Consider the following 140,787-nt stretch of genomic DNA (forward strand, 5'->3'; position numbering starts at 1 on the left):
GTTCAGTGAAGAGGCGTAACGGCTCCGATCGATATCCACATGACAGGTGTTGTTTGGGACTGAAAGGGGTATAGACTTGGTCTAGAAGGTGGATGCGTCTATATCGTATTCCCGAGTGGCCGACTAGGGGGCCCGATAGGTCGTTTCCAGGCATGGATACAGGTTACACTGCTGCAAGTGCGAGCACTTAAACCGTTAAACTGGGGGAAAGGTTAAAATTTTAGCAGGGCTTCCCGGCTTCGAGCCCTTGAGTATATGCTGCCTCTATAAAAGCGAATACGACAACTCTAGAGCTCCATTACCGCGCCGCATCGATCCATCGATCGTGGAGTAGGGATTTATATCCCATTGGCTCGCAGTGTGAAGGTGGAACTGAAGTTTGTTTGTTCGAGCATATCGTAATGATTTATGTGGCACAGAGGCCATGTGCCCGTATTGTCATACGATTGCAATATTAATACTGCGAGGATCTATATAGATGCTAGCGTTTTCGAGCTCATCGATTTCATTCGGCCTGAACCTATATTTATATACGCAAAAAAATATGTCCTTAGTCCGATATTTACCGGCAACACCGACGGACCGGACCCACAAGGGTAGGAATCCACCTGCCAGAAATCTAATGGCTCAACTCCATCGCCCGAAAACATCGCACTCAAGACCAGCGCATTTGACTACCGATGCACCTCTGCGGCACATATTCGAGACAATGCAGGGTCCGCAAATTGAACGCATTTTCTGACAAGCATCTTCGATACCAGGGCTTATGCCTTCCGATTTTGCTCCATTTCACGGCGAGAATCCATTCTCCTCCTTCACTTCGGCTTACCATCCATGAGGCTACCGCGGTATGCGATTGGATCCATAAATGCACTCGCATGACTTCTCCGCCAGTGTCATTTGCGAACGCAACATCCTCGGCTGTATGAAGGCCTATCGGAACATTTTCCGTAGAGAACAATCCTTGTCGCCAGTTCTAGACCGATTGTCCACATTGATGGGCAAAAGTACTATCAAGCTTCTCATGAAGTAGAAGTGACAATTTTAGCAATCGACTGATGTTGATACGAGTGGATGTTTAGATGAATATTAGGCCGATTCCCAAGTGACCTTCCTAAAGACGGCCATTTATAGAATACCTAGGGGGTTAGAATACCACGCCGTTTTTGTGAGGCAACGGCAGGTGATTTGTAACGGATACCTAAGAAGACTCGTCGACTTGGGTAATACGGCCCACCCTCAGCTTTCACTCGCTTCCTTTTCCCTTCTGCCTGGTCTGGGCACGCATGAAGCGCTGCAAGTGACCTGGAACACATCTTGGCCTTGCAAATATCCGCTGTGCCGCGAAAACAACAATCGAGCCGAGAGCATTATGGTCCTAACTGCACCCAACCGCAGTGTCAAGTGTCAATTCTCAAGAAATTGGTCCGTCTATGGCTATAGAATTCTATATAAGGAACCTAGTCCTTCCCCTTTAGTGATCGATCGACGCCTCCTCTTGCCATTCACCTGTTAGCTCTGCAATTTCTAGGGCCATCCCAGCTTTGCAACCGCGCGGCGGAATCTCTTACCGCCTGCAATTCCTTAGCTTTCTTATTAGCTTTCAGAATCTCGAAAGGATCGACAACGCAAGCGTTCCACAAGCACTTTCGTGAAAACACTCGCTCGCAAAGATGAAGGTTCACACCATCGTTCTTTCGAGCTTGGCTCTTTTTATGAACCCTGTTCCTGTATTCGCTCTTCCAGCCCCTGATGCAACTGAAACTAGTGAGCCAACTAGTAAACCGGCTGGCGATATATTCAGCAGTGGTTTATCTGGTCCCATGCGTTGGACCGGTTCTATCGAAGGTGGTCCTGAGCTTAACTTGACAGGGACGCTCCAGGTAAACTCTTGGGATTCGAGATTGTTAAGATCTTGACAACTTAGGTTAGAATCTGATTGTTGTATTCGCATTCAGGAAGTTTTACCACAGATCCTTGCACTCAATCCTGGCTGGGTACCACCGGTCGAAGTTGCCGGTCTTGATCTTCGTTCGCCCAGCAAAGAGCTTGCAAAGCGCAACTTGGCCGCAACACGAACGATAGCGGAGAACCCTTCACTCGTCAGGCGTTATTTCAAGGACAGGCCGACCTGTAACTCTGTACCTGGAAATTTGGCAGAGGGGTGGGTGATCGAAGGCTACGGAATTCCCTGGCTCAGAGCCATTGGGATAGCAGGAGTTATGTAAGTCAACCGCGTCATGATAAAATGTTAAGGCCCTAAGTCGAGTCTAGACATCTAATTGCCTCGCTTTTTTGACTTTAGGTGCGGTGCTGACCCACACGTCTGCGCCAAGTGCTATTGTGATTATGGCTCCAAGATCGAACTATGCAACGATGTAAGTACCGAATTCCAACATAATTTCTGTGCATGCCTAGTCTGCCTCCAGAGTTTGTTTGGCAGGGGAGAATTAATCAGCTAAATCGTACTTTTCCTGCTAGCGGAATACTAAAGTTGATATTCCATGCGACCGACTTGCTGGTGCCGCTGGAGAAATTGTCAAGGATTGTGGCGAGTTTATCGCTGGGGATAACCGATTTAAAGGCCACTGGTGGGATACAACAACTTATGCTGCTTGCGTTCGGCAAGCGTATAGTGGCAATTGTTTATAATGCTAACGCTTTCCATTTTGATGTTGTATACAGACTTTTTATACCTTTTTGTATTTAGTTCCAATGCAAGGATAGTCGGGCCGAAGCTCGTATCATGTGGATAGTATTGTTGGATAGCCTCTTCGTTTGCTGACAGGAATAATACTATTAATACCTCTTAGCTGTGCCTAAAATTTCCGACTGTAAGCAATAGTTAGCCTTGAGTCCAAGTAGTGGTAGCTCTGGCATTGGTATTGTATATGTGCCATGCCGGGTGGTTCGGCAAGCAAGGCTCGAAATCAGCTTTGCCCAAGAATCCGTGCACAATGCGAGAACATGAGGTTAGACGCGAGACCATCCAAAACCTTGCATCAAAACGTTTGGTGTGAGACGTTTTGATTCGCAACTTACTCCTTACCCCGGCCTAGCCGACGGGTACGTATCATATCAGTGGTGTTTCGTGCCGCCGCTGAGACGCAGAATGCACGCAATAGTCCCGTATGAAACCTAACTTTAGGAATCTCTAAACTCTTCGTTTGTTAGTCTACAGATTTCGGAGATATTGATTTGGTCAGCGGGTGGCATGAAGTGCCTCTATCAGCCATCAGCGCCAAAGCCTACTTCAGGGCTGATTTGCCATGACAAGCCACAGCGAGCGAGCTAAACTGCATTGGCGCGTCCCGGTAGGGTTATTCAGCGAATTAGATTTGGCATTTCCGGTGCCGGATTGCCTTTCCAAGAAAGTGCCCCTATGGCCAAGGATAGAACTGCCATGAGACAGAAATACTCCGACCCACATCGAACCCTTCCCCCCGAATTGAAAGTTACCGAGCGTAACCCTACTACATAAGAAGCTTCGATGCCATTCTTCACAATGGATCAAAACGTTTATCTACTCTCCTCCGTCTCTGATCCTTCCTATCCCTTTTATTCCCTTGTTTATTTGCTTTTCCTTTTGTCTTTTCGTTGCTGTTACCCTGGAGGTTGGAGTAGTAATGAGGTCGATAAGCATTATCTTCGCCGTTTTGGCGGCGAACATGTTGGTGGTGTCAGCAACGGTCCAGTGGAAGGATTCGATATCGAGATTTAGCACGGATTTGCTACGAAAAAAGCATCGAAACCAGCAGACCGAAAAGTTTTCGACGATTATGAACCGGCTAAAACCCGCTTTGGCAAAGGATCCGACGGAGAACCCACTCTATGTTGAGCTACCGATGGACCATTTCAGTGCCGATAATACGGATACTATCAGTTGTCGGTATTTTGTTCAGGAAGCTTATTATAAGCCTGGTGGGCCCGTTATTTGTTAGTAGAGGTATTTTTCTGGGAGTGGTGGACCTTGGGCTTACGAATTTTATTAGTTCACGATATTGGCGAAGCATCAATTGGGCCATATGCCAAGGGATTGGTCGATGAAGATGAATTTTCGGTTGCAATAGCGAAGCGATTTAATGGGTATGTGTTCCCCACAATCAATAATTTGGAATTCTTTCTAACTTGACTACAGGCTATTAATCCTTTTCGAACATCGATTCTACGGTAAATCCGCCCCGGTAACCAGCACCTCGAGAAGCCTGGGGACAGCATCTAGACGCCAACTTTCTGAATTCTTCAAATACCATACTATCGAACAGGCGTTGGAGGATGTGGTTTATTTTGCGAAGAACTTTACATACGACCTTGAGGAGTACCCGACACAAGTTCTAACGCCAGATAAGACGCCGTGGATATGGATTGGCGTTAGTTATAGCGGAGCAAGAGGTGCTTGGATAGCAAAGCGAAATCCAGGGTTGTTTAAGGCGACTTTGGCGTCATCTGCTCCTGTGCAGTTGAAGGTGAACTTTTGGGAGTACTTTACTGCTATTGAAGAGTAAGTTTTCCTGCCGAGAGATCTGAGGCAGCGATAAAAGCTAATCCGGTGGATTCAACAATAGCGCACTTGCTATCAAAAATAAAAATTGTTCCGCAGATCTAAGCGCTGCTGCAAGATGGCTCTCCGATGCCTGGGAGAACAGAGACAGCAGTCTTGTGGACCAATTAATTGACGCCGTTTACGAGAGAGATTGGGAGGAATCACTGGAACAGTATGAAGCGGACTCCGACGAAATTTGGGATATTAGAAAGGATTATTTGCAGGATGCAGCCTGGACGCCTTTTTCTGACTTTCAGTATTATGGCGTTAACGGCGGCACTCTGGGGGCTTTCTGCGATATAATGGAAACCATGTATTCGAGCAGAGGAGACCCTGATGGTGTTTTCGAAACTCAGACCCTTTCACGCGCCGTTACAGCGTACGCGAAAGCTGTCGCTGCTATCAGTCCATATAGCTACACCAGTCGTCGGCAACAATCCCAGCGCAAAGAAAAGCGACAGTTAAATACTGGATCTGGATCCCTAGACGATAGACTCGACGACTACTCGTGGTTATGGCAAGTCTGTACTGAATTTGGAGCCTTCCAAGTTGCCAACACTTCGCGGCCTGAGAATCTTCTCCCTTCGTTTATCAACGTTCAGAGTTCAATAGATTCGTGTATCAGCACATTCGGAGAGTCAGAACAGGTTAGCAAGGCAGGACCTAACGTCGACCCGATTAATGAAAAGTACCAGGGGTGGTATGTTCAACTTTCAAATACAATGTGGACAAACGGTGAATTCGATCCATGGAAAGCTCTCTCTATCGATTCTGAGGAGGAGGATGCTCCAACCAACGATACCGCCACGACTGACATCCCCCAATGTGGAAAAACTTTCCCAGAAGGTACACAACTTCGATATGTCATCAAAGACGGTTACCATGGATCAGAGTTTAGCGAAGACGTTGTCACCAACAGCCCCGGAGATCTCGACGGCCTTGACCCTACCAATACGATCCGATCTCTCACCGCAACTAGGACTCGTACTAAGACAGCTCTAACTGGTACTCCAGTTGTGGATGCAACCAATGCTCAAAACCTTTGGTTCGATGCCATGAGCAGTTGGTTACCATGCACCACACTTCAATTCAACCTCGACGGGAGCTTACCCGAAACAACGACTTCGGCGCCATTTTCGTCGAGAACACCATTTCAAACAGGTGGCTCCGACGAGGCAGCACAGACTAGTGGGTCTAGTGACAATATTAACGATAAAGAGAATGCGGCTCCATCATTGGCTATCCCTTCTTTGATGATTCCGTTCTTTGGTTCGATCTTTGCATTTTTGGCGGGGATTAGAGTGCTTGTTTAGAATATATGTTTATCAAACTACATACTGCATAAGAGGAGTTTCGTTTTGAGTTACGAAAGGTAGAAGATTCTATCATTATATTAGAATCCCTAGCGATGAGATATAGGGGGGGGGTTGTGTAACTTACATTTCCGTTTTGGATTATCATTTAGCGGAGTTTTGGAGTTCAGAAATTTCATATTTGCCAGCGGACGAAATTTATAGTCTCGGGGCATCGTTTGCGATATTTTTTTCTTAAAGTTATTTATTCTAAATCTAGACGTGGGCGAATAGGATTCTGGAGATATCAAAAATATATACTTAAGTCTATAGCACGAGGTATTTGCACGGTGATTCGATATGCTAAGCTTCAAGTGCGAATAAAACTGAAGGTCAGCAAATTAAAACTGACACATTGTCCCCTGACGCCAATTATAGGGATCCCTCGAATCGATATTTGACAAGATAATTATCAAGTCTGGAGAGCGTCGAGAATCCCCGCTGAAGTTGCTCTCCAAGAATAGCTATAGTACCCAGGTGATAACTATAGAAAGCCACTTATTGCGCCCCAGTCCCGATTCTCTGCAGGTTACAACCTCAACACAATTGTCGAATCTGGCAACAAGAACAGGGACAAGGTTACAAATAGACATCTACGGTGCCAACATTACAACACAGAAAACCCACGGTATGCAAGCGCAAGGATCCACCTGTAAGCCAACTTTGGAACCTTGGAACTGGATGGCACCATGCCGGGAATCAGTTGAAGATTTCCAACGTATGCGGGTTTAAGGGGTGAAGTCGTTAGAGAGCTACAGTCTGGATCCTGCCATGGGCTAACCCCTCCCAGTAATCCGGTTCATCATGTCGACAGACTCGAGATCCCAGCAGACACACAAAGATAACTTTGGAAAATAGTTTTCCAAACATATTTTATCCATTGGCTTCATGAATCCATTCTACACCCAGTATAGACATTTACAGAGGCTTTTTTTAGGAGTATATGTAGCCAAGAATCAAGACTAGTTTTGAGGCTAATGTCCTGTAGTCGCACGAAGTCTGTGCCGCACAGTTAGACGGTTTCAATTAGCCCGTCAATTTAGTGCCCGATGCAGGCAAACAATAGATACTCCTACTCATTTATTTCGTAATATAGTCCCCACTAAAGGTCACCGTAGAGGTCTCGATTGCGGTTTTTAAGTGGAAGAGCCCGCCCGAGGATTCTTTCTTCCGAGAAATGTTTTCCTTCGATAGCATTACAACTCTAGTACTTTGCCTCAGTCTTTTGGGCAGTCTTGCGCCGTGCAATGGACAACAAACTCCTGGGCCGATTCCCGCGCACGGGTGTGTAAAAGATGGGCGCATTCAAGTATGTTCATGTTTAAGAGGCACAGACGGTAGAGCATAAAAACGCGACCCAGAACGATTTATTAATGCGATTTCCTTCCGCTTCCCATTACGTATAACTTTAGGTGTGATCTTTGATAAAACGCTCTATATATACGGTGGAAATGCACGACGGGTACAATCGGAAATTGGTACAAGAAATTTGACGATAAGTACAGAATCTCGGGCTATTCTCGAGCAGAGGGTACTCATTTACTAACTCATCGTCCAATGGAGGTATATAGATAGAGATCTTGTCGCCTTGGAGCTACCATCCGCCGAAATTAACGTGGACACAGGAGGAAGCTCGTGGAGACCCGATCCTCCGGGCTTCCCGTGGTGCATCTACATACTACAAGGGCATTGGGTACTATCGGGGTGGTCAGCTTGATAACTCCACCACTCCCAACTGGCCAGGCGGGAACGAGTGAACAGTAATCCTTTCTGGAATGCTTAAAGTTGACCTTGCGGCGATAACAACTACCAATGAGACACGAGCACCTAGGTATGATGCTTTCAATTTTGAAAATCCTGGATTACAGTATCGAGATGGGAATTTGATTCCGATAACATTTAATGGAAGAGATTAACTCATCAACCTAGCAGGTGGAGGTCCAAGAGGGAATGGTGTATGAATATTACCTTGCGTTGCGCTTCTAACCGATGATTTGCAACCGGCGCTGGCTAACACCTATTCCTTGAGCTGTAGCTCCCATTAGGAAATGTGTACGTTTACGACATCGAGCGAGCATCCTGGTATTGACAACCTGTTTCTGGGGAGACCCTGAAAAACACCCGTGGTGGATGTGTAGTAGCCAACTATGCCTCAGATAACTCCTCAATCCAAATAATATTTTACGGTGGTCTGAACTATAACTCGGCCTTGGGAGATTTTGAGGCAATTGACAGTATGTGGATATTAACAATACCCCGATTCAAGTGCGTGACCCCCTATTACGGACAATTGATAGCATGCCAAAACTCGCACCTCCAGACACAAATTCGCCATTCTACGACATACCCGGCAACAAGGCCGCCGCAAAGAATACGCCTTCGGCCGGTGTAATTGCTAGTAGTGTAATTAGCGGATTGGTGTTCATTGGGTCTGTTGGTCTCGTCATCTGGCATCTTTATAGACGCCACGTAGAGAAAAATCTGGAGGAAGCCCCGCTCCCACCGCAGATAGATGGCCAAGGCTCCGACTCAGCCAAGAGTGTATACGGTAGGCTCACTAACGAGATCCCTGAACTTGCAAGCCCGGTACGCTCATCACAGGCGCCGAGGTACAGCACTTTGACTGAGCCTGCACAGTTACACGGGGACTCTGCATTTCCAGTTGGATTGTACAGCCCGCCCTTAGGCCATGAGCTGCCGCTAGAGCCAAGAGGAGTTTATGAAGCACAGAGTAATAACAGGTTAGGGATGAATGCAACTATGACGGATATTGAAAGAGATCCAACGGCATACGAATCGCTTCCAGAAGTGCCGGTGCCACCCCCGGTGGGGGAGTTGGAGGTTTCGAGTTCGGTCTGTGGCTGCATCGATAGGCCCAAAAACCTATTAGTTAAAATTGCACGGTGATATATATGAGAATTTGTGTAATCTTAATACCTTGTTGATAGAATTGTCACCATACGAAGAGTACATATAGCAACCATACTTAAACATATCTCTGTATACTAGACTCTCATTGCTTGACATTTGATGCACCCATATCTAATTCTTAACACTACTATCAAAATTCTGTTCCGCCTAAACCCAATGCATTCATGCAGGATACCAGTCTCGTAACAACAGTATACCATCATTCGACAACACAATTCTTCTTTAAAATGCAACAAGCAAGTTGTGGGTGAAGGCCCCCAGCGTAATGACATGGCTAGACAAGTAATCTTTATTTTATTGAAAACGACTAATTCGGAGTATTAATACCAAAGTTGAACTGGTGGTTTATAGAGAAATTTCAAGAAAACCCTCAAAGAATATAGAATGTCCCAGCGTTTAAACTAAAGCTAGTACAGTTTAAACCAAACCCGTCTCTCTTATATTAATTATATTTAAGCAACGACAACTTGATCCCCCCGCGCCGCTATACCCCCATTTCTGCTGGTAATTAAAGGATGTATCAATATATTTAAGCAGTTTCGTACTCAAGCTGAATATTTTGGCAATCCTCCGTTGTTTGTGGACCTGAACCCCACTGGAAGTTGGGGCCTGGACCAAGTCCGAGGGAAGGGTTCGTGGTATAGCCGTGCCAAAGAGCAGTACCACCGAGAGTCAGGCGGCGTGCACTATTGAATGAAAATGCGGTCTCATAAGCCACTCCGCCAGTCACTTCACAGTTCGGGCGTCCGAGAGGCCTGAATGCGAGGGGTGCGAGATTGCTGGTTAGGTTTGGCCGAAGGCCAGCAACTATGGGGTTCAGGAAGTTGTTGCCTAACCAGAGACGTCCAGTAGAGTTCTCGAAATTGAAAACGCTACCAGTCGCTCGTGGGGTAGGGCGAACAATATTCACAGCGGGACAAAGTATTAATTGCATGAACTAAGTCTGAATGTAAAAGTTTGAGATATTACGTACGCGTCAAGGTCCTAGACATATGCGTATTTGTCCCTATAGGTTGACCATTTTGTAATGAACTTAACTATATCGAGTGTCTCATATATCCACTTCAGAGATCTTCGAGGCCCACTGAACTGAGCGTTTGAAACAGGATCTTAGGGCTTACGTCGGAAAGGGCCGTAAAGCCTCAAGAAAAGGCGTGGCAAAGGCCACCGTCGCGGCCGCCAGTATAGTCGTGACGTATGAAAACAACATTGCTAGTAGTATTCGAACTAGAATTCGAATGTTTGGCCGCCGGGATAAAGATTATATGTGAGTTTAAAGCAACTAGGCAGATTGTCGATGTCCGTTTCTCAAACGATGCCAATTATATATAAATTTGTGAACATTACAGTATATTAAAACCTCCCACCGGTCCCCCTTCACTGATACACATGCCCAACTGACCTAGAACGTTCTATGTTTGGTCGCATCGTAATCTCCAACTTCGCTTTCGGACGTAGCCTAGGGAGCCAATGCAATGAGGAGACCTGAATATCATCAGGTTTCGACTTTCTGCAGATCCGTCCTGCAATACAATTGGTATTTCCGTTCAGTTTATCGCAGGGAAGCTTCCTGATGGAAAATGAAGATGTGTGCCCACGGATATTCGAAGACGCACATAGCCTTGTGCAATACGGCCTAGAGCCTATTGCGTTTTCAAGTGTGTCGCAATCCCGAAATCGCTTATTGATGTTGCACCAGGAAAGGACGAAATTAGAGAATTGCTCCACGATTGGTTTCTCAACTGCACCAAGTTACGACAGTATAATATATATAGCGTATGGTGTACTAGTTAGAGGTGTCAATGAAGTGCCCATATATTCCAAGTTTGTGTTAGTGGTAACCTCCGCTCCAGAGTAACTTTCTACGTTCCTAGGGCGCTAACATTTATAAACAATCTCCGTTGAACTCAGAATTAGATCGGGATAACTTTATGATCCCAATAATTCAATTCTGTCCGCCCCAGATTCACTTCGTTACCTCGACCATTATGGTCGCCTTGAATTACACCCCGAACGAACCGCTTGATCATGGAACATGCATGAAGTGGCTCTTTCCGTGATACGTGGAACGCGAGTAGACTCGTTCCCGCTTTTTCGTGGCATTCAAAGCTTCGGATACTCTATTTTATTTCTCGTATTAGGTCCGTATTGCATAAACCGATTCGGCAGAAATTCGTCGCTGAAATTTCAACGGTCGCAAGGAACGAGTTGCTCAACGACTTCGAAAACGGTTGAAGTGTGTCAATTGCAGGGCTCGTTTGACAAGGCAAGCCCCTGAGGTGAAACAAGTCTGGGGACGGGGGTGTTCCCAAGTGCCACTTTTGTGTGGTATCAAGACCCAATGCGAATTGAGACTGTGGATCTTCTTCCCAGCAGGGTTATCTGATGGTTGCTCACCCTCACCCCATGTCTAGAAATAGACTAGCTTCGGGCCCGGATATGGATACCTAGCGCACCTGCGATGAGTTCAGGGAGTGTATTGGGCCCGCCAGCACAGAGCTAATCCACTCAAGTTAACCCATGAGTATAAAACATTCGAAGCTCCTTGGGCTAACGAAGCTTTGAAGTTGCTTCGGCCGAGCAGTTATTCACCCATACAGAGTAAATTACTCCGTGCTCTGGAGACAGAGGAAGCTCAGACTCATTTCAGCAGTTGATTATGTCAGCAGCAACAGGCTTAAGCGAGTGACATGCACGATTTCGCCGCGGAGACGTCTACATACTATGCAAATGCATACGGGGAACCTTGAGCCAAAACCAATGGCAGGGATCGATCTGCACCCGAGAGCCAAAAACTGTCATAGGCCTCCATAAAACCCGAATATTTTTAGCAACCACCTTTAAACTTGAATTTCCACCCCAACAGACCGATGCAACGAACTGTGACAAAGTCTCAAGATATCTTCATCTCTGCATTCATCCGTCATCAGGCCATTTTCAAATAGCTCTCCTGGCAAGCGGCCTAAAATGTAGATTCCGCCTGCTTGGGACCCAACAGGATATTCTTCATAGTTTTCTAAACAGTGCATAGCGCGCGTCCCACCCAAGTTTTGTGAGAGTTTGATGCTGCGCACAAAATCGGAGCTTGAGTTTGCCCGTTGCCATCGCACACACCCCTGTCCAAAGGCTTGGCTCGGCCACGGGAGGCCAGTCGCTAGTAGACATCCATAAGACAAGTATCGACGATGATCACCTTTGGTAGGGTAGCGAGGAGTCGAATATCCAAAATAGAAATTCGATGACTAAGTCAAAAGCCAGGCCGATTATCAGTTTCTCTGCGGCTGCATGGAAATGTTCCGAAGAGAGCTAGAACCCGCCTATCAGACATTCTTTCAACGTTCGACCTGTACATCGGCGTTCAGATGACGTAGAAAATTTTGCCGTGGCCGAATTCCGACCTTCAAGGCTGGTGATTACACAAAGGAAACGTTAGTGGCACGATACTTACAACTAAGAGCTCTAACATGTTGCGTTGTGAGACCTTGTATCTTTTCGGTGAACACCGCCTACCGTCGATCAAAGGCCCCCGACTTCTTTGTGATATGTTGCATTCGTTAAACTATTCCTCCTGCGGAGACAGGCAGGCAACCGCTGTGAGATGATTCAGTAGGTTTGCCGGATCGCGGGGAACATGCATAGCCCCTCGTTAATCGAGACGAAGTCGCTAAGCTAAGCCTGACACTATATGGCCAGTATCTGCAGCACAGGTGGGTTTCGGAGGCGAATGCGAATGTCCGAATCATAAAAAATTAATTTCGAAATCTTGAATTAGATTAGAATAATGTAGGCAAAGCTTTATATCACTCCACACAGAGCTCCACAGATTCAGCACCGTACAATGGCTGTATACAATGAGCGAGGCTATGAGAAATTGATTCGAAAGAAGGGATAATGATTTGATACAAAGAACTGGGAGTCGGCTTCGAAGCTTCAGGTGACCATGAAAACATCTCTGAAAACGATAATATGACCAAATACAAAATAGAATAGAATAAAGAATAAAAAGTGAATAACCGAAACGCCTATTCCCTAACCAGGAAAACTACTGAGCCCAAGATGGATAAGACCTAAGAATATGAACAACGGGAACAAAGGAAAGTAACAAGTATATACGAAGAAGAAGAGAGGAGGAGTGCCTGCGTAATTAAGACGATAAACCCAATGAACCGGCTTATTGGAAAAATTAAAAACGCTAGCTTCAGTAAAACACCCTGTAAAACAATCCCGCTTTTGTAACCACCCAGGTATCACTTGCAAAGAAAATGATCAACAAACAGAGGAACTCAAATACTCTAAGTTGTTGTCGGAAATCCTCTATCCTTCAAGGACTTCTCGTCCCCGAGGAGTGCGAGTTTTGAATCTCCCCGTTGGATCCGCCAGTAATTGCTGCGTCCGATAACGTCTCGATCCAAAGCCCACCACCAAACTGAGAAAAACCCTTGGCCAACTTCCCAACCACTACCATCGAAGGCATCATATCCATTTATTCGAACACCTTCAAGGCCGTCTTCTTCAGCGTTGTCCATATCGCTAACAAGTCGCCACAGGGTAAGTTTTTCGGATTGGTGAACCGGCCACATGCTTTCTTCCATACTAAACGTAGTAATAAGTCTATCCCTGACCTTCGGCCAGGGCAGGAGATCTAGGACTGGATGATGCGGTGTCCTAAGCTGCACACCAGTTGGTTGGAGATCGGAAGGTAGGTCACGATGCTGCGAACTCGTCGAACCGTAAAACGGACTTGTTGCCGTAAAGTCCCAAAGTAGATGGTAGACTTTGAGCCTTTGGGCGATCATAATGCATGCGCGGAGTAGACTGAATGCTGGGATGCTGAGATTTGACTCGTCAGGAAAATTGAACGACGTGAAGGTAAATGATTGGAGGAAATCATCAATATCGGGGAGGGGTTCAGTGGAGGAAGGGAGAGGATTAGCTACCTCTTGAGGGCCGCTCGTCTGAGCAAGCCGCATCCAGTTCTCGAGGGCCATCCCTTCCGTCCCAAAGGCCCCTGCGTCGGATTCACTGGATGCTGATAGTGCGTGGTCAACCACGGGGTTCCCGAAGGCATCGAACGGGTCCGATGGACTAAGAGAAACTGCGGACTGTGGATTTAAGGATTTGGTATAAACCGAAAGGGCAGTTTCGAGCTCAAAGACTCGCTGCCTCAGGTAGGCAAGTTCGCGAGCGTTGTCGGACCTATCCGACGAGATCGGGTCCCAATCTGTTGGGCTCAAATCTTTTCCAAGAGGCAATGATTGATCTCTTTGCTTCTGCCTCTCGACTTGCATTTGCAATTCTAGCTGATGCTCACGCTTACGTTTGCCTACATAAATTAGAGATTTAAGTCAGTAAACTCTTTGCTGGGAAATCTTTCACGGCGAGCGCGAGCGTCATAATATGTTGAAATCTTGACAACATGGCAACACAAAATCCGGGATCATCAAGATGGGAAAACTTTCAGGAGGGTTACGCACGATATCTTCTTTGAGCCAAAACATTGAGCACTCGTTTTCTTTCCGCGGGGTCTTCGATATGATCTAATCTCTCGTCGCTTGCGCCAGCGACATCTGGGACGGGCACAGGTGATTTGCGCTTCATGATTCTGCCGGAGTTTGACATTATGAACTCCTCCATGCGCATGAATATGCGGAAAACTTTGAATATACGGTGGCTTCCGGAACCGGTATGATAACTTTATATCAATTCCACGATATCAAATCAGCTCCACAACGTCAAAATGGTAGAATTGACTGCAAAAAGGCTGGTTTGTGTTGTTGTAGGTGTGAATAACGTTGGGTGACTAAGTAATTACCAATACGAGAGGCAAGGTAAAAACAAGAATAGGGCTCAAAGGCGTGCCTGGGTGCGCGGAACGTGGACTGGTGTGTAAGAGAGTAGTAAGCTCGAAAGAGGAGGCTCTTCTTTAGGTATTATAAGAACTTTCTGCTTCAAGGCTTGTCCTTTGGCCATGAGACAGCAACCCTTTTTTAAGTTGCCCCGAACAGCGCTGGCGGTTTAGTTAGCTTTCGATGACCCCGCCAAGGCCTACGAGGGCATAACGTTATGTTGGTACCTCCTCCGAGAGCGATACCCTGGAGGACCAGCCATGCTCTTGGGCCAATCCCACTAGCCCACTAGGACTCATCGAACCAGGTAAACCAACACGCCTTCGCGTGAAAAAGAAAATCAATTTCCAAGTGCATTCTATAGTGTGTGTAGAACTTCCGCCCCGCCATCATGGCTGATTTGGATTTACTAAGCCCTGTCGACGGTAGGTAGACTCTTTCGCAGTTAGGCACCAGAGGAAACCGGAGCCGGGAATACAGCACTAGACCTTTTGACTAAGCAGCGCATCGACCCAGTATCTCCGCCAGTTATTTCAAAAACATCCTGGCTTATTAGAAACACAGGAGGACCTAACCAGGCTGCTTTTTGACACCTTTGTTTCGATCGCGTCTAGCCGACTTCTCGCTAAATCGGAAGCTTTGGATTTATTCTTCCCCTTCGAATGCACTTGTATGCACCCCAATGACAGGCCCATCCGCTCATCTAATTAACCTCGCCCGTGGAGCCGCTTGACGTTCGACGGATGCTCTAGTTTGCATGCATATCGATGGTTGCAGTCAATCTCTTTCAAGACTTATTCACCCGTCAGGCCAACGTGACTCAAAGTAGAAGCCTAAGCGATGATTTGAATTCGCAGAATCGATCTTGATATTTTTAGATATTTTATTTTCGACGCGCGATCACCATATCTTTGTACCCCTCGTCGCAAGTGACTACGTATATTTACATGCGCGTATGTGGTATTGCGTACTCACATCCGGGTCCAAGCCAAGCTCTCTTGCGAAGACGTCAACTGCCACGACATAATTCTACGATACAACGAGCACAGTTCTTTTTCTATAAAACTAATTAGTAATTTAATAACCCCAAAACTATTCCCCGCATCTTCGAGGCATGTGAAGTCGTGAAGTGCCTAGGCTGAATCCTTAGAATACTCATCTTCAATATGGTATCCCCGTACCTGCACCAGTCCGGGCTTGGGTTGGAATGAGTTGACTAAGCTCCTCAATGTTGTGAAACCGCGAATAACCCGCCAATGCAGGAATTCGCTGACAGCACTAAGATCAGCCATTACCAGACCCAAGCTCAAGGATCTGGCTATTCATTATGAGTGGGCATGGGGTACCCCGGAAGCCCAGCCGGTTTTGTAAGCACCGCAAACTCTGGGCCTTGGGGCCACGCGGGAAAAAAAATCGGCACCTTCCCATACCTGGCCGTCAAACTATAGCAGATGCTAGCCGTTGCATAAAGCTATAGGTCGCAATTCGAATGTTGGGCCCACACTCGATAAGGCATTCTAGCCTGTATACCCTGGTCGGAAGCAACCTTCGTCCGTGCTCCATGGGTCATTATAGTGCACATTGTTCCGTCTACTATGTACCTGTGAGTTAAAACTAACTTGACATCGATCAATATCTAAATTTGATGATATCTGATCTTTATTCGTCTACCGCTATGATTTGAAAAATCCAATTCTACGGGTTTAGGCTTCCTAAATTTAATTCAATTTTAGGAATCACCATCACGTTACAACACCGACGATCGAGATATCACGATTATCAGCCCAAAAGCTTGGACCATCTTAGCACTGCGACAGTCTGATAATAGCCATTAGCGCCCCTGTTATTGCTATAACTGGGGACGACTCATGTATCATACGAAAAGGGGTTTGCAAACTGCAAATTCGAAGCGCGATGTATCGACCTCCGTCACCAGACTGGCCCTGAGCGACCAATGGGGGAACGGCAACCACGGACCGACTAGTATTACCTCCTCGAGAACCCTTATCGATTCATCTAAAAAGCAAAGGAATATAATTCGCTTCCTTGATACATTTTTTTCCATCTTCGTTCCTTGACAAATTTTATTTTTTTTAAACCACTTGTGACTAGATGAATCAGGGAAGTGAATACGGGGGGTACCATCACGTATATCGTCACATATTCAAAGATGATCCATATAGCTTTTGTCTCAGAGATATCTGACGGCTTAACCGTGAAAATTCCATTGCGCCGAGATATCATGTATCCGGATGCACAAATTAGCATAACGACGGACCCAAAAGTCCTTCACTCAGGCTCAATTAACTCGACTTCCTTATTGCTTTCCTGTGACGAGCCGCGCAAAGTTTAACCTGAGCATTCCATTCCAACCACGAACTATGTGCGACTACCTTCAACGATAGTGTCCTGAGCAACCACAAGGCAGCCCACAAGTTATCAAATCGCCCTTTATGGTATCTGCCTACTTCATACTTTGAGTTTTGACTACCTGGAGACCCTATCACCGCCTCATAGCGGGAGAATCTAAGACTAAGCGGGATATAGAAACTCGACATTGCTATGCTCGTGGTGGTATCATCTTGCTGCGCTTCATCTCGTGTGTCGTAAGGTTTACTGTTACATTCCATTATCTCTTCCTTCATTGGCCCGAGGAATTGAATGCCGACATTAGACAACCGGTCAGCCGGCCGTCATTCGCGTTCTTGATACGCATGCCACTCTCCGACGTTCAACCTTAAACTCTTGAGAGCTCAGCATAGCCAGGAAATCCATTGTCGATGAAACCTCAAGTCCCGACTCTATGAATCAATGCCGACGCAAGACGGATGTGCAAGCGACCGCCGTAATTGGAGAAACTATATCGGCATAACCGATATTAAATGTCGGTAATCGGTGCTTAGCATTTTAATATCGTAGCTATGGACACGTATCGCATATAGAATGTTTACGAATTCACTGAAGAGTATCTGAGGACTTTAGACATGGCGGATGGAGACTGTAGCACGATAAAGTCTAGATTATATCCAATATCGAAAGTATTGGCAAAGCATACGTAGCCCCGTTGCGTATCTTATGTAAGGCGCACTTCACATGGGCGGTGACATTTTCGACCATCAATTTTTCAAAACGGAGGGTTGCGGGCGCCGCGGAATCTCCGTATACCCCGCTAAAACTTTCCTGGAGTTGGAACTATTTTATGAAACAGTAAATAATGCATGAAGATTACCTTGGAACATTGTTTGAATCTACCTTGCGATTCGTCAATGTTGGCGGTGACGAGGCCTGAGTCGGGCATCTGGTGTTGCCCTTGTTGGTGGCCGTATTGTCTTCTGCATGGATGCACAAAGAGTGGGCTTCGGAATGGGGAAAGGCAGACCGTCGGTCGTACTTTTCGTTTATTTTTATGCCACACTCTTCCGAAGGGTTCTTTTCGCCTATTCCGAGCGGACTGCAAATGTATGCGGCATGCGCAAGTAGATGCCGCTGTATTCCAGATCAATATACACCGATGCTCCAAAATGAAACAAAACTTCTAGTTCTGCTCAAAACACCGTCTTCTCTTTCACCATTCCCCTTTTGTCTTTGACTCCATGCTTAGCAATCCACTGACGAAATGAGTGCTTGCGATCTTAATGATTTCACAAGGCATAATGCGAATACTTCACTTCCTTGTAACTTTATAACGTTATACTGACCAAACCATGAACTGCGCTCACAGGGGAAAAAACCGTTCGAATCTGTGTTGGCGCACGTTAAAAGAACACGCGAAAGTCACGGATAGGTCTTGGCCTTAATATTATGACCTTTTTCTTGTAAGCATTGATGACAAAAAAGAGCCTCTCTGACTGCACAGGCAAGGCACCAACCTAAAAGTGGAAACATGTGGCTCTTTAAGGATCCAAGTTTGACTAGCTCTAAAATCTTGGAAAGCTTCAAAGGTTTTTTCGGTTGCTTCGGTTGATATATATCCGCCAACTTGGCTAGGCGGAAAGATTCAAAGATCTCACGGAGCAATATTTGAAAGTAGAACTACAGCTGCAGTTTTGGGTATCCGCTGGAGTGTTTTGTGAATTAATGACTTGCTAGAGTCACAACCAGCGTATTAGACCGGGGCATAGCTATAGCTTTTCGTCCCCTTCAGCGGCAAAGATTTACAAGTTGAGAGAACAAAAGAATTACCAAACAAGAAAAAAAGGAAGACTTAGCTATGCGGGATATGAACGAAAAAAGCGCAATATTAGAAATGTTTAACGTTGTCGCATCATACGCGACATCTCCACCGTGTGCTTCAACCCAAAATCGCGAATATATTTCCTAATTATCAGCCGCATCTGAAAAGGAACATATAACGGGAATCCCACTTGGCTAATGAGTAGGAATATATCCACCCGTACGACTCTATCCTTTTGAGGAGTCTATAATCCGCCTTATCCTTGGATGAAGTCAGGACAATTATGCAAAATAACTGCTTCATCTCCGGTTCCATCGAATCCTATTGCCCAGTTCTTCTACCGGAAGACCCTGTTTTGCCTCCCCCTTCTTCTTTAATGGCGCACATTTACTTTTTCTCTTTGTCCTTAGGGGATTCCTCCGTGGCCTTGGGAGTTGGCTTCTTTTTCTGGTTGCGGGTGCCGCCCTCGACCTTGAAGGTATAGTGGTCCCGGTTGGCAAGGAGCTTTGGAACCTCGGATTCTTTCAGAACACCCCCTTCATGCAATGCTACAAGGGACGGGTGGATATCTGCATCGGCAGGAATGTCTCTAGGTGTTCCGAAGTTCGGTGGCCAATAACGAGGCACCCACTTGCCCTTTTCGTACTCGAGTCTGGAGATGAACGGCATAGCCTCTGCAGAGCCATCCATGTAAAGTTATATGACCACGTCAGCAGTTGCTACAAGGCGCGTTTCCCTTTCATATGCAAGTAGACGGAGGGGAGGCGGGTTCTTCCTCTTTTCGTTTCTAAGGAGGGAAGAGAGGGAGGCTCACCGAGGATCCACCAACCAAGTGTACCTAAAAAGCTGCCCCCTCCGCTGAAACTAAGGGGGTCATGAGGTCGCATTCCTCGTGTATCATCGATCATGCCTTGGCCAAGTTGTTGAAGATGTTCCTCGAACTGACGCTCCGCCTCTTGTGCACTTTGTTCCAATATGTATTCTTCGGGCTGGGTAAATTCGAGCTTGTTCTCTGTGTCTGGCAGGTTTCGGACTTCTTCCAACATCCACGCTAGTGGGATATCGCTCAAAGCACGCTTTTGGTCAGGTCCTTTACCCCACCCTCCTCCAACGTCGCCATGGTTTCCACAGAAGTAGACTTCTTTGAGATCTGGGTGGTCGATGAATCCCTTGTATAGAGCAGGCTTGAACTTGAGTCTGCGTTCATGCACACTGACAGCATGTCGGATGTGAGTTGCTGAGGAACCCATTGGCATATAACTGTAGGATTTTCGCCAGAAAGGTGGCTCGAGCTGACCCACGGAGTTGACGCAGTCGAATAGACCGAGGAAATGGACCTAATATAGAACGAGTTAACTCGGTGCAACATAGAATAGGCGTTACACGTACGGTCTACGACGGTTCGGACATCTACTGCCGAGGTACAGGAACAACACCGGGGCATACTTACGTTTACACCACTACGAGAAAACGTTTTTTTGAATTTCCGCATGAAAGCACGTCGCTTCAAATCCTTCGCACCACCATCATGTCTCGATGTCTGGAAAGTGCTGAAAGTTTTCCAACCGAACTCGATCATTTCCTCGTTGCCCCTAGATAGGAGACCGACACCCGCCAACATCTCTGAAAGGAAACGAGCAGTGTACGCTCCACGGGAGAAACCGAAGATGTAGATACAATCTCCAGGGTTATAGTATTTCATGATGAAGGAGTATCCACCGATTACGTGGGCTTTGAAACTTGTGCCGACGGCCTGGTCGAGCACGGTTTTGACCTTGTCGCCGAAGCGGCCGATGAAGGTCGTTCCTTCATTTTGAACGTATGTTCCAATTCCAGCTAATGACAATCGACTGTTAGCCGATACAACTCGCAAAGATACAACAAAGAGAAGTGTTGGTGGTCATGTGTTGTTGGCGGGGTTGGGTTGCACTCGGTGAGTGAATTCGAAAGAGCGACGGCTTCAACCTTCAAAGGAGGACATACGCTGATAATAATGAAATTGAAAATCCGACCGTCTGTCTAGAAGCTGGTATATTTTGACGATGTTGGAGTCCTGTTGCCGAAGAATATACCCGTCAGCATCGGTACTTCAACCTCGTATTCGGGTTGCGGATCCACGGTATTCTCGTCCGATATATGGACCCGGGATGGTCAACACGTTGCAACGTACAGTATCGTCTCCATGAAATTTGTTCCCTAAAAGTCCCCAGACGGTGTCAGATATATATATACGCTGCTAGTCAAGGAGTGGAGTCGCACGTACCCGTCCCATCAAAACATAACACTAGTCTTCGCTGCTTTGTGAAATCAACTTCGCCGTGGAGACTAGAGTCGCACGTGGAAATGGAAGACGGCCTTTGCGGCTTTTCTGAAGGCGCTGGTTCGACGGGAGGCTCTTGCTCGACTGCTTCGACTTGTGCGCCCTTATCGACGGGCGTCTCGACCATTGCGACACGCTCGATGGACTCCATGTTTGCTTTCGGCTCTTCCTCTTTCGTCCTACGTTACGGTATAACGATTTCCCAGAAATGTTTTGAATGTCGACGTCTTCTGGTGGAACAAAAAAAATCTAAAACTCCTTAATTGAATGGGGAACTGAATCTCGGGATAGGTTCCGAGGAGGACTTATAATAATCAGGTTAAAACCCTTTTAAAGGACCTTTTTCATATCATCAGTCTTAGGTCCCCACACTAAAGACACCGCATTGACTTTCTTTTTGCTCCGTCTGCGATTTCCAAGATCTCAAACAATACCAGCCGCTCTAATTTTTTTTTCGGGGGACGGAAGGGAGGGGACAAGGGATGTTCCCGCATTCTCCTGCCCTTGGTTGGCTAGTTTTTATGCACTAGTGACGCCCTGATCCCCGCCTTCTCGCCAATCGAAAAGACACGTTCAGAGGGCCTACCAAGAGATCGAAGATTTGCTTGTGACGGGCCGGGAGCTGAGCAAGCCGTAATTCTCCGGTAGATGAATGCTCTTTTATTGCGGGCAATGCAATTGCGATTGCGATTTAATCTTTGGAGAGGAGTAGAGATTCGAGGCTACGGTAGAAGGAGTGGTTGTAGTTACCTTGGGACCCGAGGCTGTGAATACTAGAGAGCTTGCCCTGCAGGTTCTCGAGATATCGATCTTTAACCTAGTTTGGCAGCGAGCGCTCAAGCTAGATTAATTTGAAGTTGGGGAGTTCTGGTTGTTTTGAGAGGTTTAATGATTGCTGCAGGGTAGCGGTGCGGATCGCATATATCAAGGAATGGAGAACAATATTGAGACCTCGCATCCGGTGCTGAGCGCTCGAGCTGAAAGTTGGGACATGCTGAGGCCTTCAACATCAGCTTACTGTGACGTAGCTATATATCATCTTATCGCAAAGACTATATTGCAAAGACATGTATCCAGACTAAGTTACTTAATTTAATTTTCTGGGTAGGGTGAAGATTGGGACCCGATGCGACGATAGTTTGATTTCAGGTGGTAAGAGGTTGCAAATTAATTCTCCACACCAATTATATTAGGTCTTTTGCATGGGATAAATTCCAACGAAGTCGGACATGGATATATAAGATCTACTTAAGGAATCAACCAGACCAGCGTATAGAATAATGAACATGACTCCGAGGAGTCTGAAGTCTTTTCTAGTCTGTAATTTAAGCAGAGACTATCACACATCTCCTTAGCTGGTGTGCATGCGATATTAGATAACATTTGTATCGGGACTGGATAGTATATTGAGATTCACGTTGAAACCCTAGATAATTGTTCCGGACCGATGTTCTTAAACGAATGCCGATGTTCAAATAGCTTAGTTAAAGATGGCAGCTTGTTGGTGTTATCAACATTCTGGTTGCTGTCTTATACGGTTTGGGTAAGGCGTCTCCAAGCTTGAGACGTCAAAGACAGCATTGAAGTTCACGGCCGGAAAGCTTATATAGTCTAGTAAGAGTAAACGATATCTTCGGAAATAGTGGATCCTGAGATCTTATATTAAAAAGCGATATAAATGTATATTAGCAAAGGTAAATGCGGCGGTCTAGCAAGGAAACCGTATCAAACGGGGACCCCTTTCTCGCGAGCGCACAGGGAATTTGGTAAATATCGAAAAAATGACGACGCCTTGGGGTATCTTAAAACGCGGAGAGAACCACTCGAGCCCAGCGAAAAAAAGCTGGAATGCGCAGTTGCCTCATTCTGACTGGTACCGACCGACCGAAATCCCCCCCTTCTTTCCCCTCTCTCCCCCTCCTTCTTTCGCTAATACCAGATCTCTCTGGTATTAGCAACTCCCTGACTTCATTCATTCAATCATTCGTTCTCCATCTCTTTAATTTCCGACCACCCTCATGGGTTTTGTTGGTCGCTGTTATAAAACCGACATGCCTTTCCCCGGCCAGCTCTGTACAACCGTAGCCAGAATCTTCCGTTCCTGCCGTAGGCTCGCTAGTTCGGCTCGTAGCTTTGAAGCCTCGGCTTCGATGCCTTCGATTTCTCTCCGTAGGCTATCCTTGCTTGATTTTGTTGGACTGCTGCTGCTATTGTTGCTATTTAGATCCGTTGGACTTGATGTCCGTCGTGAAGGGTGTGATGATGTACTCGACCGGCCGGCCATATGGAATTTTTTATCCGTGTCCTTTTGGTTACCCTTTTAGTGGGGGTTTCGTAGTAGTGTGAAGTTTATCGATAAATATGCCGGCCTTTTAGATAGAGCTGCGGGAGAGTTGGTAATGTATATAGGTCCGGTGAAGTTAGGTTTGGCGGGTTCCTGTCCGTCCTTGGGGGATCGCGAAGGAGGATTGCTGGCAGAGCGGAAAGGGGGATCCTTCTTGCATTTACAGCCTTCTCTCGGCGCCAAGCCAACATTATCTGATTTCCTTCTTGGCGTGTTCGGTTCTTGATCAGATTAGATAAAATCATGTGATTCTATCTAATCTCATACCCATCGGACGACGGAAACGGCCGATTGCAACGCAACACGAAATAGCATTTTCTCGGCAAGTCGCATGACCTCAGTTACGTCACTATTTTTGTGGGTTGTGGATTTGGAAATTCTGTAGGTTTGGTGGACATGTAACCCTTCTATAGAGCTGACACGGGAAAGGTACATTCCTCTCCTTGGTTTCTAATTCGCTGATTCCATGGTGTAATGATAATGGGAGAATCCGATCTGATTTTTTGTGAGTAGGGCCGTTTTGGAGTATAAAAGACGTAATTAAGTTCCGATTTCCATTCGTCAGCCACCCTGTTTCTTCTCTTTCTCTCTATCTTTCATCACCGTTAGCTTTTAAGATTCTGTTAGATATAACCTTTAAACCTAATTAACCCTTCCAAATACACTCAACGTTAACGATAACGATAACACACTCCTCTTCAATCATCATAGAAAAGAAAAGACAACATGTTGTTCTTTATCTTAACTGTTCTGCTCTCTTCCCTCGCCCTTGCTGCCCCCGTCAGCGATGAGATAGTTACTATCCAGGAGAACGCTTGGGGGTATGGTGCCGGTGGAGGCATTGTTGGTCTCGTCATCTTCATCTTGGATGTTTTGGTGTTCAGTAAGTTTTTTTTATCCTATCCTCATCCCTCCTAAATAAGCTATCGGATTAAGTAGATGATACTAATGGAAACTGTACAGTTGAATTATTCAAGTCTTCACGCCCGGTATCGCATAAGATCCTTTGGGGACTGTTTGTCTTCTTCTTCCCGATTTTGGGACTTATTATCTATTATTTGTTCTCGAATCGCCAGAATTATACGCATAATTATGAGGCTTTGCAGTAAAGAGCGATGCATTCATGATTCCAAGGATATGAAAATGGGAGTGGGATAATGGATATGGCTGGGAAGATGGGTTGGAAGAAGGTTCCATGGAGTTCGTGTTCTTTTGTTTCTATTGGAGGATGGTTTCTAGGAGGATTTCTTGTATTGCACGTGCTGGCAATTCACTTCTTTGGGATCAACTATGATACATGTATTTTACATTGTTTGTTCCGCGAGACTTGTGCTTCATTTAGAACGATCCAATGTTGGTATCGTTGAATAACACGAAGAGAGAATAAATTGATGGAATTTCCTTGATCCCAAAGCTTTCACGCACGCTGCATTTGTTGCTATTTGCCTTCTGATATTACTATTCTGTTCGTCTGGCTTGTTCTATGGAGAGAGGAATCATGATAGGTGATTTTCGTTGGTGATACGAAGAACGATAACGAGGATTGGATGACGTCAGTATGTAGTATTGTCGTCCGAAACAACAGCTTAATGGTTGATGAATACGAAGGGGAGTAATATAACGAGCTTGCAAGTCATTATAGGTATGAAACTAAAGGATGCAAATAAATTAATGTTATTCAGCATCAGGACGAAGATATCATTCGTCATAGTTAAAGTCTACTGTGGTATCATAGAAGAGAAATATATATGTACATTGTAAAAAATAGGGAAGGAATAGAAGTGAAAGGGGCTTCGGAATGTCCCCTGCCTCTGGCGGGGAGTTTGAGTGAAGCGGGAAACGCGGGTCCAGTCTAGGATGCGTGAGGGGGTATTAGAATGATGCTATTTGGTGTGCTTTCTGGTAATATAAGTATGGATGTTCGTGGAACCGCGTCAAGCGGGTGGATATTTAGGATCGTAATGGAAGGGGGTTATGGTCCCGTTGTGAGGGAGATTATGATGGATAGGAGTAGAGCTGTGAGGATTTGAAGGCTTGAAACGGTCTGGATGGAGATATTAGTATGTGGAGTTCACGATTGGGGTTTTGGATAGATCACCTACAAGCTGAGAACCAGCATTGACACCGAGACCCGTACCAGTAGGGATTGGTAAACTCGTCTCACTGCTCGTCCCACTCGGTTCGGTCGACTGAGTTCGGCTGGGGGCAACGGTGGGAACCGGTTCGGTTGTTGAGTTTATCGCTGTCGCGATTGTGGATGGAGGTAGAGTTGTTGTGCTTTCGGGTTCCTTTACGATAGACATATATTAGCAATTGGAGACAATGGGATAGTAAAAGGTTGGCATACTGCACTCGTTGAACTCGAAGTTGTTGAAGTAGAACTTCTCAAGTTACCGAATCCTTCGCAGAAACCATCTGCATAGGCCGCGAGAGACCTTGCCCTCGCTGGATCTGCGGATGAGAGATAGCCGACGCAGGTTTTGACCGCTCCATCAATGATTCCAGGCACCCAAGTTGCCTTTGCGCCATAACATAAACAGCTCGCTTGAAGGCTTGCCGTTAAAGTACTAAAAGCTCCTCCGGAATACGCCGATTCACATGCGCCATATTGGTCTTCGAATAATTGACATTGTTTTAATGCCTGAGAAGCCGAAAGTCGAACATCACCGACCGTATTGCAAAAGTCGACAAGGGTTGAAAGCTGACCGCCCTGGCCGGCTTGGTTCTGAGCATAAGTATAACAAGCCGAAGCGAGATGATCGAATCCATCGGGTGCGAATTTGGTACGAGAAGCGTAACAGACACAATCTGCGAGGGAACTACTGCCTGAGAAGGTATAATCCGAAGATTTTGGAGTACGTGCTCCACATGAATTTAGCACCGAGGCTAGACTGTTGCATGCCAGTGAGCCAATTGTGGCGGATTTACTGATGTCGCCGGCGAGGTAGCAGACATTGAGATATTGGGCTACACCTGCTGTAGCCTCCGGGCGGATGGAACGGATGTAGTCGTAACATGATGTTGCAAGACCGTCGAAGATTTGAGGCACGTATTCTTTGTTGTAGTAACAGGCACAGGATGCGAGAGCCGAGGTTCCGGCTAGGTTTGTGAAGCCGGATGTTGAACACCAACTGTAGACTGAATAGAGGGCGGAACAAGCATCGCGACCTTGAGGAGAAGCAGTACCAGTAGATGACCCGGTTTGACGGGGGTAGAGTCTTAGGTTGACGAGGTTTGGATCCGGAGCTGCGGTGATGGTGGCGTCGAGGTTGACGGCTGGGTTTGCAAGACGGTGTTGTTGAATGGTAGTCGAAGCGAATGTTGGCGGAGAAAGGAAGGCCGTAGCGGTTACAAGGAAGGACAAGATGTTCCCGAATGCGATCGGGTTTCGAGTTCTACATGAAGCCATCGCAGACGCATAATATATTATACGCTGAACTGGTCCTGGAAAGAATATAATGTCGGATTAGAGATGAATATTATTCTATCGCTCTCTACGCAGAGTCGTGAGATGCAGTAGAGGAGAGAGAGGAACCCGTCGTCAACAATTGCAACCTCAGCAAATTACAATTACTTCCAACCGCCAGCCGGGTGGGACGGACGCAGAAGCATGTCATCGTGAACGCATTTATTCCTGACAACTTCCCAAATTAAGCATTTCTCACGAAACCAAAGGCAGCTAATTGCTGTGCATACTCGAATACGGTCAAATACATGCAAACTACGGCACAGGTCTTCGGCATACACGTGGACTCCTGCTATTGTCTGCCCATTTTAAACGACTTTTCTCTATGCAGATTGAGATTGCTGTGCGGAAGGAAAAAACCGAGGAATTGAAATTGGATGCAGGGTTGTCGCTCAAGTCGCAAGTTTATCACCCTGTTCGCCTGAAATTGGTTAGTGTTCTGCAAAACCCGCAATTCGATTCGTAATTACAATGGCAGCTATCGAGGGCTGGCTTATTCAACCTCTCACGGAAACATCAATAGCCTGAACTCTTTTTGTTTTGACACCATTCATTCCAACCTTTTGTCTGAGGGTGGCTAACTGAGATCGATGCGACGCACGACGGCACAGGGACACCCGCTAACAATGTTTCTGCCTCCACAAACAAACCAGGTTTTAAGCGGAGAGACCCACAAGATCTGGCGGGCAAATGACGTTAACTCGGTTGAGGCATCTCGACGTGACGGGTCCTTAACCTTTCAGCTGGTAAGGAGGACGATTTGTCTCCTGCGCAGCACCCTTTGGGTGACAAAGGTCGATGCTAAGGCGAATAGTTTGCCTCGACGTCTCGTCTCCTACTTAGAACTCCTGGGGTGGGTTTGGTGCGATAAGACTACGTGCGATGACATGATAAAGGTAAAATGGACCTAAGACCACGCCATTGCATTTGGCGTGCGCATGCGGTGGGTATCGCACCTTTCCGAAGACATTTGCAGCTAAAATGTTCGGGCGCCTGCATGACCATCGATGTTTCCGTCGCGATTCGGAAATTTTGAATGGTGCTGTACCAAAGGCATGCATGTCGCGCTGTGAATGGCCGCGAATCTATGCAGACGCGAAATCTAAGATATTGTTTGTTCACCTCTATCACAACTGACCGACGCCCCTTTGTTCTGTGAAGAGCTAGCTCACGTGTGCGGAATAGCCTAAAGATCCGTAGGTTATTGCTTGATTCCTGTACAGGGTACACAACTATACGCGGGCTGGGGCCTGCTGAGAAAGAAAGAAAACCAACAACGCTACATGGATGAGAAAAAAATTCCAGAAGTGGTCGATGACAAAAGGCTATCTTCAGCACACCCGAGTACTTTCGCGGAACAAGATCTCTAAGACATTTTGCGGAGAAGAAATCTTGGTATTCTCTTATCGATCGACCGATGCGAAGCTTAATTTGGGAATTTTCCAACTGCTACGTCTAAATATACGCCCAAGATATCCGTGCGGAGAATCGAATAAGTATTATATTAACTGTGGAATGTGACTGTTGGATGCATGTATTGCACTGAAGCTGAAGCCTGGCCTGCCAAGTGATATCGAGACAAAAAGTATTGAGATCAACGTCCGTGTACTGTTCATGGTCTGTGCTACAGAACCTCCATTCTATAATTACAAGGCTATCGATTTTGTAGCTTGAGATCTACAGACGTAGCATAAGGGAAGCGAGGCTGAAAGCATTCCCGAAGGTGAGGTGGGCCCGAAGGGGGTGCAAGCCATGTTACACAAACTGCAAGCCAAGTCTTTGCTTCCTCGAAACTTTCTAACTTGGGCAGCTCCCTTGGTACAGAGCTTCATGCCCAAGCATGATTAAGTAATGAAGGATCTGGTGGTTCGTTGAATTCTAGATCTTTGCTTCAGGGGACCTAACAAAATGATTCGTTGAAATTCGAAATATACCAACAGCTTGCCATTGCATTGGGTGCCCGGGCCATATGCGCCATGGGGCTTAGGCAGCAAGTTTGCAAGCACTTGGAAGGGCTTGTGTCTAGATCTATTACATCTTGCATGCTAGCAATTGAGAGTACTACTATGTTTTATTACCGTCATTGGGTTTCGGGTCTAAGCTTAGGACAAACATGGATTTTCATGATTTCAGAATCTGGTATGCATGGCCATGTGGTTAAGTATAGAGCTAAATTATCTTAAGCTCGGGGATTATAAAAGCTTATGGTTCTTCCGGTATGTAGAAGCTGAAGTAATCTGTCATCATCTAGCGAATTCCACGACCTAGATTGGAGAATACCTATGCCTTTGATCTTAATCACAAGCACCTGAATTCGAAAGATATCGTCTTCTCTTTGCTTTCCTGAATATTCAACGGTGAAATTCCGAACGAAACCTTTATATTCTGACATCGCTACAATGCCTACTATCCAATTTATTTTCGGCGCAGCATTCTTTGCTTTAGTTCGACAGGGTATCTTTGCCGGGACGCTAGATGTATACCCTCCGCCGCAATATGCACAACTGAAAGCACCAGACGGTATCACTCGCAGGTCTTCTCTCCAAGAAAACTCTCCTAGGCACCTTTTTGCAAGATCACCAGAGCCACAGAGAAACTGTAAATATTCTTGTGAACATCGGAATGGATATGTCGGCTGTGTTTATGAGGATACGGAATGTTGTCGCGAAGGAAGTGAGTAGTCTAGAAGGATAGAATGATTGACAATATGACTGGCTGCTAATATTTTATTTACAATGGTTGTCTAGATGTTTGTTCAGGCGGTAACCAATGTTGCTGGGGGTCTTGCATAGAACCTGGTGGAACATGCTGTGCATCATTTCGAGGTAATATTAAGACTCGAAAACTACTGAAATCTATCCCCAAACAACATAATTAACATATATTTCTAAAACGCCAATATTGTTTCTCAATTGAAGGGGTCTCGTGTCTTAACAGCTACACTTGCTATAAATATACCTACCGCAGTCTATCCTACCTTCGCTGCTGTGCCGATGACGATTGTAACGATGAAGGTTCCATTCAAGTTTTTATGGGCTTTGACGTACCGGAGTTACCGCAACCTACACCTACCCAAGCTGTTTACGAAACTTATACGAGAACTGTGACGTGGACATATTGGTACACATATTACATCTACATCGAGGTCAGGAGGACTACGGAAATTACAAGTGAAAGAAGGACAATATCTCGGGTTGTTTCGGTTTCTGCTACTGCTTCGGCGGAGGCTGAGAGGGAGTTGAGGTCCATTGCTGAGGAGTTTAGTTCGCAGACCCCGGTGCAGGCTACGACGGAGGTTAGGGGGCCGACGCTGCCGCCTTTTACTACTGCTTCGGAAGAACCTGAGCCTACGACTTTTGAAATACCTGAACCTACCACGAGATCACCGGAATCCGATCTACGAGGTTCAAGGGGAGCTAGGCCAAGTGGAAGGTCTAATACTCCTCCTCCTAGGTCGAACCGACAGAGGCCGACTTCTAATACTTTACCGGATGTTGAGTTACCGGAACCTACTGCTAATGGGGCTGATACGGATACTACGCTGCGGTCGGGTGGGGCTTCTGCGGCGGTGAGTCGGTTTGAGGGGTTATCCGGGGTTGGAAGTGGAGCTATGGCCGTGACGAGTTTGTTGGCGCTGGTGGTGGTGATGTTGTAGGATCTACTATGTAGAGGGCTGATGGATGTATTAACTAGCATTTATGGTAGAGCCAAGAAGACTGTATACTAGAATTGTACATGTAGATGATTTCGCAAATTTGCAAAGCTTTCCAAACGATGTTCCTCGTAACTTAAGATACGAAAGCTTCAAAAGTTTTGGTTCTGTGACATGAACATGTATAGAATCATGCCCTCGAAGGATACCCTTATCGGTATCTTACTACACCTGATATCGATACACGCTCGCCAAATGTTTGCATCGCTTTAGAGCCTCTAACTTTTAGGTGATCTTGCGTGTATAGGAGAAAGTACTTTCTTTGAGATACTATACCCGTTGTTGGTCCGAGATTTGGTCTGATGGCAAGGCAACATACGAGTACATATTGTAAAATCAAAGATAAACTGGTTCAAAGTTTTTGGTTCGGCCAAGACGTACACGTCGACACGGGCTGTGGAAAAATATTGCTTAAGGCGATGCTCTTGTCTAGGTGATCGGAATTCTTAACTTCACCACCTTGCGTTCTTACATTCTGGCAGCCATCCAAATTCAAGAACGGCGGCTAGTAGCTGTAGCTTTGAGCGACCAGGTCTGGGTCCGAGACAAAGCTTTGGTTTGGGAAACGATACTTTACCGTTGCATGCGAGGATCTAAGGACTAACTACTTGGCCCATAGCTGGCTGGGAGCTCCAGGCGTTTACGCGTAACGCACAATGTCACAACCATGTTGCTGCAGTACGGCTTTATTCACCGTCTAAATGTTGGTACTCTCGATGTTGGTACGACGAAGCTCGAATCATAATTTTTTTCAGTGGTGTCTGTCTCTTTGTTCCAAGACGCGCAACACAACAACTCAGATAATACCACAAAGCATCAAAGCACTACGGCTTGTGTTGGAATCTGTGTTTTCTTCTCTGTCTTTGTCGAAGGACTGCCTTCGGTCACTCTTTATATACATTTCCATAGAGCAAAGCTTTTACAGAGTTTTCGCTGCAGAGATTTCTTCAGCAGACGAGCTCTGGCCTCTTGTGAAACCTCAGGGTGAGACTTCAAGGTCACGTGTGATACGTTCGGTCAGCCACTGCCTGTGGCGCTGACCTTGGATTCTGACAGCCTGCCTTTGGAATTTCCCACCGAGACAGAAACCATAGATACGTATTTCTTCCTTCGACGCCAAACTATCTTCCGATGTTCAATTTGTGTATAGAATTTTGCTCTTCCAGTCACGGTTTATCTCATTAGAATTTGGTATTCAATTCTCTAATGGTTCTCTATCGATCGATATCTTGAAATTTTCAATATCCTTTCCGCAAAATATAATAAGAGAAAAAATAAAAAAATTAAATCTCCAACGTACAACTAGTCCTCAGGATTTCCAGAGTATCTATGCAAAGGTATCAATGCGTATGAGTTTGCACTTAGATCACTTTATTTGCTAAGCTAGATTGAATCTACTTCTCTACACATATTCTTGTGAGCAAGGAACCGACGAACTCTTCACTAGACCTCTCGTTCGAAACTCACAATTGATATCGGTGCCTCGAGCAGAGAACCCCAAACCCCGGAAGAACTTCGAAAAACCAAAACGAACTCCTAAAAACTTCATAAGCACACATATTCTCAGCTTTGTAGCAACCCAAGACACGAACCCATCTATCTTAAAACAAATCCCAAGGTCGCTCATAAAAGGAGCTTGATCTCACCATGGCTGACGGCATAATCTCTTTGCTGTTCGGCCATGATGGGCTTAGTCCACCAGAATGGCTTAAACTTGCTCTTGCAGGTGGTAGTCGTTCCAGACCATGTTGTCGGATTTGTGGAAGTTATGGTCATAGACGTCGAGATTGTCATGCTGTGAAGGCTATCGGGGGTATAATGAAAAGTGGGCCTAGGGTTGATGGAAAGGGAAAGAGAAGAGACGACGAAGGAAGAGATGGAGTGTGGGGAGGAACAAGAGGAGGGCGGGGAAGGGGAGGAGGGAGAAGGGGAAGAGGTGAATATAGAGGAGGGAGAGGAGAAGGAGGGTATAGAGAAGAAGGAGAAGGAAGAGAAGGAGAAAGAAGAGAAGGAGCTGAATATAGAGGAAGAGGAGGAGGAGGGGGAGGGGGAGGAGGCCGAGGCCGAGGAGGTCAGTCGCAAGGACGTTCTTCAAGAGGCGGATTTAGCGGCGGCGGCAACTCATCTACAAGCGCTCTGATATCAGAAATGGAACGTATGGCCATCTCAGTGAATGTTGGCAAAGAAGACGCTGCATTATCGACGAGTTATTGCATTCAAGTACAAACAATGGGCTTTTCCAATCCGGAAGGAGTATAACACGACGTCCGGAAGGCCCGAACATGTCCTAGCCAACTACTACGAATTTACGATCAGTGAAAAAAACGAAAATCGCAAGGTATACCTTCGAGATGACTGGGTCAAACCGAAGCAGAGACATGATTGATAAGTTTATCCGCATTCAATTCCCGGCGCAAGAAGAATATATTTGCCCCGACTATGGTGGCTATCTATATGCTCCGGAGGACTGGACACCAGGACAGCAACACTTCACGTATCCGGCGAATCATGAATTGAGGGGTTACACATTCACTATAAAATCCCGGCTGCTTCTCAATATTGAGGGCTATCGTAACTATGTCACAGCCTCAGACGCCTTAGCATCCGCACCATTGCCATCAGCACACGAAGAAACCGAGAACAGTGTTATTCTGGTGGGATTTCAGGCCGTGTTAATGGCACTAAATGCGATTATAACTCGCAATCCTAGACTCAAGAACCGGCAATTGATTCACGAAAAAGGAAATACTTTGTATGATTCCGGGGGCGGGGTGAATTTACCGAGATACCCATGTAATCTAAATGGATTAGATGTTGAGTACGGCGGTCACATCCTACTTGGCCTACACGCCTCTGTTCGACCTGGATCACAGCGATGCCTGGTGAACGCCAGCAAGGTTACGAATGTATACTACACGATAAAGCCATTGGCGGTTACTATTAACTTGCGGCCAGGCTCCAGTCCCACAGGCATCAATCTTCAGAACCGACTGTTCACAAGTATGTACATCATAAAAACCCCTTGTTTCCTTCTAAACTTTTGAGGCTCATACTACGACTTGAATACCATATCAGGAAGAGAGCGGTGTCAACCGATTTTTGGCAGGAGTACGCATCCAGGTGAATTTGCCTGATGGGACCTCCCAAAATCGGGTGTTCAGGCGCGTTCACAATAGAAACGCGGAACAGGTGACCTGGGAGACTCGCCAGGGGGGACGTGAGGTAACAGTGGCAAATTATGCACGCGAAAGTAAGTCCTTTACTGAAATTTCCGCCCGGTTTGTCATTGTCGAGTTCTCATAGTTTATTGTCGAGCAGTTGGGTTCCCACTTCGGGTACCAAAGGTTCTGCTTCTCTCGTTCAAACCGCAGCGTGGGTCAACGGCCCGCTGTGAGTTTCCAGTGGAGTGGTGCAGCGTAGCCCAGGGCCAGAAATTTCAATTGCGCCTGAAGACATCAGCGGTCCAAGCTATGATCAAGGCGGCACAAATTCCTCCTATAGAATATTTGTCACAGTTAAAATCAGAGTTCTCGAGCATATTTAGAGGAGTACAGGGCAATGCAACGGTATGTCTAACGAGGACTGACTCAATTTGGGAGAAGATGCCTAACCATATGGAATAGTTGAACCGTTTCGGCCTTGACATCGGGGAAGACCTTCTCAAAGTACAGGCCCGGATACTCACAGTGCCAACGGTGCAGTTGGGCGGTAACAAGAGAGCGGATATCAACCCTTCCGATGGGGTGTTGAACTCGAAACGTCAGAAATTTTATTGCCCGGCGAGTTTTCCACCTATGATAGTCCTTCAAATCATCAACGGTTATAGTGCAAATCAGGTCACTACGAATGTAAGTAATCCATGCAAAGCAAATATTAACGGGTTTTTGGCTCAGTGTGGCGAATATGGCATGAATGGGTCAGCCAAGCCAATTGCGGCTCTGACTCTTTATTTGAACGACGACAATTCGGATGCAGGAATTAAAAGTATATTCGAAAAAGAGATAGCAAACTTGAAAAAGGGCAATCCAGGCAGGGTTCACCTTGTGTTTTGTTATCTTTCTAAGACTGATCCAAAGTACTACAACGCTATTAAACACGCGGGAGACGTTTTGACGGGAGTTTTGACAATCTGTATGAGTGGGAACAAGATAGAAGGAATGAGCAACTCATATGGCTATTTCAATACACTTGCATTGAAGGTTAATCTCAAATGTGGTGGGGTTAACCATTCGACTCAGGCAGACCCGGTACTTCGAAGGATATTTCCAGGACTCGAAGGAAACTCGGTTATGCTTCTTGGAGCGGATGTCTCCCACTCAGGGAGGAGAGATCTACCTTCGATTGCAGCAATAGTTGGCAGCTATGAACCGAGCCATTCGAGATTGAATTCTAAGATAAGTTTTCAAACAAACAATGAAATGATCGAAAGGATGAAGGAAGGGGTAGAAGCACATCTTGAGTCTTTCTGCAAGAAAATCAAGCGTCTGCCTAGGTTTATTGTTATGTTCAGGGATGGTGTGAGCGACTCACAATATCGACAGGTTCTTGATAGCGAGGTTGTTGCGATCGATGTGATCCTTCACAAAACGAAAAACACAGAAAGGCCGAGATTAACCGTTCTTGTGGTTGGAAAGCGACATCACACTCGTTTTTTCCCATCACATCTGCAGAATAAGTGGGACAAGACTCCTCCTGGGCTTGTTGTTGACAGGGCAGTTACTGCAGTGAGTTGTTAGAGATAGGAAAACGGGTGTTCATTGCGACATTACTAACATAGAGTCTTGGAATTAGATATATGAGAATGATTTCTTCCTCCAGGCACACGGTGCAATACAAGGCACGCCGGTATGTATGATTCTTGCTCGAGCGCGCTTTGGAAATCCTATATGCTGAACGGTATGGTTTTTCGTACAATAGCGCCCGGCACATTATTTCGTCATCAGAGACGGTATGGAATTAAGTGATTCCCAAATCCAGGAGCTGGTAAGAGCTAATCTTCCGAAGTGTATATTGAATCGTCTCTAGTGTTATGGTGCTGACTGTTCGACTTCTCGCCTAGGTTTTCAGTTGGAGCTTTAGTCTTGGGCGGTCATTCCGGAGTGTATCGTATGCTCCTCCGGCATATTGTGCGGATCTTGCGTGCGGCCGGGCAAGGGCTTGGATCCAGCATGAAGTTGACGAGATTAGGGGTGGAGCAAGTCCGTATCTGAGCTCTACTGGTACTTCTGGCAGCAGTACCGATGTTAATGCGGCAGCAGAAGCCAATTTGAGAGGTATTGTATCGGCTCGTGGGGTTCTCCACAAGGATTTGGAAGACACAATGTGGCATATATAAGTCAGGAGGCAGGGGATTAGCCGTTGAGAATCACGATATTTTGTAGGCGGGAGGGAAATGTATACATGCAGATTGCAACGAAGCAGCTTGTGTTGGATAAATTTAATTGGGCCTTGAGTCCAGGAACGAGATTATGAGATGCGATATAGTTTGATGTGAACAAAGATAGAATCAGAGAAATAAGTTCAAAATACAAGCAGCGCAAGAGCATCATGGGTGTATATACTAATTAGCTAATACTAACAGCAGGCGGGAAGAAATTACTAAGAATCTATTCATATATCTAACTATTAACGGCTGTGCTAACGTGAGCATGCTAGCAGCGATTATTAATTATTTCAAATGGAAATTGTATCTAACCCGGCACCCGTCTTACGCCGCTGACAAAACGGCCGCATAATTGCACAAACCTGCTTAATATTGAAGGACACATCAACGCATACCGGCAATTTGTGCAGGGGTGAGATTTCCTGTTATTGGTTCTTCTATAAATGGTGGGGCCGATTGAAAATTTAGTTCCGACAGATCTTCAAAATGCCATGGCTCGCGGCATGGAGAATTGCTTACCCTCGTCGGTGCCTTAGGGGTTCCTGACCCTGGCGGGATCTTTCATTCCTGCCTCGGTATTGAACAACTAACTTAACTGCCTAGAGCTGCTAAATCATCGCTTTTCTTTTTCATTCTTTTCACTCTTTATACATACAACGGTCGATATATCTGTGTTGATAATTTAGCTAATTTTTGTACCCTCCAAAGCCCGCGACTATTATCCCACGAATGGCTCAAGATTCGCCGTATAAGGGCGACCCATTTTCTACGTACTGCGCACTTTCAGGTCAACAGAGTAAGCTCAAGCCTGGCCCCAACCAACACAAATGACTTTATCCCGGTCGCTCGCTGATGTTAACGTTTTCCAGCGCTGTTTCTTGGGGATAAACTCTTTATTACAGGTGGATACTATGTTAGAACACCAAATAGGACAATTAGCGCGGGTATGAATTCGATATTCGATTTCTCTGTTTTGTTCATAATATGCTTGAGAGAACTTAAGAAGGAGCTCGATTGACTTGGAGATTAATAATTGGTTACAGGTCCCTGGTTTCGCATTTTGGACCTGCAAACATCCTTCGAGTTAGACCGCTTGAGAAACTATACAGAAATCCTTCCGCCGTCAATATACCCTCCAACTGTTCCTATCGTTCAAAATCCCGTCTTTTGGTTTGATTCTCAGACTAGCTCAATATTTTACTCCCAGGGCGCTGCTACTCTTGAAGGCGGGATTTACAATGACTCTAGCCAACATACCTCAGCCGTGCGTGGAAAATCGTGAACGGCGCCCTATAACCCCGCGAACAATAGTCTGGGCCTCTGGCGAGAAATTGACACCCCTTTCAGTGGCCAGACTGGGGCTGCAGTTAGTCGGAGGTCTTTTTATGATGATAAAGCTAGGAAAGGATATATATACGGAGGATGGGTAACTCGAACGGGGCCCGATGTAGTTACGGATGGTGCCTTAACATATGATGCCGAAACTCTGGTCTGGACGAATGGGTCGATACCTTTTGGTCGGATGGATGGCCAAGGTGCTGGTGTTCCATATCGGACGGCTGACGGCCGTGTGGTTTCTATAATATTTGGTGGTAGTTTAAACGGGACACCGGTCGGTCATCCCGGAAATCGCCTATAATATGGCTCGAGAGGCTTATGGATTATAATTCTAGTTATCGATGACAACAGTCTTTGTCCATGATATTGCAAACGATAAATGGTATCGACAAGATACAAACGGCGGCGACCCTGGTTCTCGTGGTTTTTTCTGTTCGACAATGGTCTCGGCTTCTGACAATTCTAGTCATCAGATACTAGTATATTCTGGACTTCCCCTATCGGGGCCCTCAACTTTCACGGATATTTGGGCATTAAGCCTTCCTTCTTTCACATGGAGCTTAATACAAGCGAACTCGCCGATTCTGGCCCCTGGCCCCGGACCGCGTCGTCATGCTAGTTGCGACATCGTGAATAACCATATATTGGCTATCTTTGGTGGGCGGAACTTTGATGGAGGGGATAGCAGAAATTGCGATACGAATGGAAACGCTTTGTTTCTTTATAACTTAAATACATTTGAGTGGTTGGAAAGTTATGATAGTAGTGATCGGGAGGCATATAGGGTACCAGGGGATGTGTTTAACGATATTGGTGGCAAGTATGTTTCTACGCACTGTATCGACATTCGGAGTTATGATGAAAATACTGATTGACTTGAATATATATAGCTCGTCAGGTTTTGCGACACTGACGGCTCCCCCAGGGGGGTTTTCGGATCCGGAAATGAGAGCACTGTTTGCACTTACGATGCCTACATCGCCTGCAGGATCTGGCAGCCAATCAAGTACAAATGTCGGCGCGATTGCTGGAGGAACAATTGGAGGAGTTGCAGCAGTTATTGGACTGGTGCTACTGTTTTTGTTCTTTCGACGGCGGAAATCTCGACCCGTTCCAACACCACCAGCGGGCAACGATCCGAGGAAATATACCATCAACGGAGCATTTGAAATTGGAAACTCGAATCAACAGTCTCAGAATGCATACTCTGAGGTGGAGGGGGACAGAGTATCGAATCCCTACGGGAGCGTACTTTTGAATGAAGGGCAAGTAATGGAGGCTCGAGGGCGGGAGGTTAAGCCGCCGCCGGTAGAGTTGCCGGCTGAGGATGCTTTAAGAGACCCTTGGCTAAAGGATAACATTAGAGAGCAGAGACCACTTTTGACATAGAGTACCCATGGTTGCGGAGATATCGTTCGATATTGCGATGCACCGATGCACCTGTATAATATTTATTAGTCATACGAGAGCTTACCTTATAGGGAGATAGCATCGGTGTGTGCACAGTGGGAATTACCTTATCCCCCACAGTGAAACTATGTACTGCCTAGGCACGTGTGGAAGCTACCAACGAATTACTGCGTATCTCTTGCGATTAATCGCTGTGGATCTATGGTATGCAAGGTTGAGCTCTTCGTTGAGCCAATGACCGTGACGTTAATGCCTTACAATATCTACTAGAATAGACTCGCTCCATGTATCCGGGTGAAAAGCCAGATGATTGTAGAAGTGTCTGTAGTCGTGTGGGTGGATTAATGGGATATTTCTTTCTGTAGGCATTGTCGGGGACGTGAATCGTGTGACACAAATTAATTACCAGGCGTTTCTGGACGAATATATTGTGTCCTCTTAACATACTTTCTTAATAGTCTCGTGCCCAGTGCGGTTCCTTTCTCCGCGTGAAAGTAATTTCAGAGGCACTATGTGTTCTTCTATAGAGGGTACTGAGCGGGAAGACTGAATACAAGTTTAGGGGCATCGCGAGGAAACACTGTTGGAGTTTCTGTGTTGCACAATGGGAATTGAAGTTTCCGGCTAGAGCAGGGTTCACCATTCAGAGATCTAGCTCGGGCTGCCAGGCCTAGCGGAATCAATTCGGGGACATGGAACACAGTAATATCTGATTATTGCACGGGAGGATGTAAGTACAGACTTTGCTTGAAAGCTGTAAAATAGTGTAGCTGGATTGACACAATTTAGTCCTGGTGCTAAACTGGGAGTACTCGAGTGGCAGGGAAATTAGGCTCGATGATCCCCTGTGAATTGAAAGTGATACATACGCATTCCTTCAAGAATAGAGTTGTCTAGATCTTAAGCTTGTTACATGCCCTCAGCTACTTCGACTTTATACGGCTGTATTCTAGAGTAACAATACTTCGGTTTCTTTAATTAACTACTTTACTGCTTCCGAAACTATTGCAGTTAGCTTGGGCCTCTTGGTGCCCAATACATAACTTCGAGGTATCTCACGGCGTTGTGGCTTGTTCGGACCCTTGACGAGACCAATCGTCATTGGTTGCAAAGTAAAATTATAAGAGGTGTTCTGGCAATATCAATATCAGTATAGTTGACATCTAGCCCACCGAAATTTACCAGGTACGGTCTGTGTAAGACATAACTTTAATCCCCCGAGTTCGGAATTCAGGAAAACTTCTGGGATCGACGTCAGCCCTAGATTCGAAGTCGTGAATGTTTTCCCGGGCCATTTTCTGGTTTGGGGTTGAAGAGACCGGACCTTCCTGATCTTGTGTCAGGCTGCCAATCAAGCCCGGGAAGGGACTAAGCGAAGAGACAAGCATGCCCAGCACGTGGCGCGCGCCATTGGCGCAGACGCATTGATCAGTTCCAGCGGCCAGGCTCCACAGCTCCGCCGATGTCTGCACAGGTTCCGACGATAGTTATAACCCATACGAGATTTTGAGAACTTGGAAACTATCTTTTATTTGGCTGGAAATGGATGCGCTTGGAGAATGTATAAAAGGAGCTGCTCTTTTCGTTGTCGGGAATAGGTTGCAACTGCAGTCCAATTCCTGGAACCCAGCCATCGATATCACCCCGCCGGAGACTCTCGTCAATATGGCCTCTAAAGCGTATCTCTGGTCTGTCGCATTTATTTCGGCCTTCGTCGCCAGTAATGGTACACCCACTACTACTACCTATTCTGAGCCGACTGCCACTGGCGCATCGCCGACCGCGTCCGGGGTCAGCGTAAACAAGGGGAAAGCGTATCTGACCTTTGAAACCATCCCCGGATTCTTTTTACAAGACGATCCGGCTACTATCCCTTCGACATTTGATTATGTAAGTTACTTATACCTAGCCGTTGGGAGATTTAAATTCCAAAAAATTGCATGCGTGCTAAGAGAATGATAGACTGCCACCAACTTTGGACTGATCAACCGAACCTACCCAACGGATGATGAATCTTCAGCTAAGCTGACCCAATGGCAAAGATTCAACCATTATGTCGACAAGCTAAATCATGGAAGTGGCCGAAACGTTGAATACAGACTGCTTTTTATCGGTCGCCACTCCGAAGGTTTCCACAATGCTGAGGAGAGCTTTGTCGGCACGCCGGCCTGGAATTGCTACTGGGCTGAGCTACCAGGAAATGACACTGCAGTCTGGGAAGATCCATCTTTAACATCATTTGGTATCTCACAAGCGGTTAAAGCTCGCAACTTCTGGAAACATCAGATCGAGGTTCAAAAAATTACTGCGCCGGATGCATACTATGTCAGTCCACTTGTCCGCTGCCTCGAGACTGCAAATTTCACCTACTTCGGACTTGAGCATCGAGGTGCTGCACGACATCCTTTCATCCCTACTATTAAAGAGTTGCTTCGGGAAGGTATCTCCATCCATACCTGTGACAGGCGGTCATCGAGGAGTTGGATTGCAGCTAACTACCCAGACTGGAACATCGAGCCCTCTTTCAGCGAAGTCGACGGCCAGTGGAATGGAATTACATCTGAGACCTCTTCGGCTCAAGCGTATCGTATGAAGGTCGTCCTTAGCGATATCTTCGAAAACGACCATTCTACCATCATCAGTATTACCACGCATTCAGGAGCTGCGCGCAGCATTTTGAGCGTCCTCGGGCATATTCCCTTCAGTCTTGTCACTGGCGCAATTATTCCGACTTTGATTAAGGTCACAACTGTGCGAGAGCCTCCACCGCCTACTGTCACCCAACCATGGACCACGGAAGCTTGGTGCACTAATGGGCCGCCAGTCGCGAGTGTGAGCGGGGCATGTACTTGCAGTGGTGGAGTTCTCCCTGTAACTGCTAGTCCTATTATTAGCCCAAGGTAGCCAATGTTAGTTAATTCCTTCATATCTTAGAGGCTATGTAAATTGGACTCGGTATTGCTCCTTAAGTTACTAGTGAATTGCCATTGCGGGTGGCCGGCGCCATCGCAGTTTCGAAACAAAGAAATAATACTTTTCCGTGCTCGTCGCCTGATTTAAATAAGGAACTAGACTAATAACATGTAAGTAAGATAGACTTTTGCGAAGGAAAATTATACGTCCGAGGAATATATAACCCCGCTATAAGAGATACCATGTGGTTGAGGGATACATATCATCCGGCGTTTCCAAGGATCAGAAGCATTTATATTTTTCATTAACACCAGACATTTTGTGTCTAGGTTGTCATAATTCGTAGCACTTATAAGCCCGGTAAGGTGATTTTTATCAGGCCCTCAATGGCATGAGCAAAAAGGCCACAGCCAACGCAATCATCTTTCAGCGCTTAATATTCGTAGTATTATGATGTCTCCGTTTGGTTTTCTGTGATTTCGTTAAACCAGAAAACGGGCGACCCTTCTGTATCGGAGAATGGGCCAAAGGCCTGTGAACAAGTTTAGCGGGGGCGTTGCTATGTGTTGTAATTAGTAATAGGCTTACCGATCCATCTAAATCTAACCAGTCTCCCGTCTGCCACTCGTTCCATATCGGATTTGTGTCATAAATTATTGCGTCGCCCGTATTGCCATAGAGTTGGCCTGTCCCTGGCTGGCCGAATGGGTTTGGCGGCAAAGTCGCGTCGTTGGCATGCGCGTGTGGCGCTTGTATGACGATTCCTTGAGGGGTATTTCGAGCGGACCTGTGTTTCGCCTCAAGTCTTAATTCTTCCAAAATCACACTGTAACGCTTGCTCGGGGAGCAGGCTGTCATTTCTCGAGTGAGGTGGGAATGGCATCTTTCTGCTAACTCGAATAGCTGGATTGCGTCTTCAGATCCGTGTTGTTGTCCGGATGAAGTGCTTTGTTGGATTTCCCATACATAGACCACAGAAAGAGCGCAGAATAAAACGTAGTGAGTCCACCAGAAGGCATGGAATAGGCTTCCATCCGTGGCCATTCCATCTACTGTTTGCAAGGCGACCTTTGCGGCGGATAGGCACCGGAGTACACCATCTGAAAGTGGAAGCTGGGATTGCTGGGTTGTTTGTCTCATGAGAAATGGACGGTACGCGTGAAGGACTGCGTGAGAGTGCGCTAACTTCATGGCCGTAGCCTGCCGTCGAAAGCTAGGAATTAAACTAGAGGGGCGGATGCGCCCGAGGTGTGCGGGTAAGGTGGCTTTCCATTCTTTGAGTTGATTGCCTAGCCTGTCGGCTGCTGCTAATCTGTCACTCTTCGGCATCTTTTTAGCTGAGTACACTTCTTTCGATATGCTTCCGATGATCTGGGCGAGCCTGCGATTAGTTAGTTTTAGGAGCTTTGTGCGCCTGCAAAATCGGCATTAGATATACTTTGCATGGGATATCAGGGCCTCGACGTGACAATCTTCTTCTGCCTCTGTTACGGACGGCCCCTGATGCGTCATATCTTCGTCGTTAACACAGTCGGGGAAATCTTGGTCAATATCGTCGTCATGATAGTGACGAGGCCGGCCGAAGACAACACCCAGGTAGGCGTCTATAGTGTATGCCACCCAGAAAGTTCTTTTCCGATATTGGGAATTTATGTAGTCCGCATTGGACAGTCTCCCCGTCACATTTCGTTTTCTTCCTGACTTTCGGTGGAGCGCCAAGGCGGATATGATCTGGACGGCGCTGCCAAATGCGTACCACCCTTGGTTCATACGCGCTGTTTGGAGAAGGTAAAGGACTTGTATGAGACGCGCCTGGGCTGATTCTAATCTAGGTAACCCAGTTTCTGATTCTGTCAGTAGTTTGGCGCCGGCGCGAAAGTATCGGTCGCTCGTTTTGAGGGATGTTGTCTCTTGATCTGGGGATCCTATACCCTTTATCTTTTCTTGCCTTATGGACGCTATAGCAAGAATGGAGAATACAATAGCTGCTCTAGCTTGTCCCACGCCGTTCCATAAAGGTAGATTTTGTTGAATGTTGTTATGCATAGCGTCTACCCATGTCATGACGCTTGATTTGTGAAGGAACCGATAAGTCACGACGCAAACATCGAAATAAAACGACAGTAAATCTTTCGATACAGCTTTGTCAGGAAGTTTTAGTGGTACATCTCCTTTTTCTGCGAAGGGCTCGTCCCCAGCTGCCATCCACATCTGTCTCTTTTCGTTCCCTTCATTGTTCGCTGAACTCTTTTGTGTTGCTAGGCGTTTCCAGGCACGATGAAGAAAGGTAAGCCCCGATGTCGGATCAAAATATTGCCCTTCAATCTCTGCGACTTCAAGGTCAGGTGAGGCGCGTGATGGGTTATTTCCCTCTGCGGGAGAGTTCATGCTGTCGGTTTGTGGCTCGTTGTGGCCCATGGAGCCACTAATCGAAATTTGTGGAGGGAGCTCCTTATTGCTTCTGGGATGTATGGTTAAGAATATTCGAGACAATCGAAGTGGAACCTAGGCCATGGAATGTATTTCTACTTACGGTCCGTCTTCACTCGACCCGTTAGTTTCTGGTGGTACTGTCAAATCGATAGTTGGCTGCGTAATCGCAGCTGGCGGAGTAGGAGGACGCCCTCGGGAATATTTGGCATCATAAGAGCATTCAAGTCCCTTCTTCGCGCAGTAGTCGCATGGTTTTGTGCCACTGCATTTCGCTTTTTTAGACTTGCAAAGATCGCAAGCTCTGCTGACTTTGTGGATCTTCAACCGGCTTTCTACAGGCGACAAATTTGCGTTGTTCAATAAAGATGCAACAGAACGTTTCCGAGAACCTGCTGGCGTGTTGATGGTCGTGACAGGCATTTTGGGTGGGTTTCCGGTGTTCTGAAGGTTTCCGAGAAATTTAGAGGTGGAGATAGCTGGGCAGGCTTTTCCGACTTTCTGGGGTGTTTCCGATTCTTTCCCTGTATTACTAAGACTGTGGGCGGATTTCTCCGTGTAACTTAACTAGCCTTGAACGGAACATGCAACACTTTTCTGGGGCTAAACTGGCACGTGACTGGGTAACGAGACTGACTAAGCTTGGTTTGTTAGCGGCATACCCAAATTACTAGAATTGGCCTGGATTCGAGAAAGTCCCTCCAATTCTGGCCAAGCATTCTAAACGACGTCTGTATACTATGTCGGCATTCAACAAACGTGGTAGAGAATATCGGTCATGGGACCAAAATATTCGAAACTCCGAGCCCCGAATTCACAAATGAATATTAATGAATGAAACGTAACAAGGTATAGAGTGGCCCGAGACGCCACGTCACAAACTTGGCATTTGGCCGGATATCAGTAAATTCTGGATATCGGATGCTCCTTCACCTTGTCCAGCAAGGCTATGATGCTATTAGTTAAAAGGCAGACAGTATGGCAGCTTTGGTGTTCCGAGCTCAGGAAACATTACAGCATCAAAGGAATAGCATCAATTGAGACTTCAAAGTTTCTCTGTCGCATGGGAGCGAGGGCCGACCACATTCAAGGTCTCCACTCATCCAGCTACGTAAGAAGGGCCAATATAAACGTTTAAGAGGCAGGCTTTGCAGATCGGCATGAGCCAAAATCTGCTGATAAATGATACAAAACCGAACAGCTCCATGGCTCTAGATAAGGAGTTGGAGTCTGACTCTACGACTAAGGACTGTGTCAGCTACGGTTTCTAGCGGACCGTTAGCTGCACGGAGATCTTAAGATGATCACAAAACTTGTCGTGACGCAATACTATATCTTATGCACCTCTAGGAAACACCTGAACTGCGAATTCTTTTCCCCCGACCCACTTAGGGAGAGTAAAGAATCCTAACTCAACAGGTTGGCAGGAGATGTTCCTTAGGATAAGGCAAGATCTGAATATCTTAATCGTACACTAGTTTAGAGAGGGTCGTATCTTCATTTTACATGAGTACATATCTAGCAATTGACTGCGCCGTTGCCACCTGGGGATCGGTGGGCATTAGAGGGCATGTATTATGTGTTGACCGTTGTGGCATTCTATTCACGGCGCGGTTCTTGGCATTAAGGAGACAGAATCACATGCACACTCATCCTAAGGAGTGTTAAGATCCTATAGGATTATTGATCGTGGGACCCAATTTAGGATACAGGATGGCAGGCGACTAGAAAGAAGTACTGTAGCGATTTAGCTATTTCAGTGCGGTGTTGCAGAATTTGTTTTTCGCTTGGTCTTATTCTTCTGTGGGTAACATGCTGGATATGTATCTGGAATCGAAGATATCTGGACCACACCGAAGTATTCGAAAGGGCATGTAACTTGCCGTATATATCCTAAAACGATCTAAACTAGTCCTAAGTTGCATGTCGTAACTAATCGCCTCACGTTAAGAACCATACGGATTATAAAGTCATGAAGTTATGGCATATATTGGTCCTAAATCAATGCTCCGAACTCCTGGGTAATGGGTGACGTGATACAACGCATACATGCAGCAGCTGTAGCTGGACGAAAACAGTCCTGAAAAAATTGTGGTCCTAAGTCCTAAATTCTACATACTGTACAGCTGACAGCCACAAGGGAAGAAATTCGTAGCCTTGTTGAAGGAAGTAGAGGGGAATATCATTTCTTTTCGTTCCATTGCTACCGAGTTCAACTTATTGTTCTGAAATTTAAGGCCTTCACAACTAGCCGTTATAACTCGATATATAGGATTGTGAGCGTTGGTATTTAGGAATTTGAAGAGGAATTTCGGAAGCGAAGCTATCCTAAATATTCCTTGATACTACTTTTACATTTTATCGACTGAGTGCATAGGTAGGCCTGAATTGCTAACGCGCCGACGTGTGAAAGCGGCGAAATGCCGACATTCTATCCCGCAGATACACCGGGCCCTGAAATCTTCCTATTATCTTACGATTTGCTGGCAATTGCGGTCTCCTGTATTGCTATATCATTCTTGTATATATTCACCGATGCTCTTTGATCTATGACTATTCAAACTGCCCGTTAACGGCCAACCGTCATCCTACCAGCCCGCTAGCCATAGGCGGCATAATGTGCCGCTTTTATCCACATTTAATGTTGGTATGGGTCGTCGAAGATATCTGAATCGAAAAATCAAGGAACATTGCCAAACTCGGAAACAGCTAGATATTTTGACGGCTTTTCAAACAAATTATCACCTAGCTTTTCGAGTTAATTGACGGTACCGGTGGACATTGCACTACAATCTTATTGATAAAGATTCCGAAGTTACTTGGCTTATTGCTACCTTTTTAAAGTTGGGCTTTTGTGGTGGGAAACCCCACGTGCACAGAAAGAGGTACGCAGATATTTGTTTTAATTTGGTCGTAGCAAGTCCTTTCGGCAACGAAGATGGAACTATATTACGCATTGTCATGCGATCGATCTTTATCCGTTATCAATCTTTTTCGATGGCCAATTTATTGTTTTATTCACTTCATTCTTCTGAGTATGGGCCCACTTCGGTTGAGTTGCCTCTCCACTCGTCTATCTGAGCCTGGATAGTCGCTAAACTTTGGGGTTGGGTTTATATTTTGTCCGCCAAGTTGAAGGATTCCTTAGGGAAGTACCTCACGGCCCACATAGATGGGTGTGAATGCTGACCCGGCCCCGGACCCAGTTCTACAACGTCAAGGCCCCGCCTTCGTAGAGCGATTGTCCTTCGAGTGCTGGTTAAAATGAATCGATTTTTCTGGAGAAAGAAGCGTATTAATTTTGGCGCTGTTGGAAACGCCCGTGCTTTCATTCCGAAGGTGGTCCTTGGTTTTGGAAGCCGGGTGGTGTTGTGTTTTTCGCACTGAGGCCAAATATGGACCGGACCTGCATGGTCTTCTCATGTCGGTCTATCTGCATGATGGCAAAGAGCATCTTGAGGAAAATATTTTTAATGAAGTCTGCGCCCTGCATCTGGTTTTGCTCTCCCTTCTTTTCCAAAAAAAAAAATCAGCCATCCTTATCTATACCCACGCACAAAGTGCACTGCAGGAGATTTTTCCTGTGGTGTTTCGTATCATCGTCTCCAATTTTGAAGTCCCTAGACGCACCTCTAATCTGTGGTATGGAAATGTCATGGGGATGACTAATCCGTTCTCCGACCAAGACTTCCAGCCTTCTGGATCTGGAGGTCTAGGTGAGGAGCCTTTTATCGGTAATTAGCCCCGCCCATGCGATACTGTTATTTCCGAACCAAAAATATGAGAGTCACTTCACAAGTTTACCTTATATCTTATAATTGAAACTGGTGGCCAAAGCTAACTTGGGTAATCATCACGTATTACCACAGATCCTAGCAGCTTCAACGAGGGTCAAGTAAATGGCCAGGGAGACCAGGATAAGACCCTGACCGGTACCACACCTCTTGACTGGCTTGAAGGCTTCATCCACGGTGTGTTTTTTCTTCGTGTAGTGTGCTTTACCCATTTAGATACCTGGTTCTGACATGGTACGGTTGCCAAGCGTCGGACAATCCTCTTAGCTCTTCCAGCATCAGGCCCGATATCGATACTGACCAACAAATACCAGTACCAAAAAAAAGAAAGGCTTCTCGAGAGATTCACTGCCAGCTTCCAGAGTGCCCACGCGTATTTTATAGCAAAAAGGCATTTGGTGATCACATGTCAATGGTACATACCATAAAAGCCTTCTCCTGTGATCACTGCCCTGCCAAATACTCTAGATCCGATGCTTTGAAGACCCACAAGTGCAAGCCGTCTTCGAATTCACAAGGTTCGAAGCACCCTTCACCGGTTTCATCCGCATCCTCAACTTCTACTTCATCTGCCCCTTCGCCTCAACCTCCAACGAAAAGGCTAAAGGGAGCCACCCCAGCACGAGTTAGCATTAAAGATCTACCGCCATCCAAAGTCCAGCCCCTTCGGGCTGCCAAAAGAGCTAGAGGATACAGCTCCCATCTGCTGCAAGAGAACATGGCACCTGTTCGAAGGTCCTCTCGCCTTGACGGCCCAGCGCCGCTGAGCATAGTAGCAGGGGGTGGTAGTTCTTTCGCAACTGCTATCGATAATTTGGCGGGCCGGTATAAAGGAACGATCGAGCGACTGAGAAAAGATATTGAAGAACGAGATAAAAGGTACGAAGTATTGGAGGACCAAAAGCGGGAGGTGGAAAAGAAAAATCGCGAGGCGGAGAAAAGGTATCAAGAGTTGGAAGATAAACTTCTCGATCTAGAGATGCAAATTGCTAGGGCAAATTCCCAATACCAGTGAAGACTCTCCTCTCCTTCTCCTTTTCCCTCTTCCTCCCCTATTCCCTCTTCCTCTTCTTTTCTCTCTTCTTCCCCTTTCCCTTTTTTCATTTTGTTTTTTCATCTCTCTTTCCCCCTTTCCCTCTTTCTCTGTCTCTCTCATAGTTTCCTTTCTTTCTTCAATAACTCGATCGATCTTTTGGGTAGATGTATGTACATCCATCACCGAGCGAGTTTGAGATTTCACCCTACATATATGTACATATATTTATTTAAGTACTTACCTAAATAGAAACTGAAAAAATTCTATGTTTTCATTATCTACTGATGAAGCATAACCTGATTCTATGTGAATGGCGCCACAATGAGCGTATACAACACTGTTCCATCTGATCTTCAAACTCAATAATCCCTGTTTCTTCTAAACAGAGGTTCTTGTGGCATTTGCCAACAGGGATCGGTAGACTAAACTAGTGGGATTTAGGATTCCTGAAAAAGAAACAGGAGCGGTATCAATCCTAAGTCATAAATGTCTCTTCATCAGCAAATGAACATTTTTAACAATTATCATTGGTTCGGGATAGCACTAGTTAACGACCTTGCCGGAATGCTTTGATCTGGGTAACGGTCGTCAGTATCCATTTTGCAGGCCGTTCCACGAAAATTTTGTTTTGTGCATCCTTCAATGACCGAATATATATAATTACATCGGAACACAGCTTTTCATCTTCGCGCACATTTATATTTGAAGCTCCGCAATTCTGTTCTGGATTCCGTGAGCTTCATGAAATGAGGATAATATTAAGATCCGGAGTATACTGGACATTACTAAGTACATACTAATGGCCATCGACAGCTGGTTGCTATCTGCTGGTGGGAGATTGAACGAAGACTAACAAAAAGAAGTAGAATCCTTCCTCTGTGCCTCGGTGATTAAGATCATAAATTTTCATGATTTCGGAGTTATTTTCAACTAACACTCATCATCGACCCAATCTAAAACTCAGGGTCTTGGTGGATCTGAATAGGATCCGATCCAGCGACTTGATATCCACGACGATTCTCGCGGATCGATATTAAAATTATGAATCCAGCCTTCAAATTGTACATAGAAATATATACTTCACCGCAAATTTGCACGAACGAGGCCCACTGTTTTATCGCCGACCGCATATGATCTCAAGCTAATGTCTTTTTGGCTGGAATTTGGATCAGTTGGGCAACAGGCGAACTCCATGTTGTCTAAGTTGCAATCGAAAGCTATTGGTGTAATGGAGCCGACAATGCAACAACACACTGCGTTGCGGAGGCCGAAACTGGTGCAACACAACAAATTCTCCCCTCTCGGCCCGGCTTCTTTGTGGAGGAGAACGACTCAACCGTTTTTATAGCTGGCGTTCTGAATTCCTTTCTAGCGAACCACAGACAATACAATATTTTGCGTTTGAACCGACAGAGCTACGGTTTTTTGATATTTACAATCATTTCGGCAACCCTGCAACGTCTTCAGCAAAGGTAAAGCATGATATGGATCCATCTGGCCTTCTTGATGGTGACCCTTGGCTTCTGTACTCTATTGGAGGTCATTTTCGGGACGAAACTTTTGAAAACATCACTGGTGGTGTAAGTACGAATCCGTTTGTTAGCATTCTAAGATATACTAACAGTTGACTCATCTTCACAACGGCTATAGAACAGACGAAGCCTTGAATAAATCTAAACATACCCACCAGCTGATTCTCTTTGACAGATTTAGATACCGACTTCCCTACTTGCTCCAATATAAATCAGGATTCTAAAAGTAAGATTTACCAATTTTTCATGATCTTATCCCTGCATCTGTTGTCGGCATGTTAGCTAATACTATAGTAGCGGGAGACCTCGCCCTCCCTTTGGTAGCTTGCAGCGATACCACTAGTCTACCGTTGTCGTCCCCTTCGGAGATTTCGCCCACGGCTACACCAATATCCGGGATCGACCCGCATTTATACTTCTTTGACCATGCAATTGCAAAGAATCTTGGACGTGCTGATCAGGCCCAAGTTACTGCGCACGAAACACGCCCTAAGTCCCGCAAAAACTCTCAAGCGTACCAATGCGAAAAATGTCCAAAGTCATTTTCAAACCGCAAGACATTCGGTGGCCATATGTGGACTGAGCATAATGTCCAAGCTTTCAAATGCCGTTATTGCGACACACAAGTAGCAAGATATGATAATTTAAGGTCTCACGAAAAACGCTGTAAGGGGCTTCATTCAACAGGGGATAAGAGGTTGGTGCTCGATAGCTCGGATGTAACCAAAGGCTTAGGAAGCCCTAAGAAACGCCTTCGCGCTCAGACTTCAGATATCTCAAACAAGACAACCCCCCAAACTACAACTTCCATGCCAGTTATACCGGCAATTGCAAACGAGAGCGACAGCTCACTATCTTCAGGGAGTGGGAGCGATGATGAGATCCAGGAAGCAAATCTACTTGTTCAGACGCTCAAGGAGGAATTAAAGAAAAACAATGCAGATTTAGTGGAGCTTCGGTGCCAGGTTAGCAAGTTGGCATTGGAATGTGACGTCTGGAAGCAGAACTATCTCCAATTGATGCTGGGGGACAAAGTTAGCTAGACAACCTTCCAGTTCTCGATTGGGACCGCCTTGATCATCAGCCAAATTGCTGATGTTTTGGCCTGGGGCTATTGCGCCCGTATCATGAATGCATTCGTATACTGAATGATCCTTCTACTCGACATAGTTTTTGAATCCTATCTAGTTATCCTTCTACCCCCTGATTTCTTGCCTGATTTGTTGACACCTTCAAGCTTGATTTTGGTATTTCTTCAAAGTTGGTAATTTCGTGGGTGGCCAGCAAGGCACACTAGGCCCTAATATATTCCTTATACAATTTTCCTATCCTGAGCCGCTCTTTTCCTACTGGTGATTCTTATCTGTGGTTGATACTACCCAAGCGTCATTGATTGATTTTAACTGATATTACAAAGTATACTTGAATAATGGACTCGTCTCTCCCATCCTTTGCAGTTCTTCTGCAGTATACTTCTCCCTGATCTCCTCCTCTGTGAATCTCGCATTTTTACGGTTAATATCCCATAGGCAATATTCAAGGATAAGACCGGCGACAATGCCAGCTGCAGCAAATCCAAAGGAAGCACCAAATCCTGTTGGATACCGTGGCTTCTCCTTTTCGATGTAGATGTAGCTCCCAATTATTCCTCCGGCGTTTCCCATACATATAAGATACCCAATAGATATTGCGCGTTTTGTGGGACTAACTACGTTAGAGACATTCCAAGCATTTACACCGGGAAGGATCGGGTACATGCTAGTCGCAAATATAAATTAGTAAATGCATCCGGCTGTCATCCGGAAAGTATGGATGCTTACCCGAAGCATGAAAGACAAACTGCGAAGTAGCACGCAGCAATGTTGTTTTTGATGTCAGCTGCCTTGGTGAAAATGATAGAAAAAGCAACGATTACACAGACTTGCGGGACTAAAATGAATGGCATGCGCCAGGATTTTCGATCCGCAAAGACAGAGAATCCGTATGCCGAGATGGCACCGCAGGAGTATGGTGGAATCGTGAGTAATTGAGCGGTTGCCGATGTAAATCCCATGTTCTTAATAATTTGAGGCATGGTGAATTTGAGAGCATAGTTAGGTACCGCTTGTGACCAGTTCACGAAAATTAATAACACCATCTTCCAATCCGTCAGAACGTCTAACAACAATCGGCCAGTTGAGGCGGTCTCTTGATGGCTGGAAAGGCTGACTCTCCTTGCGAGTTGTCGGAGCTCTAAATAACGGATTTCTTCCGGTTCAAGCCAGCTAGTAGAAAGGGCTGGGCTCTCGACGAGGAAGATGTAACAGATTATTCCGAGAAGGACTGTCACGGCACCTTCCATGATGAAAATCTTGGCTATGTTAGCTCAGTACATATTGAATATGCGGGGAAGTACCCCGTACCCATCTCCATCCCCCAAGACCGGCTAGGCCGTCCATTTTGGCAATGCCAAATGCAAGTAGCCCTGAAAACGCACCCCCGGACGCTGCGGATGTATATAAAATTGCTATTCTAGTCTGCGTTTCGTTGGGCATATACCAGTTCGATACCAACAGCACTGCACCGGGCAAGAATCCGGCCCTGAAGAAATCTTAGATCCTAATACCTAAAGATATAGAAGTTGTAGCTGATTAAACTTACTCGAAAAGCCCCAGCCAGAACCGAACCACCGTCAAGCCAGCGAAATTTTTCACGATACCGGTCAGAGTCATAATAACACCCCAGATGACAATTAATGCGCCAAGATATCTTCCAGGGTGCTTCAGTCTGCTCATAATCATGTTGCTCGGGACCTCTACATAGTTGTTTAGCGGATTCCTAGATTTGAAAAGAATCTAGATAGATCTATACCTGCGATAACGTAGGGAATGAAGAAGATTGAAAGTGCAATATTGTATTGGAGTCCATTCATGTGAAGGTCTTCGGTCAGGCCTTCAATCTTTGCATTGCCTATTTCCCGTAAGCATGCTTTCGGAAACCAATGTTCATTTACCTGTAAGCTTACCGATGTTTGTTTTATCTATGTAAGTGATGAGATAAAGAATCGTTAAGAAGGGAATCATTCGCCACTAAACGAAGAGGTTAGCTACGTCAGCGCAGTGGTGAGATGTTAGCGGAATCGGAAAACCCACATCCACTTTTCTAATCAACTTTGCGTGTCTCTCAGCCGAGAAACTTGAAAGAAATTCAGCATCTTCAGCACTGAGTCCGGCTTGATTAGGAGGGACCATCTTCTCATCATGGACGATGTCCTGCTTCTCGCGAAGGCTTTCCACGTCATGGCCCATGGCAAAAGTAAAGGCAGTGGGAAGTTAATCCCGCCGTTGGAGAGTTCAAAAAGATGTGTGCTTAGAAAATGGAAAGTCGGCTTCGAACTTCTAGGTTCTGTTCCGGCCTTGTGGGTTTGGTAACTTACAATCCCTGGGAGACAGCTGCCTCATTCTTTATAGCTCTGTGCCTCGAGGTCCTAGTCGAGTGATCGACCCCTGCGGGGGATTCTGGGGAGCCATGTGGGGAATTGTGGGGAATCGGATTCCTGGGGTGAAGGGAAAGACGGGTTTGGGGAGGATTGGGATGATTAGACTTCGGCTTAGACCTTGTGTTCACACTAAATTGTCTCGGATGCTCTAGAGCAGGTGAAATCCGTTTTCCTTCTTGCCACAACATTTCCGAGAAGCTATTCTAGAAAAGTGTTGAAGTAGCGGAAAATTTTCCGGTAATATAGCCTCCGGATATTGGGACGGGCAAACGGATTCGAGAAAGACGACAGACTTAAATATCACTATTTTGTACAGCAATAGAGGTTCAAATTCGAGCATCAGATCCGTCAAACGTCTAAGCAAAGCAACAAATCAGATTTTACTCTCATCTACTTAAAAAAATCCCTTTACCCCCGCCTTCCTACCCAATTATAAATACCTCCCCTGCTTATATCAAGTCGCAATGGATCTTCGAGGCCTTACTCCAGCCCCTGTCACTCCTTTCACTAGGGATGGGAAAGTAGATTACGACGCTATTCAAAGACTTGGGTCTTGGCTCGGAAGCATTGAAGGCGTCACTGGATTGGTTGTTCTTGGCCATGCTGGCGAAGGGACCTTCCTCACCCCAGAAGAACAAGTGTCTGTTATCAAGGCATTTGTCAAATCAGTCGATGACAAGATTCCCGTCATTGCGGGTATTACTAGTGAGGGTAACGAAGTAGCTGCTCTAGAGGCAAAGAGAGCAAAGGATGCTGGAGCTAAGGCTGGACTATTATATCCTTCTCACGGATGGCTACGATTCGGGTACCAGCCGGGTGCTCCTCAAGATAGATATCGCATTGTCTACGAAGGCAGCGGACTGCCATTGATCTTGTTCCAGTACCCCGACAATACTAAAGCAACATACAATCTTCAGACAACGCTGGATATCGCTGCTCTCCCTGGTGTCTTTGCGATGAAGAATGGTGTCCGCAATATGAGGCGCTGGGATACAGAGATTCCAATTATCAGGAAAGAACGCCCTGAACTTCAGATCCTTACTTGTCACGACGAGTATCTCTTGCACACCACTTTTGATGTGGATGGTATGCTTGTAGGGTACGGCAATGTGGCCCCAGAACTCCTCATCGAGATGATCAAGGCCGGGAAGGCGAAGGACTATGTGAAAGCGAGGTCTATTCACGACAGGTTGCTTCCTATAACGAAGAACATTTACCATCGTGGCTCTCATATGGAGGGAACTGTTGCATTGAAGCACGCCTTGGTTGCTAGGGGTATTCTGGAGCATGCAACTGTTCGGTCGCCCCTGCTCCCTCTACCTGATGGGGCGGAGGTAGAGATTCATGGTGCAATCCAAGCGGCTCAGTTGAGCCGTGTACTGGCGTGAACGGTCTGATAAGTGCAGTATCGCATGTAGTGTTCCCCTGTATGTTAGACAGAAGAATAATTTATGGCAATACCTCCACGTACACTGAAGTTTACCCAGCGTTGTGAAAACATGGGCCGCATGACTGAAATTTCGAAAGTGAGCGTTACAAAATGATAAGCAATTTCTGGAACTCGAAAGATGGCTACTACCTATTCTGTGAAAAATTATGCCGTCACAGATTTTGAGTTGGCACCTGTAGGTGGTTTTTCACCTAAAAATATCCCCCAAACCAATGGCCGTTATCAATAACATCCCACTGCTTGCCATGGAATTCAATGCTTCGGGTTCTCAAAGTTGTGGACTGTTTGAGCTAATTGATAGCCTGTGTTGTATTTCAGATGCGTTTCGAATCCGCCAAGTTCGTCTGACTAACGTTACGAGCCAGGCTATTATCAATAAAATTTGCTTGAATATATAAGGTACATGTACATGCTTGCATGACACAATGCATCAAAACGAAAAGTACCTAGCGAAGGACAGGGCCAAGCCGTCCCAATTATAGCATCGGTGGTGTTCGCCAGTCTGTCGCCAGCAGCCCTTTATCTGTTCCTGGTCTTGGCTTGGTTAGATGTTTGGCGGGGATATGGGGTCGGAACAGGTCGCTCGTGGCTTGGCACAGTGTGCATGTTTTAGACCGTGCCTTCCGAATTCAACATGTGGATAACTATTACCCCTACGGAAATTATAGGCCGGAACCCCACCTGCCATTTATGGGCTTAATCGTCGTAGGTACACCATTCTTACATATTGATTAGCCCTATGCGTTCATGCATAGGATCTAGCTAAGAATGAGACAACTATGGTACTGGCGATTTGAGGTCCTGCGAGGCACGCTTTTGGCGTACGGTTCCTTCCTCGCTACTACTGTAGCTTCTCCAGCTGCACTCTTAAGTTTGGTCGACAATTGGGCGCCAACGGTTCACGACCGGGATCCCATAACGCATTGCCCATTGCAGCTAATCGTGTTTTCAATTTCGACGATCAAAAGATGAAATGTTTTACGAAAAGCATGCGGGGTCGGCGACATAAGCGAAAACTAGCCAATCGCACTCCTCGCCCTGGGTAGGTGGCCTGCGTCCTTTTCATCCCATATCGGTGTCGGTTATAAGTATATGCGTAGGCCCCATGCCTTTCATCTTCCTCTTGTATTGGCTTCAGCGTCAAGCGCAGAGACTTTCTCGTTTTCTTCTGAAACCCGCTGAACGCATATTCAGCACTTTCTCTCATTCATATCCTTTACCACTGACCGTAGACGTTCCTTATTTTCTTCGCAATTCATGCAATCATTTTAATTTCCTAATTTGTTCAGTCATTCATTTGTACAAGGGTTACTCAGCGGGTTTACTTTGATCTGAGGACTCAACTTTGGATCTCAACACTACAAACTTCTGTCGGTATACTTTTTCGATCATGAGGGGTGTGTCCTTTTCTTTGTGGTCGTCACTACTGTTTGGGATTGCATCTGCGAGACCAGCGTCGAAAGGATGCATGCAAGTCCCCGAACCGGCCAGCACTACAACCACCTATCAAGCATCTTCGGTTACCTTTGCTACTTACAGTGGAGCACCAAGTGGCACGCCTATTGGGTATGAAAGTATTGCGACACTACTTCCTGGAGTATTCTGGGATCAAGATTTAAACGATGTTCGCAACTTGGTACCTGATTCGAAATGCAAGCTCTTTTATGCGGAGCATAATGGTAGTAACACCGTCCAGACTACTAGTCGGCTAGCGCTGACATCTTGAACCCGTGTAGATGCTTCCCGGCCAGGCCAAATCGCCGAGGCGATCTATAACATGAAATACCCAACAGTAGCTCTGGAGCACTCTCGCCACGTCAAATCCGTCTGGTGTCCAAGACCAGATCATATAAATATTACCTTTAGAAGCAAACAAGCGTACCAATGGGCGAAGAAGTACTGGATCCCTTTCAACGCGAAAAGCAACGATACCATGGTCTTCGTCGGAAAGTTTAAGGGTTGCAACCCAACAAAGGCGGACGGGATGAGGAGCTGGAGCTTGGTCGATGACCTGAGCTTCAATGACATTACTTTTACTGCCGATGCAGTTATTCAGTATAGTGATATTAAGGATGTAGTCAAAGAAGCAACAATTAAGTTTGGGAAATATCTCCCGAACTCGAAATCGGCGTCAGATAATGGTCCTCCAGCTCCTACCCCTGTTCAACAATATGAGGCACCATACTATGCGTCAGTTACAACGGCGAGTGCTACACCAACTGGCTATCAAGGTCAATACTTGCCCGATTATGGGAAATGGGGACCTAGCTTCGATACCCAGAGGGATGACAACATTGGCTACGTCGATGCATCTAAGCCAATCATAACCCCCGCACCGGAGATCCGAGGACCTAACGTCAGCAAGAGATGGGGCTGGAACCCCTGGGAGAATATTACTTCCGCTTTTAAAGCCGTAACTTCGGAGGTTAAACAGATCGTACCAGTGGTTTCTTCGGTTCTCTCGGGTGGAGCGTCGGCAATTGAAGGAGGTGTTAAGGCTATTGCAACAGACGCTGCAGATGTTTTGAACGACTTCACCACCTACACAAAGAGATTGGATTTACCTTCATTTAAGATTAAGGTCGATGTGGACGACGATATTACTCCGTGGGACAACCTTCGTGGAAAGCGACTGGTTAATGACATTGCTGGTGTCACCCTATATTGTGTTGGTTGTGGCGCAGAGGGTACCGCCCATTTTTCTGCAAGCATTACCTTCTCACTCCTTCGTGGAATCCAAGCCGGCTCCATCGATTTCGAAGGGAATATCAAGGCAAGATTTTCGGTTGGGATCGTCAATACTAATACCAATTTTAATATTCCATTGCCTGGTTCTCTTAAGTACGAAGTATTCGACGTGGGCCTTCCCAGTCTCTCGATTCCCAATGTTTTAACCATTGGCCCATATATTGCGTTGGACGTTGTTGGAACGGTTTCGGTGGGTGCTACAGGACTTATTCGGGCTGGATTTGAGCTTGAAGTTGAAAACCCTCGTTTTCATGCGGACCTCAAAAACATATCTCGAAGCACAGCTACCGGCTGGGTGCCTAAATTCAAGCCTATCTTTTCGTTTGACGGCAATTTGACTGTAAATGCAGAACTTAAAACCCCCCTTTCCCTTAATTTTGGCATCAACATCATGAAAGGACTATTCGAAACTTCGCTTGCTGTTTCCGAGGCCCCAACAGTTAAGCTGAGCCTAACCAATGGTTTCGTCGGGACTGTAAACCCCAAAGCTTTGGATAACCCGAAAGTTGGGTTAATTAATGGAACTTTTACACCGACTACGGGAACGTGCTCCGGATCTGTTCTCGGCATGCGGGTGGGTCTTGACACCGTCATGCAGATCAAAGGTTTACCGTTTACCTATCCGCTCCTCAGGGTAGACCTTTATAAGAATGAATGGTGTATAAAGTAAGTTTTCCGTTTCATATTTGTAAAATTCTTTCTAATATCAACTTCGCTAGGCATTCCTTGTGGACTTTGTTCAATACACCAACCCGGAGATCTACGATCGACCCCCCCAACTCTGGATATTCAATTGGTCATGTTGATTACCCGACAGGTGATCTTTCGCTGGTCAGCGGGACCAATGGGAACATCTACGTTGATTCTTCGACCATTCCGGAGGGCTTTACTGGAAATGATACGTCATATAGATGGTTACATTGGAATAATCTTGTGGTCGGCACTAGCGACGGTCGACTTCTTTATGCATATGCCGATGAACTTCTCGAGCATGGTGTATCTAGATTCCGTCTCGCCCCGTGGGAACGCCTTCCAGTGTCCGCCGAACAGGTCGTGATCATCCCAAACAACAATGCGATGACCGCTTACACTGTCGAGGAGAAGGGAACCATTCTTTATCCCGTAGTATGCACGTACACGACTCAACCGTCAAAGGTATTCTTGGTTCTAGATCCAGTCGAAGGTGTTAAGAAGTTAGAAAGTCGGGAGCTGCAGGATACGATTACGGGCGGGCAAGTTAATGCTTGTGCTTTCATTCCCTGGCAAAGTTCGCAACTCATAGAGTTTGGCCTGCCTACGATGTAGCTGCCTTTCCTTTTCCTTTCATTTTTATCTACATACCCTCGGTGCTTGTGTGTTTATTCCTGCCTTATTTTTATTCCTTCCCTTAATTATTAATACCTATTACCTCTCACTTCGAGACGAGCTCGGAACAGGAATTCCTGATTATTCCGCTGCGTTGCTTGTATGTACCGCCTGCGTGAAAATACCACATTGCCAAGCCAAATCCCGACCAATCTACATATTGCGTAACCATACATGCTTGCATCATGCATGATGCCCAGTCGGGACAGATCGATGGAACCAACGTCCACAACGCGGAATCTTCCTCCGGGGTTTAACCTGAACAAGAAATGTTTACGGCTGAAGGGAAGCGGATCGAGGATCGAAATGGCCTGTATGAAATATTGAATCGTCATGAAAAGCGGGTGTCTTAAATTGCGGGTATATATTTGACGGTTGACCTTCATGTGGTCATCCGATGTGAGATCTGAAGCTCTCTCGCGAATTAGACTGATCCGAAGATGGCAAACTTGGACGATTTTGAAACCGGGTTGAAGGTTCGGCTCTCGGAGAAGGCGCGCATCGTTGGAAGTGACGGCACGGTGCTGCGATGGGACGGATCCTGCGCTCCGAATCCAACGGCGACTGTCTTCCCCCGATGCGAAGAGGATGTCGCTGAAACGGTAAGACTTTAACGCTCTGGCCTGGGCGGATGTTTCCATACAACCTTTTGACACAACAGCTTTAGGTCAAATTTTGTCGGCAGAAGGGTGCAAAGTGTTTTGCGCAGGGAGGTGGGCACGGCTGCAGGGTCCGAAACAACGAGGAAGTCGACGTCGTGATTTGTTTGAGGGAAATGAACGTTGTTGAGGTGGATGAGGAGAGTGGTAGGATAACTCTTGGGGGCGGAACCATCGTCAAAGAACTTATCGAGGCTGCCACTGCGAAGAAACTGGAAGTCAGTAAGTATTTCCGTTCATTTTTGCTTTGTTATTTTGCTTCGTGCTGATTGCAACAGCCACCGGAATTTGCAACTCAGTTGGAGTGATGGGGTCTACGCTCTGCGGTGGAATAGGACGGTATATGGGGAAATATGGCCTCGCGATTGATAACTTGCTCTCTGTGAATTTCGTCGATGCGACCGGGAAGCTCCACCGTGGTGTCAACCAAGAAACCGACAAGGATCTTTGGTGGGCTATCCGAGGAGCTGGGACTTCGCTCGGTATAGTTACGGAAGCGACTATGCAGGCCCATCCACAATCTAATGATGGTTTATCATGGACCGGGAAATTAATATTCGGGGATCCGTCTAAACTAGAGGCTGTGGTGGAGACTATAAATGACCTTGAGATGGATGAGAACATGTGTGTTCACTTCCTACTTGCCTGTATCCCGCCCACACACGCGCCCGCCATCATGGTCGTTCCCTGGTACTATGGGCCAGAAGAAGAAGCAGAGAAAGTTTGGAAAAGCCTTCTGGATATAGGCCCGACGATCAAGGAGACCTTCATGGCTCCGGCTGACAGGCTCAACGATGGTAACGATCCGTTTGGAGAGATGGGCGGTCGGAAACCGGGCGTTGGGCTCGGGCTTGATACCTTAGATCCGAAGGCTTATCGCCATATCTGGGACTTGTATGTGCACTTTTTGAACGAAAACCCTGATGCGGTCCGGACTGGGATGGTGGCCGAGCGTTATCCTAAGACCAAGGCACTTTCTCTCGATCGCGACAGCGCTGCATTTACTCATCGCGATAGCAGATATGAAGCGTAAGATTGATTCCGCCTGTTTGCACTCTTTGATATCGTCAACAGCTAGCTAATGCCTTCCAGGATATGTGTGCCATGGTATACCGACGAGAAACTGGACATCCGAGCCAATACCTTCGCCCAAACGATTCGCAACATTTGGATCCAGAAGTGCTGCCAGCGGAACAAAATCCAATCTTACATAGCTGTTTCTGGATTGAATGAGCCATTGGAGAGCTTGTTTGGAGAACGAGAAAGGATTGATAAATTGATGGCACTAAAGAAGAAATGGGATCCGGAGAACTACTGGGGAGCATTAATGGATGTTGAGTGATTGCATGTTTATTAGCTACCTGCTTGGAATTATTATCATAGGAGTGATAAATCGAGATTTTGAACGGATGTTCTTGACTTCTCGGTGGAATATCTGCCTAATACGACATCGCGATCCTTGAGCTACTTTCAAGGGCATGGGTTTCTGTCGATCTAGGCTTCTCTGTAGAATTTGTGTTGCGTAGGGACAGCTACCCAGCACTTGTAGATCGTCGACACACTCTTATTTTATTGTTTGCAGAAAGCCTTTTGAGTATTTTTAGAAGTAAATTACGCTGAACTGCTCCTTTTCGGTGTCTCCGCAAGCATTCTCTTGAGCCTTTGGTCTAACCATTTGACGTCTTCCATATTTCCGGGTGGACCGCCAGCCCAATGGCCCCAGATGGACGGATAAACGTCGAGCTCCCCAACACCCGGCGCCATATTTTGTACTTCATACTCAGAGTCTGCAGGTCTATAGCTCGGAATGGGGGCAGTTAGTCGAGTTACATTTTGCTCGGGGATTGATCATTCTTCAGCTTACGGAAAGTATAAATCCGTTTTTCCGGGAAGCACCAAAGTTTTCGCTTTGATGCTACCTAGCGCCCTCTCGAAATCCCCATTATAAGGGTCCTGGAGACTGATATCTGCTGCTTGCCAAGTGTGTAGCATAACAAGAAGATTCTCTGGGTCTTTCGCAAGCGCCCACTTCTCCCAAAAGGTTACCATAAAACCTTCTAGATCTTTTGCGCCGTAGGCTGTCTCGTGCAACTTCTGTCGATAGAAAGCTTGACTGAAGCCCCAGCCTGCGTATACCCGAGCAAATGCTTTGAGCCCCACAGTTCTTTCCTCTTCAGTCCATACACGCTTTTCGGAACCTTGCTGCTCCACACGGCCGAATGTACTCCCTGCGGATGATACACCCTTTCCTGCTAGGAGGGCAGACTTCACACCCTCGAGGAAGACCTGGTTATGGATGGACGTCCGGGCTGAGCCGCAAAATGGGACACATATATCCATAAAGTCGGGGTATTGAGTGGCCCACTGAAAGGACTGCCCAGCGCCCATGGACCAGCCAGTCACACAACGAAGATGATGGACGCCTAGCTTCTGAGTTAGAAGTTGATGCTGCGCTCGAACATTATCGTATACGGTAATATTCGGAAATGGAGATACTTTGGAGTTTGAAGGAGAGATTGATTGTCCATTTCCAAACAGTGCCGGGATAATAATGTAGTATTCCTTAGGGTTTAGAGCTTTGTCCTCGCCAATGAGCCATTCGTTGTCAGCGATCAACCCAGAATACCATGAGGGGTACAATATGGCGGGTGAATCCGGCGACCCGAAGGTCTTGTAGGCTATCCATGCGCCAGGAAGGATGGCATTGCTTTGGAGTTTGAAATCTCCTAACTCGTAAGTTTCGTATTCGGGTTGTCCGATAATGAGTGATTGAAGTTTTTCGGTTAACATTTCGATTTTGAGAGTTGCACTTGGTCGTTTGTCTGTCACTTTTCTCGTTCGAATCCAAATAGTCTCCGAGGAGTTCAGTCGTTCTCCCGCTTAAGAGTGCGACCTCAATCTCCTGTGCGACATAGATCTCGATTGCTTGCCGTGACGTTCCTTCACTAACCGTCTTCAGGGGATGCTCTCTACCCCGCACTGCCAAGCCCTATAGGAATGGCTAGTACCTCGTTTTAAGTAATATTCAATATGCTTATTGGCCACTAGGCACCTCTATTAGTAACATATAACCCTGTGAGGCTATGTCCGGGCCAGGATATTGAGCTCGACAGCCCTTGAAAGGGTTAGTTATCTTCATACATTGTATCGTGCTGTTGTATAACAAATACCACGCGTACACGAAACCAAGATAGAACTAAGCTTTAACGATAAGCGGATGCAGTAACGGGGCTTTCTCTGAACCTTAGATACAGTGCTCAGGAATGTGGATGTATAAGTACATGAACAATGATGGATAAGCGACGAACTAACCCGTGAGTTAAACCCATATTACGCTTCCAATGTTATTAATATATTCTTGCGTTTCCTATGAAATCAACAACTGCCATTTGACGACTAGCATTAGGTCTATCGAATCCAGCAAGTTTTTCCCGGGAAGACTCTGAATGAAATACTTAACGGGTTCATTCTGTAATTGGAAGTTGGCCCTCCTTTATCGATCTGCTTAAGTAACTCTTCTCGGATATTCCTATCAAAAACCTTCATTACGTAGGCTCGAAAGTGTGGTCTTCTTGACAAAAGAAAGCGTAGATCGCTGAGGTCCTTGGCTTTTTTGGCTTTTTATTGTAGTCCCTTCTATTGGAAAGAGAGTTGGGCTTTTGGACGATTTGGACATCATCTGGAACAACTTGGAACCCTCCGAAAAATTCGGAGATGGCCTCCATTCTTTCAAATAGACTGATTTTCACATTGACTTTGACCCCGATCGACCGCGTCAAGTCCCCTCTCCAATATCTTTACTATGTTGAAGCCGGATCCTTGGATCTTGGATTTAAGAGCGCGAATGTCCTCGGGTCTCGCTGTTTCGATGTCGAGATCCTATATGACATGTTAGATCTTACGTAATCTAACATTCGGTGATCTTGCGGTAGACTGACAGCTGTAGCTCTCTGGCCTCCTGCGAAGAGTAATGTCTCTTCTCCAAAAAAAAAAATTACTTGAAGTTCGCAGTAAAGGGCGGGGCTACTCGCTTTAGCTGCCGCTGATGTCTAAGCATCAGTCACGTTAGATATAGTTAGTTAGTTGTTAAACGGGAATCTCTCTTACCTCGTCGCTTCTCCCAGGCGTATTGGGGTTATTACAGATTACCAGTTGCTTCGGCTCGCCGCTGGTGAGACAAGATCTGGTAGCCGGTCGGTGTCGAGCTCAGATACTGTTTAACCCGGTGATATCACTGCAATACTGTTGTTGGGGAAGGGTGGCGCTCTCCTGTTTAGCTTTGTTGCGTTTTTCATGCAGTGGCCGGTTCCCTGTTTGCAATGTGATTGAGTACTCAATTGTTTCGTGGTGGCGAGTGGCCTCATATTTCTCTAAATGAGGATTGGAGACTTCCGTGACTCCATGTGCCATTGCGTGGAGTTGAATATAGTCGGATCGGCATCAACGGCGGTCGGCCGTCATGGGAGGGGCTCGCTTGAACGAAGGAGAATTCAATCCTCTGATCAATAAGGAAGTAGATCCGCTGTTTCTTCCTCGGATGGCTGGATGGGATTGTTTTCTGATGTGGAAAATAGCTAACTAAGTAAGTATGTTGCCGCGTCTAGGAGATGCATCTTCGAAAAGTAGGGGTTGTGTTGAACTGCAGACCCACGTTAGCCCTTCATGACGAATCGATGCATTAAGGAGCCTGGATGACGTACGGTATCTCAGAACGGTTAGGTCTGGATCTTGAGAGACTTGAGGCGGTCTAGAGCGGTGTTGTAGGAGTCGATGTCTCTGACGATTCTGACGGCGAGATGTTGTTTGTATGGATGGATTGGATAACATGATATGATTTGGTGTCGGCGGAGCGGTTTAAAAACTTCGTGTGGATTCTTGACACCTCACTCAGATACTCGTACCGGATGATTATTTTGGAATTTAATGTAAACGTTAATATACACATCCCCATGGCTGTCTATCAGAATACACATGCGTAGATCAGATCAGCAGTTAATTGTCTGAAGTCTGAACCTGAATAATGAAAGGACGAAATATGCAACATCTCTAACAACCGATGAAACTTCGGGACCGTATGATTGAGCCCTGATGTATGTACGTGGCAACTAGGGGCTGCGCTCTCGAGCTCATTCACAAACAAGGTGAGCACAATATCCCGATCCGTTTCACAAAGTCCGATAGCTTCGTTCACGGACTAATGTAAGTGGGTAGCTTTGATATGGTGATGGGCAGAAATAGCGAACCAGGTATCGATAGTTATCCTAACATTAGATTGATCGCAGGAACAAGAAGACTGAAATCTAGAATTGTGTATTAATGTGTAGAAACAAACAAAATCCCAACGAGATGCATAGTCAAGCCGGCAAAAGTGACGTCGCAATTAACCCGCAAAAGCTCTTACACTTGCAGAAGGATCAACAGAATTCGGATCCATATGCAGTCGAACATATATCTTTCAATGTACTTACATATCCCGATTTGTAATGCGGACCAAGTCAGTGCTTAACGTAATCCACCCACCTGCGAGATGTACCCCAACGCGAGATGCTATTTTTCACCGAAAATTCAAAATTTAATGCCTCCGGGACCTCGAAAACGTGAAAATGGTAGTGAAAACTATTTTAATTAACTAATTTTACATTATTATTAAAAAAAATTAATAAATTATTTGTGAAATCGACGGTTTTCGTCGAAAAAAGTAAAAATATGCAACAATACAACGTAATTCGTCCTGGCACCTCCATAACCATCAGGAAAAAAACATTTTTCCATCCTGCCCATTCTAGCAGGGGGGTTTCCATCGCGGTTTTTTCTGCTATGTGATTGGTTCAAGAAAAACCACAACAAAAATAAGCGAATTTTAAACCAATTATATAGCTTAAAAATACTGAGATGGCACAGGATGGAGCGCGATGGAAACTCCTCTGCTAGAATAGCAGGATGGAAACATGTTTTTTTCCTGATGAATGTTTTTTTCCTGATGAAAGCGTTGAAGGGGACGAGTTTAGCTTCCTTTCAACCGCTAATAATATAGTATTTCGTGAACGCTTTAGTACGCGTAATGTTAATAAGCTTCTTAAATTTAGATTTCTTAATCGCTACATTCTTAAAACGTGAATATTCGTTCACCTCTCTCTTATAAGCGGTGGTGTAATGGCTGAAAAGTCCGACGTCAAAAGGTTAAAAATAGTGCGTAAAATGCGGTAAAAAATAGAAAAGTATAATTTTATTTTTAAGATAGAAGTCGATAAAGTCTATAGTACATCAGGAAAAAAACATGTTTCCATCCTGCCATTTTAGCAGGGGAGTTTCCATCGCGCTCCATTCTGTGCTATCTTAGTATTTTTAAGCTATATAATTGGTTTAAAATTCGCTTATTTTTGTTGTGGTTTTTTTTGAACCAATTATATAGCAGAAAAAACCGCGATGGAAACCCCCCTGCTAGGATGGGCAGGATGGAAAAATGTTTTTTTCCTGATGTAACGTAAGATTCGTAATCGTCGAGAATTAATAGTCGTTTTGAGTCTCTGGCGATTCGAGCGATAATAGATTGAAAGCAATTTTTCAACCAAACCAAAGAAAGATATTTATTTATTATATTTTTATTATTAGTGTTTTAGAGTTACCCTTTTCTCTTCTCATAATTGCGGTGTTAATCGAAAATGTGAATTTTACCTAAATAAATAACGAGCGGAAGACAATATTCTTCTATCGCTAATATATACTCGATTATAGTCATACTTTTTCGAGTAGCATTATGAGCACAAAATCGCTGCTTTCTGCAGAATATAAGCATTATAATGATTTCAGACTTTTTAAATTTAATTATAAACTTTTTTTCGTTCATATTCCATATGTTTTCGTTCAAAATCTTATGAGTTTTCACGATTTTGTTATAAAAATAGAACTAATGCAGTATCGATTCGATATTATTCGTTTTTTTACGTTTCGACTTTAATAAGCGACTGCGGACTGTCGTTAATTAAAAATAATATATTAGAAATTTATAATATTAATTTATATTTACTAGTCTGTCTGTCATTTTCCTTGCTATAGCTCGAAGGATATTATAGTTGAAAGAAAACTCGGACTTCTATAAGTCCTTTATATATTTCGCTAAAACTATTTCTTCGGCTTAAGTAAGTAGTTGTTTATACTAAAACTGGCGGTTTCTTTAGGCAGTTTAGCCGGTAAATTAGTATCTTAGTGTCAATATTAGTATGCTATAACTCTCTGCTGTATACTTTAAAGATGACACCTTTTTCGCTTTTAATATTTTTAATGTTAGACGAATTCTCTCTTCTTTCTTCGAATCGATGTTACGACGTCGAATTAATAGTATTTTCGATAAATTTAAAGAATCCACTCTTAGGCTTTAAGCAAAAATTAATGAATTTCGATAGTAAATACAGAGAAGAACGAATCTACAAAAAGAAGATAGAAATTTCGGAGAGAATAAAGAATTGACGAAGAGAACCACTCAATTCTAACACGATTAGCATCTCGCGTTGAGGTACATCTCGCAGGTGGGTGGATTACGTTACTAGTACACATAGCTTCGAGCGTTTCGACTGATACCCTCAATTTATTCCTCCAACCGTGCTTTTACGTCCCATCAATTCACATTTCTGGAGGGGTGTCAAATGAGTCTGTGTGCGATTGGCTAGGCTTCTCGATGCTTCCTTCGGCTAGGCACTCGTTTAGACGTACATCACGAAACTTTAACACCTCCATCCAGTTAGCTTGTTAATCATCAAAATGAAAAGAGTATCGGGGTTACCAATTTGCTCGTGATCGTTTGGTAAACATATATGATTTTCAAGCGAAATTCGACTCTGTTCCGTGTTAGGAAAGTTTGACACCCGACGCACGGCTGTTGACCAACTGCCGCCAAGAAAATCCATTTAATAGGACGCTCTTTGAACGATAATGGCTCTCAGTCTCCCTTAGAACCTTATCGGTCAACTTAAAGGTATGCTTGGTTACCTCTCAATTAAGTCTGTGGTTACAACTTTCTACCACATCGCTTCCACTTCTGGGGCTTGAATACTTAAGTTGAGAAATGACAGCCGAAATGGGCTACGCTGTTTTGGGACACCTGGACAGGAATACCACAGGTGCACCAACCCAAGGTTGCCTGATACAATTCTTACAACCACAACAGTGGGCATCAGAAACGGTAGTTACATTCTTACATGGAGTTCCGATTAGGAGGTATAGTAATGGCAATTCAACAATATCAACGTGGAGAAGCCCGAGAAAGTAGTCATATCTTTCTAGAATTGTGCTCAGAACCGAACCCCAATGAGCTAGACATCAGTAGTACTTGCGGGATAGTTGGAAATGAAATGCTTTCCCCAAGTTTTCCCAATAGAGTACCGCATTTGGGGAGTAGGCGTCGGCAGATGGTCGTAGGCATAAATCTAATTTTCAGAATACAAAGTCGTTCGTCTGAGGGATATGATTACGTATCATAGACCAGGCTAAGGCTGCGCCCAATAGCCATGAGGGGTTCCGACCACCTGATATATGATGCCTGGAGTTTTAGGGCTGACGTTTTTGGGCACGCTTACTTATTCCTACAAAACCGATTTCGGTGGCGGAAAATAGTCTGGTTAAAGGTTATATTCATGAACATCTTTTGCCCATCAAATATCTATTCGGGTTCTCCTATAAATCACCATCGCCAACGCCCTGCAAATAATACAAAATCGGTAAAAACTAGCAAGAGACCTACAATGGCTCAATACAACCTAGCGTCTTCTAGAAGAACTAAGGACCTGCTCCGTAATTTGCTGCTTGATGGAGATTCACTAGGCGGAAATGAGGTTTTGAATCTTTACAGAATTATTGCTAACGATGACGAACCTGTCAAAGCTCTTCTTGAGAGATGTCCCGAGAATCGACATTTTCGGGAAGCCCTCCTTACAAATCCAGATGAGATGCTACCAAAACTTTCGCATTTGCTGAGGAGCATTGGGCTAAACATACTCTCTCGTAATCCCCAAAGTGCAAAAGCCTGGGGCATGCCGGGAACTATCACTGCTAACAAAGCGATACACATCCCAGCAGCCTTTACTAATCATGTCATATTAAGCCTTGCCAATGAAGCGGCCGGGGTTTTTGACATCAATTCAAATGGATACCACGACTTCACCCTTTCCGTTCTCAAGTTATATATTCCTCTTGCTCAGATGGCAACATCATCGCCCAAGGATCTGCGAAACCTCTTCTCGAAAATTCTGGAAATGCCAGATGAGGTCTGCATACTTGAGAAGGTCGTGTCAGATGAAGCCGGTGCTCATCTCTTGACAAACTTGCTGGAAAATAAATCCCTTAGCGGGCAGGTTTTTACAGAAAGCAACTTACGTCTCCTCGGTAGCCGGTTAGCGAAGCTTATCACAAGCTGTATTGCTTCCCACGGAGCTGAAATCGAGGACGCAGTCTTCCTTTGGGAGCAAATGGAGGGAGTTAGCAAATGCCTGGAGGAACAAATTCGGGAAATTGGAGCCCGCGGAAACGCCATCAACGCTGGAGGGGCACGGATATCTTTAAGTAAGGATGAAGAAGACCTCTTGAATTCAGCACGAGTTATAATCCCATACAATGCGACAACAGCGAGGTCTGCTATACAAGGTTTATTGGAAAATTACAAAGACCAAATCAATACCATGCTCTCCAGCTTTCCATGTTCCACCTGCAAAGCACGGCTTTCTGGGACGATTAAAGCCTGCGATAACGACACCTACGTTCCGGGGCACAAGGTTGGTTTCGAAAACATTAATGTACCACTGGGGGTATTCCCTGTATATCTATCAGACAATGCGATGAGGGACTTAAAATTCTCTCGAGTGGATGGGACTCTGTCAAATATACTCGCTACTTTGCGGAAGTTGGCAGACGGGCTCTGGGAATCCGAGTCGGATTTATCTATATCAGTTGGAAAGTCGCGGACTAGAAGAGAGCCGATTCTACGCGCTGCCCGATGGTGTCCTCGTGGTTACATTCTTTGGGAAATGGGTGTTGGAAGGGTAAACGAGAATGCTGAAAAGTGGACCCAAATTGTCAAGATTATTCGTATAGGGTTTGGCGATGACATGAAGGCGGCGGCCTTAGCGGCGCGCAAGTGTCAACAGATTTACACCAAGAAATATAGAAATGCCACCGCAATCAGTATCCAGAACCCAGCTCGCCCAGGTACCCTAATACCAAAAATATTCGCCGGAGAGGATGCGGTGGGACTAGAGGGGAGCAATATAACATTGTCCGAATCTTCCTCTGAATCAAAAAGGCTATCTCCATCTGATGCATTAATTCTTCACAAGCTTTTTTGCACAGGTAGGGTTTACTCGCGAAATTGGAAGCAAAGACACTGATGCTTTTCTCCTTAGGCAAACAATATTCTTTGACTAAGCGGGTTGCAGAAATGATATTACAAGGGGGCTATCAAGCAGAAGTTCCTTTTATAGTTTCTGCCGAGGAGGAGCATATTATCAATTATATAGATTCCTCTATATGCATACTTGGCCGAAGCGGAACGGTAGTTGACGGCGTTATATCTGGTTTTCTTAAAATCGCATAGCTAATGTGTTCTGGCGCTAGGGGAAAACAACATGCCTTGTGTACAGGCTTTTGACAAACTATATACAAGATCGATTAACGATTGACAACAAGGAGACTCGACAAGTTTTCCTGACTCGATCTCCGGTATTAGCAGGAAAAATTCGGCAATACGTAACCAGACTTATCAATAGTCACTGCATGCGATTTGCGACAGAATATAATTCGACCGGAGCCGAAATAAGCGATCTGGATCCGGATATTAGTGAAGACAACGATTCACCCGACCTCCTTGATATTGACGACAAGAATTGGCCCGTGATATGCACCTTTGATTCATTTGCCGCGATGCTCGAGCGGAGTCTCCGGTAGGCTCAACGATTTACACAATGAGGAAATGCTTATTGTATATTAAGACTATATCTAGTTTCGCTCAACGGAATGTTTTCTTATCAGATCCGGAAATGTCAAGCATTGAGTATGCAAACAGGCAAGTCGATTTTGGGAAGTTTAGAAGGTCTTACTGGCCAAGTTTTCGTGCATCAACGAAGAAAGGCCTCTCCGTAGATGTGGTGTTCTCGGAAATCTTGGGTTTGTGGCTGCACATCTGCCAGCCAACGGCCATCAAGAGTACTGAACTGACATAAAATACAGGAGTCATCAAAGCAACATCGTCAGCATCGCAGCACCGGCCGCTATCGGAAATGGAATATCAAGAGCTTTCTCGTAGAATTGCCCCGAATTTCCGCCAAGGCTCAGAGCGAGAAGCTGTCTACAGTTTATATAAAGCATACGAGAAGAGGAAATCTTCTCTGAATGAATGGGATGATTTGGATAGGGCAGCGAGACTACAACGGCTGATGTTACAGGATCCAAAGCTATCCTCCAGACTACGGAGCCAAATCACGGAAATCTTCGTCGATGAAATTCAAGATCAAAGACTTCCTGAAATAGAAATGTTGTTGGATTTTGTCAATGACGCCAAGTCATTCGCCTTTGGTACGAATTTCTCATATCGAAGTGGATCGACGAGACTAACATGAATGTAGCTGGAGATACTGCCCAGTGTATATCCAGGGACTCATGCTTCCGGTTTCAAGATCTAAAAAAACTTTTCTTCCAAAAATATGAACGCCAGGGTATCCTCGCAGGTCAACAGGACCTGGCAAAATTGAACCTTTTTACGTTGAGCAAGAACTACCGCACTCATAACGGCAGTAAGTGTTTGATCAGGTTTCAAATCGATACTTTGGATACAATTGCTAACACTTGGAAACAGTCCTGAAGCTCGCGGCCAAAGTTATTGACATACTCTCCGAATCTTTTCCATATCTAATTGATAAATTTTCTCCAGAGCTTGGCAATTTTGATGGACCTCTACCGATCGTCTTTAGCGGGTTTTCGTCAGATATTTTTGTCCCCCGGGAGACGGAAAACTCGACTTCAATCTCTGAATTCGGTGCTGATCAAGTGTTCATAACTAGAGACGAAGAGACAAAGCTGCTATTATCTAAGGAGATGGGTGATAAAGTTATGATTCTAACAATATTAGAATCTAAGGGGATGGAGTTCCAGGATGTCTTCTTGTTTGACTTTTTCAGCGACTCGACCTGCCAGGCTGCGTTCCGGGCATTGGTAAGAGCTGAGATAACTGGCACGCGGCTTGATGATAAGAAATATCCTGAATTATGTGCCGAATTGAAGGTAACACCAGAAGGATGCAAAGTGTCTCCAAAAAGAAGCCGTCTTCGCTGATACACTTTACAGAACCTCTACGTGGCTATCACGCGCTCCAGGGAGATGTTATATATTGTTGAAAGTAGCACAGAAGCGGTAAAACCAGTACAAGATATGTGGGGGCTTTCAAAGAATCCGATTGTCCATATCGTGTCCCCTGATGATCAGACTGTGAGTAGGACGGCTAATAAACTTCCTAAGCCGCACTAATCCATATGCTTCAAGCTTCGAACACGTCTGGATGAAATTAGGCCTGGGCAGTCAAGTCCACAGGCATGGGCACAGAAGGGAGAAGAATTCTTTAGCCAATTGATGTTCGAGCAGGTGAGATCGTTATTCTAAATATTACGATTGCAATGATTCTGATCCTCCGAGAATCCAATAGGCCATGCGTTGCTATCGCAAGGCGGGTGAGTCTAAACTTGAGGAGCTATGTCAGGCTTGCATCGAAGAACGAAACGGCCGAGATATCATCTCCGATCCCAATTGTTGGGAAGAAGCTCGCGCACATTATCTCAAGGGGGCTGAATTGTTTAAGAAATGTGAAAAGTATAATAGAGCGCTGGGGTGCTTTGAAAGTATTAAAGAGTTTTTAATGGCTGGCGGTGAGTAAAGTTTTTGTAAGTGATGTTGTTCTCGCTTAGGCGCTGACTTCGATCAGAACTTTGTGAAAAGTTATCAAAGATCTCTGATACAGGCAGGAAGCTACAAGAAAATTATGCTCGACGTGCCGCTAAGTTCTTCATGGCAGCAAACGAAATACGAAGAGCTATTCAATTATACAAGCGACTGGGTCACCATGAATCGGTGACATCGGCCTATCGGAAAATCAACGACATAGACGAGCTGATTATCTACTTGAAGGAGTAGGAAATTTCCATGCATTTTTGTATTGGATCTGACTAATGCGAACTTTTATAACTTTAGGCACAGAGGGAAAATCGATCAGAAGATCCATACTTTTAATTCGCGAATTATTGCCCTGACAGTATTCACTTCCGAATATCGCAACAACGATCTGAGGAAACAAGCAATTTCTTTACTGGACGAGCAAGAGCAAGAGGAACTCTACCGGCAATTCAATTTTTATATGGAACTACGAAAACTCTTAATATCACAGGGCCGTCTTGAAGAGGCCATTGAACTCAGCTACTCCCAAGGCCATTGGAAGGATATTGGAGAATTGCTAAGAGAGGCAGAATCGAAACCTAATTTTCCAGGTGCTATAATAATAAACAAGGGGGAGGAGTATGCTGCAAGGGCTTCATTCCATGAACTCTCAGTTTGCCTGCCCGCCATCGTTCGAGGGGATAAAAATGCGAGTGTTCAAAACTTTGCGGCATTCCCTAACATATCACGACTTTTTGAAGACCTGACAAATATCTTGGAAAAGTGGCTTCTAAGTGGGACGGAAGAACAACCGATTGGGTCATCCGATGGACCGTCCGACGCCTTGAAGCTCGCAGACTTACTGGTATGACCCATAATGAATCATGGTTGAGTTCATAGTTAACTCAGGCGGCAGGTTTTACAATTATACGCATCAGGCGGGGACTTATCTAGTCCCAAACTTCAGCTCAATAGGGCTATTGTCAATAGCCTCATCTTTCGCTGCTCAGAATTACTGCTGAATCTTCACAGGAGCCGCACTATGAGCAAAATTCAACTTTTATTTCTTCAAGTAATACGAATCGAATATTCCGATAAATACCAAGTATTCCAAAATTCCATCATTTACGACGGCGATGGCTATGGCAACCAAGAAATCACAGGCGACGAGTTAGTAGGTAAAGCTATTGACCTTTTCAGACGATGGATCGTGAGAGCATATCTCCGTCATTCGGAAGAACAGGAGCAAGAATATATGAAGGCCTCACCTTGCCGCCATTACGTGCTCAATGGTTAGTATGTCCTACGTTTAGGATAAAAAGCCATCGCTAATGTCAGCAACCCCAAAGGTCAGTGTTCATATCGTGAATGTCGGTATGGAGAACATAAAAGACCGATACAGAAAGAGGAGATGATACTCCGTCTAGAGGTATTATTCGATTTTAAAGCTTTTGATGGGCTTGTTAACTTAATTACCATTCTTAGTTTGCATGGTCTATGTCATTGTTGACATCATATTGCGCCTATGTCAATCGCAGCTTGGCGCGGGGTAGAGGCTCGTTCCGTGACATCAGGCAAGAAGGTAACGTGTCGATATGCTACCGCCATTTTATGTTGATAGGCCCGTTAACTGGTACATAGGACGTCGATGGTATAAGCGGGTTTTTGAGAACGTCATAGTTGTGTCTGATTTATTAGAATGTCCCTCTGCAAGGTTATTCCTCATAGAGAAGAAAGCCAAGGCTATAGGGATGCTCAAGAATGACGACGTTGAGATTCAGAAGAAAGGACGGGCGGAACTTGGATGCCTTGATGACCTTGAGTGGCGAGTAGGAGCCCTAATACGCAAGTCGGATAATGAGTTCTGGAACCTCCTTGATGCATGGGAGAGAATCGCAGCTTTGAATCCCCGTAAGGCCATTGCCTTTCCCAAATCACCACAGTTCACCCAAACTGAGTAGTCTTCGACAGGCCGTTATGTGAAAGACGAATGGTGGAATCACGTTCGAAATATGGGGCGATTTGGCAAATCAACAATGCACCTTCTCAATAAGGTGGAGGGCTGTCTCAGGGACACGTCAAAGACAGTAGAAGCTGTATGTTTCTGCAAAACTTGGTTTCTCACTAAAACGGCAGGAAGGTAACTGACGGTATTAGTTGCGGGCCTTCGCTCAGAACTTCCGAGCGAACTTACTACAGTTTGTGAAATTCGACGAAATGCATCTGTTATTGAATCGACTGGATCGTGTGATCGCTATTGCCGTAAGTTTGCTGGTCAAAGATAGGTTTCTGCATAGCTAACAAGAGACCCTCGCAAAGTTATACATTTCATCTCGAGGTGAATTTATTTTGAAGAAGTCACAACTGGAGTTTTTGCAAGAGAATGGTGCCTCGCATCAAAACCCAGAGAAGGAGCACGCTACCGCTGCGGAGGAGATACTCAACAATGTTGTCGACGTATACAACTTCTTCTTGGACAAGGTATCCGCCACCTCGATCCCTAAGCCAGTCTGGTATAAAGAAGCCATGCGTCGTAGGATTGAGGAAAGTTCGATAATTGCTCTCCTGAACTCAAGGAATCCATATAGCATAATAGGTCGGTTTCGGTTTATTCAGGTAAGCTAGGACGGACACCTTCGTCAGATGATATTTCAAATAACACACTAGTGTAGGGATTCCTCCAACAAGCTAAGAGGATGGACTTTTGGATGAAACGACAAGGACGGCCGAACCCTCAGGCGGTGGCGTCTATCCCAACAGATCCGGGAATTTTTCTGAACTGGATCCTGGGAAATATCGACGTATTACAAAGTCAAGCGGACCCCATCGTCTTGTGCCGCGTCTCTCAGAGACCGGAAGAGTCGAACAGGTTCCGTGGGTTCCCCATCCCGATAATCCCCTTCCAAATAACAAATATTTCATCAAAACCTACCGGAACAGATGCAGCCGAACCGGATATTTATTCGTCGCTCTCTTCCACCGATGTCGAAGCAGCGAGGAGAATCCAGCGAAATTGGCGTATTTGTAGCAGGATTTTGCGGGATAAGCGATACAAGGAGCAGAACCCAGGACACCGCCGAATTACTCAGATTTTACAAGAGCCTTGTATGTCAACCAAGCTGGATGAAGTTGTGTCGCGGAAACGTTTCCGTATAATTGTTTTTGAGCTGCTTCGATTGGTCGGGGAGATGAGATTTCAACTCAGTAAAATGGCGAACAAGATGGAAATCCTTGGCAAGCGAAAGAACTCGATGGAGGTTATAGAAAAGATTTTAGCTAGACACGATTTTCTTCGCGATTTAAGCGAGCAAGTGACGACTCTTGAGAAATCAATTGAGCCGTCTGCGTTGGCAAAAGTTGAAGGCGGGTCAATTGTCGAAGAGGTCTTGGAGATTACCAAAAGTGGTAGGGGACTATTGGAGAAAATTATTTCAACTATATCTGGTGTTGATAATTGGACTTGAGTGAATTTGAACTTATTTTTGCCTGAGTCTGAGCCTGCCGCGTATCGGTAGCTATTTTAACAAGCTATTTTACTGGAAGGGAGCGCTTATGTTTTATTGTATTTACTTCGATGGGAAAGAAGATTGATTAACGAAATTACTCATTAAAACTATTCACATTCTGTTTTCGCTAATCTTTGTCATTAAATCTGTAGCCACCTAAACAGCATTGCAGCTACGCATTCCATTGACAGGCACTGTAGTGTAACCGCATTTAAATACTAGCTCCATTATATTATTAGGAAAAATTTAACGCAAATCTTCCTATAAGCAAAGATGGGTTAAGAAAGAGAAGCATTTTTGTCTCGCCAATACATATTTCCTCATCTGGTTAGTAGATATAGCAGCTAAGAATTCAATACTGCCATGGCTAAAAAAAACATCTAGTTTGTTTAGCAGGATTATATACTACTACCAATTCAAAGTTATCGGTTACATTTAATCTACGGAACCCAATGATGACAAAGTGTTAAAATCTCGCAAAATTTTTAGAAGAAATATATGTTGATCCGTACTGGAACGCCGTTGGGTGAATTGCAGAACCAGCGATTACTTGCCATCGGCAAAACCGAACCCTCCATCAGTCCGCTCTTGATGTCCTTCCTTCATAGATTTTGAATAAGAGATGAAGTGATACGGACTCATTTTGCAATTCCTCTGGATCGGTACATTGCTATAACAGAGTCAAAACCATCCCCCTACGGGACTCGAAAGCTCCAGTATTATACTTCCCAGTATTCTGTGGAACGAAGTTGTGGCTTAACCGCCACGATTCATCCCAACTTTCAAATTCTATAGATCTACCCACGGTATTGCTCGTCAGAGAACAATCGGGCCATCTCTGATTCTGGCTGTTGCGTTAAAGGTTCGGTTTATTATTATATACATACCATTGTTCCTGCAAGTCAATGCCTCCGTATATGACCTAGTCTACTTGACGAAGTGGGGTTGGACCAAGGCTTTTCATATATTGCGACGAGACCCACGACCAGTATTCATTTTTGAGCCAAGATTTGACTTTCAAGATAGCGTTCATCACCTTGAAAGCCCCCGACCATGATGATGTGCTACCCGCATTTATAGGTCCAAGTACAACCTACAGCAGAATACGTTAGTTTAGTCGCAAATATTCGAGAAATGTAGGCGACGTTTGATCATACTGTTTTCGAACATTGGTCTTGATATACCCAATGCAATGACTATTGATGTCCCACAACAGTAAAAAACGGGGTGGGCAAATCTAGGGTATCGACTTGAGCACTCCCGAGCAACGAGCTCCTCGACTGCGATATAACACCTCTTCTGTGGTTCACAGTGGCAATGGTGGCCAGAGCAGCTTGATACTGGGCCTCCAGGTAGTCACCGCCCGGTGGCTTTACTTCAACCATCAAAACAGGTATTATATATTCAACCGACGCATCTTTGAAAGGCGACAGTGCCTGCAGAGATCTGGTCTTATACTCGGTGTAAAAGGTTTGATATTTCGAGTTTTTGTGGTTAAACTGAAGCGTGTAGTCCACCGTTTTCGATTGATGCCGGGCGGGAATGTCAGGGAAGAGATGGCGATGTATATGCTTGGACTGGCTGCGATCCCGAAAACATTTAGCGATCAGGCAATAAAACATCACTGAGTCCATCGGGTTACCTACGTATTCGTGATTATGAAGTGAGGGTGAGGAGGAGATATAAATGGGTCATCCGGAACTTTGGCATCTATCTCAAAGGCCAAGACCTTTTCCACTATCGAATACCATGCAGCCTCATCATCGCTCCGGTCAAAGGCCGTAGCCGCTTCTGTTATCATCGCCCGAACATGGCGCGACAGTGTCGCCGCCTGCCCCTCATCCAACGCAGTATCAGTCATAAAAATATGGTGTGGAAATTGCTCTAGTGGAGATATACCCTGCAGGTGGTCCTGTACGCAAAAGCATCAAGTAAGAGTTGTTTGTTATCCGGGTTGTCGCCATCTTACAGCTGACCGGTTGAAATACCTTTGCTGACAAAGGGATGAAGTTGGCGTCGAAAGCTAACTCAGAGAACCCCTTAATAATATCGGCAACGTTGGGCGGTAGGAGAATGTCTTCTGGCGGCGATGTGATGTTTGCAAAATACACCGGACATTCAACAGTTCTGCCTAGGTTGACAGGATTGGCCTTCAAGCCTGCCGTCTTATTAGCTTTTGCTTTCTTACTGCCCGTCGAATAGTCACCCGTGCCAGATGTTTGCGAAGCCGAGGATAATGACCCGGGCGTCGGTGAATCAGCGTTATGAGAATTTACGTACTGGTCTAGGGTACGTTTGTCCTTAGCCTTGGGTGGATCGTCCAGGGTTTCTATCCGACTAGCGACAATAGTTCTTTCCATTGATGAATTTCTGGAAAAGCTGGTCGACGGCGGCAGGGTTGGTAAACGAAATGTCGTTGACACCACAGGGTTTCGGTCGTAATGGTCAAATCTTTGTCGTTTCGCTGGTCGTTCGTCTGCCAGAATACTGTTTAGCCAAGCTTCAATGCGACCGATATTATCCATAGGATATAATCGTGTACTAAGGGACTTTGATCTGTGGACAAGGCGGGATTTCGATGAGGAACGACTATGTCGATTTACGGATTGTGCAGAGGATTGTGGTGGGGTTTGTTATGAAACGAATTTCACCATGCTCGTTACCGAGACAATGCCAACGCGAGTGGTAGCAGCGCCAACCGCAAGAATTTATAGCAGCTATAATTACGGTATTTTTTACTCCTTATGGTTCTGGTCGAAATTCATTCCATCAACGCATACGATGTAGCGTCCATGACAATAATTATGTTGTGCCATCTGATACTACCGGGTTGATAGTATTGTGATCATCGGATGAATATCTGAGGTTCGTCATATATAATATTTAGTATAACATCGCCGGTGATTCCTTTCACCGGAAGAGCACATCCAAGCGACTGAGTAATCTGTATTTGAAAGGCTATGAGGCGTCATTTCGACCGCGGTTGCTCTCACTACGGTTGAGGGTTAAAAGGCGCAAGAGGGGGAAGCACGCAGAGAAGTTTGCCTTGCAGCAATAATCAAGTAACGTGCAAAGGGGTTTGGAAATAGCTCTCAAAATTCGAGGTTCATCGATAAACCCAAGGCTCTTTATCCCAAACAATCCCAAACAAAGTTTTCTTCCAATTTGAGAATTACTTCTAGCATTTCGACGGTTGTCATATCTGCTACTAATATTCGACGATAGTACTTTCTTTCCCTAATCTTATCGATATCTCCCTCTACCACTTGAAGTTGAATTTCTTTCTGACTTTTGATTCCAAAATGTCCGAGAAGATTCTTACGCATGGGGATTATGCTGTTGCATGGATTTGTGCTTTGGATGTCGAACTGGCGGCGGCTAAGGCGATGCTGGACAGTATCCATCCCGTATTGCCAAGTGCCTCAAATGATGATAATTCTTATACGCTGGGAAGAATCGGTGACCGCAATGTCGTAATGGCCTGCTTGCCTTCCGGTGTCTACGGTACGATGTCTGCAACCAGGGTAATAACTAACCTGCTCTCAAGCTTTAAGGCGATCTGATTCGGCTCGGTGGAGGGGTACCGAGCAAAGGCCGTGGCATTCGACTGGGAGATATAATTGTCAGCAACCCGACGGGGACCTTTGGGGGAGTAGTGCAATATGATTCTAGCAAATTTTGTGAAGAACTCAAGCGCACGGGGGCATTGAACAAGCCTTCTTTTCTGCTATTAGCCGCAATTCAAAAGCTAAAGGAAGAGCATCTGTCGAGAGGCAGCCGCGTCCCAGACTTGATCGCTAGGATGATTTCCGATAACCCTAGGCTAGAGCACTTTAGGTATCAGGGCCGACAGAATGATCGCCTCTTCGCGGCTGATTACGAACACCGCTCTTCCAATGAGTGTGACGATTGCGAACCAGAAAAACTGATATCTCGTATCCCGCGTTCTACAAACGAACCTGTGGCGCACTATGGTCTTATCGCATCTGGCAATCAAGTAATGAGGCACGGACACACTCGAGACCGCTTGGCTCAGAAAGACGACATCCTTTGCTTTGAGCTGGAAGCTGCGGGTCTCATGGACAACTTTCCATGTCTGATAATCCGTGGAGTGAGCGACTATGCAGACTCGCATAAGAATAAAAAGTGGCAACCATACGCAGCTGCCACAGCTGCCGCATATACGAAGGAATTGCTATCCATAATTCCTCCCAAACAACCCCATGAACTGCGCACCGTCGCATCAGAGGAGGCGGGAAATGATTTCTCTAAAGGTACCTGCTTCAAACATATCCTTCCGACAAATTTGCAGTGCAGGAGACTGATATAGGACCTTCACAGATATAAAATCAACAACCTCGATCCGAGCATTCCCGGTGAACGAGAGATATTATATGAGTACTTCCGGAGGTCGTTGTCCTCAGATTCTGTTCCCGTCGATACCTCCAACGCTTTGCAGGCTACTTACTGTCGCGGGTTCATAATGCCGAAGTCCAATGGAATGGGGCCTTGGGGAATCGTACTACGAGATTATGTCGAGCGGGGCAACTCTCTTGGCGTCCAAGATGATGATGGCAGGACGCCCCTTCATCATGCAATCGAAACAAAGTATGACCGCGAAGGCAAGGTCGGGGTATTAGTTGAAATGGGGGCGGACATTACGAGAAAGGACTCGATGGGTCGAACGCCTATCGACGTTGCGAAAAATGTGGACGGGCGGCTCTTTAACTTTCTCTTGGATGTGTGGAAAAAGTCACGGACCATGAAACAGAAGGAAAAGTCGGATGATGGGATCAAATCATCAGGAACTCGTACTGGCGACGGACAATGCCCTCTGAAACAAAATCTAGTTCTGGCGAAGCAAACAGGTCCTCTGGTAAAATCCGAGGGAGGTATAGCGCCAGAAGACTATCCTCAGGCTGGCATAACGGCCCGATTACTGGGCAATGGATTTGACGTCAATGCGGAGAGTTTTAATGCAGACCAGGCTCTGTTGTGGGCTGTCTCGACACATGGGGATCGCCAGGATGTAATAGGGTTTCTGCTGAATAATGGCGCAAGTGCAACCGCAGAAGACGATAATCAGTGCATAGCACTTCATTGGGCAGCGGTTTCCGGGAAGGACCTCCCACGAAGTCGGATCGATCATGCTAGCACTTGTAGGCGGTAATGCAAATTTCAACATCAGAGATATTGAAGGGAACACACCACTACATGTAGCGGCAAGACATGGCCGCCACGAGAGAATTGAGCTGCTACTCGACAACACGGCAGATGCTGACGTGGTAAATAATAAAAGACAAACTGCATTACAGGTGGCATTGACATATGGGCATGAAGCGGTGATAGCACTATTTAAGGAAAGAAAAGAATCATCGGGGAAAGTCAATAATGCTCGATGGCAACTGTGGAAGGAAGGAGAGGATGCTGAGGGTGAACCCATTCAAATCGTTCCACATAAAGCGTCGAAGGGGTTACAGTTGAGTAAGTGGTTGCGCCTGCGGTGAAAACTTTAGAATACTTCCACTAGGTATTGCTTCCTAATTTCTTGGTTCAAATGTAAGCCATGATATGAATAATAGTAAAAAAAGATTAATATAAGATTGCCATTCATATATATATATCCCCTTTTCCGCTTTATGCTCCTCGCCTCGACTATCACTTTAACAACCGATATTTCCAAACTGCATGGGCAGTCGAAATGGAATGGGATAGCTTTTTTCCATTCTATATATATTCAATACTAACCAATCTATTAACTTATGTAAGAAATCGTATAGATACTAGTCAAGATATCAAGGTAATACACAAATGTCACAGGGCAGGAGTGGAGCACTAGTGTGTATACAGATTGATACTTAAATTGTTGCTTGATTCCTAAATACATGACGGCGAAAGGATGTGATTAAATAGACAATGACAAAGGAAATAATAGGTATGAACTAGACAAAAAATAAATCTGTGAACTAGACACTCAGACACAGATAACTGAACTAAACAGGAGCTAAATCTATAAAATGGACAGGAAAGATATAGACAACCAAACTAAGCAGGAGATAAATCTGTGAACTGGACATTCGGATATAAACAACTGAACTGGACGGTACATACTTCTGCGTAACTAGGCTGTTTGTACAGTCTGACAGCCCATACAGGCCCTTATGCCGCACAAAGGAAAATAACATATAGAAAGGGGGTGTTGAGAGTCAACAGATCTTATACAGGGTGAGTCTGAAAAGGCATGCATTTCATCATGAAGAATACTATGTAGACTCCACTTTGACTATCTCAATAAAACGCAGATCTTATCTAATCTAATTTCAGAGATTACAACCACGTAACACAGTGTGTGAATTTTGTGGTAAATTGTATGACCTACGAGGTGCATATCGTCACTATTTCCAATACGTCATAATGTTGACACTTGACTCAGAACAGTCAGTGGCATAAGGTATTATAAATTGCAAGCACACCCAGACCCCTCTTTAAGAGAGTTGTTAAAAAAAAAATTTAAGAATCAAATGGGAATTGAATGAATGTGACGTTACCACGTAAATGTCCTAGCACAAGAAGATTGCCTCGGAAAGCTGTGCAACTGGGCCGGAAATCAGGAGGTAGCCAAATATGATTTCTGTCATTCTGGATTATCCAAGTTTCTCTTTGGAAAACCCTGCACGGGGATTGTAGCGTGGGGGCCAATTCATTAGCTGAGTTAGATTGAATACATAGTAACCCCCGGTTAGTCTCAAGGTACAGATTATCCATAGAGAAAGCTAGCTCAGAAACGAAGCAGTTCTCAATTGTCTGTAGAGTTGCGCCTGTTGCTATGTCCCAGAGCCGGACCGTCCCGTCGTATTATGCCGACGCCGCCAGCTTGCCGTCCGGTGAGAAGGCTACGGCGTTGACGTAGTCTGTATGGCCCTCGAGCGTCTGCAGTAATGAGCTCCACTCTTTTTGTGCTACCAGCGACCTCTCCACCCAATAGCGCATCTCGTGCTCAAGCTGTTTGCGAACTAAGCTCTGCTGCGGTGCGAATGCGAGGCAGCAATACACTTAAAGAGGTGCTTTCTCAATAATTGATCGATTATAAAGAATGAACCGCTTGGCGTCATGGATAAAAGCGTGGAGACGGGGACTTTCATCAGCCTTGGTGAAATTAGCTTTCGACTTTTTATTGCCGTCAAGACTTCTACTTACGTTGACCAGGCTCTCTAATAACGCTACAGCACGAACCCCTTGAGGGACCTTCCCTATTAATGCAAGTGCTTCAAACCAATGAAGCAGGTGCTGCCGTAAAAAGACATCAACGGGGCCATTATCGTAGTGATGTTCCTCGCTCAACCGGAGGTGCTGAATCCAATACTGACATGCATACTGAATTTCTGGTGATAGACGCTGCGCTACCAAGGATGTGTTTACTTCTGCTGCAAGAATTCCAGGTTGCCGTAAGTTGCAAATATCTCTCTTTAATCCAGTACTGCTGCATGAAAGCCGCTCGAGACAGCATGTTGCTAATTGTCGGTGTGCTATTTTCTTGTCTACCCAGAATAATGGATCATGGCACCTCTCCTTATCAAGGAGAAAGTCACGGAACGAGGGGTGTAACAGACAGATTTGCGAATCTTCGGGCACATTGAGAACCGAATGCAAGTGACGTAACCTTAAGCGGACTATTTCCTGGTCAATGTTCAGAAGCCTCCCTAGCGCAGCAGCAGAAAGTGGCTCGGAAAGAATGACAATCGAACCAACCACTTGTCTAAATTCTTTGGTAAGCTTTTTTATATCTTTGCCTTCTCCAACTCCCTTAATAGAATGATTCAAAATTTGCATGTATATCGCGTCAAGTTCTTTAGTTGGAGAACTTGAGGGAACCGTACGCGGCCCCTGTTCATTCTGAGGAAGAAAGACTTCGAGTAACCCTTGAGGTGGCCACAGATCCAATTGAGTATCAATAAAACAGCATACTGTTGCGGCGTAGATGAACAAGCCATCGGCCTTTTGAACGAGTGTATCTATTTTCGTTTCTCCGGGCCAATCTGCTGGGAGACTCTCGGAATTTTTGCTTATTTCTCCAAAACGTACTCTAAAGAACACCGATATATCATGGTTGACAATGACACGTGAAACCTCATGAAGAGCTAGATCGAAATGAAGGATTTCTACCATGCAACGAAACTCTACCTGGATTGGCGTGTCTGGCCTGCTGGTGATAAAAAACCGGATCGGAATGCCTTTGATAGTTGCCATCTCAGCGGAGAGTTGCAGTAATAATCTGATATCGTTGTCACCCTCACATTCATCCAATGCATCAATGAGAAGAACGAAGGGCTGCGGTGAATATGAATATGCGTTGAGCTTGGAGAGTGGCGACAAGACGAGTTGGTTCCACTGGGCTCGAAGAGTGTGACTTGCGATATTACGATCATTCTGAATCGCCATGCAAATATGGTGCTTTAAAGGCTTCAACATATTTGCAAGCTGAATGGCAATAGTAGTCACAAACTTGCCGGCATGACTAAGATCGCCGCCACCTCTGCTGAAGAAGAAACTCGCAACGAGATGTCCCTTATGCGCAAGTTCATTTGCAACCGTGCGAGCAATGGTCGACTTGCCGGTGCCCGCCATGCCCTTCAGCCAGAAGATAGCCTGACTGCTCGGTTCTTGGCTCCACGCAGTAATCTGCTTCAAAAGGTCGACTCTTGTATCTGGCAAGCATCGATCTGTGTGCTCCCAGCGTCGCGAGTTGTAAGATGCGTCCTTAGCGTAGGGGAGATAATCTAGCAATCGGTCTTGCTCTGCATACGATCAGCTAAGTGCCCTTTCATTGCTCCTAATACGTAAGGACACTATGTTAAGTGTATGCGGTCATATCTAAGAAGGCTTAACGACGCTAGCCCTTTTATTTGATATTCACTGAGATGTCGTTGTAAATGAGACGGGATCAAGTAGCACACACACCTCTTAAACTTTGTGGGGCTTCCAAAGGTTGTTTTTCCGCGGCTATGTCCTGTGCTGGAATGATGGAGAGTAGCTCGTTAGCATATATAGCAGCTGTAGCGGTGGCATAGGTCTGCCAAAACTTGTTGGAAGAGCGACTCCGCGTAAATAACTGCAACTAGTGCAGTTGCCAACCTTTGTGTTTATGGCAGTCCAAGTAGTCATGTATTCCTCGGATTATCAGGCCTACTGGCTATGAAACTACATACATACCTGGTCTTTGAATGGCTGCAGTTTCCACTGCTTGTATGATTTTCTTAAGGCGATTGCGAACGGTCGTGTATGTTGGATCTTGCATGCTTTTCAATTTGACGATTGTCGAGTGGTTCCCATCAGCTCGTAACACTTCTTCAAATACAGGAATTCCTAGCGTTGTAGAATTCTTGCTGACCACTAGTACGTAGTCTCCATATCGCCCGTACTTCCCATTTTTCTACATCTCTTGATCAGCTTCTTCTACAATGGGGCGGGGGGTCTTTGAAAGTCTGTTGGATACCTTAATAACCTTTTGCGTCTTTTCTGTTTCATAGAATGAGAAAATATGTGTTTTTGTCTCCTGAACCTTCTTCACGAAAATTTGGGTAATCTGGGTAATTCTTTCCGTCCCGTATGCGATACCTCGAACAAGTTCAAGGCGCTGGTTCGCAAGTTCCCCATCATCATCTACCATTGAGAGGACATCATCGAGATATATGCCACAAAAAGGGACACCGAAGAAAAATATATTCCTGATCGAATTATAAATATTTGTATAGATTTCCTCCATGGACGCTTTGACAAACGCCTGCAAGCAATATTGGTGCGTGAAACGGCAGTGGTAAAACAAAAGATCGCATACATGTGTGATAATGGTGCCGCCGAAGCTATGGCCCATAAGGACTAGTGGCCTCCTTTGCTCCTATTATTCCCATTGGGTATTGTTTTAATGATTAACTTAGCTAAGGGAAGTCTCTAGGTAATCATACCGCTTCAGTACTTCTGGCTTTATTTAATTCCGTTAAAAGGTTTTCGGCATAGTCCTCGATCCAGGATTTCGCTTTGGCATCATATTTCGTATTGTATCCAAACGTCATTGTTCTGCAGTACTTTAAATCGTCATCCTGGCTGATGAAATCATGAAGCCACATTGGCGCGGCACCCCCTATTTCGGGACCAACCCACGATCCATTAAGCGTGGGAGTTAAGCCCCGACAAGGCAACAATGCTTTAAAAAGACAAGAATTATTATAAATTTTATTGGATAAATCATCTAGCAAAGAGTGTTTACTCAATCTTGATTTCGCTTGGTACAACCGGATATAACTGCGTGAGACCGAAAAAGTCGGTATCAACCACTATATCTCTCCCTTGATGAGTAAACGATGGGCGTTCGTTCTCCAGAAAGGATGGTGGCCCTAACGGCTTGAACTTAAAAATCGCAGTCTGGGCTCCTGGATCGGCACAAGCAGGCGCGAGGCGCGAATAGAGCGTAAATTTTTGCTTCTCTTCGTTTGTGAGCTGGTCTAAGAGTGCTGACTTGAATTCTGCCTCACTAGTGTTGACGCTGATATTCACCGCCCTAAAAGTGCCTCGATTTTTTTTTTGTCGCCATGATAAGTGGAGTGATGGAGGTTTCGTGAAAGGAAAAGGTTCGGACTAACTAAAAGCGCTGGTAATCAACATTGGCGCGTCGATAATTCTACGAGGATGGGGGAATTCTAGAATAGTATAACAATATAGCTGGGTTTCTACGTTTTAATATTCTTCGATAGACCTCCTATGCCGTAAATTCGCCCCTTGAGGCTGATAGTTACCCATCTTGAGATAAAGCCTTGAAATCCACTGCTATAGCTCTTTACCAAGGGCGGCAGCCTTTAACGCATCTGAACTTACGCAATTACCAAAAAGCGGTTCTGCAAGGCCATATCCTTGCCGGGATAAGCAAACTCGAATTTGTAACACATTCCACAAGCGATTTGAGGGAACCCCCCATGGAAACACTTCAATCTGTTAGCGTATGCAAGCACTCCAAAAGTTGACAAGGGTTTTTGTGGCCGAAGAATCTGAATTCGCAATTATGATTACTCGACTACATAGTACCATGTAAATTCCGAGGGACTTAATCATCCAGAATGAGGAATAGACAGCAGAACGGTATGTCATGCCAAGATATACCCAGTATGGCTAGGCCGCGACGAATTTAGTGAACACGCACAGCGAGTGATAGAGGCAATCTTGCCATCGAGGGGACCTGGTTTTGATTTCGCTGGGATAGCTGTCGGCATTGTTGGAGAAAGGTGCCATAGGTTGTTGGAGAGGTACTAGCTGAGTGCTGTTGTTAGTGGTCATGAATACCTGAAGACGGAACGAGCAGAGGCTGATGCTTACTTTTTACATTTGGGATGACAAGTTCGATGAGGCTGCGGATACGAAGAGAAGCGAAAGTGGTATGCACAGCAGCTGGCCAATTTATACTCTGTCCGTCAGATATTCTTTGACGGTGAAATCAACTTCAACACAATCACCAGTTTTAACTGCAGCCCTCGATCGCTCCAAAGCTTCTAGTGACGAGGCCGCGTCGCTCCTTCGACAGCACCTGTCCGTGCTACTGCATGCTTGGACTCCGCGTTCTGAAAACTTGGCTTCTGCTAGTTCAAGGAATATCATCGGGCCGCGGTTTATTGGCGGATCGGGAAATCTTAGCGGACTGGTATTTACAAGTTGTCCAAGAGAAGACCAATGGCGGCACACGATCCCAAAGGACAGTCCCGACGACGTTGACAAATGCTGATGTTTGCCCGGCTTAACGAGGATGTTTGTTGTTGTGCTGTGGGATGGCAACAGTTCATGAGCTGAGCAAACCTCCAAGTCGCTCTCAGGAACATTCAGCATTCCCATCTATAGACCTCCATCACTACATCAGACCGCGAGCCAACATCATTCGATTTTGACACTGTCTTCCCATGAGATCGGTACATTCCCATTACTTCCAAATTTGCAGCAGCTAAAATGGATTTCCAAATTGATGCCGATACAACTCCTCGCCTGAACCGAAGAGTCCAACATAGAATTCTGGAACAAGAGGTTTCCCGCCTGTCCTTCACCAGCCCCTCATTCACTGCCGATGCTTCCATTGCCCCCAGCTCTTCTTTCACCGCCTGCTCTTCCATTATCATAAATTCCTCACTTAACACCAATTCTCCAACCCTTGGCCCTGATATACCGAGCGATCGGACTGATTTTTTTCTGCGATTAGACGTAGAGCTATCGTCAACATCAGCGCCAGTTTCCCGTTCTCCGTCACCTCGAAAAAGGCGCCATCCTTCTTCCAGTCAATTCGACACAGAAACCGCAAGCAGGAAAAGCAGTCGGTCCAATAGTCGGCATTCATCAGTCAGCGGCAAATCCGTCGCGTCGGACGCTAGTACTGGAGTCTGAAGAATTGAATTTCCTAGGGGCGTTAAAGAGAGCGCGAAGAGGTACTACAACAACCGCTGCTGGCTTTGCGAACATCCGCATCGCAAACTGAATGTCGCCCATATCATTCCCAGAGCAGATATAGAGGCAAGAATCCCCGAATCATCCAGTTCGTGCTTGGGTACGGTCTTGGACATTCGCGCAGTCTGATATTCTGGACCCTACCGACAGAGATAATAGTTCGAGACTCAAGTTTCGAGAGGTGTACTACCATTGTCGGAATTCCACGACGCCAACAATGCAATTCCGCTTTGCGTAGCCTGCCACGATCCTTTCGACGCAATGGCCCCAGGGTTTATCATCCTTCCCATCGATCTTGCTTGGTTTCTGGACTTTGAACGAGCGGACTTCAATGATCGACAAAAGCTGTTACGGGAAGGCAAATCCAGACGGCGCATAGTCCCCACAAGCCAGATGTATCGTGCTCATCTGGAACGAGAGGGCAAGTTGGCTGCTTTTCCATTTGCCGGTGAGAAGGGGGTTAACAGGGCCGTCAGCAATGAATGCCAAGATCAGGGAGGTCTTTACGAAGTTTACGTCAGGACCGACCATTTAACGAACCATTGGAATGACGAAGAAATCCTTGGGTTGTTCTTACGTGGAAAAATCTGGCATGGCAGTCCAGCAGCTTTGATCTTGCATGCTGCTCGTGTTCTTAGTTATCCAAATCGTGGAGAGGAATGGGTGGATGAGGAAAAACTTCGTTCGGTCTCCGAACTCATTTTATTATGGGGAAGGGAGCCGACACCATCTCACCAGACAGATGGAAACTCCGGCGATTCGACTAGCAAAAGTACACCACCATCGCCACCACCAAACTCGGAACCCGACGACCAGAACCCGCGAGGCAATTATGAACCTTCAAGGTGGATCCGCTGCGTCTGAGACGGTTGTCGGCACCGAAGGAGATGATTCAGGATATGGTGGTTGCAGAGGTCGTTTAGCCGCTGCCGTGGATACCAAGATGGGTAACTGTTGGCAGTGGGGACCGCTGCTAACCGCTAATGACGTTGTAAGGTTTTTTTAGTGGTGTCGGGATATGAAGAAAAGGAGGGAAGAAGAGGATGGGAGAAGAAGGAATGGGAAAAAAAGAGGAAAAGAAGACAGAGAAGGAGAAAGAAAGAAAGAACGAAGAAAGACAGGAGAGTGGTTCTATAGGTGGAATAGGTGTAGAGTAGAGCTGAAGAGCCATAGAGTCGAAGTCGGGGTGCTCCAGAGCTATAGCAGAGGCAGTCGGGTTTAAGTACTGCGCTGCAGCAAGACACCGGATTGCATAAAAGGTAGAAAATATGTAATAAATTCTACCGTAATTTTCAGGTTGAAGCCTGCCTAGTTATTAGTCAACCATTTGATGAAACACCCAATCAACCCCTCTACCTTCGCAATCTAACAACGTATTTACTAAATACAACACTAATACGCCGTCATCCTCTGCATCTATGAAGACTTGCAACCTTTGAGGCATGCTATCCGCCTACTTGTTAATAGTCTCCTGTTGAACAAAATCCCACCCTTCAGCGATAAGTACAGTAGTAGACTCCGCACCCCAATGCAATGCCTACTGGGTGAAGGATTTAGGGATTTGCCATGCATTCTCAACGGGACTGAGGTCAGAAGACTGACTACAGTTGAAATAGTACCTTGGCTGGTTCTGTGCCTTCCACCTAGCAGCTAGGCTACCTGCCCCGGTGCCATACCCGCTGTTATATCGGCCTATGAGCGTTAACACCTAATCACGTGCCGACATCGACCGAAGGCCTATGATGGGAGGGAATCTATAAGATTGGACCATCCAGCACGGATTTGGAATATGCATGGTTTGAACGCAATTGCCTACTCCATAGAAATTGCCTGGTCCGGAAACTTCTCTCGGCATGGCAATATTGCCTGGCCTGTTGGAAATTGTCTGGTTGGCAATTTCTAAAGCATTTGGCAGTTCATTACGTATGAGACTTCATCATGTATATAAGACCCTTTGACGATGAAGGTTCTTGTTCCGGACGTCAACTTACTCAGCTGCTTACTCATTTACCTGAATAGTTAAAGCTGTTTACTTTATTTATTGTTATACGCGAGTGACAATTGGCGATCCCGGTATTGTGAGTGAACCTAAGGTATGCCTCTATACCCCCCTGCAAAAGTTCACTCTAGTATAAAAACTTTAGGGTTTGCCGGAGACCCCAACTTTGTAATCACGAATCTACTCATGGTTACTAGTTAGGCGAATGAATTTTATTATAACTTCAAATTACCATGGTAAAATGTCTGTTAAACTACTTTCCTGGATATGAGACATTCAAGTACTTAGATCCTGCCAGATACACGTCAAGGCGATTGTTGGCTCGACGTCGCAAAATTTCGAATATTTCAACAACAACCGCAACTGCAGTTTTTTCGCACTCATTGACACCCCACATCTGTGTCTTACTGTACCAGGACAAAAATTATTTGGATTAACAGACATAAAACACAAGAATATCGTTTTGGGACAAATATTGTCCAGTATCAATTTTCGCTCTTTCCATCGCAAGCACCCTAGCCTACGACGGAGACGACTCGTTTGAGCTTGGGCACATCCGCCCTGACATGGAGATAGATATTGGAGATGGACAGTGACAGAGAACAGTTATAGTGCGAGTCGACAAGGACTACGCCTAATGGTGAGAATGTTAATACCTCCTACGCCTATAATTCGCACCAACCTTCTCGATAGAACCATTCCCCGCCGAGAGATCAACGCGATTTCGAGATCGCCACCATATGCGCGCTACCTCTGGAGGCCAGTATTGTCAGCGAATTATTTAATTAGAGATATAACAAAAAGTACATAGCAAGACACGAGGGGACTGGAACGCTTACTCCACGAGTGTAATCGGACACCGTAATATTATTTTAGTACATATGCCGGGTATAGGGAAACTTACTGCGGCAACCGCAACAGCTTCCCTTCGCGCCAGCTTCCCTTCGCGCCAGCTTTCAGGAGATCCAGCTTGCTCTGGTGATTGGTATTTGCGTAGCGCGTCCTGTGAGTATTAGTCGGGAGAAGTTATTCTTCTTAGTAATATTGTTATTAACCAAAATCTCGTTTAATACGATCTTGGGAGGCAATACCCTAATAATAAATTTATGCAAAAAATATATATCTCACAATAACCTGCTAAGCTAAAGTCCTGATGTCCGCGCTAGCCTAGCCAAATTGAAAATCAAACAGAGTCGAAATTGGCTCCAGAAGAAAACTCGGAATATCTAGAAGTCCTACGGCGGAAGTTGAACAATAGGATTATATATCCAAATATTACGGAAGACGGACTCTTCAAGTCGACAGATCGGCATAAACACTACGGACAAGAATGTGAAATATGTACCAAAGACAGAAGTGCAGACATATACAACAAGGCTGTCGAGATAAACTGCGAACAATTAACTCAAAATACCACAAACAGCAGTTAGTACTTTGTAACCGGTTTTCTTAGTCACTTAATCCTAGGAAGTAACATGAGGCTGAGCTCAAGATCTATGCAGGCACCGCAGGACTAGAAATTCAAACCAGTGTGACCCCAATACCGCACGTCCCAAAATTAAAGTGTGGCGGGGCTTCGGGCAAGGGTCTGCAGCAAATTGTTCAACCTAAATTGTGTTGGTAGGCGAGCACGTGGGGGTGTTGCCAAGGTAACTGACTCCCCAAATGTAAACATGCAACTGCTCCTCGTCTTCCTCCTTCTGCAAGTAAAACTATTTTGCTCCGAAACATACCCTATTGCTCTTTGTCCTTCACACAGCTGTCGCTATCGCTTCAGGGCACTTGCTACGACGCTGCGCCTTCTTCGGAGACACCTTGTTTCGCAAGACACCGACCATATCTTGTGCACCTATGCCTACTCCGACGAGTTCCCCACCGCCTAAGAACCATCGAATCGTCGCTTGGCTGCAGAATATTACGACCGCTCCATCGGACAAAGATATTGACATTCCAAAGGCCGCCGATACAGTATCTCGACTGCGCTGGGGTGGGGTCAAACGGGCCAGAGGTGGTCTGATTACTCCTCCTGAGTCGGTTAGATCGAGAGCATCTGTTGGTTTAGGGATGAACCCAGACATGGATGATACGCCTCGGGCGAAGCGACAGCGGTTTGATGGCGAGGCGGATCAGGATGCACACTTGATGGTAATATGAGCCCGGCGCGTTCTGTATCTACCGCTTCTACTTCGACCTCCCAGTCCGTCAACTCGCACCAAGGAAGAAAACCGAAAATAAATGCCAGGAACTTAATGAGACAGCTTGGCATGTCCCAACCGAAGATCCTCTTTCAGGCCGGTGTGCTAGACCAACCCTATGCCGAAGAGCCACCCACCGCGGTCAGAGCGACGATAAGATATTTTGCAAAATCGTTCCGACAACCTTTGTTGTTGCCAGAGGCTTGGAAGGTAATAGTTTCCCAGTCTTAGATTAAGATGCTTCAGTGGGCCTGGTTCTCGCTGACTTTGGCGCTCTCAGGACGATCTTGATAGGTTCGCACCGTTCGAAGATCTAGACGATCATTTTCGGCCCGAGTCCTATTTCATTGAGAATCCGTCTCATGCGCTTGATAGCTCGGACGAAGCGGTGTTGTTGTTCAGGCACTTGAAAAAAGTGATGAGGATCTCCTCGAAATTACACACTAAGGGCGAAGATGAGCATCCATGGTACTCTCTTGTGGAGTTGTTGTTGGCCGGCCCTTCCGACGAAGACGATTTCGAAGTTGTTAAATCGTATGTAGCTCTAGTGCATCTGACAAGCTCCTAGACTAATTTAAACCGTGATCGACAGTGTAAATAAACAGTTGCGCAAAGATCTCGTCCCGATCGCAAGGATGGGTGGTCAAACCACAATCAGCTCGTGCCGACCTAATTTTTTTCTTACTTTCGACCGCGCCGACAGTACATTCCTGCCATTTTATGAAGAAATTGCCAACCGCGCTATTGGAATGCCGATGGGTCCCACGACCGACCCTTTGGAGCAGGACTCCGTCGTTGGATGCATGGTCGAAGTAAAGTCAGAGAACGGTTCTTACTTGGATGCCTTGATGCAGTTAGCCATCAGCTCCTTTGCGAATATCAAACTCGTTGACCTCAACACGGCAGTGAAAACACCAGTGGATAGTAGGTTCCCGAACGGCTCGGCCGACTCGCAGTCCTCACAAAGTCAGGACCAATCGAGTGCCCAACTGCCGTTTCCTAGCATATCGGTTGTCGGTCACGAATGGAGTTTACATTGGATATTCAAGAAAGACGAAGGTACTTTGGTAAGTGCAAGAAGAGATGCAAATGTTTTCTGCTAACTATCACGCTGCAATCCCATTCTTTGCCTCTCGTTAAAACATGGACAGAAAGACCTGCTTATTGTACCCATTCGCGGCCGAATGCATGTTGTCTTTTCTATTCGACCGTCCGCTAACATCGGCTTTCCATTTAGATTGTCGCTGGACCATTTCCTATGGGGACTACAAAGACCTTTCTCGATATTTGTTCGTTAGTGAAGTCGATAAATGGCTTGAAGATGTGGTTGAGGTCATCCTATTGGCCCTGGCTGGAATCTCGGTATCGAGTTCGATTTCCAACTGAAATGTCTTTAGGGGCTATTCCCCTCCAGGCTCTAAATATAAAGTAGATCGATCGATCAATAGGATTGGATCAAGAGTCCTTGAGCCCCCAACCGTTCAAGTTTATTATAATAGGTTGGAGTTGTGGTGGCTATGGGGTTCGATCGTGCGTATTTTCGTCGAACTCGTTCTTCGTCAATGAGCCGTCTCTGAGCTCGCGTATAATTCTGCATGCTGAGGTTATTTAAATGGAGTCTCGATACCCCAGCAAGCTCTTGACGAAAGCTTTCGTCTGCGCCCGACATGTTTGCTGGTTTCGAAATCTCAACGGTCCAGCGGTATTGATCGATTATTGGTCGATCATATTGTATACAATGTAGTCAGTTGTAGTTTTACTGATAGATATGAGGTATTGGTTGTTGGAATCAAGCACTGATTCCAACCATTTAACTATAAGTGTTGAAGGTACGCATATAGACCGTCGTCGGGTCTCACAGAAGGGATGATCACGTGCCTTCTATTACGTGCATTTTAATGTTTAGCCCTGGCATCGCCCCTGCAGTTCTCAATTCACGGCTAAACTTCTCCCGCATCATTTGTCACAGTCCTTCTTCTTCTCCTTCTCCTCCCTCTTCCTCTTGTTCTTATTACAATACGTCAAATCGCTCAGAACAAAATATGTCTGCTCCAGATTCAAATACGTCTCCGCCCCCGCACTCCGCCCTGAAATGCCTAAATCGCTTGCTAAATAGAGATTCCGTCCTATTCAGTAAGCCGAATATGTTAAGGCATACCGTTTAGAGAGCTATCATCCAGTTCACATAAGTAACTCTTTTCATAATCACCGAATTTATTATATTAAATATAAAAATAACTAAAAATTCCATAAAAGACTAAAAACTTGTATTACTAAATTGTTTAAACAACTCAAAAGCATCAAAGCTAGGCTAAAAGCATATAATTCGCTTTAAAGATAGTTTCTATTATTAAAGCCCGAACGGAAACTACCTCTATCTTATATTCGAATTACTTAATTAATTCCCCCTTATTATTCAAAAACAAATTTAGTTAATGATAAACATCGGCAAAACCTGAACAGCCATGGGAAGGCATTGTATGGGTAACTGGGAAGGCAGCAGGGGTTTCAGAAGCCAGCAAGGATTTGTAGAAGGCAAATGACGGACTATCAGAAGCCAGCTACCCTGTGCGCACACTAGCAGAGATATTAAGTGGTACGGGAAATAGTAAGATTAAGGAATATTAAGTTGTTAGAAGATTAGGTGGAGTGATGTGTACTTGATTAAGTGCTCTTCAGACTAAAGTGTTCTGGCGAAGAGTTTATATACAAGGGGTAGCACATACAGGGTGACTAAGCTAGTCATGTACAGGGTAAGTAGTAGGCACATACAGGGTAACCAGTTACCCTGTATCTGGTAAGGTCATATCGAGGGTAAGATATTCTGACATAAGTAATGTAAAAAATAATAAAATTAAAAACAAAAAAATAGAATAAGTATAACTAACTATAAGTTCTCTTTTCATTTTCATTTATTCTTTCTTTCTTCTACAACTTACACCTGCAGGCGAACAACCTGCCTACTAACTGCCTGCCTACTAACTACCTGCCTACTAACTACCTGCCTACTAACTGCCTGCCTACTAACTGCCTACCTACTAACTACCTACAAACAACCTATCTACTAACCTGCCTAAGAACAGCCTACCTACAAACAGCCTACCTACCGCCTATCGTCCTACTTCCTACGCGTACCACCTACGCGCCTACCATCCTGCTTCCTACACATACCACCTACGCGCCTACGTTCTACGTATAAGTGAACTACTTACTAGCCTACTTACTAACAGCCTACCTACTATTAACCTGCCTACGCGCCTACGTTCTTCGTGAAGTAAACCACCTACTAACCTACCTACTAATAACCGTCTGCCTACTAACCTACATTCTGCGTTCTATACGTACCACTTACAGGCCGACTACCAGCCTGTCTACACACCTACATTCTACATATAAATAAACTATCTTCCTACTTACCTATCTTTTTACTGACTTTCTTACCTACCTTCCTACCTACTAGATAGTAGGACAATAGGCGTAGGTAGTAGGACATTCAAAAAGCAGTTCAGTAATAACTCAGGCTACTACTAAACTGCCTCTTTTTTGCATTTAGACTTAGCGAGCCTTCCGAAGGTATAGTGTGCTTTAGAAAGGCTCGCTAAGGCAGTTACCGTCCTGCCTTCCTGCCGTCGGACGCACGGGAATCAACCCAATTTTTTTGCTGATGAATAATAATATCTACTTAGCACCTAAAAATTTCTCATACAACTTGAAAGCTACTGGGTTTAACACTACTAACTATAATGTTAATAAATAGTATATAACTTGAAACTTAAATACTAATAGTTATTATTATATATTTAAAAACTAAATAATGATTTAGGTATTAATCTGTATGCATATTAGTATACCACTCCACTTTATAACATTTGTGTATTACCTTGATATCTTAACTACTATAACTCGCTTACCACCAACAAGTTGGATCTAGTTCCAGCAACTCATACTTTGTAGAGTTGGTTGTATTTGGCGGGCGAGAAAATTTAATATAGGACCGGCTAGTATGATTCATCGATAACTACCGGTGAAGAGGTTTTACGAATGCAAGTCCGTTTACTGCGAAAGCCAAGCTGTTTAATTAAATTTCTAGCACATGGTGCTAGTTATAAGCCCATGTTCTATCGTAGTACTGAGATACAAAAAGGCCAGATATACAGACACCATCAATGCAAAAGTGGTCAGGCGAAGGAAGGCTACAGATACAGAACCAGCTAATACCAAACCCTTACCCTAAAACTCTTTATCATAAAGTTTCTGCTTTTAAATAATATATCCTGCAGGAAGATCAAAGATGTCATCCGATTCCGATAACCGCGGCTCGTCTGCTAGATTTCCGCCTCTTTGTTTCTCTCCCCACATCATTCTTTTAGTTTTATCATACCAGAACATTGCTTTATAATCAGTCGAATGTTAGTAATCTTTGGGGAAAAAGAGTGGTCATAGCTTATAGGAAGCCTACCGTATGCAAAATGAGCAAGGCTATCCGCATTTTGGGGTGGTTTGTCAAGTGGCTCGCCACCATTCGAGTCTTCTTTATATGTAAGCCTAGCCGCCTTTTCCGTAAACTTTGGGCCGTAAATTCTAAAGTATCCTCTTGATGTAACGTCTTTAAATATGTGGTCAACGACTATATAAGATATCATCAGCCAGTTCTAAGTGAAGCTTCAACTTGGTAAGTATGCAGTATATTCCTTACCCTTCGGCCGATCCTGGCTAATAACTTTTGTGTGCATCATCTCGTGTAAAAATAAATCCGCAGTACTTCTCAACAAATTCATATTTAAGTCCGCTTCTGGTTTATCCTTATTCTCCTTCCAACGATCTGCTAGTGATTCGCTTGCGAAAAATGGCGCGCAGCAGTTGATGAATGGCTTATCCCACCAACCGGTACCGTACCAAGAAGATTCATGCACGACATAACATATAGTTTTACTGAATCAAAGAGGTATTATTAGCATTTGATATGGCGATACGTTTATTAGCATCTTTGAACCCCGGGGGGATCCAGATCAAGAAAGAGATTTCATACCCTTCATTTCCATACTCTGGAGCCTTATTGCATCTCCTATAAGGATCGTTACCTTTATATTCTTTAGCCCCCACCCCATAAGTTATTTTTTAGTACCCTAGATATCAGTCACGACTTACATGTCAAAACCTAGTAGAATTATTAAAAATTTACCGGTTAATATTCAAAGAATATAAAATATTAGTAAAGGACTCTAGAGGCCCTATTGGGAATATCGAAACTTACTATATAGTCAGAAAAACCACCTTCTGTCTCTTTAATCTCTGTAACCCTTGTAAAATCCTCTGTTATAGATAGGTTAGGACTTTGATAAATTGTGAGATGTCCAACGTTAAGCGAGTTATTTCAAATCTTAGAACACCAATCAACTATTGCTGAAAACATGTTCATATTATAGTTATCTTTTTAATATTGAGGATTATGTACTTACTCTTCATATCGTCCAAATGGTTGTCAAACTCGGCTGCCCGACCGATCCATCGTTTCCCTACGGCTTCATATTTTTTCTCATCATTGAAAAATTTAAGAGCAAATCTTGCAAGTAATTGTGCGTTATAGAAAGCGTTTGTATAGACATGAGCTCGGTTGCTATATCCAACCGGGACGTCGCGCTTATCATTGTAGCAATCTCCATCAATTGACAAGCGACTGCCGGGTATAAAGTCGCCAGGAACGTCTACTACGCCAGCCGCCGCAGAGTCAGTAGCGGAAGCACCGGGTATTTCGGTCTCAGCCGGTGCTTTAGGAACAACATCTTGACGAATCCGGATGTCATTCTCTAAATTCACTCCTCGCTCTGAAATGGGTTGTGGGAGCGCTAGTATGAGAGCAGGAAACAAAAGGTAAACCAAGTTTATAATAAACATAGCGAAGTGATAAACGGTGAATCGCGAAATAATTTATAAAGAGGATATTCGTAAAAATGATAAAATGTGTAGCTTAGTATCTTATTGAATGACAATTGAGTTTCAGGTCGATACAGTTGAATATATATAGAGGATCACCTTCATAGACCTCATGATGCCTTATCGATAAATCATAGCCTCTATCTTCCCAATAACAGATCTCAAGCTTAGAGGCTCGGCTTAAGCCTTCCATCCTGGCGGGAAATGAAACTACCGCGCCATTCTCAATTCAGGGCCTCTGAAGCTATCAATATCTGTTGAACATATTTACGGTCTGAATTAGATGACTTAGCCTCGTCGAGAGCTATAAAATTTACTTTCCAAGGCGGATTTTCCTAGCTGTGCCGCTATCGAGCTCTCGTGCATTAAATCGCGCCCCGCTCCCAAACCTCGCCACCCGTATAAGACTCTGAGCACGAGACAAACAAGACTCCGTAATATCTGATTGCTAGGTTATGTTAACCAAGTATTATCCTTCGCCCCTTCCCACACATATGCATGAATGCACAGAGACTCGGCGTTCACATAATACACCAGGAGACAAGAGGATAGCACACACAAAAGTAATATACAATGCAGTGTTGGTTATCTTAGGATCTTTTTTTTAAAAAAAAAAAAGTCTGTTTTTGCAGCAATTAAACGTTTGTTTACTTGAGACCTAGTACTGATACCTGGCAGAAAGCCTCGAGGCGCAAAACTGCTTCAATATAAAGGCACGATATATCCCAGACTCTAAAAATAAATACGGAAGGGGATTCAAGGTACTGCTCCTTCGAACATTTTGACATCTTCGTTTGTGTAACGAATTACAGATGGTACCGAGAAAATTTTGGTATTTTTTTTGTCGGAAACGAATGTTGCTGGTGCATGGTGACGATGAAAGTTCAGACGTTGGTGAAGGGTGGTTTCACGAATAGTCGGCGGGTCATAAAATGCGGCCGGCGGGTGTTGCATGCAGGGCGCATGAGAACACCAGGCAGTGCCCGGCAACAGGAGCCAAAAACTGAGCTAATTAGAAGGCAGGAAATTCCATTTCAGCCAATTTAGAGTTTGGTGGTTCGCATTCTTGGTGTAATTCAAAAATGCTCACTTCTGGATATGCCTAAACTACCTCGAATCTAATTATCAACTAGACGCCATTTCCGTCGCTGTTCCTAGAACTAATTACCCTTCGTTTGCTACCCCGCTTTAACCGATGATTTTTTGCGTTTAGACGCAGGAGCAAGCTTAGCCTCGAATCCAGGCTCTCAAGGCAGAGGAGCAAGCTCAAGGCGCTTTCTAAATATATCTTACCCTGTATACCGATGGTTTTGGCAAATTAGATGCTGGGAGTAGAATCGCAATTGTTTGAATGGTGTTGATTACGTAATTATAATACACATCATAATATAAAGAGAGTTGTTTCTTGCTTTCGACATTGCCTATTCCTTTCTTCTTCGTTACGTGCCTACAACTTGGACTTGAGGCTGAGAAATTCTAGCAGACCCCCAACAAAGACATGCATTTTCATATTTATTTTCTACCATTCTTTATTCACTCGTCGACTTCCTGGGAGCTATGTCGCACGTGTCGTCCTGTTGAGCTCTTAAATGCGCCAGGTACGTTTATCTGTATAAATAAATTAAAATCCCTTTGCCAATACTGATAGGCCATATCTGGTTAATAGGCATTGGTATCGATCTTACCACCGGATATGGGTCCGTTATTTCACTTTTCCCCACCAGCTTATATCCATCTAATCTTATGCCCAACACAGCGCCGTAGCCATCCGTTATTCAAATGACACAGTGATTGACGTTGCAAAAGTCGACGGCGACGTTACCTACCTATCGTCCCTAAAATATTTGGTGGACGACGCTATGGAAGTGGCAAAGGGGAATCCTTCAAAATTGTAATTTGCAGACTCATACGGATATGTGTATGCCCTACTAACAAGACTGTGTGCTCATGTGGCAGAGAGATCGTTCCTTCGTTTGCCCAGTTTCCTAAGAGAGATCCACCGCTTGGCTTACTTGGCTTGAGTAAAGATTCAACGGTGTCTAAACTTCTCGAGCGTATTTTTTACGGGCGCTATGGAAAACTTGAATATTCATCCATACCGGCCGAAGTACTCAAACCGGATCTCTCCGCTCTCGCTCCTAAAACACAGAACATCATCATAGCAATCTCAGAAATGATGGCCAAACTTGTGTCCAAGGTGAGAGAAATGGAATCTTTGAATAACGTTGCTGTTGCGGTTTGCGTCCCAGACATCCTTCCCGGATATTCCGAGTACTTTCGAGCAGCAGGGCTAGAGGCCGGCCTAGTTGTTATATTATCAATTCGGAGCGTCTCGACAGATTTTTATCAGAGTGAGGGACAGCGGATGATGGAAGCGTGCAAAAACACTCGGAAGTCCAACTGTTATTCCGATGAGTATGATTTTGAAAGGTCAGACAACTGTAACAAGATTTTGTCGATAGATTACAACAAGGAGGCTTTAGGGATTACCTGGGGAATTATCGATAGAGACCTAGAAAGAGTGGACCTTCATAGAGGAGAAGTATACTATGATTTAGGTCATGCTGCCTTTTTACGATTTAAGCAGAGGAATGAATATTGGGATGCCGTCAAGTTTACTCTAGCCAATATGGTCGAGCCCGCCACATTGAGAGATGTGCTCATTATACAGCTGTTGGGAGATGCGGCATTGGAAACGGAGCTATTATCCTTTTTAAAGGAAACATTTAAAGAGAACCCTTGCCTGAAGAAAGGCCACTATTTGCTCTCTCTCCAGGATCATATTTTTGGGGCAGCAAGGAGTAGAGCTCGTAGCGCGAGATCCTGGATGAGGACCGGCGATGAGGTTTGCTTGCCTCATCCAGCGTGCCCGGGGGCTGGAGAAAGTGGTCTCCGTGAGCAGCCGAAAGCTGAGCTGTAGTCCAATAAGATAGACATGTACTGGCATCTGATCTGAAGAAATCACAATACATAGGTTAAACGAATTTAAAATCTCCCCCTCAAAAAAAAAAGTATGGGAGGCCAGTGCGAGGTCAATGCTCAAAAATGATCACCAGCGGCCACGACTTGTAGGAGAACAAAATTTAACCAGGCCCGTACCTCGAGAGTATAAAGTAATAGGCGAGCTACTTGACAAATCACCATAAATACCTTGTCGTCGGTTGGACCAAGAGCGGGACGGTAGGAGCCCTTCCCTGCCATAGCTCCTTAAGACCCAACAGGCCGCAGCTGCCATTCCCACAGTATTCTATGTTACACCTTACTTCTAATTAAAAAATTAATTAAAATAACTTCAAGAATAAAAATAAAAATAAAAGTTTTATTAATTAGGAAGATAATTATAAAAATATAAATATAAAATATAAAAATAAAAATAAATTTAGAACTAGAGTTTACTCTAATATTAAAATAAGAATAAGAATAACCTATCATAGTTTCATCAGCAAAAAATTTGGGTTGATTCCCGTGCGTCCGACGGCAGGAAGGCAGGAAGGCAGGACGGCAACTGCCTTAGCGAGCCTTTCTAAAGCACACTATACCTTCGGAAGGCTCGCTAAACCTAAACGTAAAAAAGGGGCAGTCCAGCAGTAGCCTGAGCCACTACTAAACTGCCCCTTAAACGTTCTACTACTTACGCCTGCCATCCTATTATTTAGTAGGTAGGAAGGTAGGTAGGAAGATAGGTAAGAAAATAAATAGGTAAAAAAATAGTTTACTTATATGTAGAATATAAGCGCGTAAACAAGTTGGTAATCGATCTATAGGTAGTACGCGTAGAATATAGAACTGTCAGGAGACGCTCTCCTAGACGTTCGCCCTAGGCCTACGGAGGTGGTGTCAGGAGACAGTCGTCCTAGGTCTACGGAGTGTGGTGTCAGGAAACCGTAATGTTCGTTCAAAGTAGTATTATAAAAGCATAATATCCGAAATACCACACGACAACACACGACAAACCACGGCTGCCTTCGGCAGGCCTCAAACCGAGTAGATAAAACTACTATAATATAATCTCAAAAAAACGTCCTTCGAACGTTCTTCTTCATATATATAAAATGTGTATATATAGCCACCCTCCAGTGACGACTCGAATCGGCACTAGATAATTTAAATATCGATTTAAATATTAAATTGACTTTATTATTTAAAATACATCGTATTACGCTTCAAGCATTTTCGACAAATTTCGATAGACATCGTAGCCTTGAACTTATAAGATAAGTACGCTGAAATTTGGCTAAATCTGTGCTATTTCTCTCCCAAGTGCATGAATATAGGCTCTACTGGCTGTGCGGATAGGTAATAATTAAGATAGTATTCGGTAACTGGCCAGGTCTGTCTTTTTTATAGTATAGATATTCGTTATACTAGAATTAATTAACTAACTATTATTTAGGGTTATGACTTTTCCACCTTCTTCGGTAGCTATGTAATTATAGCGGTTTGTAATTTTAAAGTACTGATTGAGTTCCTTCTGCTCTTTTTTAGTAATTTCTTTTTAAGTTTCCGTTATTTATGTTTTTTTAGCCTTTTCTTTTCTTTTGGCTTCTCTATCTTTTCTGCGCTGCTTTGCTTTTTTTTTTATAGAACAGTTAAATTCAAAGTGCTTATATTAGTTATAATGATAATAGCTATCTTCGTTTTCTGCGCTATTTCTTTGATTAGAATAGTTTCGGTAATTCTTTTATTCTTTATTTTTATCTTTTTATTTATCTTCTTTTTCTCGGCCTCTATTTTTACTAAAATTCTTATATCCTTCAGAGGCGTTTTTAAGAGTTTCTCCGACGTAATTAGCTTAAGCGATAAAGTCTTTTATATGATTAAAGTATATTATTTTTCGGATCTTAGTTTTCTAAATAATTTGCTGAACTTAATAAATTGTTATATTTAGATTATTTCTGACTATAGACTAAATAGTATTAACCGTAGATTTATATAAAGTTGTTAGAAGATTAGGTGGAGTGATGTGTACTTGATTAAGTGCTCCCTAGACTAAAGTGTTCTGGCGAAGAGTTTATATACAAGGAGTAGCACATACAGGTAAGCACATACAGGGTAAGTAATAGGCACATACAGGGTAACCAGTTACCCTATATCTAGTAAGGTTATATCGAGGGTAAGATATTTTGACATTCTCACCAAATCTCTGTTCGGTGTGAATAAGGTTTCTTAATATAAGATATATATTTTAATTATATTTGCTTACCGCTAGTATTAAACTGGTGTAACTTTTGATGCTATTTTAATAAACGCTATTACCTTCGTATTTTGAGCAACCTATTAAATGGCAGGATCTATAAGAAGAATACTTCTAAAATATATATTTATTTTTGTTAATGGTTCTACAGCTCGTAAGTACGCTGGAAAGTATGTAGGTCTGTATATGTATGATTGATGATCGATCGTCTAGATCTCAACACATCGTAGATTCGCCTGTATTTATAGAGCGGTACGTATAGACCCGGCACTACGCTTTATACAGTATATCGCAACACCTCAGCTCGTATATGAGGCGTAGACGATAAAAATCACTATATCACGATATGTCTTGTAACTTCGCATAATTACAATTCAGCAGGATCTACGGCACAAATCGTAGTAACCTCAATGTTCTATTATATTTAACCTATTGTAGTTTCATCTAATCGTAGTGCTTGCGCAGCTCGTAATATAAAGTTATTTAGTTGTAAAAAGCGCGTAATCTTTCAATTATAGAGTATAGAATCGTTGCGTTTACAACAGTACGCTTCAACGTCTTATAATAGCATAATTATTATAGTGGTCTATAGAACCAACTGTTCCGTACAAATGTTGAATTAGACTATACGCTTACTAACACTTATTATATTAATACAGATTTATGCTTTGCAGCGAATAGTTGTAAATCACCGTGCATACTATTGCATATGGGAATTTTTATGGCTCTAGAATCATAATCTAGAACGTACGTAGCTCTGAAGCTATAAAGGCGTCTGTTGCAGTTATACAATTTACCAGATTTCATGCTACATCTTCAGCTTAGAGCTATGCTGTACGGCTCTAAAATTAGTGTAGAAATCTGGAGCTATTCTAAAGAAAAAAAAGTATTTAACTAGCTGTCATTCGCCTTGTTTACTTTCTATTCTTTTATATTCTCAGTTTCGTTCATAGCCCCAGTTTCATTATATTATTTTATATCTTTACAGCCTTATAGCATCATTATGTTTGCTGCTATTGTTAGTTATCTTGCTCGTGCGAACGCTATTCTCGCTAATTCGATATTATATATTTGTGCCGTATCTTGTCAGCGGTGCTTCGATGACGATTATTTGTATATTATATCTCCGAATACGCGCAGTAATAAGTGCAGTTCCTATACAAAGGTAAACTCTTTATACACGTAGTATAAATTCTATAATTCTATACGTTTAAGAAGTAGATACTAATTTATATTAAGCACAGAGCATTAAGGCTTCTCGCGCTTCTAAGCCGGAACGTAGTTTTATCGTTTATAATCCACTAACGCTTATAATCGTTCTCAAAGATTTTATCATATATTAGACTACGGCTCTACAGACGCACAGATATAGCACTAATACGCCAAATACCCTTCATAGCGTAGCTCTTAGTAATCTTCCACCGTTATCAAATAACTATATTATCGCTAAAGCGGTATAGAGGCCAACATTAATAGATAACACGCTTATACTCTAGCTTATCTACTTTCCTGCTAACTTAGACGTACGGAATCTGTAGAACCAGCTGGCTACAATCAACGCAGCTTTAACTACAGTTAATGCAGCCTTAACTGCTTCTAATACAGCACTGGCAACTGCCAATACGGCTCTAGCAGCGCACGGAGGAGGTGCAGATGTTGAAGCTAATAAAGCTGGTGGCGCTAGAAGAGCAGTAGATGAGAGTACTACCTATGCTCAGGTTATCGCTGCGGTTAACGCAGCACGAGGTATTCCGGACGATGCAGCTCCCCTGCCTACTTTACAAGATGTGATGGCGGAATTAGCTTATTTACACGGCCGTGCGAATGCGTAGATTATAACTCTAATTTCTAGACGGTACGTCAGCTAATTTAAAATAAATTTAAGATATAAAATTATGTATAAGCGAAAGACGCTGCCGCTGGAGGCGTAGCCTTTCCGCCTTAGTGTTTTGAGGGCCTTATTTTTCGTTTATTTATTTTGCGCGGCTGTTCGTTTTATCTGAGATTTTATGCAATATAAAGCAAAATAATATTCTTATTCTTTTAATCAAGTAAGTCTATGCGCGTAAAATGATAGTTGTGCGAGCTGATCGATAGAAACTTAGTTAACGTATTCGTTAGTAATTTCTTGAAGCTACGATGCTCTAATCTAAAAATACTATTTCTTATCTTTTCTTTAATTTAGAAGTATTGCAGATTATAATGCTTTGTCTTCTGTTGATTGCCACCTGTTGTATTTACGATTATAGCGGTAGTATCATCTATGTATAGAACTGTAAAAGATAGAAAGAACATTATTTGCGATTAAAGCGATTCGAGAATTAAGAATAACAGCTTTCGAAGCCAAATTTCTTTAGTTTCTGCATAATTAGAAGCTATTACTTCTGTTTTAATTGAGGATTTCGCAATAACCGATTACAGTTTACTGCTTTATGAAATAATGCTACCTTTTAGTAGATATACGTAGCTAGACGTTAATTTTCGTATAATATCCTCTAATTTATAGATTTGTGTCTAATCTAAATTATTATACCCCTTTAGTAGTAGAGGTAGATCTTTCTCATCGACTACATCAGGAAAAAAACACATTTCCTTAATTCCATCGGATGGAAGCCCTTTCATCCGATAGAACACTTTTTCATCGCGCTTCATCGCGCTTCATCGCGCTTCATCGCGCTTCATCGCGCTTTATCGCGGTTCATCTCAGTCCATCGCGCTCCATTCTAATAAGGCCACCCGACACCTCAATAAAACTAACACGGGCCTATATAAATCCCTTATTTAAACTTCAAAATAATATTCTTCTTTTTCAATATCAGATTTATTATCAATATCGATATCTGAATCTATATTTTCATCATTATAAAAATAAATCTCATTTCAGATATTAAGATCGATGTGAATATTAAAAAGATATAAACCGATTCTATAGAAGATTAAATAGATCAAACTCAAAATAACTCGAATTAAAATAATATTTCGATAAAATTGATGATTTTTTTTTTCATAATTTATTAAAAAATGCTCGGTGAGACGAACGAAATTATGAAAGCTCTATATAATTTCCCTAGCGTATAACTTAAGCTTAGTAATAAAAGCTAGTTAAAAGGTTTTATTACTAATTACATTATGAATAATCAATAACAATTTTAGCTTAGCTACTGCTTTTTCTTTCAGATCTTCATATTGACTCGTACGAAACTTTTAAAAGATAATAAAGTCTTTTCGAGAATCCTTCTTTTATTAGTTTAAATTAGTTCGAATAATATAATTAATAAAAATATTTCTATATTAAAAGTCCTCAATCGAGATCGCGAGGATCTTATATACTTACGCTCTAAAGTCTACTAAAAATAAAAAATAAAAGTCTAATCGAAGAAATATCTAGAAAGCCGATAAAATTCTTAAATAAACATATAATGCTCAGTTAAGATCCGATACAACGTATTCACGCTTAATCTAATTTATTGTAACCCATTTACTTCTATTTTTTGAAGATTTTAAGACTACTTTAAATTACAATTGAGTTAAATTTATAACTTCAATTGATGGCGTACTATATAATTTCGTACGAGCCTTTATAGAACCGACTGAGACTAAGTCAGCGTAATTAGAAATATTAGAAAATAAATATTAATAAATATACCATCAATTTTTAGTCTATTTTTGCGGTACTGTTCGCGTCGCTTTTTAATTAGTAACGAATCCAAATAAACCTTCTTAAATTTATTGATTTTTTTCTTTTCTTTTACTAATTATTCGAGATTGAGAAATCGCATTTTAAATTAATATTTTCAATATCTATATTCTATTATTTGAGCGTATACATCTTTATAATTGAATTAAGTCTATCTTTTTTTAAGCTGTTCGACATACGAGGCCTCTTTTACTTCTGTTAATCAAGCATTTAATTGACCAAATTTTTGATAGAATCAGTAAAATAGGTCATTAAATACATTTTAATAAAATTAAAATATTTTATAACTATTAACCCCGGTTAGTTCCCAGAGAGCCCTGATCAGAAGAAGAAGAGAACTAAAAACACTTTTAAGTAAGTTTATCATTTTTAAAAACCTCTAAGAAGTCTTCACTACTTTTACTTAAAACTTTATCGCTAGATACCGCTTTTATTATATCTGTAACTATCTGCTGTAGTCTCGTTCAGGTTTTTCGAAATTTTCTAAAGACATTTTTCCCATCATAAAAGCTTTGCAACTGGTTTTGCATATTTATAAGAGTTTATTCAATATATAAAAAATAAATTACATATAAAATAAAACTTATTAAAGCATTCACACAGTTTATCGCCTAGGCGAAAACAGGCCTTTCAAAGCTCGATAAATTCCTCAAAACGCTCGCTAAAGTCATAACAAAAATCTTAACAACCGATCTCATTTCTTTTTCTTGCCACTAGAAGATTTATATATAACCTTTGCGGAACAATTAGAATTCGAAATAGACTAATACAGAAATTTAGCATTAATTAAAGAATTGTAACTTTTTATGTTTTTTTAAAAATTTGATTATCTATTCTATAAAATGTTTTATCATCTTTAAATAAATGCAGTGTAGGAGATCTAGTTTATATAAATCCGCTACAGTAATTCTTAAATTTAAGAAGGTCCCCGCCGAACTTATCACTCTTTTTAAACGTAATTAGGCTTTTTCAATCTTATCATTATTATCTAATCGTTCAGAATAAGAATTGTAGTTTTGTACAGAATATTTTAGACTCTGATCGAAATTTTGAAGAGTCGTAGTCGATACCGTACAGATAAAACAAGCTTTAAAAATAATACTAAGAAGATTAATATATTTTATATAATCTGCTAATTATTTATATAAACGAAAATAACATATTCGCTAATATCTATCTTCGCATTTTATAAGTAGGTCCGTAGGGTACATATTTAAAAGTTTCAAAATTTGACTTATAAGATTCTGTTAGAAGATTAGGTGGAGTGATGTGTACTTTATTAAGTGCTCTTCAGACTAAAGTGTTCTGGCGAAGAGTTTATATACAAGGAGTAGCACACACAGGGTGACTAAGCTAGTCATGTACAGGGTAAGTAGTAGATACATACAGGGTAACCAGTTACTCTGTATCTGGTAAGGTCATATCGAGGGTAAGATATTCTGATATTTTTACCAAACTTCTATTCGGTGTAAATAAGATTTTTTAATATGAGATATATATTTTGGTTATATTTGCTTACTGTTAGTATTAAACTGATGTAATTTTTGATACTGTTTTAATAAACGCTGTTACTCTTGTACTTTAAGTAATTTACTAGATGATAGGATTTATAGGAGAGATACTTCTAAGGCATATGTCTATCTTTATAATTAGGTGGTTGGTTTTAATAGTTTTAGAGCTGGACTTTCGCCGTTTTAAGAGTAGAACTGTAATTATGAATATGTTTAATTGAGCTTAGATTTTCGTATTAATTGTAATTATTTATGTTTTATTAAAAATTTTTTTTAATTGTAAAACTACCTTCGTGGGTGGAAACTGTTAAGATAAAGAAAAGAATGCATGTTTTATAAGAGTCTTAAGTTTATTGTAGTTGCGTATTTTTAGTGTTTGAGCTTTGTCAAAAGTTTGGTCAGATTATCTGCTGAGTTGTCTGCGAATAGAACTCTTTTAATTTGAAGTTCCTTTTTTGTATATATGTCTTTAATTAAGTGGTACTTAATGTTCACATGTTTTGTTCGGTTATATTACTTGAAATTGGTAATTAATGACTGTGTAGTCGTGCAGTCAAGCCGTAGAATTGGCGGCTTTCGAAGTTAAATTTCTGCTGTCTTAATTAATCGTTTTAATTAAATGGTGTTTTTGGTCGCTTCGGATGCAGTTATATATTCGGCGTACTATATACTGTCGGTTACAATAGTTTGCTTCTTGAATTTCCATATAATCAGACTCTTGTTTAGAAATCATAGATGTTTTTTAATTGACTTTCTATTATCTAAGTCCTTTGTTAGATCTGAGTCTGAGTAGTTAAGTAGCAGATTCTTTTGTTAGTCTTTATCTTGATTTTCGTCTAGTGTTAATTTTAAAGACTTGGTTTTGCTTAAGTACTTTAGTATTTTTCGTGCCGCTTCGGCGTGTACGGTTGTTGGTCTGAAGTTATATTTGGCTAGCTGTCTTATTACGTAGACTAGGTTTGGTCTCGTACAAATTATTAAATATATAAATTAGCCATTTAGTTATTAATACTATCAGATCGCGTTGCTGATTAAAAGTTCTTCGTCGTCAATAGTTAAGTTGCGTTTTATAGAAATTTTTGTAGAATTATACTGGTTTATTCCGTAGCAGGTAAGAATTATCTTAATAAATGTGGATTAGTATAAGATAACCGTTCCCCTTTAACAGTCTCTTTTAATCTAGATGCTTAGAAAGGTTTTAGCTTTTCTTACGTTAGACATTTCATACTTAGCTTTTAGGGCCTTCTTGATTTTCTTTATTTTGCCTTTAGTCTTTATCACTATAAGAAGGTTATCTATGTATAGAAGAATTAGAATTCCTTCTATTTTGTTAATATACAGATTCTTGTCGTTATCGTAAGGTATAAATTCTAGCGTCTTTAGAAAGACATTAATATTTATATTTCAGATTTTAAATATCTGGCGTAGTCTATATAGCGCACGTTTTAGCAAAAAAACTAATCGTTTGATCCTTTTAGAAATATATTTATAATAGTCTTTTAAAATTATCATATAGACCTCTTCTAATAGTCTAGAGATTAAGAATGCAGTCTTAACGTCCAGTTAATACAGTTCCATATTAAGTATAGCCACTATAATTATGAAGAGTCTAAACATTGCTAGTTTAGCTACAGAGACATATGTATCTAAATCGGTTTTAAATTACAGATCATCTCGAATTATCAATCGTATTTTATATTGTACAGGCACGTTCTAGGTTTTAATCTTAAACACTCATTTTAAAACGAGAGCCTTGTGCTTTTTAGGTAAGTCTACTATTACAAAAGATTTATTAGTCTTATGTGAATTAAGTTTTTTTTAGATTACCTTACGCCATCGATTCTTTTCGATGTAGTTTATAACTTCTTTATAGCTTTGTGGCTCTCAGTTAGAGGCAATTCTATTTTGAGTTATTATGAGTGCCCATCTTCTTACTGCGCCGTTAATACAGTTGCTTTAGGTTATTTCGTTGGGGGCCGTACCCTTTAATAGTCATTCTTTGTTAGCTCTACATCTCTTGACGTGCTTGACTCTATGTGATTTAGTATAGTCGCTATTAAAAAAATCTAACGTATATTTGTCCAGATATGCGTTTATGGTAGGTTTATTCCTGCTACGTAGTCGAGAATTACTCTAGGCGTTTCTAGGTGCCTTCTCGCTACTGCGCAGTTACTCGCAAATAACTTATTTAGGTGGTTTCAAGTATTTACCTACTGCGTATACAGGCTTGCTGATTATAATTAAATCTTTAGCTGAACTACTTGGTTTATGAGTATTTCTACAATAGCTTCCACTTCTTTTATCAGCTGTTATAATTTTTATTCTCTACAGACCAACATTACCGTTGATTAAGCTAAATAATAATTCATTTAGGATTTTAAATCTTACACAACATTTAATTGAAGCTAGTATTTCAATATAGCTAAGGAATTATCTACTTCTTACTTTATTTTAGTTTTGTATTACAAGTAGCTTTATATGCGAGTTTACAAGTTCACTTGTATTCAATTTTGATAACAATCCTTAATTTATGGTATTACTTAAACGACTTTCGGTTAGAGCTGAGTTTTCATATACGCGCTTAAATCTAAAGGTTCGGTTATCTAGTTAGTTACTAGCGCTGTTTCTTAGCTGGTAGTTATATTGCATGATTTCTCTGACTAAGCTGCTTTTGTTCGGGAATACATTTTCTTTCTATTTCAAGTTTTTTTTATTGTGAAATCTTGTTCTGTTTTAAATTTTATAAAGAGTGGTGCTGTCTTTGACATATCCTATAAACAGATATAAGCTGGTATGTATAACGAACTTGCTTTGTTTCTTCTTTTTAGGTATCCAATACCATGCTAGACAATTAAACAGTTTTAAGTAGGACAGGTCCGGTAGATAACCGTTTAGGACTTTGTACGACGATTTTTTATCAAGTAGTCTTGTAGATGGTAAACAATTTTTTAAATAAATAGCTATAACTATGGCTTCGCCTTAAAAAGAGACAAGTAGGTTTACTCTGTGAAGTATGGCGGTAATTATAGCCATCAGAATGGCCATTTATCTTTCAGCTACGTTATTAGAATCTTGATATTAAGGAAAAGAGATTTCAAGCTTAATCCTATTTCGGATTAATAAGCCTTGAAACTTTTAGTTAATGTACTCTCCTATTTTATTATCACAGTAAAACTTAAGAATTTTGCTAGATCTTTCTAGCTATTCTCTCTTTTTAACGTATATGATGACGAATTCGAAACTATCGTAAACGTCGATTTTTCTTTTTAGCGTCTCGACTTTCGTTTATTTAGAGTAATCTTCGACAAAGACTACGAAGTAGCTCTTACTACCTTCGATCTGCAGTAGTTTACCTGATAAGTTACTGTAAATCTTTTTTTAAAAAATAAAGTTTCTAAGTTAGGTTTTAGTACGATTGTAGATCCGTCGTATTTTAGCTTGAATATAGACTTAGCAGGCTAGTAGGTTTTTCTCTTCGACTCAGATATTTGGTGTTAGGCGTTTTATTAATTTCTTCTAAGCCTGGTAACTGATGTAGCTAAGCTTGTTATGCTATAGTATGAATTGCTTAGCGTCTTCGCTTAAGATCGCTTAGCTATCTGGTTCAGAAGTGACTTCCTTATTTAGCGTTGAATTAAAATTAAATATATTAAATTCTGCGTTAAGCTTCTTCGAGTTAGAATTTTCTTTGTCAATAGTTAAATTGATTAATATAACGATTGGCAGAGTTTTCTATTCTATTAACGCTATAAATTTGTTAGTTTTGCGCTTAATAATGTGCGTAGCGTCTCCAATCACTGTTATATAACCAACCTTTCAGAGGGTGTGTGTGGATAGGAGCTTGCGAGCAATCTTAGAAACCTATAAAGCAGGTACGCGGAGATTTGGCTAAATCTGTGCCATTTCTCTTTCAAGTGCATGGATGTAGGCTCCACTAGCTGTGCGAATAGGCAGTAGTTGAGATAGCATTCGGCAATCAGCTAGGTCTATTTTTTCTATAGTATAGATATTCATTGCACCGAAATTAACTAACTAGCCATTATTTAGGGTTGTGACTCTTTTATCTTCTTTGGTAGCTATATAATTATAGCAGTTTATAATTTCAAAATATTGATCGAGTTCCTCCTGCTCCTTCTCAGTAATTTCCTTTTGAGTTTTCGCTATTTGCGCTTCTCTAGCTCTTCCTCTTCTCTTGGCTTCCCTATTCTTTCTGCGCTGCTCTGCTTTCTCCTTTATAGGACAGTTGAGTTCAAAGTGCCTATATTAGTTATAATAATAACAGCTGTCTTCGTTTTCTACGCTATTTCTTTGATTAAAATAGTTTCAGTGATTTTTTTATCTTCTACTCCTGCCTCTTTATTTACTTTTTCTTCTTCGGTCTCTACCTCTGCTAAAATCTTTATATTCTTTAGGAACGCTTTTGAGAATTCCTCTAGCATAATTAACTTAAACAGTAAAATTCTTTATACGATTAAGATGTGCTATTTCTCAAATCTCAACTTTCTAAATAATTTACTAAACTTAATAGATTATTATATCTGAATTGTTTCTAATTATAAGCCAAATAGTGTTAACTGTGAGTTTATATAAGTCAAGTAATCTTAGCAGATATGCGTCTTTGAGCATATTATCAGCTATCATGTACTTGATACTGACGAGTTGTGCTTAAATAATTCTTAATTTTTTAAGCCAATTAGCCTGTTTTTTATTTAAGATTAGTTCCATCTTAAAAAAAGAAATATATAAGCTAGAAGCTATACTAAAGTTCTAAGTTAGAACATAAATTTTATTAAGTTTCTTTCATAGTTGGGCTACAGTAGCCAGTTCGGAGTAAATTCTCTGTAACGAGTTACTAATACAATAGATGAAAAGAGCGAATACTTCTTTTTCTCGTTTTTGCCAATTTTTGTAGTTTTTGTTTGGTACGAACATAAGATAATCATAACGTGGATCTTATTATATAACTGTTCCTTTAATTATATTACCATTAATAGTATATAAGCTTAAAATATAAGTTAAATGTTCCGATTAAGTTTCTATATTTAAATTTTCGTTATCTTTTTTGTCTTTAGACTGGCTGTCGGTTTGAACTAGTGCCCTTAAGCCTGACATTCTGGAGGTTATTACTTTAGAAATTATGGCTCTAGTAATTGGAGCTTTATTAGTTAATCTTCTAGTTTATCTAGTAGATTTACTTGCAAGATTTACAATTTTGATGTATAACGGCTTGAAGACTCGTTTTAATTTCTCTGATTCTTCGTCTTTTTTAGTTATATTTTTAAGTAGATTGGTACGACTTATTAATCATATGAACTGTTCCTTCTATTCGTGGTGATTGAGATTGGTAAGTCGAAGGCAGATTTCGTATTTGCATTTATAGTAAGTAATAGAGCTATATTTTTTGGAGTTATCGATTTGTTCTGACATCGTGAGTGATAAATTGTAGAATTGAAATTAGTTTTTGTTGTGGTACAGATTGTAGCTATGCCGGGCTCATAACCTGTTAGAAGATTAGGTGAAGTGATGTGTACTTTATTAAGTGCTCTTCAGACTAAAGTGTTCTGGCGAAGAGTTTATATACAAGGAGTAGCACATACAGGGTGACTAAGCTAGTCATGTACAGGGTAAGTAGTAGACACATACAGGGTAACCAGTTACCCTGTATCTGGTAAGGTCATATCGAGGGTAAGATATTCTGACATTTAATTATAGGTTAACTAAGAGTTTCAATTCTCTCTTTCTTGCTTTTTTAGAAATTTTTTGATTTAAATAAAGCTAATTAAGCGCTTTAATCGTTGCGTCAGAATTCGCATCGATATTATTAGTAATAGCATTCTCAGTAGAAACTTTAATTTTTAAAATCTTAGTTTTTTTTTTCGACTTTAGCTTTTTGTCGAAAGCGATTACTATCTCGTTAATAACGCGAATTTTCGTCTCGCGGACTCGTACAATCGCTTTATAGTTATCGTTGTTATCTAAGTCAATGATAGCGAGAAGAAGATTATTAAGCTCTTTTATAATATAAATAAAATAAGAAAGAAGACGAACTTTTTTAAAAATCGCTAACTAAATAATTCTAATACTAGCCTCAGTTTTTATAAAAACAGACGATATTTAACTTTTGAGAATCTGTTCGACGTCTTTACGTAACGCCAGTTATATTAAATTAAAACTGATTTTAAATATTGAAAGTTCGGTTCGAATTTGATTAATTATTTATAATTGCGAAAAAGCTTTGAATTTAATCGTACGAGAATTATAATTTTCGTCTGCTATTTTATATAATTAAATGAGGAAGAGACTTTAATTTTAAGATTTTAGATTAAAATTTAAGTAATTTTATAGGTTACGATATAGTTTTGATGCGAAAATATATAATTTCGAAAAAAAATTTTAATATTTTAAAAAAAATGTTTTAGTTTATCATACATGATTAAAAAAATCTGAATATTGTTAATTATGCATGTATATATTGTATATTGCTTTAAAGATACAGCTACGAACTGCTGAAGCTATATACTATAAAATATAGACATGATAGCTTATATTAAATTCTTAAATTTTGAAAAAAGCTTATATAACGTTGTAGAAGTTTTTATACTGCTTTTCGTTCGATAAAACGATCTCATGTAGTATTTTTTAGCTTTATGCTTCTAATTAAATTAAAAAATCTGAATTCTATTAATTATGCATGCATATTCTGTATATTGCTTCAGAAATACAGCCACGAGCTGTTAAAACTATATACTGTAGAACATGAAAATAATAACTTATATTGAATTTTTAGGTTTTGAAAGAAGCTTATACAGCGTTGTAGAAGCTTTTATGCTGCTTTCCGCTCGACGAAACGATTTCACGTAGTATTTTTTACCTTTATACTTCTAATTAAAAACTTAGTTTTCTAGTTAAAACTGTTGCGATATACCGTATAAGGCGTAGTGCCGGGTCTATACGTACCGCTCTATAAATACAAGCGGATCTACGATGTATTGAGATTTAGACGATCGATCATCAATCATATATATATAGATCTATATACTTTTTAGCGTATTTACGAGCTGTAGAACCATTAACACGTTATTAATACGACTTCCTGATTTTAGAAAGAGTATCTATTAATTAAGTACAATGTGCTTTAGCTATTTTTACGTTTTATCGCAGTATCTACAGACTTTTATCGATCGTAATTTTAAAATCGTAAAGATTATCTCGTTTTTCAAATTCCCGATATAACGCTGCATAATATATTTTTTAGAATATAATGTCTACATTTATTATCTTTTTAAACAAATTTACTTTAGCCGTAAATGGCCGTAACTATTAGATCTGGCTTAATAAAATTAAGTAAATACTAAAATCGTATATAAAATATAATTATAGGCTATTAAAATTTATTACCGATATCCTTATAACGCCACCAGTTAATATCTTAGAATTTTTATAAGATGTTAGAAAATAAGCTAAAGCCTCTCCGTCTACTATTAAAACAATAAATATTGCAGACGCTGAACTGTTAAATAAGTATAAAGTAGTTAAGTTATTTACTAACGATATTATATAAAAATTGGTTTATAACGATATATATAATATCTTCACCAGCTTATCACCCAAAGCTATAATAAATCTACTTAAAAAGAAGTATAAGCCTAATATAAAAAACATTATAAACGTACTTAAAACCCGTCTTTTCTCCTTTACTGTACAGCTAAAAAAATATAATATATATACGACTATTTCGCGTTACTTTGAAATAGTTATATAGATATAAAAAGAAAAAAGCGATATTTTATCTTTTACTTTTTTATAGTTAAGTCTTATTAATGCTGTTAGAGGGATATTAGACGAAATTAGAGATTAACATCTCAATATTTATATAGTTATATAGTTTTATACAACGAATACTATTGATAAAACGGCATATATAATCGAACGTTTAAGAGATTACATTTTTAAGTAAATAATCTTGTTTTATTATAAGCGTAATACCCGTAAACGTGAAAAATTAGAAAAAAAGAGTACTAAATTTTAAGTTTTTTCTACGTCTACGCCGTCATTAATTACGAATGCTACTAGCTTGATAATATATAAGAAAAATAAACGAAAGTTTAAACGCACGATTAGTCAAGATAATAGAATTAAGAAGAATAATACGGAAAAGAGAATTCGCTTTAATATCGAAGAAAACGCAAATTCTAATTCTAGCGTTAGAAGTATAACCTTTTAAAAAAAAAATAAGATAACCTATCTTCTATGCAGTACTTGTAGAGATATAAGCCATCTAAAAAAACGCTGCTTTATTAAACATCTAGAACTTAGACCTCTAAACTAAAAAATTAAAAAGAACGTTTTCTCTTATTTTATAGTTCTTAAATTCCGTGACGTAATAACGATATGTAGAGCTAATATTAAAAGAAATATCTGTAAAGGTGCTTCTAGAAAATTATGGTATATAAACTTAGATATAAATAATTAAATTTATAAAGATTACGATTTATTTATATTTAAAATCTACGTCTCTTTCGATATAAAGAGAAAGATAAGATTAAAGAATAATTTAATTATACCCGTTTAAAAATATAAAATTCTTATTATAGAAACCGATACTACTATTCTAAAAGTATATAATGTGCTATAAGCGCTTTAAATAGCTCTAAACTTATATTCTGTCAGAAAACTACAGAAAAAAAAAATAGGCGTATATTTTACGCTTTAAAGCAATATTCTTAAAAAAAATAGTTTTATTATAGCACAGCTAATTTTCGATAAAGAAATAGGCCTTTACGTATTAAAAAACATTAGGAAAAAAACATTTTTCTATCCTGCCCATCCTAGCAGGGGGGTTTCCATCGCGGTTTTTTTTACTATGTAATTAGTTCAAGAAAAACTATAACAAAAATAAGTGAATTTTAAACTAATTATATAGTTTAAAAATACTGAGATGGCACAGAATGGAGCGCGATGGAAACTCCCCTGCTAGAATGATAGGATGGAAACATGTTTTTTTCCTGATGAATAGTAATAAATACTGCGTATTTAAGAAGACACAAGATAAATTTTTTATTTCAAAAATTATAACGCTATCAACACATCGAGTAATTATAGATCATATCTTTCTAACCGAAGTTACGAAATTATTAAAATAGCACAAAAAACTAAATTATGTCAATTAAAGAACAATTTGCAGAAATATAGCTCGAGCTAAAATTAAAGTACCTTTTAAAAAACAGAGGAATCTAACTTACAAGCTATATTTTTTATTTAAAGTTAATATATGCTTAAATTTAGATCCTGCTACCTTTAAGAAGTCACATCTTTTAGAGCGTATATATATAGACATAGTAAAATCATTTACAACAGTTTCACTACATAAACGTCATTTAAATTCTACAGTTAAGCTATATTAATAAGCAAAATATACATCAGGAAAAAAACATGTTTTCATCCTGCCATCCTAGCAGGGGAGTTTCCATCGCGCTCCATCCTATACCATCTCAGTATTTTTAAACTATATAATTGGTTTAAAATTCGCTTATTTTTGTTGTAATTTTTCTTGAACCAATCACATAGCAGAAAAAACCGCGATGGAAACCCCCCTGCTAGAATGGGCAGGATGGAAAAATGTTTTTTTCCTGATGTACGCTTGTAATTATAAACGAGACTACTCACTATAAATAGATAAGATTTTTTATAAATCGTTCAAAATATCGAGTACATTTTATTTAATTCGTAACGATAATAGAACATAAATATGATCGATAATCTAAAGTAATAACTATACGCCTCGATAATACAAAAGAATTTATATAAAAAAAAGTACAGATCTTTTATATAAAATACGACATTGAAATTAAATCTTTCGCTTTATACGCACACGAGCAGAACGATACAGCTGAAAGAGCAATACGAACGTTATAAAAACTTACTATCGCAATTCTAATAAAATCTAACTTATCAGAAGTATTTTAGCTAAAAACTTTATTTATAGCCTGCTTTATAAGCAATAGACTGGTACCCTCTAAGCGAAAAAGAAAATAGACGTCTAAATCCTTAAAAGAATAGCTTAATAAAAACTCTGTCGATTATATTCGTATATATCTATTTAGCTATCTAGTGTACGTTATAATACTTAAAAAGAAACGCAAGAAGATTCTCAACCAGCACAAAATATAAAAAGGCATATTTCTAAAATATACTCGTATCTTAAAATAATATAAAGTCTGGAATATTTTAAAGAAGCACGTCTCTATAATTAAAGACGTAATATTCGTCGATAATTCTATTCTTATATAAGAAAAATATAAAGCATACTTTCCAAATTCTAGCTACTAAAAAAAGCTATACGTTGTTTTAGTTTTATTAGTACCTATACTTTCTAATTCGCAGAATATAGAGCTACAAGATAAGTTTAATGTTAAAAAAATATACGACGATAATTAACAATATATCGATATTATATTACCGAAAAGTCAACCTGCTAAAAAGTTAAATTTTATAATAATAGTTAATATTTTATTTACTCAACAGCAAGGAAAGTCAGATAATCTAATAATTATAAACAAAATAATCGACGATGAAACTGCTAAAGCTAGATAAATAAAAGAGCAAACCGCGCTGCGACGTAATAAAAGACTAAAAGAGATAGAAAAGACATATATATTATATATTACGATTACTTAATTTTTTAAGATCAGATACTTATAGCACGTAAAGGTTATTAAAATTATTACTTTTATAATCGCAGAAGATGCCTTAATTAACTTTGATCTACTATAATTTTATGATAAAGTTATAGCTAATAAAAAGAAAGAAGACTGGCTAACTGTAATTTAAAGAGAAATAAAGTTGTCACGGCCTCGCCATACGCCCTAACCAAACTAGGCGAAATGGCTTGGCGTGTTAAACATTGGTTTCTTCTCATGAATTCCCTCATGACTGGTTTGCAATATGTTTGCAATTCCGTTTGCAATTCCTATCTTACGTTTGCTATTTATTTAAGTACTTCATGTACCTGTGACTCTACTAGTATTTTTTAACTTCTTGTGTTAATCACAACACATGTTTGATTTCGCACATCTCTGTAACAAACATATTTTAACGAGCGACTGCGAGCGACTCGAGCGATTGTTAAAAGTCGCTCAAGGCGCTTAAGACGCTTACTCGATTATATTAAAATATCTATGTTTTATAGAAAGAAGTTTTGTGTATATAATACTTCTTAATCGATAATAATTCAAAATTTCTTTTTAAATTTTATTGGTTAACTTATCAACGAAAACTTCTATTAAATAGTTATATTTAACTATATTATATATTCTATTTATAATTTTATTCATTTATTCGAATACATAATTTCCTACACTAAGAGACCTAAATAAATAGAGTTAAGAAATTAGTAAAGTATTAAACTATTTTAGGAATTCTATTAAAGAGATCTAGAACAGATATAACACTTTAATTAATCTAATTCTTACTATTCAGAAGTATATATATGTCGAAAACTCTTTCTAGTTCGAACTACGAAGATATCAAAGAAACAAGCGAAACATAATTACATAAAACAATACTTAAAAGACGAATAATCGAAGAAATTAACTATTTAATATTTATTAAAGAACAGTCAACACAAATTAAACTAGTCGCTACAAAAGTAAGGCTAACCTTTTCACTAAAACTAACCACATTTTTTAAAATAGACTTAGTAAGAACGCAAAGGAAACAAGAAACCTTTAACAAAATCACTATATTTAATCTTAAAACGCAAATAATCTCAAAGATTTCATTAACAAATAAACGCGCACAACATATTAAAAAACTCAATCAAGACATATTAATCAGCATAAAAAAAATATTTAAAATAATCATTAACTTCAAAAATAATAAAAAGAATAACTCGCAAAACCTACCTCTCTCTCTTAAATCTCTTTTTCAAGAAATTCAAATTCTTAGATAAAAAAAGAATAAAATCATCCTAAACGCTCAAGAACAATTTAAAAAACTCAACAAAACAATAAAAAGTAACAAAAAAAAACTTAACAAAACATCAAAAGTCGGCGACTCTATCAAGTTCAATAGCACGTCTAAAAAACTTGATCACTTTCTTCAACAACTCAACATTCACTTCACGCTCCAAGCAGGACGTTTCTCAAATAACAGAACTAAAATCCTTTTCGCAAAAATATATTTTAAAAAAATTATCCTTCAAATATACATCATTTATCAAAACCATTTTTTCAACAAAAAACCTAAAAAACAGAATATCAGTATTACTAAGGTAATAATTAATTATATTACTTTTATCATCTTTCTCCAACAACAATACAATAAAGATAATAAAGTTTTAAAAATTAAAAGGCAAATTAGAACTCTCAAATAGATCAATTCTATTTGAAACTACTTTTAAGAATTTAACAAGTTCGCCGTTCTCATCAAATAAAACGAAGATAACCTCTACTATTGAGCCCGCAAGAAATTAAAATCTAAATTTTAATAATATATCTTTGTTTAAGAAAAAAAACGCAAGGACAAGGAACTCTCTTCAATAAATCGCATAGAAATATAACAACACGTTATTAAAATTGATGATATTAATTTCAAAATTTGAACAAACTACTCAATTAATACCCGCAAAAATAATAGTTATGAAAAAGGAAAATTTCAAAAGAGATTCAATAATAATAATATAGGATAATAAAAAAAAAAAAATAATAAACAAATACACTTAAACAAGATCTTCGATTTTATTTCAATAAATTTTAATATGATACAATATAAATATTCACATAACAAGGAATTTAAGGGACCAAAATCTAACACCTTACTATACTAGACTTGCAATAAATCAAGACATTTTTTTAAAAATTACTCCGAAAATTAATAAAATAATATACGATAATACTAAAATTTCTGTTATACAACTTAAATTTCAAAAAATTTATCAGCACTCAAGAAAACGATCGATTTCAAAATAATATAATAATTCTTTTTAAAAGAGTTATTTAAAAAAGTCTAAAAACGACTCTTTAAAGTATTTTATAAAATTATATCTTAAATCTTCTCAAATAATCAGATAGATATTTTTAAATTTACTACTAAAGAGGATATTAAGGAAAAGATCATTATTAACTTCTTTAATATCTCTTATCTCTTCACTATTCAAGAATATTATTGGCTTTAGTAAAATTCAACTAAAAAGCAACATATCTCTTATAAACGATAACTTAATAAAAAACTATTTTAAACATATCAAAATAAAGAACATCAGTACATACGTTTTATATAATCTGACTTAAAATCACGAAACGTCAAAGTTTATCTAAAAGCTACGACTCATTAATTCTCACATACTATTTCTTTCTTTGAAGAGCTAGACGATTAAATTTAATAAATAGCCTTCATTCTCCTTAATTTCTTTAAAGTATACGAATAATTTTTTAATTTAAAATTTATTATCTCTTTAATCACTTCTGATTAAAATGATAATAGTTATTTCTTTTTATTTTTTATAATGGAAGTACTCTCAAAAACTTTTTTATTTTAAAAAAAATAGATTTATTATATTAATTATCACTAATCAACCTCTACCTAGAAGAAAATATATAATAAAAAGAGTAAATATAAAGATACTAGATATTCTAACTATTATTATATATTTACTTCTGAATATACAGGATATAATCTTGCTTAAGATAAAAAATAGTCTAACTTTATTTTATACTAAGAAGTTCTTTATTACGTTAATATAGATCTTTACGAAGAACTCTATGCCAATTATTAAAAATAATATTATATAATAATTAACGATCAAAATTCTATTAATTATTTTAAAAAGTTAAATAAACTCTCTATTATAAAAAGAATTCGAAAAAACCGAATATCATGTTACTTTTATTAAGAACGATAAACGGCAGAATATTCTCTTTATTTAGATAATCTTTATTTATGTATCTTATACTACGATGATTAATACGTATATACTAGTTACGCCACAGTTTTAGAAATTAAATAGTGTGATAAAGCTTAGAATTCTTAATGCGCGAAATGCCTAAAAAAACTTATCTTTAAAACTTAGATTTAGATAAAAAGATATTAAGATAAATGCTTTTTTAATAATACTGACTATTATATTGATTATCGAGCTTATTTTTAAAATTATAAATATTATTAAAATATTGAATATCGTTTTATCGTTTATGAATTTCTTTTTTATCAACGATAGAAGTGTAACATCTATAACAAACCGACTTATGTTTTATTTTATGAAAAACTATATCTTTGTATAGAATATATAAGAAAATAAATATAACGTATAAATTATTTTTATTATTTTAATTTGACTAGAAAAACGAATAGAATTATTCAATTTTTTGAATAAATATATTCTAAATACCAATACCATATTTATAATTAAGAAAATTTTAAAAAACACTATCAACGAAAATATTCGAATAATAATTATAAAACTAGTTTATTTTTTAAATATAATATTCAGAAAATACCTTCACCATCTTCTTCAGAAATAAATAACTAGAATAAATAAGTTAATATTTTAAAAGAATATCTTGAAAATTTAAACTAAGAAAGCTTTAAAAATTAACGCTATCTAAAAGATCTAGCCTATATGTTATAAAAACAGGACCAAAATTTATCTTTTTTTAATTTATTAAGTAATATTTTATTTTACTTGCTTATGTTAACGGAGTACTTGTCTACATATTATTAGATAATGACGCCGAAAATTTATTTATTAATTTATAACTTATTAAAAAACTTAACTTATTAATTTTTAAAATAATTACTCATATTAACGTTTCTGTATTTAATGATAGAATCTTCGAAATAATTATAGAATAAATTATTTTTAATTTTCTTATTAATAGACATTTCGAAATTATTATTCTTAATATTCTTAACATCGTTTACGATTTAGTATTAGAATATTCGTAATTACGAAAACATAATCTTAATATTGATTAAATAAAAAGAATTTTAAACTTCTCACGATATTTTTATAAAATTATAAAATAGAAAAAAATATTTTTTTCGTTATTATTTATATTTTAGATTTTATTTAAATTCGGAAAAGAAATATATCTTAATCTTATTTAGCATATATCTACTAAGGAACTTAATAATTAATTAAAAAATAAATCAAACTCTATACGATGAATTCTAATCAAAGCAAAAGACTTTATTTAAATAAATAATACAAAATTATCTTTATAAATTATTTTAAATAACAAAATTATTTTTTAATTATCTGAAGAAAATGTCTTATTATTTAAAATCAACTAGTTTACGTATTATATATCTTTGAAAGAAGATACTTAACCAAAATCTCTATCTATTTATATTTATATAAAAGAAGAAACCATCGCGCTTAAAAAATATATCGAAAAAAATTTAAAGAATAAATATATCTGACCTTTAAACTCTTTAGTAGGATATTTTATCTTTTTTATCTTAAAAGCAAATAAAAAGTTTCGAATTTATATTAATTATCGAAGCTTTAATATTATCACTATCAAAGACATCGAATTCCTATTATTAATAAGCGAATTATTCGATCAGCTTATAGAAACTAGAATTTTCATTAAACTCGACATTATTAACGCTTACTATAACATAAGAATTAACTCGAGAAAAAAATGGAAAACTGCTTTTAAATATTATTATAATCTATTTAAATATATAATTATATTTTTCGAATTAATTAACGCATCGATATTTTTTTAAACATTTATAAATCATGTTCTATATAATCATATCGACATTATTTACGTAATATATTTAGACGATATTTTTATTTATAATTGCAATTTAAAAAAATATAAAAAATATATCAATCAAATTCTTACTGCGTTACGAGAATATGATTTGCGATACACACTAAAAAAGTCCGAATTCACTGTTACGAAATATAAATTTTTAAAAACTATAATCACTTTAAATAATATTAAAATAAACTTAAAGAAAGTATAAGCTATTTAGAATTAGCCACTTTTCGAAGAAGTTAAAGACATATAATCATTTTTAAAACTCTGTAATTACTATCAACGCTTTATTCAAAAATACAGTTTTATATCAGCCGCTTTAACGAAACTTACGAAAAAACAAATTAAATTTAAAATAATTCTTAAAAGAATAGTTGCATTTAATATTTTTAAAAAATCTTTTATATTAGTATTTATTCTTAAAATCTACGATTTAAAATTACTTATTAAAATCGAAATAGACGTTTTTATTGCTACTTTAGAGGCATACTTTCTATAATTATATTTTAATAAAAAATAGTACTTTATTATCTATTTATTTTATAAATTTAATACTACTCAATTACAGTACGTTATTCACGATAAAGAATTAATAGTTATTATAGAAGTTTATCGTAAATAACGCGTTTATTTTTAAACTAAAAAACTATTCTTAATTTTATTCGACTATAAAAATTTTACTTACTTCCTTATTATTAAAGAATTAAGTCGACGATAAGTTCGCTAATAAAAACTCCTCTATAAATATAATATAAAAATTATTTATTTTAAAAAAAAAGAAAATATTTTCGCTGATATTATTAATTAATAACTCGATTTAATAACAGAAATAGAATTTGATAAAAATATTATTCTAAAAAATTAAAGAAAATATATTATTATTAACAAATCTCTTAATCTTATTGAATATATTATAGAAGACGATCTTAGATCATGATTATTAAAAAGTTATTAACATAACGTCGTTTTAAAACGACTATTAAAAAAATCTTAAGATTTATCATAATATTTTAAATTTTAGGATAGAATTATTTTATTTCGTAATATCTTCTATATCCTTTTAAAAAAAATATAAAAAGAGATAATTTTTAAATATTATGATTTTTTAATCTATGATTATCTAGAAATAGATTGTACTTAAAAATTAATTATCAAAACATATTACTGATTTTAGATACGAAAATACATAGAAGAATATATCAAGATTTATAATATATATTACTGAAATAAGCTTAATCGATATAAATTATATGAAACTCTATAATTATATAATGTCCTCTGCATATTATTTGAAGTTATTACTTATGACTTCATCTAAGAAATGTTATTAGTTAGAGATTTATTTACAAATACTATTTATAACGAAATTTTGGTAATCACTTGTAAATTTTTTAAAGTTGCTATTTTTATTCTATAAAAAGATAAATGAAAAGCTACTGAATTTTAATAGATATATTAATAATATATCTTTTCTAAATACGAAATATAGCAGAAACACATTTGCGACCGAGACGCTCTGTTCGCTAGCAAATATTGGCAATCCGTCATGAATTAAACAGACACTAAACTAAACATTATCATTAAAGCTCATTCGCAAACCGACGGAGTCTTTAAACAACTAATTCAAACATTAGAAATATATCTTCGAAGCTTCATAAATTATGCGTAAAATAACTAAATATTTTTGCTCTTTTTCATCGAATTCGCATATAATATCTTCCAATATTTTGCGATAAAACTATTATCTTATAAAGTCTTACGAGAATAGATTTTAAAAGTCTTTCTATCATTCATCAGGAAAAAAACACATTTCCTTAATTCCATCGGATAGAAGCCCTTTCATCCGATAGAACACTTTTCCATCGCGCTCTATCGCGCTCTATCGCAGTCCATTATACTTTATTACAGTCCATTTTAGTCCATCGCGCTCCATCTTAATAGGGCTATTTGATATTCTAACAAAACTGACATAAGCTTATATAAACTTTTTATTTAAACTTTAAAATAATATTCCTCTTCTTTAATATCAGATCTATTATTAATATTGATATTTAAATCTATATTTTTATTATTATAAGAATAAATCTTATTCTAGATATTAAAATTAATATAGATATTAAAAAAATATAAACTAATTTTATAAAAGATTAAATAAACCAAACCTAAAATAGCTTAAATTAAAATAATATTTTGATAAAATTAATAATTTTCTTTTTCATAATCCACTAAAGGATACTTAGTAAGGCGAATGAAATTATAAAAACTTTATATAATTTCCCTAACGTATAGCTTAAACTTAATAATAAAAGCTAGTTAAAAAGTCTTATTACTAATTGTATTATAAATAATTAATAATAATTCTAGCTTAGCTACTACCTTTTTTTCAGATCTCCATATTAACTTATATAAGATTTCTAAAAGATAATGAAGTCCTTTTAAAAACCCTTCTTTTACCAATTTAAATTAGTTCGAATAATATAATTAATAAAAATATTTTTATACTAAAAGTCCTCAATCGGGACCGCGAGAATCTTATATACTTACGCTCTAAAGTCTACTAAAAATAAAAGATAAAAGTTTAGTCAAAGAAATGTCTAAAAGGTTAATAAGATTCTTAAATAAGCATATAACGCTTAGTTAAGGTCTAATACAGCGTATTTACGTTTAATCTAATCTATTATAACCCATTTACTCCTATTTTCTAGAGATTTTAAGACTACTTTAGGTTACAATTAAATTAAATTTACAACTTCAATTAATAACGTACTATATGGTTCCGCACGAGCCTTTACAGGACCGGCTGAGACTAAATCAGCGTAATTAGAAATATTAGAAAATAAATATCAATAAATATATCATTAATTCCTAATTTATTCTTACAATACTATTCGCGCCGCTCTTTAACTAGTAACGAATCTAGATAAACCTTTTTAAACTCATTAATCTTCTCTCTTTCTTTTACTAATTGTTCGAGATTGAGAAATCGTATTTTAAATTAATATTTTTAATATTTATATTTTATTATTTAAGCGTATACATCTCTGTGATTAAATTAAGCCTATTCTTCTTTAAACTATTTAATATATAAGGCCTCTCCTACTTCTATTAACCAAGCATTTAATTAACTAAATTTTTTAATAAAATCAGTAAAATAAGTCATCAAATACATTTTAATAAAATTAAAATATCTTATAGTTATTAGCCCCAATTAGTTCTTAGAGAGCCCTAATCAGGAGAAGAAGAAAATTAAAGATATTTTTAAATAAGCTTACTATTTTTAGAAATTTCTAAGGAGTTTTTATTACTTTTACTTAGAGCTTTATTACTGGATATTGCTCCTACTATACTTATAGTTACCTATTATAATCTTGTTTAGGTTTTCCAAAATTCTCTAAAGACATTTTTCTTATTATAAAAGCTTTATAACTAATTTTACATATCTATAAGAGTTTATTTAGTATATGAAAGATAAGTTATATATAAAATAAAACTTATTAAAATATTTACATAGTTTACTATTTAAATAAAAATAGACTTTTTAAGGCTTAATAAATCTCTTAAAGTACTTGTTAAAATCGTAATAAGAATCTTAATAACTAATCTTATTTCTTTTTTTTATTACTAAAAGACTTATATATAACTTCTACGGAACAGTTAAAATTTAAGATAAGTTAATATAGAAGTTTAGTATTAATTAAAAAATTATAACCTTTTATATTTTTTTAAAAATTTAATTATTTATTTTATAAAATATTTTATTATCCCTAAGTAAATGCAGTATAAAAAATCCGACTTATGTAGGTCTATTATAATAATTCTCAGATTCAAGAAGGCCTCTACCGAATTTATTACTTCTTTTAAATGTAATTGGGCTTTTTCAATTTTATCATTATTATTTAATCGTTTAAAATAAGAGTTATAATTTCGTATAAGATATCTTAGGCTTTGATCGAAATCTTAGAGAGCCGTAGTCGGTATTGTACAAATAAAATAGATTTTAGAAATAATACTAAGAAGATTAATATATTTTATATAATCTGTTAACCATTTATATAAATGAAAATGATATATTCGCTGATATTTATTTCCGTATCTCATAAGTAAGCCTGTAGGGTACATATTCAGAAGTTTTAAGATTTGACTTATAAAATTCTATATTTTTAAATTAATTAATCGCTTTTTTGACGGTTGTAATAGGCCCTTCTTAGACGGTATTGGTAGTAAGGCGAGTAATATTTAAGCATTTTTAAAAGGCTAATTTCAATATTTCGAGTTAATATTACTAATTGAAAGATAGATTAGCTAGGCCTTTTCATCAGGAAAAAAACACATTTCCATCCTGCTCCATCCTGCCCATCCTAAGGCAAGATGGGCAAGATGGGCAGGATGGAAACCTGCCTTCCGGGTGGAGCCCTTCCATCCTAAGAAGCCCTTTCCATCCTAAGGAGCCCTTTCCATCCTAAGGAACCCTTTCCATCCTAAGGAGCCCGTTCCATCCTAAGAAGGGCTTGCATCGGATGGAGTGGTTTCCATCCTAAGGAATAGTTTATATCCTAAGGAACGGTTTCTATCTTAAAAATAATCTCTATCGGACGCGTCTTGTTCGGATCTACGGAGGCACTGTATACGACTATCTGAGATAATAAAAATACGGTTGAAAAAATCACAATAAATATTAAACTTTTCAGTTGGATATCTCATAAGAACCAGACTGCACGTTTCGTGACGGGAAAGATATATATAGGGCTATAACATCATTAAATAAACAAGAAATTAATGATTTAGTTAAGGGTATCAAGTTTAGAATGAAAGGAAAGGGGGGAAGATGCATCGGCCTCTTGGGGGTTTTTAGTGGTACCCTCTGGATCTGTATGGGCCTCTCGTAAGTTGTCGGCACCTTTTACTGATTTAATATTTTTTTTAATTTGTAAAATTAAAGCATCTTTTATATCTAATGATTCTTGGGTATCCTCTGGAATGTTAACGACGTGGTGTTTGTCTTTGAAGACTCCGAACGCGTCTAGTTTCTGTTTGATCGGTACTAATAGTATCGATATGATATTGGTTTGATATAATTCTCGACGAGTTCTCTAGAATTCTAAATAGATTATGTATTGGTCTGGAGTGGCTCTGCGTCAGCTTTGTATTTCTATGAATAGGTGGATTCTACTTACGTTGTTTATTTAAAGATTTCAAAGTACAACTTGAATCGATAGTATTGGTTTCGAGTCTTTTTAAAGCCCTTTATAGAACTGTAGCGACTTAGGAGATAGTGATACCATTTACTTCTCGATATAGCGTCGGATTTTTGACCTAATGATTATTAGAAGTATTATAGAAATATCGAATCAGTACTTGGGGTATAACTGGAGAAGAGAACAGTGGCGGATTTGGCTTCTGTTGAGGTTAGTACAGAACCGCTGCGGCTTTGAATGTTTGGCTGACTTATATCTTAGAAATCTTTTTTAGAAAGAAACCTGTTTTTTTCCAGAAGATATTTGACTCGTTCTGCTCGAGCCGGTATAGAGAAGGGGAGGATATATTCGGACTTGATAATCTTCCGAGCAGCGTCTGCTACATGACTTTGAAAACTTGAAAGAAACTGTTCAATTTGTACTTGAACTGACTTTAGAAAAGGGGTTGAAGCAAGACCACGAGAGGTAAATATCTGCTCCTAGATATCCCGAACCTCTCTAGTGTCCGGGAATGGATTTTTTGTAATGCAATAGACATGGAGATCTATGCAAACAAGATTAAAATATTCGGTATATGTCGGTGGAATGTTCGTCGTCTTAGTTCGGTTTTTACGGGAACGATTTACGACCGAGGTTGTCTCGAGCAGTTCCGTACAACCTGATTGAGAAATGGATTGAGATGGTGTAATACTGGAGACCTCAGATGCTGCTTGGGTGGCTGTTGTTAGGTTTGAATCTGCTTATATCAGTTCAGTACGGGCCTATATGAAAATAAAAGAATTATTTAAATATTAATTTACTTGACCTTTTTAATAAACGACGTCTTGTCTTTTTCTCTAATTGATGTTGTTGAAATGTCGGAATTGTGGGTGACTCTATTAAAGTCTCTTGTGGTTTTGCTGGTTTTGCTGGTTTTGCTATAGGCTCTGTGTCTGCCTCTACCTGGCTTGCTGGTTCTGCTGGAGGCTCCGTATCCGCTTTTGCCGGATTGTTCAAAATAGCTTTGAAAAAAATTAGTTCCTATATAAAAGGTGAACAGAGAATGAAGATGGATCAGTACTCCGCTGGTCCCGGTTAGTGATAGGAACGGGCTGTTGTGTTTTAAGAAGCAATCGTATTAAATCCTCCCGAGATAAGTCTGAAAACTTCTCTGTTTCTATTGTAGAGGATGTGTTGACTTCCGAGGTTTCTGTACGGGTTGCTGGTAGTGCTGCTGGTGCTGGTTCCCGATGTGTCGCTTTTGCCCGGGCCTTGATTTGTTTTTTAGTGACTTTGGCACTTTTAGTCTGTGGCTTCCTAGGCATGATAGAGGCTTGTTCAGGTACTATACGTACTGGCTAATGATAGAGACTAAATTTTGAAGATTTGATAAAATGATAAAGATGTCTCGGTTCGATGTCGACGTGCAGTGGAACTTTACGAATATCCTGATGATTGTTTAGGGAGAAATGGAAAAAGGGGCTAGATATCTTAATTTGATATGTGAAATGTGATATGTGATATCTTTTTTGAGTAGGATGCTAAAGCGCTGTGTAGATCTTAATCGGGTAATAATGTTCTCACCACTAAACTATCATCGCGAGCTTAGTATTTTATAAAAACATTATATATGGAAATGTTGATTGATCGAACTGTTAACTAGCGCAGTTCTGAAGTTCTTTCTAGCTGGGCTATGTAGGTCTCGAGCAGTTTTCATTTTAAATATATAAAATACATATATAGGGTCTAAAAATAACCTAATCTTTTAATATAATACAATCAAATAAAATCTGGGGCATCAAGCCAGGGTCGACGCGCTGGGGGTGGTGAATCAGCTCCACCAGCTCTGTGAAGGACCACAACTAAATATGCGGCCTTTAAATCTTGACAACGAACCAACTAAGTTAAAACATTTGTATTGGTACGCAAATGCATATTAGCAGGAATTATATTGGTTCTTTTACCAACTGTTGTGGCCGTTGCTATAGGTTTATTTTCTGGTAGATTATATTCTATTGTTCTATCCTCCGTGAACCTCCAGACTGACCTTGGCTCTTCACTGACCTGAAGGAGATTGTTGAAGAGTGATTTCAAACTAGCCAAAGTTGGCTGTTTGAGTAAACCAGTGAACTTGGCGACGTCTGCCGTATTATATCGGAAATCTGCTAAAGCAGTTGGCGGATTTCCGGCAACCAAAACACCAAGATTGGTATCTGGTTTGATTAACTAGCCCAGTACTAACCTCGGAGGGTTGTAAACAGTTCGGACCCGTTTCTTAGCCCGGTCTATAAACAAATTATATTAGTTTTGGATTTTGAAAAAAACTTAAGTAGGCAGGAAGGCCTGAACGGATCTCTGGGAGGCTTACTAAGTTCTTCCTGGTTTGGTTCCAGGTTAATTGAGAGTTCCAACTCTCTCTTCCTTGCCCTTTTAGGGACTTTTTGACCCAGATAAAGCTGATTAAGCGCTTTAACTGCTGCGTCAGGGTTTGCATCGGCACTATTAGTGATGGCATCCTTAATAGGAGCCCTAGCCTTTAAAATCTTGGCTTTTTCTTTCGACTTTAGCTTTTTGCTGAAGGCGGTTACCATCTTGTTAATGGTGCGAATCTTCGTCTCGCGGGCTCGTACAGCTGCTTTATAGTCATCGTCGTTATCTGGGTCAATGGTGGCGGGAAGGGGGTCATTAAGCTCTTTTGTAATATAAGCAAAATAAGGAAGAAGACGAACTTTTTCAAGAATCGCCAGCCAAACAGTTCCAGTACCAGCCTTAGTTTTTGTGAAGACAGGCGGTGTCTAACTCCTAAAGATTTGTTCAACGTCTTTGCATAACGCCAGCTATACTGGGTTAAAGCTGGCCCCAGATATTGAAAGTTCAGTTCGAATTTGATTAACTGTCTATGGTTGCGAGGAGGCCTTGAACTTGATCGTGCGGGAACCATAATCTTTGTCTGCCATCTTATATAATCAGGTGGGGGGGGCTTTAATTTTGAGGTCTTGGTTTAAAATCTAGGTGATTTTGCAGGTTACGATATAGTTTTGGTGTGGAGATGTATGATTTCGGAAGAGAGATTTGTAAGGCTAACAGAATAAGTTTTGGTATTTTAAAAAAAAAGCTTTAGTTTATCATATATGATTAAAAAAATCTGAATATTGTTAACTATGCATGTATATATTATATATTGCTTCAGGGGTACAGCCACGGGCTGCTGGAGCTATATACTATGGAACATGGAAATGATAGCTTATGTTGAATCTTCAGGTTTTGGGAGAAGCTTATACAGCGCTGTAGAAGCTCCCATACTGCTTCCCGCCCGATAGAACGATCTCATGTAGTATTCCTTAGCTTTATGCTTCTAATTAAATTAAAAAATCTGAATTCTGTTAGTTATGCATGCACACCCTGTATATTGCTTCAGGGGTACAGCCACGGGCTGCTGGAGCTATATATTGTGGAACATGGAAATGATAGCTTATATTGAATCCTCAGGTTTTGGGAGGAGCTTATACAGCGCTGTAGAAGCTCCTATACTGCTTCCCGCCCGACGGAACGATCTCACGTAGTATCCCTTATCTTTATACTTCTAATTAAAAACTTAGTTTTCTAGTTAAAGCAAACATTAATCTATAGAGCAAACATATCTGAAGGCCTCGCCAGCTTACCCAGGCCTGAGAATTCTCTTTCCAGACCTTTTGAGGTCCTGTATCAGCCTCCTCTAGATCCTATAAATATACTAAAATAAAGATTGGAATGAATGTTGGGAATTGTGTTGTAGTATTGTATTTTGAGATCGGTAAAGATCTATAATTAACCTGCAATCACTGAATCTTTAGACTTCATATCTCGCTATACTCGTCCTTTATAATAAATCGGCAACATCATGTCTTTAGACCTTAAGAAATTGGCTAGGACTCCCAACGACCTCTTCAAGTATCGTATCTGCCCCCGAGCCCCATTTAGATCTTTTAAATGGTACGAAAAACACATTGAAACAGAATATCAATCCTTCATTTTTATATTATTAAAAAGCGGGGTAAATCAGATTATTATCTTTCAAGAAATATCGCCAGTAGACGCGAATAGTGCCGAGGAAGACCTAAATCACTCGGAAGCGACCCCAAAGAGCCCTCTTGTGCGAAATGACGAAATATCAGAAGATTTAAGTACTCAATAATCTAATCAACCAGAATCTTTTGTTCCTAGGCTGTCTCTCCCAGTCAAGGATGCAGGAGCCCCATTCGGTGCCTTCTCAGATCTGATAATCGCTTAGATGAAAAATAATCTATGGTTCCCTTTTACTAACTTAGAGAATTTTAAATTAGCAAAATAGTTTATCGAAGAAGATATTTCTCAAACAACAATTAATCGGTATTTCAATCACGGGATAGGTTCAGGCGCTAGAAGTGTCGATATAAAGTTATTCAAGTCTGCTTATAACCTCCGTCAAATAATTCAGGAAATGGATGAAAGTCTTGGAATAAATTCATTTAAACAAGATGTATTTAATTTTAAAATTAAAAGCCATTTAAAATCGAAATATTTTTATTGAGATCCTATAGAAGTCATCACGTATCTCTTGCGGCAACGTTCATACGCGCAGGAGATGCACTTCATACCTGAAAAAGTCTATAGTGAATCTGGAGAAAGACAATATACAGAACTATGGACAGCAGATTGGTGGTATAGCCAGCAGGAATCTTTATCGTCCGATTATAGCCTTGTACCGATCTTCTGTGCTTCCGACACGACCCATCTCACTAATTTCTCTGGTGATAAAAAAGCCTGGCTAATCTATCTTTCAATTGGTAATATCAACTCGAAATATCGAAATCAGCTTTCTAAGAACGCCTGGATATTGCTCGCTTTGCTACCGATACCGCCCAAAAAAGGCCCGTTGCGGCCGTTGGAGAAGCGATTAATTAATTCAAAAATACAAAATCTTATAAGTTAAATCTTGGAACCTCTGAATATGTACCCTACAAACCTACTTATAGAATGCGGAGATAAATATCAGCGAATATGTCATTTTCGTTTATGTAGATAGTTAGCAGATTATATGGAACATATTAATCTTCTTAGTATTATTCCTAAAGCCTGTTCTATCTGTACGGTACCGACTATGGCTCTCCAAGATTTCGATTAGGGCCTGGGATATCCTGTACGGGACTACAACTCTTATTCTGAATGATTAGATGATGGTGATGAGATTGGAAAAGCCTAATTACGTTTAAAGGGAGTAATAGGTTCGGCGGGGGTCTTCTTAAATCTGGGAATTACTGTAGCGGACCTATATAAACCGGATCTCCTATACTGCATTTACTTAGGGATGATAAAACATCTTATAGAATAAATAATTAAATTTTTAAAAAAACATAAAAAGTTACAATTCTTTAATTAGTGCTAGGCTTCTACACCAGCCTATCCCGGATTTCAACTGTTCCGCAGAAGTTATACACAGGTCTCCCAGTGGCAAAGAAAAGAAATGAGATCGGTTATTAAGATTCTTATTATGACTTTAGCGAGCGCTTTAAGGGATCCATCAAACCTTAAGAGGCCTGTTTTCGTCCAGGCGATAAACTGTGTGAATGCTTTAATAAGTTTTATTCTATATACAACTTATCTTTCACATACTGAACAAACTCTTATAGATATGCAAAATTAGTTGCAAAGCTTTCATGATGGGAAAAATGTCTTTAAAAAATTTCGGGGGGCCCGAACGAGACCACAGCAGGCAGCTACAGGCATAGTAGGAGCGATATCCAGCGATGAAGCTCTAGGTGAAAGTAGTGAAGACTCTTTAGAGGTTTCTGAAAATGGTAAGCTTATTTAGAAGTGTCTTCAGCCCTCTTCTTCTCCTGATCAGGGCTCTCTGGGAACTAACCGGGGCTAATGGCTATAGGATATTTTAATTTTATTAAAATGCATTTGATGACCCATTTTACTGATTCTATCAAAAAATTTGGTCAATTAAATGCTTGGTCAACAGAAGTAGGAGAGGCCTCGTATGTCGAACAGTTCAAAGAAGGATGGGCTCAATCTAATCACAGAGATGCATACGCTCAAATAATAGAACACAGATATCGAAAACATCAATTTAAAATGCGATTTCTCAATCTCGAACAATTAGTAAAAGAAGGGGAGAAGATCAATGGGTTTGAGGAGGTCTATTCAGATTCGTTACCGGCTAGAGAGCGGCGCGAACAGTATCGCAAGAATAGACTAGGAATTGATGGTATGTTTATTGATATTTATTTTCTAATATTTCTAATTACGCTGACTCAGTCTCAGCCGGCCCTGTAAAGGCTCGTGCGGAACCATATAGTACGCCATTAATTGAAGTTGCAAATTTAACTCAATTGCAACTTAAAGTAGTCTTAAAATCTCCAGAAAATAGGAGCAAATGGGTTACAATAGATTAGATTAAGCGTGAATACGCTGTACCGGACCTTAACTGGGCGTTATATGCCTATTTGAGAACCTTACCGGCCTCCCAGACATTTCTTCGACTAGACTTTCATCCTTCATCCTTAGCAGACTTTAGAGCGCAAGTATACAAGACCCTCGCGGTCCCGATTGAGGACTTTCAGCATAGAAATGTTTTTACTAATCATGTTATTCGAACTAATTTAAACTGGTAAAAGAAGGGTCCTCGAAAGGACTTCATTATCTTCCAGAAGTCTCGTACGAGTCAATATGGAGATCTGAAAGGAAAGGCAGTAGCTAAGCTGGAATTGTTATTGATTGTTTATAATGCAATTAGTAATAAGACCTTTTAACTAGCTTTTGTTACTGAGCTTAAGCTATACGCTGGGGGAACTATATAGAGCCCCTATGGTTTCGTTCGCCTCACTGAGCATCCTTTAGTGGATTATGAAAAAGAAAACTATTAATTTTATCGAAATATTATTTTAATTTGAGTTATTTTGGGTTTGGTTTATTTAATCTCTTATGGGATTGGTTTATATCTTCTTAATACCCACATCGATCTCAATACCTGGAATGAGATTTATTCTTATAACGATGAAAATATAGATTCAGATATCGATATTGATAATGGATCTGATATTGAAGAAGAGGAATATTATTTTGAAGTTTAAATGGGGGGTTTGTATAGGCCCGTGTCAGTTTTGTTGGGGTGCCGGGTGGCCCTATTAGGATGGAGCGCGATGGACTGGGATGGACCGCGATGGAGCGTGATGGAGCGCGATGGAGCGCGATGGAAAAGTGTTCCATCGGATGAAAGGGCTTCCATCCGATGGAATTAAGGAAATGTGTTTTTTTCCTGATGTTTATTACCAGAGAAATTAGTGAGATGGGTTGTGTTAGAAGTATAGAAGATTAGTATAAGATTATAATTGGATGGTAAAAATTCCTATTGGTTATGCTATTAATCTGCTATTTATAGTTCTATATATTGTTTTTCTCTAGATTTATTATAAATTTTTTCAGGTATGAAGTACATCTCCTGCGCGTATGAACGTTGTTGTAAGAGATATGCGATGATTTTTATAAGATCTTAATAAAAATATTTTAATCCTAGATAATTTTTAATTTTAAAATTAAATATATTTTGTTTGAATGAATTTATTCCAAGACTTTCATCTATTTTCTGAATTATTTGATGAAGGCTATAAGTAGACTCGAATAATTTTATATTAATATTTCTAGCGCTTAAACTTATTTTGTGATTAAAATACTGATTAATTGTTATTTAAGAAATATCTTCTTTAATAAATTATTTTGTCAATTTAAAATTCTCTAAGTTAGTAAAAGGGAACTATGGATTATTTTTTATTTGAGCAATTATTGGATCTAAGAAAATACTGAATGGGGCTCTTGTATTCTTGACTGGGAGAGATAGTTTAGGAATAAAAGATTCTGGTTAATTAGATTATCGAGTATTTAAATTTTTTAATATTTTGTTATTTTGTATAAAAAAGTTTTCTGGGGTTGTTTCTGAGTAATCCAAGTTTTTCTCGGTACTATTCGCGTTTACTAATGGTATTTCTTAAAAGATAATAATCTAATTTACCCCGCTTTCTAATAATATAGAAATGAAGGATTAATATTCTATTTTAATATATTTTTCGTATCATTTAAAAGATCTAAATAAGGCTTAAAAGTAGATACGACACTTAAAAAGGCCGTTAAAAGTCCTAGCCAGTTTCCTAAAATCTAAAGACATAATATTACCAATTTATTATAAAGAGCGAGTATAGCGAGATATAAAGTCTAAAAATTCAGTAATTATAAGCTAATTATAGATCTTCACTAATCTTAAAATATAATATTATAACATAATTCCCAACATTCATTCCGATCTTTATTTTAGTATATTTATAGGATCTAGAAGAGGCCGATACAAAACCTCAAAAAGTCTAGAAAAAAAATTCCCAAGCCTAAACAAGCTAGCAAAGCCTTCAGATATATTTACTCTATAAATTAATATTTACTTTAACTAGAAAATTAAGTTTTTAATTAGAAGTATAAAAGTAAGAGATACTACATAAGATCGTTCTATTAGGCGAGAAGCAACATGGAAGCTTCTACAGCGTTGTATAAGCTCCTCCCAAAACCTGAAGATTTAATATAAGCTATCATTTCCATATTCTACAGTATATAGCTCCAGCAGCCCGTGGCTATACCCCTGAAGCAATATACAGGGTATGCATACATAATTAACAGAATTCAGATTTTTTAATTTAATTAGAAGTATAAAGCTAAAGAATACTATATAAGATCGTTCTATCAAACGAAAAACAGCATAAGAACTTCTACAGCGCTGTATAAGCTCCTTCTAAAACCTAAGGATTCAATATAAGCTATCATTTCCATATTCCACAGTATATAGCTCCAACAGCCCGCGGTTGTACCCCTAAAGCAATATACAATATATACATACATAGTTAACAATATTCTAATTTTTTTTAATCATATATGATAAACTAAAACTTTTTTTTTAAAATATCAAAACTTATTCTGTTAGCCTCATAAATCTCTCTTCCGAAATTATACATCTCCACACCAAAACTATATCGTAACCTGCAAAATCACCTAGATTTTAAATTAAGACCTTAAAATTAAAGCCCCCCCTACCTAATTATATAAGATAGCAAATAGAAATTATAATTCCCGTACAGTCAAATTCAAAGCCTCCTCGCAACTATAAACAATTAATCAAATTCAAACCAAACTTTCAATATCTGGGGCCAGCTTTAACCCAGTATAACTAGCGTTACGCAAAGACGTCGAACAGATCCTCAAGAGTTAAACACCGCCTGTCTTCACAAAAACTGAGGCTAGTACTAGAACTATTTAGCCGGCAATTCTTAAAAAAGTTCGTCTTCTTCCTTATTTTGCTCATATTACAAAAGAGCTTAATGACCCCTTTTCCGCCACCATTAACTCAGATAACGACGATAACTATAAAGCGGTTGTATAAGCCCGCGAGACGAAAATTCGCGCCATTAACGAGATAGTAACCGCTTTTAGTAAAAAACTAAAGTCAAAAAAAAAAGCTAAGATTTTAAAGGCTAGAGTTTCTATTAAGGATGCTATTATTAATAGTACCAATACAGACCCTAATATAGTAGTTAAAGCGCTTAATTAGCTTTATTTAGGTTAAAAAGTCCTTAAAAAAACAAGAAAGAGAGAGTTGGAACTCTCAGTTAACCTGAAACCAAATTAGGAAGAACTTAATAAGCTTTTTAGAAATCCATTCAAGCCTTCCTACTTACTTAAATTTTTTTCAAAATCCAAAACTAATATAATTTATTTATAGATTGGGCTAAGAAACGGGTCCGAACTATTTACAACCTTCCAAAGTTAATACTAGGCTGATTAATTGAACCAGATACTAATCTTAATATTTTAGTTACCAGAAATCCGTCAACTACTTTAGTAGATTTCTAATATAATACAGTAAATGTTGCTAAGTTCACTAATTTACTTAAATAACCAACTTTAGCTAGTTTGAAATTACTCTTTAACGATCTCTTTCAGGTCAGTAAAGAGCCAAAGTCAGTCTGGAAATTTACGAAGGATAAAACAGTAAAATATAATTTATTAGAAAATGAACCTATAGCAACGGCTATAATAGTTAGTGGAGAGATTAATATAGTTCCTGCTAATATACATTTACATACTAATACAGATGTTTTAACTTGATTGGTTCGTTATTAAAATTTGAAGGTTGTATATTTA

At 41.2% G+C, this 140,787-nt stretch overlaps 33 protein-coding genes across 34 annotated transcripts; 21 read left to right on the plus strand and 12 right to left on the minus strand.

Annotated features, from left to right (window-relative positions):
* Positions 1-1,673: 1,673 nt before the first annotated feature.
* Positions 1,674-2,652, plus strand: DFL_003102 (uncharacterized protein; the record flags this gene model as incomplete). The annotated part of the gene is made up of 4 exons (XM_067631992.1): positions 1,674-1,883; positions 1,959-2,224; positions 2,306-2,378; positions 2,482-2,652. The coding sequence occupies 4 exons, from the start codon at positions 1,674-1,676 to the stop codon at positions 2,650-2,652; spliced, it is 720 nt and encodes a 239-aa protein (XP_067494482.1).
* A 974-nt stretch (positions 2,653-3,626) lies between these two features.
* On the plus strand, positions 3,627-5,856 carry DFL_003103 (uncharacterized protein; the record flags this gene model as incomplete). The annotated part of the gene is made up of 4 exons (XM_067631993.1): positions 3,627-3,936; positions 3,993-4,086; positions 4,139-4,501; positions 4,566-5,856. 4 exons carry the CDS (start codon positions 3,627-3,629, stop codon positions 5,854-5,856), a joined length of 2,058 nt encoding a protein of 685 aa, XP_067494483.1.
* Positions 5,857-8,193: 2,337 nt separating this feature from the next.
* DFL_003104 (uncharacterized protein) lies at positions 8,194-8,802 on the plus strand (the record flags this gene model as incomplete). The annotated part of the gene is made up of 1 exon (XM_067631994.1): positions 8,194-8,802. One exon carries the CDS (start codon positions 8,194-8,196, stop codon positions 8,800-8,802), a length of 609 nt encoding a protein of 202 aa, XP_067494484.1.
* Positions 8,803-13,118: 4,316 nt separating this feature from the next.
* Positions 13,119-14,445, minus strand: DFL_003105 (uncharacterized protein; the record flags this gene model as incomplete). The annotated part of the gene is made up of 2 exons (XM_067631995.1): positions 13,119-14,149; positions 14,301-14,445. The coding sequence occupies 2 exons, from the start codon at positions 14,443-14,445 to the stop codon at positions 13,119-13,121; spliced, it is 1,176 nt and encodes a 391-aa protein (XP_067494485.1).
* Positions 14,446-19,233: 4,788 nt separating this feature from the next.
* Positions 19,234-21,317, minus strand: DFL_003106 (uncharacterized protein; the record flags this gene model as incomplete). Its single annotated transcript, XM_067631996.1, has 6 exons — positions 19,234-19,520; positions 19,661-20,183; positions 20,297-20,682; positions 20,830-20,899; positions 21,017-21,042; positions 21,110-21,317. The coding sequence occupies 6 exons, from the start codon at positions 21,315-21,317 to the stop codon at positions 19,234-19,236; spliced, it is 1,500 nt and encodes a 499-aa protein (XP_067494486.1).
* A 2,919-nt stretch (positions 21,318-24,236) lies between these two features.
* Positions 24,237-24,619, plus strand: DFL_003107 (uncharacterized protein; the record flags this gene model as incomplete). The annotated part of the gene is made up of 2 exons (XM_067631997.1): positions 24,237-24,393; positions 24,474-24,619. The coding sequence occupies 2 exons, from the start codon at positions 24,237-24,239 to the stop codon at positions 24,617-24,619; spliced, it is 303 nt and encodes a 100-aa protein (XP_067494487.1).
* Positions 24,620-25,482: 863 nt separating this feature from the next.
* On the minus strand, positions 25,483-26,919 carry DFL_003108 (uncharacterized protein; the record flags this gene model as incomplete). Its single annotated transcript, XM_067631998.1, has 3 exons — positions 25,483-25,554; positions 25,613-25,798; positions 25,858-26,919. The coding sequence occupies 3 exons, from the start codon at positions 26,917-26,919 to the stop codon at positions 25,483-25,485; spliced, it is 1,320 nt and encodes a 439-aa protein (XP_067494488.1).
* Positions 26,920-30,007: 3,088 nt separating this feature from the next.
* Positions 30,008-30,631, plus strand: DFL_003109 (uncharacterized protein; the record flags this gene model as incomplete). The annotated part of the gene is made up of 1 exon (XM_067631999.1): positions 30,008-30,631. The coding sequence occupies one exon, from the start codon at positions 30,008-30,010 to the stop codon at positions 30,629-30,631; it is 624 nt and encodes a 207-aa protein (XP_067494489.1).
* Positions 30,632-32,335: 1,704 nt separating this feature from the next.
* On the plus strand, positions 32,336-32,828 carry DFL_003110 (uncharacterized protein; the record flags this gene model as incomplete). The annotated part of the gene is made up of 2 exons (XM_067632001.1): positions 32,336-32,414; positions 32,524-32,828. 2 exons carry the CDS (start codon positions 32,336-32,338, stop codon positions 32,826-32,828), a joined length of 384 nt encoding a protein of 127 aa, XP_067494490.1.
* Positions 32,829-33,039: 211 nt separating this feature from the next.
* DFL_003111 (uncharacterized protein) lies at positions 33,040-36,023 on the plus strand (the record flags this gene model as incomplete). The annotated part of the gene is made up of 7 exons (XM_067632002.1): positions 33,040-33,688; positions 34,007-34,254; positions 34,312-34,524; positions 34,582-35,412; positions 35,480-35,533; positions 35,606-35,671; positions 35,748-36,023. 7 exons carry the CDS (start codon positions 33,040-33,042, stop codon positions 36,021-36,023), a joined length of 2,337 nt encoding a protein of 778 aa, XP_067494491.1.
* A 777-nt stretch (positions 36,024-36,800) lies between these two features.
* DFL_003112 (uncharacterized protein) lies at positions 36,801-38,798 on the plus strand (the record flags this gene model as incomplete). The annotated part of the gene is made up of 7 exons (XM_067632003.1): positions 36,801-36,867; positions 36,941-37,015; positions 37,115-37,335; positions 37,419-37,437; positions 37,523-37,683; positions 37,745-38,229; positions 38,300-38,798. The coding sequence occupies 7 exons, from the start codon at positions 36,801-36,803 to the stop codon at positions 38,796-38,798; spliced, it is 1,527 nt and encodes a 508-aa protein (XP_067494492.1).
* Positions 38,799-40,484: 1,686 nt separating this feature from the next.
* DFL_003113 (uncharacterized protein) lies at positions 40,485-41,723 on the plus strand (the record flags this gene model as incomplete). The annotated part of the gene is made up of 3 exons (XM_067632004.1): positions 40,485-40,709; positions 40,782-41,259; positions 41,323-41,723. 3 exons carry the CDS (start codon positions 40,485-40,487, stop codon positions 41,721-41,723), a joined length of 1,104 nt encoding a protein of 367 aa, XP_067494493.1.
* A 457-nt stretch (positions 41,724-42,180) lies between these two features.
* On the minus strand, positions 42,181-44,585 carry DFL_003114 (uncharacterized protein; the record flags this gene model as incomplete). Its single annotated transcript, XM_067632005.1, has 4 exons — positions 42,181-42,264; positions 42,321-43,113; positions 43,171-44,193; positions 44,266-44,585. The coding sequence occupies 4 exons, from the start codon at positions 44,583-44,585 to the stop codon at positions 42,181-42,183; spliced, it is 2,220 nt and encodes a 739-aa protein (XP_067494494.1).
* A 3,232-nt stretch (positions 44,586-47,817) lies between these two features.
* On the plus strand, positions 47,818-48,971 carry DFL_003115 (uncharacterized protein; the record flags this gene model as incomplete). Its single annotated transcript, XM_067632006.1, has 3 exons — positions 47,818-47,896; positions 48,032-48,133; positions 48,205-48,971. The coding sequence occupies 3 exons, from the start codon at positions 47,818-47,820 to the stop codon at positions 48,969-48,971; spliced, it is 948 nt and encodes a 315-aa protein (XP_067494495.1).
* Positions 48,972-50,476: 1,505 nt separating this feature from the next.
* DFL_003116 (uncharacterized protein) lies at positions 50,477-51,567 on the plus strand (the record flags this gene model as incomplete). Its single annotated transcript, XM_067632007.1, has 3 exons — positions 50,477-50,576; positions 50,700-50,750; positions 50,822-51,567. The coding sequence occupies 3 exons, from the start codon at positions 50,477-50,479 to the stop codon at positions 51,565-51,567; spliced, it is 897 nt and encodes a 298-aa protein (XP_067494496.1).
* Positions 51,568-51,933: 366 nt separating this feature from the next.
* Positions 51,934-53,811, minus strand: DFL_003117 (uncharacterized protein; the record flags this gene model as incomplete). The annotated part of the gene is made up of 7 exons (XM_067632008.1): positions 51,934-52,282; positions 52,345-52,874; positions 52,927-53,104; positions 53,165-53,318; positions 53,375-53,473; positions 53,529-53,592; positions 53,656-53,811. 7 exons carry the CDS (start codon positions 53,809-53,811, stop codon positions 51,934-51,936), a joined length of 1,530 nt encoding a protein of 509 aa, XP_067494497.1.
* Positions 53,812-54,466: 655 nt separating this feature from the next.
* On the plus strand, positions 54,467-55,390 carry DFL_003118 (uncharacterized protein; the record flags this gene model as incomplete). Its single annotated transcript, XM_067632009.1, has 1 exon — positions 54,467-55,390. The coding sequence occupies one exon, from the start codon at positions 54,467-54,469 to the stop codon at positions 55,388-55,390; it is 924 nt and encodes a 307-aa protein (XP_067494498.1).
* Positions 55,391-56,920: 1,530 nt separating this feature from the next.
* Positions 56,921-59,505, plus strand: DFL_003119 (uncharacterized protein; the record flags this gene model as incomplete). Its single annotated transcript, XM_067632010.1, has 3 exons — positions 56,921-57,131; positions 57,189-58,866; positions 58,920-59,505. The coding sequence occupies 3 exons, from the start codon at positions 56,921-56,923 to the stop codon at positions 59,503-59,505; spliced, it is 2,475 nt and encodes an 824-aa protein (XP_067494499.1).
* A 500-nt stretch (positions 59,506-60,005) lies between these two features.
* Positions 60,006-61,566, plus strand: DFL_003120 (uncharacterized protein; the record flags this gene model as incomplete). The annotated part of the gene is made up of 4 exons (XM_067632012.1): positions 60,006-60,167; positions 60,233-60,446; positions 60,503-61,253; positions 61,317-61,566. 4 exons carry the CDS (start codon positions 60,006-60,008, stop codon positions 61,564-61,566), a joined length of 1,377 nt encoding a protein of 458 aa, XP_067494500.1.
* Positions 61,567-61,835: 269 nt separating this feature from the next.
* DFL_003121 (uncharacterized protein) lies at positions 61,836-63,014 on the minus strand (the record flags this gene model as incomplete). Its single annotated transcript, XM_067632013.1, has 2 exons — positions 61,836-62,019; positions 62,089-63,014. The coding sequence occupies 2 exons, from the start codon at positions 63,012-63,014 to the stop codon at positions 61,836-61,838; spliced, it is 1,110 nt and encodes a 369-aa protein (XP_067494501.1).
* A 939-nt stretch (positions 63,015-63,953) lies between these two features.
* DFL_003122 (uncharacterized protein) lies at positions 63,954-64,634 on the minus strand (the record flags this gene model as incomplete). Its single annotated transcript, XM_067632014.1, has 4 exons — positions 63,954-64,103; positions 64,163-64,273; positions 64,332-64,407; positions 64,468-64,634. The coding sequence occupies 4 exons, from the start codon at positions 64,632-64,634 to the stop codon at positions 63,954-63,956; spliced, it is 504 nt and encodes a 167-aa protein (XP_067494502.1).
* Positions 64,635-68,962: 4,328 nt separating this feature from the next.
* DFL_003123 (uncharacterized protein) lies at positions 68,963-76,594 on the plus strand (the record flags this gene model as incomplete). 2 transcript variants are annotated; one of them, XM_067632016.1, is made up of 22 exons in its annotated part: positions 68,963-70,562; positions 70,616-70,764; positions 70,827-71,152; positions 71,212-71,375; positions 71,439-71,783; positions 71,834-72,001; positions 72,064-72,488; positions 72,552-72,692; positions 72,747-72,845; positions 72,907-73,126; positions 73,183-73,387; positions 73,449-73,839; positions 73,915-73,995; positions 74,047-74,300; positions 74,392-74,422; positions 74,485-74,559; positions 74,616-74,712; positions 74,772-75,041; positions 75,102-75,226; positions 75,288-75,392; positions 75,450-75,746; positions 75,803-76,594. In XM_067632016.1, 22 exons carry the CDS (start codon positions 68,963-68,965, stop codon positions 76,592-76,594), a joined length of 6,360 nt encoding a protein of 2,119 aa, XP_067494504.1. The 2 variants fall into 2 exon arrangements, with proteins under 2 accessions (XP_067494504.1, XP_067494503.1); XM_067632015.1 differs by having other exon boundaries at positions 74,047-74,422; positions 74,480-74,559.
* Positions 76,595-77,832: 1,238 nt separating this feature from the next.
* DFL_003124 (uncharacterized protein) lies at positions 77,833-79,161 on the minus strand (the record flags this gene model as incomplete). Its single annotated transcript, XM_067632017.1, has 5 exons — positions 77,833-78,217; positions 78,283-78,373; positions 78,447-78,467; positions 78,536-78,548; positions 78,625-79,161. 5 exons carry the CDS (start codon positions 79,159-79,161, stop codon positions 77,833-77,835), a joined length of 1,047 nt encoding a protein of 348 aa, XP_067494505.1.
* A 777-nt stretch (positions 79,162-79,938) lies between these two features.
* DFL_003125 (uncharacterized protein) lies at positions 79,939-82,143 on the plus strand (the record flags this gene model as incomplete). Its single annotated transcript, XM_067632018.1, has 4 exons — positions 79,939-80,140; positions 80,191-80,910; positions 81,061-81,795; positions 81,857-82,143. 4 exons carry the CDS (start codon positions 79,939-79,941, stop codon positions 82,141-82,143), a joined length of 1,944 nt encoding a protein of 647 aa, XP_067494506.1.
* Positions 82,144-83,689: 1,546 nt separating this feature from the next.
* DFL_003126 (uncharacterized protein) lies at positions 83,690-86,760 on the minus strand (the record flags this gene model as incomplete). Its single annotated transcript, XM_067632019.1, has 7 exons — positions 83,690-83,782; positions 83,834-85,431; positions 85,595-85,648; positions 85,847-86,066; positions 86,130-86,417; positions 86,472-86,531; positions 86,599-86,760. 7 exons carry the CDS (start codon positions 86,758-86,760, stop codon positions 83,690-83,692), a joined length of 2,475 nt encoding a protein of 824 aa, XP_067494507.1.
* A 1,052-nt stretch (positions 86,761-87,812) lies between these two features.
* On the minus strand, positions 87,813-88,279 carry DFL_003127 (uncharacterized protein; the record flags this gene model as incomplete). Its single annotated transcript, XM_067632020.1, has 3 exons — positions 87,813-87,937; positions 88,001-88,072; positions 88,138-88,279. 3 exons carry the CDS (start codon positions 88,277-88,279, stop codon positions 87,813-87,815), a joined length of 339 nt encoding a protein of 112 aa, XP_067494508.1.
* A 1,092-nt stretch (positions 88,280-89,371) lies between these two features.
* Positions 89,372-89,974, plus strand: DFL_003128 (uncharacterized protein; the record flags this gene model as incomplete). The annotated part of the gene is made up of 1 exon (XM_067632021.1): positions 89,372-89,974. The coding sequence occupies one exon, from the start codon at positions 89,372-89,374 to the stop codon at positions 89,972-89,974; it is 603 nt and encodes a 200-aa protein (XP_067494509.1).
* Positions 89,975-92,960: 2,986 nt separating this feature from the next.
* On the plus strand, positions 92,961-94,690 carry DFL_003129 (uncharacterized protein; the record flags this gene model as incomplete). The annotated part of the gene is made up of 5 exons (XM_067632022.1): positions 92,961-93,254; positions 93,308-93,514; positions 93,585-93,838; positions 93,897-94,363; positions 94,542-94,690. The coding sequence occupies 5 exons, from the start codon at positions 92,961-92,963 to the stop codon at positions 94,688-94,690; spliced, it is 1,371 nt and encodes a 456-aa protein (XP_067494510.1).
* A 2,874-nt stretch (positions 94,691-97,564) lies between these two features.
* DFL_003130 (uncharacterized protein) lies at positions 97,565-99,199 on the minus strand (the record flags this gene model as incomplete). Its single annotated transcript, XM_067632024.1, has 7 exons — positions 97,565-97,695; positions 97,764-97,931; positions 98,001-98,236; positions 98,334-98,385; positions 98,453-98,462; positions 98,559-98,617; positions 98,764-99,199. 7 exons carry the CDS (start codon positions 99,197-99,199, stop codon positions 97,565-97,567), a joined length of 1,092 nt encoding a protein of 363 aa, XP_067494511.1.
* A 1,537-nt stretch (positions 99,200-100,736) lies between these two features.
* Positions 100,737-102,158, plus strand: DFL_003131 (uncharacterized protein; the record flags this gene model as incomplete). Its single annotated transcript, XM_067632025.1, has 4 exons — positions 100,737-100,836; positions 100,905-100,935; positions 100,995-101,129; positions 101,195-102,158. 4 exons carry the CDS (start codon positions 100,737-100,739, stop codon positions 102,156-102,158), a joined length of 1,230 nt encoding a protein of 409 aa, XP_067494512.1.
* A 3,277-nt stretch (positions 102,159-105,435) lies between these two features.
* Positions 105,436-106,264, plus strand: DFL_003132 (uncharacterized protein; the record flags this gene model as incomplete). Its single annotated transcript, XM_067632026.1, has 2 exons — positions 105,436-105,450; positions 105,971-106,264. 2 exons carry the CDS (start codon positions 105,436-105,438, stop codon positions 106,262-106,264), a joined length of 309 nt encoding a protein of 102 aa, XP_067494513.1.
* A 26,280-nt stretch (positions 106,265-132,544) lies between these two features.
* Positions 132,545-133,175, minus strand: DFL_003133 (uncharacterized protein; the record flags this gene model as incomplete). Its single annotated transcript, XM_067632027.1, has 3 exons — positions 132,545-132,566; positions 132,632-132,797; positions 132,953-133,175. 3 exons carry the CDS (start codon positions 133,173-133,175, stop codon positions 132,545-132,547), a joined length of 411 nt encoding a protein of 136 aa, XP_067494514.1.
* A 3,508-nt stretch (positions 133,176-136,683) lies between these two features.
* Positions 136,684-137,003, plus strand: DFL_003134 (uncharacterized protein; the record flags this gene model as incomplete). The annotated part of the gene is made up of 2 exons (XM_067632028.1): positions 136,684-136,816; positions 136,873-137,003. The coding sequence occupies 2 exons, from the start codon at positions 136,684-136,686 to the stop codon at positions 137,001-137,003; spliced, it is 264 nt and encodes an 87-aa protein (XP_067494515.1).
* Between the last annotated feature and the right edge of the window lie 3,784 nt (positions 137,004-140,787).

This window comes from Arthrobotrys flagrans, assembly GCF_004000055.1.
Source record: "Arthrobotrys flagrans strain CBS H-5679 chromosome Unknown unitig_3, whole genome shotgun sequence".
NCBI classification, from domain to species: Eukaryota; Fungi; Ascomycota; class Orbiliomycetes; order Orbiliales; family Orbiliaceae; genus Arthrobotrys; species Arthrobotrys flagrans.